The sequence below is a fragment of the Apostichopus japonicus genome, chromosome 21 (genome assembly GCF_037975245.1).
Source record: "Apostichopus japonicus isolate 1M-3 chromosome 21, ASM3797524v1, whole genome shotgun sequence".
Taxonomy (NCBI): Eukaryota; Metazoa; Echinodermata; class Holothuroidea; order Aspidochirotida; family Stichopodidae; genus Apostichopus; species Apostichopus japonicus.
In genome coordinates this window covers 2,003,082-2,147,260 of record NC_092581.1, presented here as the reverse complement: position 1 = coordinate 2,147,260, position 144,179 = coordinate 2,003,082, and the positions used below count along the sequence as shown (strand labels likewise).

At 37.9% G+C, this 144,179-nt stretch overlaps 5 protein-coding genes across 10 annotated transcripts; 4 read left to right on the top strand and 1 right to left on the bottom strand.

The window, feature by feature from the left end:
• Positions 1–3,136: 3,136 nt before the first annotated feature.
• Positions 3,137–27,601, top strand: LOC139962835 (B lymphocyte-induced maturation protein 1 homolog). Of its 3 annotated transcripts, none has more exons than XM_071963199.1 (5): positions 3,137–3,402; positions 21,804–22,013; positions 22,702–22,821; positions 23,479–23,710; positions 25,223–27,601. In XM_071963199.1, the coding sequence occupies exons 1-5, from the start codon at positions 3,391–3,393 to the stop codon at positions 26,650–26,652; spliced, it is 2,004 nt and encodes a 667-aa protein (XP_071819300.1). In that variant the 5' UTR covers positions 3,137–3,390; the 3' UTR covers positions 26,653–27,601. The 3 variants fall into 3 exon arrangements, with proteins under 3 accessions (XP_071819300.1, XP_071819298.1, XP_071819299.1); XM_071963197.1 differs by lacking the exon at positions 3,137–3,402 and adding an exon at positions 9,624–9,814; XM_071963198.1 differs by lacking the exon at positions 3,137–3,402 and adding an exon at positions 16,327–16,504.
• A 4,100-nt stretch (positions 27,602–31,701) lies between these two features.
• On the top strand, positions 31,702–54,833 carry LOC139962903 (centrosomal protein of 57 kDa-like). Of its 3 annotated transcripts, none has more exons than XM_071963294.1 (9): positions 31,702–31,816; positions 34,021–34,216; positions 35,678–35,854; positions 38,460–38,701; positions 39,977–40,054; positions 44,282–44,527; positions 45,109–45,341; positions 51,486–51,630; positions 53,052–54,833. In XM_071963294.1, exons 2-9 carry the CDS (start codon positions 34,069–34,071, stop codon positions 53,286–53,288), a joined length of 1,506 nt encoding a protein of 501 aa, XP_071819395.1. In that variant the 5' UTR covers positions 31,702–31,816; positions 34,021–34,068; the 3' UTR covers positions 53,289–54,833. The 3 variants fall into 3 exon arrangements, with proteins under 3 accessions (XP_071819395.1, XP_071819396.1, XP_071819397.1); XM_071963295.1 differs by having other exon boundaries at positions 31,747–31,885; XM_071963296.1 differs by lacking the exon at positions 31,702–31,816 and adding an exon at positions 31,878–32,019.
• LOC139962901 (U3 small nucleolar RNA-associated protein 14 homolog A-like) lies at positions 54,825–75,222 on the bottom strand. Of its 2 annotated transcripts, none has more exons than XM_071963293.1 (13): positions 74,932–75,222; positions 73,193–73,265; positions 72,136–72,206; positions 71,021–71,085; positions 69,655–69,794; positions 68,621–68,776; positions 67,107–67,229; positions 61,581–61,675; positions 60,833–60,956; positions 60,444–60,521; positions 58,702–59,687; positions 55,997–56,096; positions 54,825–55,134 (listed from the first exon to the last, which is right to left on the bottom strand). In XM_071963293.1, the coding sequence occupies exons 2-13, from the start codon at positions 73,253–73,255 to the stop codon at positions 54,826–54,828; spliced, it is 2,310 nt and encodes a 769-aa protein (XP_071819394.1). In that variant the 5' UTR covers positions 73,256–73,265; positions 74,932–75,222; the 3' UTR covers position 54,825. The 2 variants fall into 2 exon arrangements, with proteins under 2 accessions (XP_071819394.1, XP_071819393.1); XM_071963292.1 differs by having other exon boundaries at positions 75,007–75,221.
• Positions 75,223–78,203: 2,981 nt separating this feature from the next.
• Positions 78,204–83,393, top strand: LOC139962900 (flavin reductase (NADPH)-like). The gene is made up of 5 exons (XM_071963291.1): positions 78,204–78,488; positions 79,102–79,279; positions 80,103–80,295; positions 80,951–81,121; positions 82,216–83,393. Exons 2-5 carry the CDS (start codon positions 79,145–79,147, stop codon positions 82,356–82,358), a joined length of 642 nt encoding a protein of 213 aa, XP_071819392.1. The 5' UTR covers positions 78,204–78,488; positions 79,102–79,144; the 3' UTR covers positions 82,359–83,393.
• A 2,618-nt stretch (positions 83,394–86,011) lies between these two features.
• Positions 86,012–141,587, top strand: LOC139962899 (organic cation transporter protein-like). The gene is made up of 12 exons (XM_071963290.1): positions 86,012–86,422; positions 115,372–115,824; positions 117,204–117,307; positions 123,168–123,322; positions 126,730–126,898; positions 129,039–129,183; positions 132,968–133,056; positions 133,709–133,920; positions 134,945–135,053; positions 136,392–136,604; positions 137,943–138,041; positions 139,345–141,587. The coding sequence occupies exons 2-11, from the start codon at positions 115,390–115,392 to the stop codon at positions 138,019–138,021; spliced, it is 1,710 nt and encodes a 569-aa protein (XP_071819391.1). The 5' UTR covers positions 86,012–86,422; positions 115,372–115,389; the 3' UTR covers positions 138,022–138,041; positions 139,345–141,587.
• The last annotated feature ends 2,592 nt before the right edge of the window (positions 141,588–144,179 follow it).

The following is a 144,179-nucleotide window of genomic DNA, read 5'->3' as shown; positions in this document are numbered from 1 at the left end:
GTAAACACTAAGGACACGGCCACTCTGTTTAGTTTTATTGTGTATGTCCTGACATACAATACTTAACAATTCATTAACACATTCCAATATATATATCATAAAATGCAATTTCTAGGAACTTTCACTCGTGTTTTGCACAAGTTGTGTCATCGACATATATTATGTCAGTCTGGTTAGATTTTCAATACCGTTATCGTTGTGTATACTGCATGTGGAGCTTGTTCAGATTGTACAGACTCCTTTAAATATCCCTTCCCCCAATGCCAATGCTACTTCCCTACCATCCGTCCCCTCCACCCCCACCCCCCCCGCCAACCACCTCCAATCCACCTCCGGTGGAGTGTTAGCTCAGTGGTTAACGCCGGTGCCTTCCAATCATAAGGTCCCCGGTTCGAGTCACTCCCAGATTAATGTATGTCGTGCAGTTACAGAGTTGAAAATTGGCAATTCATAATCATGGACGTTAAATATGAATGTAAGAGACTGACTTCGGTCAGCTTGCGGCTTTGATAAGCCAATGAGGCTTCTTCGTGAGTTCCTGCTTGCAAGAGGATCTAAAATACATACATACATACACGCATACAATACCAACACCACCACTGGTGTCTCCATCATTATACCGGCTATACCGTTACTTTGGACTTGATTGACAAGTGTCGGTAAGCTACATGCTGCGCCACCCTTTACCTGTCCAATTCCACACAACGAGAAGGAGAAGAAGAAATATCGTTGCGTATACGAGGCCTATAAATAAACCACATAGGCTCAAAGTTGATTACAGGTTCGCCGTGAAGTCCTGAAAGTATTGAACTATATACGGTCCATGTGGCAAATATCTATTTCTTTGTTTCATTATTGTTATATCTGCAAATAACACTCTGTCTATCAAAAAGAAAGAAAAAAAAGAATGTTACCAAGTTGTGACCTGTTTCTAAGGTGGCCGCGATGCAATGACCTATTTTTCTGTTCTTTGTGAAAATGTGGAATTAAACTATATTTCGGTTACACATACATGGTTGGGTTACGCTTCGTGTCATGGTCCGCTAACGTAACAATAATACTAATAGTATATATGAATAAACGCCTTCCATTCCAACCGAATAAACAGATCATCATATTCTCTGCATCACGTACAAAGTATACCAGAAAATGTATGCTTATTATGATATGAGACTTTTGCACTTGTGAGGGGGCGGAGGGGGGGGGGCAAGCCTGATCCAGCAGTGTGAAACAAATAATAGCTTAGTAAAAAATTAAAAAATTCTGGTCCGTGACCTGGTTCTATATATGGCGAGGTGACTATAGTTAACTTGCCAATTTCCTTTTATGACTTGTTGGTGCAGTGAAAGTTTTGAATAGATTAAAAATTGTTTTATACTAATATATTTATGACAGGCCTTATAGAATAGTTATTTGCTTTTTGGGAGCCGGCACTAAAAGACAAGCTCCGTTGCCCTTGAATTAGATTATCGTACACTGTGTATACAAATATATATCATCTACAATACACAAGTATAACACATGGTGGCCGCATTTCCAGCAAGAATCGTTAGTGTATGTATTTGTGTGCGTATATATATATATATATATATATATATATATATATATATATATATATATATATATATATACGTGTGTGTATGTGCGTGTGAGACATGCTCATGTTATATAGTCCACAAGTGGTGGACCATGCAGGGCAATACCGTTTACAATTTCACCAAACATTCATTTCTACTGTAACTGATGTTTTTAATTATGAACAACAACAAAATGAGATGAGCATTTGAAAAGAAAAAAAAACTGCTCATAAACATTACAGGCCTCTCCTTGTAAGAAAACCGGTCAATGATTGGTCATTTTGGGCCAGTAATCGGTATAGCACTGATGACGTTTAGCGTGAACTCACTTGAGGCCCTTGCATGGTCACGGTGTATCCGAGAGACCCATCCATCATGATAGGTACGGACTTCGGACCAAAGTGCGTCCTATGTATAGGAAAGAAAGTCCCCCTAATACGGTATACCGTGTAATCAGCTTCGCTGACAGACCTTCAACCTCTGTAAACAGAGGAAAGATAAAGTCGATTAAATGCATTTGTGAGATTCGTTAAAGGGGTGGGGTGGGAGGATAGGGGGGCGGGATTCACGAAATATACTCAAGTCGATTGAGAGGGATATCATGTTCCATGACAATGCAAGTCATTGTAGTGTAACGTATGGTTTTACAGTTGGCTCTACTTCATTATATCTAGACTAAAGTTCTTATTATAAAACAACAAAGAAAACGATTTATTATTACTATATGCGAAACAATGTGTCTGGGCGACAACAAATGTTGATAATCAAACCTAGTTTATCCATTAGGGCCTACTCGAAAATTTAATACTTTCAACCCTCAGGTTGGAATATGTATAAGAGAGTGTCTTTGATTGGTCAATTAAATTCTAGCTTAATTTGAGTAATTCTACTCAAGTTTGGTCAAAAAATGTCCACCAAACGCAAACATGCTGCGTGGACACTCGATTCACACAGAGATTACAGTAACTGCCGTAAATCGTAAAAAAAAGAGTTTTTTCTACCACAGTAAACACTGGATCGTGCACACAAACCTGATAAATCGGTTATATCATGTGCTGCATGGATTACAGTAAGAACTGACGGATCGCAGGCAACCCTTCTATCCATACTTGATGCACTTGTTGGGATTACACCATACTTGATGTATTTGTTGGGATTACATATATCCTCAGTTCGTACTGTAATCCCTAATAGCTTGTACATGGTACCGATTTATCAGCACGATCCAGTGTTGTTTTTTTACTGTGGTACAAAACTTTCTATGATTTACAGTAGTATAAATGTGTTCTCTCTGTGTGTGTACAGGTTGTGCGTGTATAGGTTGAAAATTAACCGTGACACCTAAAATCCATCAACAAACAACATGTTATGTTAAACGTTGAGATATGAGCGGTTGTATTGGCTTCAGCCGTGTCCTTTCCTTTGATATAAAAGTTATAACCTGTTCTGCACGGATTTTTTGTTTAGTTTTATGTTTGAACAGCCATGCGTTAAGTTAGCTTCTATTCACATATATACCGGTATATATATATCTATATATATATATAGTTTTGTATATTATTGTCTACGTCAACGCATGCCAATATCTTTGATTCTGGTCCTGTATAAGCTTTCGGTTTACAGAAATTATTTCATTTTACTTTCTATTTAGAAGCTGTTACGTCTACTTTATACACACTAAGCTGTTTACTTTCTTCGGTGGAATGGTCGAGATTTTTCGTTGATTTCGAGAAAAAAAGAAAATTGTGAAGTTTCTCCTACCATCAGGATTTCAACAACCTGTTACTACGAAAAGAAAATTTCACCACAAAATATGCGAGATACTGTAAGTATACAATCTTCATAGTATATTTTATGGGGGGGAAAATGAAACTTTAAAATAAATGCAATTGAAATTCATACGGTGTTTTGTTTTGTTTTCATTTCTGTTTTAAGTAATCATGAATCTTCCACGGGAAGTTTGAATGTGTTTATGTATGTTAATTTGTTCGCCCAGTTTAGGTCATCGACCGTAATGGCGGTAAGCTCTGTTCAGTTCAGTTAAAAACGTCAAAACCCTTTTCAAAATGATGATAGTAACAATCTTAATGTTGATATGTAGCATATACAGTCTAAAACAATTATCAACAACAAAACTGTAAGCATTGGATTTCCATAGCGTCTATACACTTATTTGCTTTACATGTTGTAACTCTCCTTTGCACTTTACATAATGTAGGCCTATGTAAATGTGATATGAAATTAAATTGCTTATGTGAAGTTGTCCGCTGCATAGTCAATTATTGGTATGATTTTCAAAAGAGGTATAGGCCTATATATATTCTGTCGAAAATAAGATCATTAAAATATTTTAATTGTTGGAAAAGGCTTCCATAGAGGTGGAATGATGCTTACTCGATCTTCTTCGAGTATAAGTCAGTCGCTTTCCCATCGACGTAGAGACCTTCATCTCCAACAAAGAAAAAAAGAAAGAAAAACCGATACTTTTGGCCATCTTTTGGCAACACTTCAAATATCGAATTATCATGAAGAGTGGTATGTGTTTATTCAGATAACATATGTCTACGTTAGGCTCTATAATGTCACTGCACCGACTGGCGTTTACAATAAGACATGCTGGTATGTTAAATTACTTCCAACATGTTTTATTATACTTCAGTACGTAATAAACAGTAAAGCTTGAGTCTTTACAGTCCATTCACATGTACATGCAGCATCATATATGTACATACGATTGTAAAGACTATATATACGCTTAAGAAAACGTACAATGCACCGCACTTGTGAGGATAAATATTAGTTATGGTACGGCCTATCTATCTATCTATCTACCAACCCATCTATCTTAACTTATACAACTGTCTGTCTGTCTGTCTGTCTGTCTGTCTGTCTGTCTGTCTGTTTGACCGATGGTATGTCTCTCTGTTTGTATGTCTGTTTCTCTGACTGTTTTTTTTTCGTCTCTTTATCAATCTCTCTAATTGTATCTATCTTTCTATTATTTTTATTGTTTGAGTTTGTACGGTCCAGTGCTTCCTTAAAATAACCTGCATGGATCGTCCCCACCATTTTCACTCTTTCGTAATACGCGATAGCTTTATGAGTGATGACTTCTCACCCTATAGAGTGATTCGTCGAAATTACCCATAATAGACGCCACTATATAATGAAAGTGTTCCAGCCGAGTAGTATGTCAATTGTTCATGGATGTTATTGAATAGAAAGTAATATTTTCTCAAGGTTTGCCACAGACACTTCTGCAATCATGGAATTTAGGAAGTGGCAGGTTGTTCTATTGTATGACAATACAAGTTCTGTCTTCGTTTATATTTGCGCAGTTCCTAGCCGGTTAAACCATGGAGCTATATAAACAGATAGCTCCATGGTTAAACCAAGATGACTCTGGTCACACAAAAATCATTTTAAAATGTTGTAGATCGTTCAAAATACTTACTATAGCAGTCCAGTCAGTATTTCTACATTTTATGCTTTTTTTATTGCTTTAGAAATGTCTCATCTTTTTAACATCCAATGCTTATCAATGAAAGTGGCTGGACTCCTTAGTCTAACATTCAGACCGTTATGTCAGTTCCTTAAGATGCAACAAAATACTGGATGGGAAAATATAACCGCTTCATGGCCTCAAAGAACACGTTTACAGTTCTTGAATTCCCGGTTTCTAGGCTGTTCCCCGGAAGAGAACTTTACATCCGGGGTTTGACTCACAAGCCCTCTAGCCATCGGGTTCCTCAACAAGGGCCCCTCCCTCCCAGAGTGTGAGCCAAAACCTCCTCCCAGCCTCCCAGTTCATAAAATCTAGCTTGTCAATAAATAAATTTAAGTTATATTTTGCGTAGGTCTTACGGTAGTAACTGCATAGGTCGATATAGTCATTGTTGTCATGGTCACGAGACCACTAAACGCAAAAAGGACGATAATTGAATAGCGCGCTAACTTCAAAGTTGTTGGAGTGAGTTGGCATTCGACTGCGACACACCACTCCCATTGCGACACCATCCACTCACACCCGCCCTTGCCAAACACCGTCCCCGAAAAATATAAATATGATGAGATAAGTGAATGGCGAACGTGAGACACTAATCAAATACGACACAAATTTCCTTCTCACAGTGCAATCAACTTCTGTAGTTGGACACAGAACGTGGCAAATACTCAAGCCAGTCCACAAATATGAAATATTAAGTTCAAGTTTATATTGACTACCGTTAATTGTTGCTAAAGAACAATCAAATTCAATGGGTTTATTGCAATGAAAAAGGTACTATATATAGAAAAAGATATGAGATACTGTTTAAATACATATAGGCCGCGAAATACCTTGTGGATATCTTTGGACATACTTGACTGGTCAAACCGAATACTTTTGAAGGGTCATTGCAGCTTGTAAATGGCGGGGATCTCATCTTATGCAGGAGTAGCCTATATACTGATATATAAATAATTCTAATCTCTAATATGACAAACAAAAATAGTTTTTGAAAAAAAACTTTCTCCTCGACCCCCTTATTCAAAATCTCCTTCTTAGGTACATAATTAATTAAACCGCCACAAGAAATAACTTAAAATCCTCTCTAGATAAGCTAGACGTTTTAAACTAGGATGACACTTCGGCTCTGGCAGAGGGAGGGGAGCTGCTTAGACTAGAGGGCTTGTGAGTCAAACTCCGGAAGGAAGGTTCTCTCCCGATGAACAGCCCAGCCAATGGACTTTGTACTTTTTCTTCCTAGCTTATTTCTCCTCCCGGTGGGAGGGGGGGGGGTTGCCAGGTCTGAAGCAGCCTCCCAGTATTTAAGCTTCCCTCGTTGTAGTTTTGGAAGCTTCGTTTCTGTGTTAATTGCTTGTCTGCTAACCCATACCGTTTTATTAATATTTAATAGTCTGTTTGAATAATAAATATTTTAGCTAAACCTGCAGGAGCCGTAATTACGATAGATTCCCCCCCCCCCCCCCCTTCCCGGCCTCTTCCCAGTTCCATATTCCATCCAAATTATTGGAAGGAACTTCACGAGAAATTCTGTTATTTGAGATTAAAACCTTGATATAACCACAATGATCTCCTAGGCCTATAGATTTGAGAGGCGAATTATTTCATGGGTTTGGCGGTTCCAACTTTGATGTCGCCATCATTACCATCTACTACAAATTTTTACTTTAAAGTAGCAGCCTATCCCCCCCCCCCAAAAAAAAAAATTATTATATTTTCTCTATATATTACTATCAATTGCGCCAAGTATATAAGAAAGATCAACAAAGTGCGACCGTGTATTACTACACGTCAACGCTATAACAGTTTTTAAATAATATTCTTTCATAAATGTTCAAACATTTTTTTAAGGTTAATGTCACCTCTCTTAAGGGTTTACTCTACCTCGTAAGGGGCTATTTCGAATAAAAAATATTGTCCAAACAGTTTCTTTATGAAAACATGTTACCGTATTTGTACTTGCATAGCAAAGTTTTGTGCATGCGGCCTTCAACAGCATAGTAAATCATTGTGCCATTTGAACGAGTTCACACTTTTCTATGAATAATTTTATTCCTTCAGAAAGTGATAAAGTAAACAATATCAAGATATTCTTTTCAAAATGTATTGCCGTAAACTCTGGTTTTATTTTACTCTCCTATTTTTCACGTTCTAGCCTTTTATTTTTTATGCTGTATTTCTATTTTTTCAAGTGCCACTCGCTATTTTCACCCGAATATTTACTTAACGTTTTCAGTTTGTATAAGAAATATCGCCCAAGATGAGAGTTTGGGCACGCAAAAGAAAAATAGTAATAAAATATCATAAAAAAAAATACCAAAAAACACCCTTGAATGTTCATATACTCAATCGCGTATGCTCGAAGTGAAATTTTATGATGAGAATAACGGAAAAAAACATGTCTATAAAGTCCACTTCAGTCTGGTTCACTATAAAATGTAAAAAAAAACTGTTTTTATATATATAAATCGTAAAATATGATACGATATAACTTGAAATGCACTTCAAAATACTTGCTAATAATATTACCTAACCATTCATATTTTCGTGTGGTGACAATATGAGCTGTGTATATATGCCATCGACATGTTGCTATTATAGCCTATATAGGATTCTATAGGCCTATAATACCAGCACTGGTATATGTTTTCTTCTATAACCTTTTCAAATCAAGCCAATGTTACCGCTTGGCTATACGCATATTATGTGATTTTTTTTGGTCATGCATTTTTTTACGCTCCATGGCACTCTTTTGTGTTATTTGTCATACGGTTCTTCCCTATCACGGAGTTTAAATGGTTTCATTAACGCCTATGTGTCGACCGTAGCGTGTGTAGTACGATAGTGTACACAAACGGTCTATTTATAGTTCATTTGTAACTCAACTGACGTTGCTTGTCGAGGCTTAACGTGTCTTATAGGTCACCATATATATTTGTCAGACCCCCACCCCCCACTCCCACCCCCACCCCTAAATAAGAATAAATCTTGATACTTGTTGTAAGTAGAACTAGAAAAAGGTTCAAAACATGTTGATAGGATGGGACCGTCAGACTCTCTTTATGTGTATATGCAATGTCTATAATGTCAGGGAGGGGGGGGGGGGTGGGGTGGCAAGCCTGATGTGCAGGTTAGCAAGAAATATATTTTTGTTGTTGCAATGTCTCCTCCAAAGCTGTTTCTGTTTTAACTTCCCAAACAGTGCCTATATTCACAGAAAGGACAATATTTGGTTCATGATTATCATACATATAGTGACCTCGTTGCAAGCAGACAATACATACGACAACATCCCCCTCCCCACCCCAAACACACACACATATACCCCCAACCTCCCAAAAACTCATTACGATCAATAAGTATGATGTACTCTTTTCTTTTTCGCAATCTGCAAATGAAGAGTCACATATAAGTCAACCATAATGCGGTTGAGACATTTCACGTTTGTATATATCTATATATAGAGTCTATTTACGTACAATTAAGTTATCACTCATTTGCAGGAAAGAACGTTAAACACTACATTATAGCTAAATTACAACTTAAGCCTAGACTGGGTTGAAAATACTCAAATGCTATAGGAGCGAAAATGTTTTATAAAACGATTGTCGAGGAGAAAATTAAATTTTTGACTGATCCGAAATAGAAACATATTCTAAGTATCAGTGTTGCAATTTTCATGATGGATGAATGGGTGGATGGATGGATGGACGGACGGACGGACGGACGGACGGACGGACGGACGGACGGACGGACGGACGGACGGACGGACGGACGGACGGACGGACGAACGAACGAACGAACGAACGAACGAACGAACGAACGAACGAACGAACGAACGAACGAACGAACGAACGAACGAACGAACGAACGAACGAACGAACGAACGAACGAACGAACGAACGAACGAACGAACGAACGAACGAATGAATGAATGAATGAATGAATGAATGAATGAATGAATGAATGAATGAATGAATGAATGGATGGATGGATAAAAGAGACGTGTTAGTAATAATTCTAGCAATTGCTGCCAGTATGCCTGGTACACCATTTCATGTCTCGTTTCCTAGTTTCGGTAATCCGACTGATCACACAATGTTATATGACTACATACTTATTACAGACTCGAGGGAAGTGAAACATGGAAGGCCGTTTGTTTTCCCTCACCTTCGGCTTATTCAAACTCATATATAGTTTAGTTCAAGTAGAATAAATAATTGCACGCTATATAGGATATACCGCTTTGCGAGGTCGACTTATACCCCAAAGTGACCACTTAATTATAAAAAATAAAAAAAACGAAATGTTATCGATTGCGAGCCTCTTTAATCCGACTCCGAGCTAGGAACCAACTCTCTCTAACTGTTTACCAGTGGTTGGACTTTAAACTTTACTTTTGTTTACCGTTGACTTGTTTAGTGCATCGAAAGGTTATTAAAAGATGGCTCCTATTTAACTTTCCGTTTTAAAGTTAACAATGAACGCACTCCTATTGGTTAAACAGTGATTAACGTTATCACTCTTCAGGCATCGAAACAACCAAAGTCGAAAAATTTCACTCTGTGTTCTGACTTTCGTAAAGCTTCTAGTACCACTAAGTTATAATACAGCTCAATGTCTGTGTATGGTATATCCGGCTGACTTTCTTGGGTCTATGCATTTGGTCAGTTCGACAGTAGATAAATTCTCCTACACATCAAAACTATACTGCAACAAAACGGAATTGGCGGTAAGTTCTTCTATCATATATATGCTGTTTAAATTTATGAGTTACATTTTATTGATGTTTTGTCGTTTCATGACAAAGTCAGAACTATATACAGGCGAACTGTTCAATCTCTTATACGCAATCATTTTATGTTAGAAATGTACGGCAGGATAATAATTTGACGCAGCGCATGCGTGTAACGCCATGGTGTAATTATGACCGGTCGTGAACACGTGCAAAATGTCGTAAGTGCTAAATTTTCGACCGTCTCATTTCTAAGAAAGTCATTCAGCCATTTTGGTTTTACCATTAGGCTTGTGTCGACAGATTGGTCTTTTTATTGAATGATTTTTTTGACATTGCAATCGACCTCTCCAAGCTTCAGTGGCAAATCCTCTCAGCAAAAACTGTACTTTATATTTAGGTTAACACATGCCCCCCCCCCCCCACCATCCATTACTTTCCCTCGTGACCCCTTTCGAAAGACACACACATAGTGTTTTAGATTACTCAGGCTTACACGGAATATAACGTTTTGCAATGGTATATCCACCCTCCCCCCTCAATCTATTCTTATCACCCCTCCCTCTCCACCATAAATGACACCACCCATATCCCCTTTATATGTTTCTTACTGTTATATTATGTTATTGTCCATGAATGTTAGGTCCCCCAAATTGATCCTTACCCACCCCCCACCCCTCCCAATCACTGATAACATTATACATAACATAACAACATACCCGTTCTTAAAAGTCGGCATTGAGTGCAGAAAGTTGACACCCATGTTCCTTCCTTGACAGCATGTGACAAACTTTCCCCACAAGTGGATGTTCATTTGCATAACCAGTTGTCACAATGTCACACATTATGTCGCACATCATGTGTTAGTGGGTAACATTCAGTCACATCCTTCCCAGTCTGGCGATAGCTGGATGAACACTGTATCTGTTATCTTCGTTCATAATTTCCTAATATCTTTCGAAATTCGCCGCCCATCAGCAGCACCCCTATACTCTCCCTCTAACATTTCCCCACCTCTAACAACCTCGCCAAACCTTTCCCAAATCAAGATACCCTCCCATAACCTTACGAACCAATCCCATACCACCCCTCTCCATCCCAAACCACCCCCATCCCAAACCACCCTCCCCGTCCCAAACCACCCCTCCCCATCCCAAACCCGGCACCTTCCCCCATCCAAACCACCCATCCCAAACCACCCCTCCTCCATTCCTCCGTCTCAGGTCCCCGCCGTGTTTTTTTCCTTTGCACTCAATTGTTGAAGTATATAGGCTGAGTCGACTAATGCCAAAAGTATTATTACATTATTCAGATTGTCTTATTTCGCTTTAATAAGCTTATCTGAAAAATGCTTCTACAGTATCTATCGATCACGCAACCTTACCCCTACTCCTCCCTGCCCCGAGCCCTCAACTAAGCGCCATGCGCGGCCAAAATGTTTGCCATCGAAGGAAAAAACAAGACACAAACGCTCTTTTAAGACCAATATAATTCCCATATGACCTTGTGTTGAACAATCGTTTTTCATATACGTTAGAATTCGGGATTTCCCCGAAAACTATCCCTACATGCATGAAAAGCTATACGAGTGAAATTGTACTTGGTTAGTGGAGTGGAGCCGTTAAAATTGTATGAACTGCCGCGGTACAGCTGTATCGGAGTGCATATATAAATATATATAATACATGTCTTTTATTAAAGAAAGCAAACTGGATTTGGCTATACCGTGATAGACTCCATGCTTGAGCAAATACCTAGAATGTAGTTGGTAACAGGCCTGTCTATAGCTTTTGTTTGTTTCTTTTCTAAAATTGGAATTATTTGTGTACCTTTATAAGTTCTCTTTCTTCCTCCAACCCCTTTCATCGCCCGGGCAACGTATTGCATTTGTAGATATGACAATAAAAATTTCGCTATCAACGTCAAACGTTTTGCGGTATCTAATTGGGTAATCATTACGAAAGAAAATTGACTTGAGTAATATTCATGAAGTCTGTAAAGAAGTATACTCGTGTTTTTCCCCTTTGCGTACAGGGTTGAATGTATGGATCGGGTGATATATATGGCATCCGTTGGAATAGTCTGTATCTCTTTCGAGATCCGGCTTTAGGAATCACAAATGATTTCGAGTTGGTTAACATCATGTTTGATCCCTAATTAAACAAAATATGGCACCAAAAACAGAACTAGTATTGTTCGATACAGGTTTCAAACGCCTACAGTGAAATTACGACCTTCCTTACCGGTTTCGAACCTCTGGACATACAATCAGCGTCCATAGCCTAGTGGTTAGGGTGTCCGCATATAAGGCGGGATGCCCGGGTTCGAATCCCGGTGGAGGCTGGAAGTTATTTCACTGTTCTTTATTATATATATATATATATATATATATATATATATATATATATATATATATATATATATATATATACATTGCGTCACCTTATAACGTTTCGAGGTCCAAAGAGCACTCTTAATCTCACTGGGTTTGCATTTCCAATTCTCTTACTATGATACTGAAGTAGTATTTGATACTTGGCAGCGAATGCGTGGAACTGGTAAAAGAGTAACAATAAAAACAAATAAAGGAATGTACTACATCAGAGTCGTAAAGGGCAAAGTCAATATATCTAGAAAGTAACTCTTGCAAAACCGAAGGGGCGGGGGGGGGGGGGGTAACACATGAAATATACGTAACATACAAGAGGGTACTTGGTTGTTTGTTATGGCAAGAAGTACGGCTCATATATAGGTATTTGTGGTATGAGGAAATAAACCCTATACAAGAGATGACGTATGTCATACTTATGGCATGTAGTATGGGAAACCACACAGAAACAAACACACGCACACACACACACACATAAGGGAGGAGTTGGGAGTATCAAGTGAGGTGAAATGTGGATTTGCTAATAACCGCCAACCACCAGTCATCTTCATTTCAACCATCTCTTTCTCCTCCAACCTCAAACAGCCACCTCCCCTAACCCCCGCCCCCATTCCACCTCCCCACCCCCGTCCCGTTTCTCATTTTCATGCAGCCAACTTGGGTAACAAATGGGAACACCTGTAACAATTTAGCAGTGCTGTAGTTAAGTAATTTCATCCGAGTACCAATAACTTAGTCGAATAGGTAGGTTTCCGTGTACCAAGTATCACAGTCCGAGTACGTCTTTTGGGGACCTTAGTACCAAGTGCCAATGCCCGAGTGCATTTTTGATTTGTTTTGATAATCCAAGTACCGAGTACAATTACCTTTCGAGCACTTTTGATTCATTCATTGTGGAAGAACCTTCTGCATAATTCCGTTCGTATATATACTGCGATCATCCTGTTAAAGAGTTCATATATATATAGGCCTACTCAAGCAGCATACATTTGCGTGTGCATGCCCTTTTCTCCTGGTGTGGTATTCGTAATACTCATATAGTATTCACTCCAAGAGTATACTAGAACTCAATCAACTTTAACATGAATGTACAAGAACGAGTTGTAACGAAAAGTACGTAACGAGTACTACTGGAGTAACGAGCACTTCTACAAGTGTGGCGTATTACAAAGTGGGGTTGGGGGTGGGGTGGGGGAGTGGTGCAACGGCTCTTGTAAAGTAGCGAAGAATTTAGCTGCAAACCTGTATATGTACAGTTCACGAATATTGTCACCTAGTTTCACGGATTTTAAAAAATAATGGAAAGTCCCTTTTACCAAATGTAAACAAGTAGGTGGCTGAAGGAACCCATGCATAGCTTCGTCAAAAGGATTAAATTTGTCTAATTTTATTTTGTAGTGAATCTACTTCAAAGAAACGTAAAAAGATCTTTGCACTTTCTGAACAAAACAAATATCACGAGCAATAAAGTCAAAAACCACTAGGCACACAATTGTTGATATAATATTATAGGAGGGTACACGTCCACCCCTATTCCTCTAGTTTGGTGATGATTTGTAAACGATGGGAGGATCCCTTTTTTTGATATTTGGACGATATGTACAAAGCAAGAGGTGTGCACCGTTAATATATATAGCAACTTCCAAGCAATTACTGAATTCAGCTTTGGAATTCGGTGACGTCTGTACAACGTCTTTCCAATCATTAAATGGATATTGCCATCGATACGTCACCATTCATGACGTAAGATCAAAGACAATCAGTAAGCAGATCAACAAACAGATCGCACAGCGTGATTGCGCAATGTCCAAGTTTTAAGGAAAACTTTAACGTGTCATATGATCATGACGTTCATGGGTTAACCAGGACTTCGTCAATTTATGACACTTAGCTTTAAACACAGTATGTAGCATTTATATTGTGCTTTAGTGCATGTGTATAGTAATAGATGTAAAACAGGGTTGTCCAACCTACGGCCCGCGGGCCACAGTTCGGCCCACCGCAGGGTTGCGTCCGGCCCGCCAGAGATGCTCTACGGTGCGAAATTTTAGTGAGCAAATTTATTGATACAATTTGAAGCTATATAATCAATCATTCGAACCTTCTGGGTCAAAAAACTGCATACAGGTCAGTTTGTGTGACACTCTCTCAGCGGAGGGGGGGGGGCGGCTGAACTTTATTCATCTGTTTTATCAGGAAGGAAAATAAATCAGTGCGCTCCGCGTGCAGTGCTCACATTGTGTTGCCTTGGGCTTCGGGCAAAAAATCGAAAAATCGAGCGTAGGGTTCATACGGCCCCCTCCTTCATCATAATCATTCCATGTGGCCCTCCTCTGCAAAAGGTTGGACAACCCTGATGTAAAAGGTCCGCAGTCCCACGGTGGGTGGGTGGGGGTGGGGTGGGGCAGCTTAACTACGCCACTGAAACGTTAAACGAAATATGTGTTTATAGAGTGAACAAATGATATTATTTATGCTTTGAAATACCATTGTGATAATTAACAGCCATTGTTACACGTTTTTAGGAAAACAAGATTAACATCTTAGTGCGCGCAAATATCTATCAACAGATCAAAATGCGCCGCAAAGGCGCATAATATCGTAAAAAAAACATTACCAAGGCCTTGTGATCTTCCTGCTTTCTTTTGGACCAACTTTCAACACGCTATTTACCTACATCATCATCAAGATCATCATCATCATCATCATCATCATCATCATCATCATCATCATCATCATCATCATCATCATCATCATCATCATCATCATCATCATCATCATCATCATCATCATCATCATCATCATCATCCTCATCCTCATCCTCATCATCACCATCATCCTCCTCATCATCTTCATGATCCTCCTCCTCCTCCTCATCAAGATCATCATCATCATCCACATCCTTATCATCCTCCTCCTTCTCCTCCTCCTCCTCCTCGTGATCATCTTGATCATCCTCCTCTTCCTCCTCATCAAGATCATCATCATCATAATCATCATCATCATCATCATCATCATCATCATCATCATCATCATCATCATCATCATCATCATCATCATCATCATCATCATCATCATCATCATCATCATCATCATCATCATCCTCCTCATCATCCTCCTCATCCTCCTCCTCCTCATCCTCCTCCTCCTCCTCCTCCTCATCATCATCATCATCATCATCATCATCATCATCATCATCATCATCATCATCATCATCATCATCATCATCATCATCATCATCATCAAGAAACACTGTATGCCAGCGACAAAACGTGAGCGACAGATCGAGATAGAGACATTACTTCTACTGAATATTAAATATACGAATGCCAATAATAGGAAATGAATAATTATAGATATGACATAGTATTGTAGAAAAGCTAATAAAGTGCTCTAGACTTTACAACTGCTTTCTAATGTGAATTTCTTACAGACAGTAAAGTTTTATTTGTATCTTTCACTTCGTAAATTACTCAGTTGGTTTTTTTGCAGTATATTAATGGGGCATAAGATGTGGGTAGTATAAAAAGGCTTACGAGGTTTCGTTCCATAATTTTATTTTATGTTATTTTCGTTTTTATTCGACTTTTTTAATTTTATTAAATCTGCATTTAAGTAGTACCTTAGTTGTTTACATTGCAAGATTAGTCACTGCGTTTTAATGGACGAAAAACAAGCACAAGAACTGTGGAAGGGGGGGGGGGGAGTAATAAATCAGTTTGAAAGAATATTCTTACTTTATTGTACAATGATGTGACATATGAGCTTGGCATTACACTGCCATCTCGAAAGTGGGGGAAAACCCAGATTTTCGCTTATCAAGTTTGGAGTTTCCTTTTTTGACCACCTTTCTTTTGTCCGTTCTTGTTTTACTATTAAACAAGTGTTAACTAACAAACTAAAATTCGTTACCATGAAAAGCGACGGTGTGATTTCGAGATTCAATAATAATAATAATAATAATGAACTGGGTTTTTTTGTGGCAAATTTCTGTCGTAGTTAAATTATACCTGTTTGTGTCAAACCGTGCGTAACGGACAACTAAATCAGAACATACTAACTTTTGATTGGCTGGCTATAATATCAGTCGTTTATGTGGAAAAGCTACTTGTTAATTCATTGCTGCGAGTTTGCCCTGTGGTTCAGTCGTTTTGATTGAATCGAGGTCTAATATAATAACTGGTAGTTCATGTTTCGTCACTATTGTGGAATAACACTTTGTGAGTAGATTCAAAATGACTTGGCCGACGTGGTATGACTTCATACCCCATACTCAAACTGTCAATTTTTGTCCCAAGGTAAGAGGTCATTTTCTCAATTTCCTGTATAACCTATAACCATGATTTGGAGCTTTTTTAAAAGGCTTTTTTTTTAATGTATATTGATATCGCATGGGAGAAGGGGAGGAGGCATGGTTTATCGACGTGTTCGGGTGGGGAGAGGGGCGGGCTGGTATGAGGTATATTAATAAAGCTGGGAGAGTCGGACAAGGTATTCAATTCCTATTTGGTTAAATTACTTTGAAACGCATATGAAGAGCAAAATTAGAGCTACCAGTATATGGTTTTTTGTTCATATTTTCGTTTAACGTTTGGCACCTTTCTTTAATTTAATTTTCTTTTCTAATTAGAAGGGGGGGGGGGGGGGTTATATGGTAAACCTTGAACACTTAGGCTTCCCATCATCTTGTTAGTCTGCAACACTTTTATCAGCTTCGTACTGGAGTTTTTTCCTAAACTTTACTTTTTAATAACATTTTTATCTAATTAGGTTCAAATTTGCTTTTGCATAAATAGCATCACTCGCCCGAACTGCTATATGCCAAATTTGACAATCAAATGCTCCGAGGCTTGCCCTGATTAGTGACTCCATTTTTAATTCTTGTATAGGATTGCGCCTGTGCGTCTGTTTCCCTAGAATATAAACTTACACTTACACTTAAAATCAATAATTTCCATCACCCAAAATCATTCTTCTCCGCTTAAGTGACAACAACAAAAATTTCTCGTGAAATATATATTTGGTTCTGGAATCTATCTGAGACGGAATGTATTTAAGTATATGATTACACACACACATTAGCTTAGCTTTATTCCTTATGTGACTTCTATATTGGGGGTATAAGCTAATTGTTTTTCGAAATTCAGTGAGATATATATTTTTAATCGTATAACCTATTTTTTGTAAATGAGCTCAGACAACCAATCTTGGCAGAAAAAAGAAAGAAAATCAAGATGGTTTTGTTTAACCAGATATTTTAATGCAAAAACGGATAATTTTTCGTAGAGTGTGTGTCAATTGTAAATCATATACATCCCAGCAGGGTATTCCTTATGCCGTATCTTGCCGTACATCTACTCAATCTTGCCGTACATCTAATTTATACAAAATTTAAAAGGATTAAAAAGTGTCTCACAAAATATCTTTATCATGAACGGGGTTGACATGTTTATGCATGGGTCATGTTTGAAAGTATATTTTCTGCTATATTCTTGATTAATGTACCCAAAATGAAATGAAAAAGGTATTCATTTGTGTTAGCTCTCAAGAATGCAATGGGCTACCAGCACGAAATACAACAGCATAAGTCCCTTCGAATGAGTATACCAGTACAACTCAACGAGTAGGCTTACATGTGGCTCATTCAGTATCAAATCACGGATGGCTGTTGCTGGACCCCTTTCCAAAACTGTATCACCTTCATTGCATGACAAGAGGACGATGAAATAAGCATATTCTGAAAATTCCAGTTGCATCGCTTCAAAATTGGCCGATTTACCACAGTTTGAAATTCCGCAATTTGTCGCCGCGCACCGTGATATTTTGGCATTTTCTTGAATTTTGAGGACTGATTTCACAGCGACGAACATTCTACTCTCTCTTATTACAGACGTCCATAGTTTGTATTCCATAGTACAAACTCTGGCGATTTGATTTTTAATGACCTAAATATATAATGTTCCTGTATTACTATTATTCGAATACTATAGTACAAATCCACAAGTACAAGCATATAATGTACCTGTATTACTATTATTCGAATACTAGTACAAATCCACGAGTACAAGTATATAATGTTCCTGTATTACTATTATTCGAATACTAGTACAAATCCAAGAGTATACAAGTATATAATGTTCCTGTATTAATATTATTCGAATACTAGTACAAATCCAAGAGTATACAAGTATATAATGTTCCTGTATTACTATTATTCGAATACTAGTACTACAAATCCACAAGTACAAGTATATAATGTTCCTGTATCACTATTATTCGAATACTAGTACAAATCCAAGAGTATACAAGTATATAATGTTCCTGTATTACTATTATTCGAATACTAGTACAAATCCAAGAGTATACAAGTATATAATGTTCCTGTATTACTATTATTCGAATACTAGTACAATTCCACGAGTATACAAGTATATAATGTTCCTGTATTACTATTATTCGAATACTAGTACAAATCCAAGAGTATACAAGTATATAATGTTCCTGTATCACTATTATTCGAATACTAGTACAAATCCAAGAGTATACAAGTATATAATGTTCCTGTATTACTATTATTCGAATACTAGTACAATTCCACGAGTATACAAGTATATAATGTTCCTGTATTACTATTATTCGAATACTAGTACAATTCCACGAGTATACAAGTATATAATGTTCCTGTATTACTATTATTCGAATACTAGTACAAATCCAAGAGTATACAAGTATATAATGTTCCTGTATCACTATTATTCGAATACTAGTACAAATCCAAGAGTATACAAGTATATAATGTTCCTGTATTACTATTATTCGAATACTAGTACAAATCCACTAGTACAAGTATATAGTGTTCCTATTTGCTAGTACAAATACAGGAGTCCGAATATGATTTCAGGCAACTATGCTAAATTAAGAAATCACTTCATGTATTTAAGGTACACCATTTTAATCACATTAAAACAGGCAAGGTGAATTTGACAAACTGATCCGTCTGTAAATCGAGTGTTAGAGAGAGAGGGAGAGATAGGCGATTTTATTAGCCTATAACTTTGTTTACAAAACTAGATAAGCTATTCTCTTGCATGGGCCGAGTTGTTTAACTTACAGTGTTACATTATGCTGTTGTGAATTTGTTATTATAGTGGAACTGCATGGCATCACCCTTGGTGCATTCCATAACGTATTATCCAACAATAAAACGTGTTTTTCCCCCTATGTTATGCCTCTCGAAAATACTGTTATACCCTTCTGTTTTTATTTATTTATTTATTTATGTTCATCTTTATTTGCAAAAACGGGTTAAACACCATATTCCACAATATGCCACAACAGTATCCAAAGGTAGTAGATCGCATTCGCTGTCTGCCATTAGTACAACAGTGCCATCTGCCTATACTAGAGAAAATAATCTCACAGAGAAAGCAGCGCCGAAACGATTAACTCTGTGGTCCCGGGGCCAATAACTAGATGGGACCCCTAGCAACCAATCGCGAAATACCACCTGAGCAGTGCGATTCGGTTCTCCTTGATGATATTGAATCTAGTGTCGCTCCCCCCCCCTTTTTTTCTTTTAGTTAGATTCGGGCCTAAACCTCCAGAGTCCTAAATATTTTAGAAAAAATAAATCTGTAGCTTCACTAATCTCTGGTGACAACATTTTGCTTTTCTTTTCCTTTATGTTTAGAGTTTTCCTTTCAATTTAGGAAATGTCAGTAAATAAAAGTTTGCAGTCCAATGCCCGCGTAACTTTGATCTATATAAACGTTCCGCACTTGACCGACATTAGAAAAAAAGAGAACGAGAGCGGTTTTGGCACCTCTAAATGCATGTCGACCAGAGCATAACTTGAGTAAATTGGTGATATTTATTTGTAGAAAATAGGGCAGGCAAACATACATACAACTAGAAAGCCTTTGTATAGCTAGTTACCTTCTTGATAAGAATTTGGAAAATAAGGTTTCTTCTTTAATGACTTTGAAATCAATCTCATATAAAAGCAAAGGATAATGAAACGATCCAGTCTTTATTTTTAAATGAACATGTTTCGTTTTGCAAATGAATTATGGTGGCATATCTTACACACAAAAAAAAAGACTATGGTGCACCCCTACTTCCATCCCCCCCACCCCTCAATGTGATTATTAACTATTGACAAGCAAGCACCGTCAAAGACAGAAGTAGTAGGTTACCTCCTTTTGAAATGGAACTGATGTTTAATTAAATAATATGAAAATAAATAATAGCAAATATTATGACATGTTTTCATTTTGGAAATTTTTAGTATAAATACTAGTTAAAGCGGAACTCCACTGAAGCTAAGTTTGAGTTTCACATATCACTTTTGAAACTTTTAAGTAGTGCCATGTGTTTGGGGGTTTTTTTCTTCAAGCTAGGCCTTTACATGTTGGACAGTTTCAGCGGTTCTACCAGGAACCTCTTTCGTTTTAGTTTCACTTCATAAAATTGAGTTTTTTTCCCTTGTTTAATCTTTTTCACTAAAAATAGGGCTAACTTTTCTACGAAAGGGGCTCTGTTTTGTTGGTATGGTACCTGTTTTGATACCTTTATTTCATCGCGGAAGTCACTCCTTTTGGCTTTAACCTGTAGCTACATGTCCAACTATTCACGCTCTCGATTCTGAAAAGGAGCCGCGTGCTTCTCTCGTGACACTTGCAATTCCGCTTAGTGGACTGTGTTTGATATTTGATTTTAACAAAATAATTATCAAACTGACATATGTATTTCTTCCTCAACAAAATGGACAACAGTTTTGCGTGCTTTATATGAAGGTTATTCAAGCAGAATATTATCTTCTTTTTTATAAACATCAGTCCAACCGACTTCGAGAGTGTTGTTTCTAATTTCCTTATAGGAAGGGCAGGTATTAAGTCAAGTCCTATTACAATAACCGACAGGAATATCTATAAATCACAACATTCGTGCAGGGTCAATAATAATTATGGTTCCTTTCAATTCTAGCCCCATTTTCTTTGCTCTGCATGATTGAGAGTAAAGGAGGTTGTGGTGGGCAGGGGAAAGGAGCAGGGGAGGGGGGGCACTGGGGGAAGTGCCCCCCACTTTTTTCCAAAACAGCAAATGTGCCCGACTGGCAAATAAAATGTGCCCCTTTGATGAAGAACTGTCTTTTGGATATCTTAAGCCTGTGTTAATTTTAATATTTTATTTTAATTATTCACGTGCACCATAATAGTATTGATAGCATACTAACACATCATATATATTTAAGTGGTATGGCCGGTGTGAATCGGTTTATAGCATAACGAGTGGTGGTTGTGGAATGAGAAAGTGCCCCTCTGATGTTGTGCCCCCCCCCCCACTTTTTGGACGCTTCCTACACCCTGGTGGTGAGGGTGATAAAGAAAAATATAGTATAGTAATAAACATACATATCGTTTCCAAAAAGGTACTCTTTATGTAATAAAGCCATGCATTTCTCTTTACTTTGTATGGAAAGTAAACGGATATATTGAAGTAAACAACCTCGTTTCAACCATGCTGTTAGCAATTTTACAACCGTAAAATATAATCTGTATTTTAATTTTCATAATTTTTTCCCCCTTTTCTCTTTAGGGTAGACCTGTTCCTCTTAACGGACACACGATGGGTTACGAACAGGCGGAGTCCTCATCGGGTGATCTAGATGAAACTGAGTACGAGAAGAGAAAGATTTACATCGTACCCGATCGACAACCACGGGGTAGAAAAGATGAACATCACCCTCCATCTATTACGTCACTTCCGGAAAACTTAAAGTTCCGAGCACGTGATGGAAACAATGTGGTAAGTTTTTCATTCTGTTTCTCGGTTCATCAACAACAAACGAAATATTAAACAGGAAAGTCATAAGGGATTAGACGGAGGGAAAATATTTCATTTAGGAAACGAAATTTTTGTAATATAGTCTGTACTGACAAGGAGGTATACATGTAAATAACGACAGGGTCAACATTAACTAAGAACATTGGTGGTATCTATCGTGGAACGCACTCCTTGCGACGTGATGTTGTGTTGACGTCACGTTATAAATTTATTAGCAGGTTGGACAATAATTAATGGCTTTTTAATTGATAATACTCTAAGTCGGTTTTTGAGTAAAAGGCAACCATATCTGACGCATTTGCCATTACGGTGTCTAAATTATATAAATTTTTCAATTGCATCATAATATTACATTCCCCGGTTTCTTGGCATTCACTGCACCTGTTTATTTATAATTAGCCAACCGAGTAACCACAAGTTCTTTTCACAAATTTCCTCCCTCATTATATATAGACGCGGTTAACAGAATAAATGTATGCCCTTGAAAGTTGTGGTTTTCTGTTTTACCACAACGAACTGAATAGGTTTTCTTCTGCACCAAGCTTATACAGTATATTTCCAATGTAGAAGTAAAAGATTTCTAAACAATTCCAGAATTCTTTTATAGTTAGATTCGATACTATTTTGCAAATATGCCTTTTGTGTACAGATATCTGGAGTTACGGCGGCCGAATACATCCCTCGTGGTTGTAGATTCGGACCTCTGACTGGAAAAATCTACAGAGCCGAGGAGGTGCCAGCGGACGCTGAAATGAAGTATTTTTGGAGGGTAAGTTGTATTGAATTGAGTTTCCGCAATGCATCAACTTACATACAATTCGATACCGCCATGATATAGTACCATACTACGCGTGTATTATCCAAGTCGGTATGTAGCCTTATCAAGGAACAGTGACCAATTAAAACTTCCATCACCGTAGTAATTTGTGTTTTTCGAACGCCGTGACTTCCTCCACGACAAAAAAACAACAACAAAAAAACAAGACGTTTAGACGACGTGTGTAAGGTTTCAAATGTTAAAAACAAAAACTATAAATAACGTATTGACCCTCGAAGAAATATTAAGGTTTAACTGATATGAGCCATTATTTACTTATATTAACGAAGGCGATAGTTTCCCACTAGGTGGAGTCATATAGAAATACCCCAAACCCCCACACCCACACCGCATGCTTTGCCCACTTCTCACATCACATGGCTGTCTCTACGTCTATACGTCGATACGGTTATCCGATGTGTTTTCCAATAAGACAAGGATTAATGATGAAATTGCGGGGAAGAAGCAAGCTTTGGGTATAATATTGAGCCAAACTTGTTTAATCAGTTTTTCTTTTGTAGTAGATTTTGGATCAATGATCCCTCAACCACTTCCTATTGCAACGTTTCTCCTTAATCGTCTTTAATTTCCTAAATTTGTTTTCCTTAGATTTATAAAGGCAATAAGTTCATACATTACATCGACGGCTTTGATTTTGAAAAGAGTAATTGGATGAGACATGTGAAACCAGCCCATGGTCACCGAGAGCAAAACCTGGTTGCCTGTCAAGGTGAGACGGATATCTATTTCTACACCATCCAGCCGATTGAAAAAGGAGAGGAGCTTCTTGTCTGGTATTGCAGAGAATTTGCAAAACGATTGGAAATACCGATGCAGGATGGTAAGTTGTGAACCTATATTAATGTGATCGATAAGATGACACAATAAAAATATGATGAGACACTATTTAATGCTTGTCTTCTTATTCAATCTAAAGATAGAAAATGGTCAATTAAAGTGGTAATTACCCATGTGTAGATCTAATTGGGAAATTACGGTTACGTTCTCGCTTCATATATTTATGACGTCCGATCAATTTCATTTTAAAAACGATGACTATAATTATGGACAAGTTGTAGACTGTTTAACAAGAAATGTTGTCAGTCTAACGCAGGTTTGTGTTGTTTCTATAACACTTTGAATTAATGTTTTAGAAAAATTTACTCTTTAACCAACTGAGGTTCATCAATTTCAAAGGGGTTGGACTATTATAAGTTCAATACCGATACTATATTAGTTTAGCCCCTATAGACGCAAGAAAAAAATCTTCGAAAAAAACTTTATCAAGATTTTTGTGTCCTCAAAAATGACATCTAGACAATGCAGTTACAGTTTTTGTCAGGGGGTATGGTGTTAGATCTCATCCGTGGGGTATACGCTGTTGTTGATAGTAAGTCATAAGAACATGTTTTGGCTGTTTTATTAAAATTTCTGAAACAATGAACTTAACATGACTATTTAGGCATGCACTGTGGGGCCACTTCATCGTCAAGTTAGCCGTAAATGAGTATTCCAGAAATTAAGCATAATTTAATGTAAGCCGGAATCATAGAAACAAAACTAACATTAAAATTTATTATATTGGACTATGATATATCAATACTCTTACACTCTGCCTTAAGTCATTCTATATTACGAAAATTGTGTTTACAAGTAAAAATATTCTGTGCGATGATTTTCACTTGTAATAAGCTTTTAGAATTTGGTTTTTATATTTCTCAATATAAAACATACATGTATTTACCATGGCACTAAACAAACTACACATCATCCCTCAGTACACACGGAAACTATTGCACCTACATTATATAAAATGTTGTGGAAAAGACGTAAGCATATTTCTTATTATAGATTTAACGTCAATTAGAGCGACAAACATAGTGATGATGTTTCGGAAGTCTCAAGTAATAAAAAGTATTCACGATATGATGTTGGAATTTTCCATTAAACCGTTTTATCTTGGTGGTTGCATGATTAAAATTTATTCATATGGAAAGATACGCAAGGCTTCCTATGCAGCAGTGATAAATCCAATTGGGTATACTCAGTGTAAAAGAGCTTAATCCAAGTTCCACTTCGTGAAAAACAAAAGCCAGCTTTTCTATGACTGTTCGCAATCAAATCTCTTATGGGTGGACTTCAAATTCATGTCCAGACTAAGGGAAGCTATAGATCTGCAGCTAGTATAGTTTTAAGGTCGCATTTGTTTTAAATATTTATGTCTTAATTGACCTGGGTTTTTTTTATTTTATTTTTTATATATTTTTATTTTATTTCTTTATTGTTTATTTCTTAACTGACCTCGACCTGAAAATATTGTCAATGACACATTAATACTTTCTTACATCTACAGAAATGCCTTCCGAATGTTCCAGCCCAACTGTAGAGGAGGCTGCATTAGATTTCAGCTCAAAACACGGTGAACTCGGCTCGAACAATGGCAAATCTGAAGTAGTTAAGAAGAATGGGACACCACCATCAGCCGTCACATCCATACATGCTTTCGACCCAACATCTCCTTCTTACTTGTTTGGTAATCAAGGTCCTGATCATCCCGTTTCTCACACCATGAGGAGAAATATGATACCCAAGCCAGACTCATCCACACATTTTGGCCTCGCACATCCCAACGGAAGCATTTATCCAGCCACTGCGATTCAAGACCAAGCGATGGAGTATTTGGAGGCGATTCAGCCGGATGTTCCTGCAGGCTATCACGCAGCGAGTTCTGACGACTTATCTCCACGACAAACGATGTTCCATCCCAATGCACTACTCTCATTCGAGTCGAAGAAAAGACGCCACGTGACGTCCAAGAGATCAGGAGGGAGTAGTGGTCGCTATGGCCACAGATCGCTCAGTTACAAACTTCCACGTGATGCTAATGGGAAAATCAAGTACGAATGTAACGTCTGCTTTCGCACATTCGGCCAACTGTCGAACCTAAAAGTTCATCTTCGGATTCACAACAACGAGAGACCATTTAAATGTGAGACTTGTTCGCGTGGGTTCACCCAGTACGCCCACCTTGAGAAGCATCGTCTCGTCCACACCGGTGAGAGACCGTACTCCTGCTCCGTCTGTGCTAAGCGGTTCTCGAGCAGCAGTAACCTGAAGACACACCAAAGACTCCACAGTGGTGTGAAACCTTACCAGTGCGACAGGTGTCTCATGAAGTTCAGCCAACACGTCCATTTGAAGAGTCACATGCGCTCTCATGACGAGAACAATCAAGAGCAAGGGGCCCCAGGCGCCATGATGAGAGAGAAGCCTTTTAAGAGCTTGCCAAATGGCGCGAGTGACGGAGTCATGGACTACTTTGGTGAAGGTAATGACGATTATAATGAATACTCATCATCACAGAGGTCATTTTCCCTGCCATCCACGAGCACCGCTGCTCAAGCTCCAATCAGTCCAAGCACCAGCCACTCGTCAGATATCTCTCTGAATCTTCTAACGCCGTTATCCATCGACGAAAGTAACACCTCCAAGGACATCGCATCCATGGGGGAAGACGATGTATTTGAACACGAGCAGAGGCCTGAAATCCATCATCAACAGGAGGATTTGCCAACAACCTTAACACCGGATAATGATGACCAAAATGACCCTCAAAGAAGAAACGAGAGGACTTCCGCGTCCAAGGAAATCCCAGATTCTACACTTCCGAAGGAAGAGTCGGTCTTTGTCGAACCTGTTGAACAATCGAACAACCCTGAAAGAATATCGTCAAAGTTGGAGAATGTCTTACAGAAGATAAAAGACAAAGCCATCAAATGTTAACTTGTATACAACAATCGGATGCTTTTTGGTACATGCGTCGTCATTGATAAAATCATGACGATTTTTTTAAATTTTTTTTATTTTTTGTATGCTGAGAAGAAAGTTCCCTAAAATGAAATATGACAGTCTTGTCTACTGAAGGAAGGGATTAGTATTGAAAAGCTACTTAGAGTGAGCAGCGTAAATATTCGGAATCCAACAGACACGTGCTTCTTAGATTTTCCTTTGGTTTTATATCAAGTATCATACGCTTCCATACGCAGACAACATTTTTGAGCATACGTTCGTAATCCATGTTGGCTATATATTTGCATGTAACATGTCGGTCTTATGGCAACTGATTTACATCACAATGGAACAATATTTTGATAGATGAAACCTGTATAAGCAGTTATACTTTTCAGTAAATGCAATCACTTATATGAGATCCAGCCAACTATTTTTTCTCTCTTTTTACAGTTTATATCTGATGTTATATCTAGATCAACACAGGCAGGGATAATAAATATGGTGTCTAGGTCGCTTTATGTGTGGTGGTAGAACAGCGCACTCAGAACCGTGTGCTTCCGTAAATTTTGGTTTTATGTAGAAGAAAAAAGGATGGATTATTTATTTTAATGACAAAGAGAATCATTTTAATTAACATGCATCATAGCTGGTAGCAGAGACCTCTATGAAAAGACGTTCTTCCTGCAACTATTTGAAAATGTAAGCAATAATTTTAAAATTATAAAGAGAATACTGAAATTTTCTTATTTCTTTCTGCACCGATGAAGTAAGCTTAACTATTAATTATGGAATTTTGTATGAATATTGACAGGTAATCAGAAATACGTTGTTATAGTAATATCTTTAATGAAAGCCACATAAATTAAACAAATGTTGGTGGTCATTTGAGCTGTGTATTGATCCTTTATGCTGCCAAAAAGAAGGAATATATATATATATATATATATATATATATATATATATATATATATATATATATATATATATATATATATAATATATATATATGTATACATATATATATATATATTTATATATTTATATATTTATATATATATATATATATATATATATATATATATATATATATATATATATATATATATATATATATATATATATATATATATAATATGATCATGATGTTCAATTTGAGAAAGGAGACACAAACCCTAATATAATTATTGATTTATATGTGATCGATATAATTTTTTTTGAAAATTTCCCCCATACAGCTAATGAGACATATCTGATTCCATGTAAGATATATCACAGAGTTAATGTACGTTCACATGAAAGGTATAGGGAACATAATAACAATGTCACCATCGTTTTGACGGGTTTTTTTTACAATGCATTCCATTGACCTCCACTTTACCTTACATATACATAATCTCACTGCTAAAACAATATGGCTTTCAGCATATTTCCTTCTTTTCAGGAATCTTAACGAGCCCATCGCAGTTTGGCTAAATTTTCTTTGTTTTTATACAAAATACTTTCATTTTACTGACGAAACAGTTACAACGATACTAATTATTAAACTTTTTTTTCTTCCTCTTCTTCTTGAAATTATTATGAAAAATCATCTTTGCAATTGGATATTTTCTGCTTGTGAAATTACAATTAAATAATGAAATCAAATCACTAGAGAAAACAGTGGCTTTCAATACCAAAATGTTATTCATATTATAGTCTATAACTGCCAAGAAATCGTCCGTTTGCTGAGAGGTTTATGTTGTGTTTCCTTGCTCTTTTTTTCTGATTTGAATTATTCTATGTCGACTGCTGCCTTTCTTATCAAGTGCCTTATTTTGCCTTTTGATATGTTATCATATACGCAATAAGTAAAGATCAAAAATGTGTCAAATTTGTTAATCTGTTAACATGTAAAGATAGATCAATGTATATACGTCGCTGCCTCTAAGATTTGTATTTTATATATATTTATGATTGTGATTATGATTTATTTATATATATATATATATATATATATATATATATATATATATATATATGTATATATATATATATATATATATATATATATATATATATATATATATATATATATATATATATATATATATATATATATATACATATGACATTCACACAGCTTCCGTACGTGTTTATAATGGCGGTTTTAAAGCTAAAATTCTAACGCTAAATCTATAGGTGCCATGTTTCATATATTGGTACGCAGCCCTTCACGACTACAACTTACAAGGTCACTTGCACTCTAAACGGACCACAACTGAATTAATCGGTTCCTTTCTTTACTGATTTCCCCTAAATTTATCAAGAATAATCCTAAGCCTGCAGGATATTGACTTTCTTCACACCTATCGGTGTTTACAAGAAGGAAAATGATTGTTACCTTTGGTTACTCTAAAATGTAATTGTTCTTGTTTTTTGCGCCCCTCACACCCATAGTCAGATTCATGCATAGGACGGTATAAACTGGTGTAAGAGACCCAATTATAGTAGTTAGTTATAGAATGTGCATGGCATTTCATTTTGTCTTCACTTAGTTTTTATTTTGTAAGTGTTCTATGTTTTATTTTTTCATTCTTTTCTATACTCATATCGTTCTTTAAAATTCAGTAAGACAGATTTTGGTATGTTTTTTAAACAAATTTTATGTCCCAACAAAGCAAGTATAAACTCAGAACAGGTGATTCAGGTACAAAGAAAAAAGCTGTTACGCTTTATACAAAATGACGGTTAGCCATCGATTCAATAATGCTTTCCTTCTATTTTTTAATATTTCGTTGCACAGACAATTTGCTTATTATTATTAGAATTAATCATATGTAAAACGGAAATCGACTCATTTCATTTTCACTGTGAACTCTTCTTCCCGTAAACAGATCTTGGATATTTCTATACAATGGATGGATATACCTTGTTATATGACGATTACATATCGCACCGTTCGAACAGTTTGTCCAAATGAAATCGATTGTTAAAGCCAATATCTGCTTTTAAAATTTAAATCTCATGTATCAGTTTTCATAAGTTCATCATTGGTTTATCAATTATTTGATATATCAAATTGTATACTTTTTAATTTCAAACATTCTTCAAAAATTCAAAAGATTATCACTGTATGTAAGTTTATTCAGATCGCAATATATTTAAATCATTTTTTTTTATTTTTATATAATGATATTTTTCTTTCAAGCTGCCATCAATCGCAAACAATTTCCATTTGTATAATTGTTCTTATTATTATTACTATTTTTGTTACTGAGGAACAATAAATGAAAAAAAGATATCATGCAATTACAGTTTATTTCTTATATCAAAGGAAAATATTATAAGGCTCGACATATGCATTCCAAGCTAAACACCCACGCAACCCCTCACCCCCCCCCCCACCCACATGGGGAATACACTCAACATGTTCCAATCGTGTACACAGCGATTTCGAGACCGACAACCCTTTTTCTTTATCTTTTTCTCTGAGTGTGACTTCAGCCTTGACAGGCCAACCAACGTTTTGAAATATAAACCAACAAAAGCGGTAATATGTTTATTACAGTTACAATTGTGCATTGTTATTGGCTGATACCAGTACATCCAGGGTCTGGGGCGAAGTCCCCGGAAACTGCAGCACCTTTGGTGAATGGAAAAATAAAGAGATATGTCAGGAGGGGATTGATTACAAAATTATATTGAATGTAGGCTATCTAAGATCCCTAAAGTGGGAGTATAAGCCCCCGAAGCTGCAGCGTGTTTCTTATTATTCTTATTATTATTATTTTCTTGTTTTCTCGTAGCTCGTAAAGCACAAAAGACATGCGAGTGAGCGGGGAATTCAGTCCCTCAGGCTGCAGGGATGTATTTCGAAGCTATAGGGGGGGGGGGTCCAGATGACTTCGAGTGCTGCAGCGTTTTCCAGATATTTTTTGTGTTCCCTTTGAGTATTTATTTTAAAGTGACACAGGTAAACCATAACGCAGGGAAGTAATTTGCAGCTAAACTGTATTACTACAAAACCCTTGGATACCGGCATGCGTCGATCGACATACTACACAGAAATGAATTGCAGAATTGACCGCAGCACGCTGATCAACAAAAACGTGTGCTTGTGTATGTGTATATCATCCTTGTACACTGAACAATGTAGTCTTTTGCGGTTGGGTATTTATGTTAATTATACTACCTACTAGTTCGTAATAAAAGAGTATCGACTCATACTTTCTAATCAAACATGCCAATGGATCTGAAACTGAATGTTAAACTTAATCTTAAGAATTGTACATTTGATTAGTAGGCTACATTCCCCCTTACTACATACTGAACTGAGCAATTATATATAGAACAGTATGAGTGTTTTCCAGCGTGTAGTCATTACCGTATACGTTGGGAATCACTGTGGGCCTGCGGACGCGCAGGCCTGGAGATGGAATGAAATGGGATGGAAAGGAGGAGAGGTAAGCCGGAGGCGAGTAAGTGACCATGATTAGGAATTTGTTAGAAAGGAAAAGAGAGTAGTCGTCGTATTATCTAAGTGGGGCACTGAAGCTTTTTTCACCGAAATCTTCAACATATAGACTTAATACGATTTTGTTTCGTTCTCGGAGATGGCTACTTTTTCAATACCTAACTGTAGTGGCTAAGATGGGAGGATCGGGATGTTGGATCGCCGACAAAAATAAAAGAGAAGTTTTGTTCTGAACATATTCGAAATTATAATTAGAAATATAATTTTTTTATTAGTTCATATCATATGCAGTATGTAATCATGGGAGGAGAAAGGGTGCATACGGGAGGTATGAGGTGTCACTGGTAGTAACCCAAAAGTGTCTAGGTCGATCGATGCCTAGTCGATCGTAAAGTAGAAACCTAATTCATAAACCCAGTAAACAAATATAAAACAGACAATAACATTATTCTATAAATCTATCCTTGATGTTTGGGTTTGGAAAGTGACGGAATGGTACGATGCATGGTACGATCAGGGAGTTGTTATGGAGCTCCCTGGTACGATATTATCAACATAATCACCGTATAACACTGGCCACGCATTACCTCGAATGTGAGGGCGCCAGATTTGTAAACATTCTCGCGCGTCCGTTTCGAATTCCTGCAATAACTTAAACGTAGCCAAAAATGATCCGGAACTCCAACTCCGTGTTCAAAGTTTGTGAGTCCGTCCAACTCCTGTTATCCTTCCAAGTGTGATATGCGCTTCGTTAAAAATCACGAGAACAAGGTCTTATGTGTTGTAGACCTAGCTTATCCCTCCTTTCCAATTTTAGTTTACGACAGTGAAAAACGATAGGTTTCACTTTGGCTTAGCCTACACAGTAATGTAACTGTAGGCTTGTTTTATATGCCCACGTTAGGGTAGGTACCCATACATAATACGTAGAGCTTCAGAAGCCTAAGTTAGGCCTATTGATCTTGATATTTAACGTCCCGGAGCTATGGTGATGTGTTAGTAAATTGAAAAAATAAATCACGCAACACAATGACATTCGAAAATACTCAGTTGTTAGCCGGAAATTCATCTCATTTTATCTTCCAATATTTTATCTTGGTTCTTGTCTATGCATTAGGCCTAGGCCTAGGCTACCCTAGTAATTGTTAGGCCTAGACTAGTAGGATATAGTATACTAGTAAGTAGTACAGTACTGTACTTACAGTAGGCTAGGCCTAGTAACTTAACTGTGTAGGCTAGCCATACTATAGGCCCAAGTTACTTAGGCCTAGCCTAACAGTATCAGTCAGGCCTTAAATAACCTGTCATTGAAGGCCCTAGTAGTATAGTCAGTATTGCGAAGTTCGCCATACTGCGAAGTTCGGGCACCCTAAGATATACACGATTTTCACCATGAAAACCTACAGGAAGAGCCAAATTTCACCAAAAAGTACGAAGCTACAGTTATTTTCTCTCCAAAATGACCCGTGTGCAAGAAATTACTTACATATTTGTCAATAAAATGACGAAGATCTATGAAGTCTGTTATAATTACTGAAAGAGCAACAGCGCCACCAATTTTTACCAGCGCCACACTGTGGGTTGCGTGTCCGAACTTCGCAATACTCTAGCAAGAAATACCAGTTCCACAATCACGAAGAATCTTCTTGGAAAACAACGTGAAAACAGTTTGCAGGAAAGAAAGTTTGGCCGTGTATCGTACTATAACAAAATTCTCCCACCATATGAAGTATATTTTCAAATGATTTATACCAGAAGATTTAGTTTTGGGGTGTTTTAAGTCTTAAGTGCCCGAACTTCGAAGTCACCATCCTAGTGGGAGACATTTACGTGTTTGATATACATGGTGGTATACACTAATTACACTTGTTCCCCTGGCCTAAATTATGTGACAAAAAAAAATATGTGCAAAAGTTGGTTGAATGAATGGATTGTTAACTCTTTTTTTTGGCTGGGGGGGGGGTGTATATAGGTAATTGGAAATCTCCGCCTACATATAGGTACACCTGGTCTGGGTAATGGGGTTGGTTGATGTCTTGTTGTAATGGACGAAATTTCCTTGTCAGATATGCAAAGCAGTATGTTATGTAGTATGTTATTCTGCCATTCAATATAAAGTAAGTTTAGAGGCAAAGAAGTTTTGACATTGACTTACAACTGCAGTATATGTTTGATATTGTAAAGTATGTCTAGACTATATAGGTTGTCAGTTCAAGGCCAAGTAAATATATCCATATATGTTTATGTGATTTCTTGACCATCCCTGGCCAACGGGCTACCCGGAGAAATTCCTTGAAAATCATACTTGCCACCAGCCCAGCAATTCGTCTCAATTTTAACAATCTGTACTTCTCGGGTCAAACTATGATCGAAATTTCAGAAAACATTTAATCAACTCATCATAAATTTTTTGTTTTAGATGTGAGGACACTTTTCTGAAAAAAAAAAGAATAAAGAAGCAGGATACTGATACTTTAAACGATATTAAACTATATGTAAATGATGAGGTTTTCAGGATTGTGCACATTGTTATATGTTATCGTAATTCCTGACCTGACCTGTTAGCATACTGTAAACCTTCTGTACAGTAAAAGTCAACTCAAACTGCAAAATTGTATTACACTGAAATTTATTGCACATCGGTAGCTTCAAACTTTTGTTAATGGAAATGCTGGTCGCCATACATGTGATCCACAAAATAGGGAAGGGTTTTCATTGGAAAAACAAATGAAAGTTTGAGACCGTTTAACAAGCAAAAATGTGGCATGCACATGTACTAAATTATTGTGCTAATGTATGATTTTATGGTAACTTCCTAAAATATCATATGTACATTTTGTGTGAACTCTTAGGTCATCTCTTGAATTTTGTGACACGCGATCTATCTATCTCTTTCTCTGTCACAGAGTAGCGCAGTCCGAGAACCGTAATCTGAAGCAGTACAGTAACTAAAAATGGATAGGTTGCGGCCATTCCAGGTCACAGGAGATGACAATTCCTTCCTCCAGACGTCGATGATCTCCTCTCACTACGAGTATCCTCACAGAGGAGGGAGGACCCAAAGGTCTCAAGTCCATGCGGTCCCAGAGAGCAGCAGTAAAGGTACAATACCCAGCATGCAAGTTTACAGAGTATTGAATGGCCCTCCAGGGAATAATTCCTTCCAGTATTGCATCTCAAAATGCTATACAACATGGTCTACTTGCTGTACAAACTGTGTAAAGATGAATAGCAGTTGTCAACACAGGAACTAAAGTATACCGAGAGAGAAACACTTCACTTCAAACTGCTAAACAAACTTTGAACACTACATTATTCCCTGACCACCTACTGTTACCCACGTCGTTTTAGAAAAGTCTTGAAAAGGTTGGGTTACAGGAAAAACCAACAGTTATCTGGGTCTTTGAAAGTCCTTTGAATTTTGAAGTTAAATCTGGAAAAATGAAAGATGAATAGATTGAAGTTAAATCTATTGAAGTTAAATAAAGTGAATAAAGTGAAGTTAAATAAAGTGAAGTAAAGTGAAGTGAAGTAAATAAAGTTAAATAAAGTGAAGTTAAATAAATTGAAGTTAAATAAAATCTATTGAAGTTAAATAAATTGAAGTTAAATAGATTGAAGTTAAATCTGGAAAAATGAAAGATGAATAGCAGTTGTCAACACAGGAACTAAAGTATACCGAGAGAGAAACACTTCACTTCAAACTGCTAAACAAACTTTGAACACTACATTATTCCCTGACCACCTACTGTTACCCACGTCGTTTTAGAAAAGTCTTGGAAAGGTTGGGTTACAGGAAAAACCAACAGTTATCTGGGTCTTTGAAAGTCCTTTGAATTTTGAAGTTAAATCTCGAAAAAGTGAGGAAAAATCCTTCTTTGAAAACCTCTTTATTTGTCATGACTACTCATGAAGGATTTCCTGTTTGGTTAAAATTCCCGTGGCAAAAGTGGAAATTAAAAGTTTTGTTACATATACAAGTGAATATTGTACAGTATCTTGGAATTTTACCTAAACCTGGATATGTACTGTTCAGGACAATGGTACCCTACAGTAGCTGTTGTCGCTGGACATATTGGAACGAACGAAGCCCCCAAAATTACCTACAGTACTTACATACACAGAATGAGACTTTTATCTGCAATTCATTGAGCCCGGAACGACAAATTGTTTGATTCCATGCGATATATTATGTTTCAAGCGTCGTCATTAATGTTACAACAAACAAGAACAAAAAATTCATTGATTCTCGTCCATAATAATCATCGGACAGTAACATATTTCTGTATGTACATCGTGATACCACACAGCTGGTTCTGTTTACGAAACAGATCCAGCGTCCAATGACATTTATTATTTGCCCATTCTTTGGAAAAGGACTCGCTGTGTTCCCGTGGAGTCATAATATTGCGATTGTAGGGAACCCGTCAAAAAGTGAAATCGAGTTATGATTTTGGTTGTTACGAGATATGCAAAGGCTTGTCTGCGTTTATAATATATGGAAGGTGTAAATATGGCATGAACAACTGTTGGACTGGTCACTTTAAATATCTTTGTACTTAGTCATATCGGCCTTACGAGACCTCCAGGAGAAGATCAAGAGGATGGAATTAGAGAGGACGGCCGCTGAGAGGCGGTTGAACTCGCTCTCCAAAGAGACTACCCAGTACCGAGACGTCCTGAACCAGAAACAGACACAGTCCATAGAAACGACCGCTGAACTATCCCAACGTACTCAAGGTGAGAGATACAAGGGGGAAAAATGTTTTATTTTTATTTATTTTTCTGTCAAGTTTTGATGCGAGCATATATGCCAATCTGGGACAGGCTCCAGACTCTGGTTTGCCGTGAGTAGTCATCTCGAAGATTTATTATTTGTATATTAATAGTGTAAGTTTGTAGTTTGGACAGAGCACAGACAGGTCTCTGTATATATCCGGCTACTGAAACCTGTAAATAATATATGTATATAATAAACTATTTTCTGGTATATTTGGTTTCAATGATAATCGTAACCTCTGCATTCATGATGGCCTACAGTATGTGTGTGTGTGAGTGCGTTTGTTACGCCCGGCTTGTAAACACGATATCTCAAGAAGGGAAGGTCAGACCAATTTCATATTTGGTGTGTAGAAGTACCACATTAGTACAAGAAGCCTATTGTTTTTTATGGAGATCAAAGGTCATTTGGTCATTTTTGCATTCTGGTTCTAACATAGTAACTTGAGAAGCCTGCTGAGGCTTGACATGACTGAACCTCGCCAGCCCGGTTCAGTCTGGTCACGTTCAGTCATCTGGACTGTACCATTGTTCAAGACTTTTGCCAGTTTTAAGAGTCTCGTCGGCTTGGTTCTTGGAAAATCGACATCCAGCAATTTCCGGACTGTCAGTCAGGCTGTGTGCAGGTACTTCAGGATTGAAACTGTACAAGTACAATAAAGTTCTATAACGAATCACGGCTGTGAAAAAATGTGTGTGAAAAAATGTGTTTGAAAATGCGCCTTAACGAGCACTGGCTATTTACAGAGAATAGTGGTTGAGTGCGCACACCATTGGTCAATTCAGTATGCAAGGGTCATCTGTCGGACTAAGGCTCTCCACCACTCTTCGAAAACCAGGGTCATGACAGTCTTAATCGATTCGGGTCACATTCACTCCGGGCAGTGTGCGACCATCCAAACCGAAATTTGACTCTGTATTCATGTGCAAGATTTACAAGTGTATTTATGAAAGCCTTATCGGGACTGCAATTGTCTTCAACTACCATTGTTTTTCTTTTCTATTGTTAGTGAAGTTATTACCCTATTATAAAATGGAAAGAGTTTTGTATAAACTGCAAAGATTACAGGTAGTTGAAAATGTTAATTTTGACTATTTACACACAAAAATGGAAGCTTATGAATAATATCTGGTCCTTTTGTGTATACTAGTTTTTACACTTCATCATGGGAAGCTTTTCCTTTGCAAGTATTGTTTTTTAATATTTTGAACCATTTTGTTGGAAATTCTGTCATTGTTTGGTTGTCCTTTTTTCCTTAAGACTAAACAGAGGGGGGGGGGGGAAGTAAGTTTGAGACAATTATACTCCATTCTTGAAAAGCCCACAATAGAACATAAAAGTCATTGGACCACAGACAGTTGTAGGCTCGTCGATACCATACTTGGTACACAATTTGGAAATTTCATTTGCAACCACAAGCTTAGCTTTCTTTTCAGTGTTGCTATTTTGGTCAAAACAATAAGGCTTTATTTACAGAAACTAAAATAACTTGAAAAAACATAAAAATTGAAAAACTTGAAAAAACATGAAAAAAAAAAAAAAAGCAAAAAAATAAAAATTATATAGAAGCAAATTAAAGGTTAAGGACCTAGTACTGTGGTATTAGGTGTGGTGCATAAAACATAAATTCTATACTGGGCTGATCAATCAAGCTAGGCTAAAACAGCTCTGGGTGTCTTTCATTAACCAGTTGAAATCATAAAACCAGGAAGCGGGGTGACAAGCCACCCACCTTGAAGTGGGTTGATAGGGTCTCGCTGCTAAAGTATGATCGTGTTTGATTGGCTAGCTAGATTGGAGGGTGCACAGTAAGTTGCCGAAACAGTTGGGGTTTGTCCTTTTACTGCAGTAACGATACTCTTGAAGTAGCCAATATTTGGGTCATGACAATCTGTTCCGGTCAGCCCCCACCCGATCACACACAAAAGTAAATGACTGGTGCAGCAGAACCTACAGGTAAGGCAACGATGAACTTCGGTGTCGTGCCTCTGAATGTTTTACGGAAAATGCCACTGTGCCCTTCTAGGCATGACCATAATAACTGAGGGCATAGAATGTCTATTCACCGCATGGATCAAGGTTTTGGAATCATATAGAGTTGGTCAAATAACAAACTGTTCATAACGCTGTGATAAAAAAAAAAAAAAGTGGGGAACACAGGGAATGGATTTGAACTTGAACCACAAATCTTGCCTTCTGTTGGTTAACACATTTGCAAAGGTACAGTAGTATAAATCCGCAGCGTTTGGTTAATGCGGGCATCAAAATTCTGAAAATGTGAAATGAAAAGTTGTCGGTAGCCCAAGCTGAGGCGTTAGCTCAGTCAATTAGGTGTCAAAAGAAGATTTCCACGGCCATGGCTTTCCCGGCAGTTCCATGTGTGGATTACCATACTTGAAATTACTTGGGAGGTAAATGTAAATACTTTTGTTGAAAGTTACAGTTACGGTGAGGTTCGTTCTGTACTGCAAGCGTACTCTTACGGGGCCAGGTAGATGCACATTGGATGGCATGTTTGTTAAAATCCTTGGCTATTGTTGTTTTTTTTTTGCCTCTCCCTTCTAGAATTACAGGGTCAGTTATCCCAGGCGGAGAGCCGATGCGGGGTGGTGGAGAAACAGCTGGCGCACATGAGGAAGTTGGTGCAGAGAGCAGAAAAGGACCGTGACCTGGCAATGAGGCAGAGAGATCTAGACGACGCCTACACCGTCCGAGCTAAAGAGACCGAATTGCAATCTCAACAGGACCGTCTAAATCAGCTGGAGAGGGAGAGGCAGAGGTTAAAGGTCACTCAATCTGCCGCGGAGGTAATCGTCATTTCTCAGAGTAGCTAGGAGATGAATGCTTGCCATTCCAGCCCTGGGAGACTTTTATACTGCCAAAAAAATCAAGTTATTCTGTCACAGAAATCACGGTGCTCATTAAGAGTCCAGTGGTTTGCGCTGAATTGCAACTTTGTGGCATCTCTGAGCCAAGCTGTGTCATGTTTTTTTCAAATATTTGTAAGCCCTTATAATTAACGCGATGCAGCCTTTTTCCTAGCTCATTCATAGATCATTAACTGTTAACTGTTTAATCTGACCGTTTAATAAAAAGTTCAGAAAATGTTGCGTCCCACCAGCATGACGGCATTGATGTTTAGAATTAAAAAAAATTGATCACAATATGATGCAACCATTAACTGTTTAATCTGACCGTTTAATAAAAAGTTCAGAAAATGTTGCGTCCCACCAGCATGACGGCATTGATGTTTAGAATTTAAAAAAATTGATCACAATATGATGCAAATTGGAGAGTGGACAAATGAACCAAATTATATTTTTTGTATATTCATGCACAGTATCCGTCCATTAACAGCTCCCACAGAATGAGACAAATTCACTGAAAAAGCTGGTGCTTTGAGGGAATGTCTAAGTTACTATCAGGCATGAGACTCTTCCGCGGAAACGCGGATTTCCGATTATTATTTTTTTCATTTTCGCGTTTTTTCTCGTAATTCGCGTTTTTTTATTATTTTTTATTATTTTTTTTATTTAATTTTTTTTATTTAATTTTTTTTTTTTTTTTTTTTTTTTTGCCGAACATGCTGGACTGTGAAGGGAAGGAACACCGAATTTGACCAGTGGTGGAATCAAGTAGCACAAAGCAAGCAAAAAAGCCTTTTTTTGGTTCAAAAAAGCTAATGGATAAATTATACAAGCAGAAATTCCACACTTTTTTGGCGAGTTACGTGATATGATAAATTCCATCTAGAGTCCACCATTTTGCATTTAAGCCCTCCTTACCTGACAAAAAAATTCTAAAGGGGAGGGGGACACCCCCTCCTCTTAAACCCCTCCCCCAGGACGGCGATCGATAAATTTCAGATTTTTTTTCCCCGGCTCAGTCTCATCCCTGTACTATAAGAATGCGATCGTACAAACCGGTCATTGTGGGTCACAAGTTCTTCTCAAAAGACAACCGCTTCCTCTGTGTTTGTTACACTAAGGCTATACTTTAACTGAATTTATCACTAACTTGATATATGTGAAAAACTCACACAACAGTGGAGTAACCTGGTCTAATTCTTCTTGCTACCATAGGGCAAAATTCGAGATCTGGAAGAAAGGATCGTAGAAGAACAGCACCAGCGAAAATTAATCCAGGACAGAGCTGCAGAGGTACAGATAATATATGTATATGTAAAATAAAAATAATATATATATATATTTATATATATATATATATTATTTTTTTATATATTTTTTTTATATATATTTTTTTTAAATTCCTTACCAGAGGCAATAGGTATCCAAATGATGGTGAAGGTGTGTGAAAGGGTGTGGGTGTTGGAGATGTCTTGGCTTTAAACGTGATAACTCAAAAACCATACGGTGGGTGAAACATCATATTTGGTGTGTGGATATACCTTATGGAGTAGAAGAAACCTGTTGTGTCCTGCCGAGGTTCAAAGGTCATTTGCGGTCTATCGAGGTCAATGTCTTAGAACCTTCTATAAAGCAAGATAACTACAAAAACCATAAGAGTGGAAGAATTTGGTACTTTCCTTGGGTATGTGGATGCACCAAATGTAGTAAAAGAAACTCCCTTTTTCTGTGAAGGTCATTTGAAGTCAACAGAGGTCAAAGTTTATAAACCTTGTAAAAAAATTGAGGCATCTCATGTGAGAGGTGCCCGCACTTATAGTGAACCCAGTCGATTCTCTATTCAAGGACATGGAAAGCTATTCTTTCGTTTTGCAATCCAATTTACAAAACTCGTGTGGGAACTCTGGTATGAAGTGAACCGTATCACTGTTTTTGTATGAGTGTAGATGAGGTTTTCAGGAAAGTGGTGAAAACAATAAAAGTGAAAGATCATTCACCTTTTTAAACTGTGATCAAAAGGTCATTTTCTAAAATAAATTGTTTTTCAAACTTTGGCAATACTGCAAAACAAGTTTTTTTTTTGGTCGTTTTCAGTTTGAGTCACATATTTTTTTGCTGCTGTCACAAAACAATTATTAACAAAAGAATAAACGTAGAAAAAGTAGGTAGACCAGCATGCTGTGAGAATTTAATAGAAACCATTAACAGACTTTCTTTTTGTGTGTGTGGGTGTGTCTGGAAGAGGTGGGTGGGTGGGAGGAGGGGGCTGATATCAATAACCAAGTGCTGAATACAAATAAGTCATTATCCGTGACATCACCAAACTGTTGAAACCAAGACTGCAGTTCAAGAAATCTGTCCAATAAATATTCTGACATATTCAATTTTTTCAGTGAATTTTATATACAAATTATCTTAGTGCAAAAATACCATGCAATTAAGGTTGGTAGAAAGTGAAACATGTTTCCATTGTTTTTTATGAGCAGCTGGTTGTGTTGCAACTAGACCCCCCTCCCCCACCCCATCGTCTCCCTACTGGCCTTCCCCTCTCCCTCCCACCCTCATCACAGGGAGACTTCACTACCACCAAAAAAAAAAAACTGTTGGAAGCCTGCTGCATTTGTTCACAATAGAGGATATAAGTACCTTTCAAGAAAATTGGCTGGCTTAGAAAAAATAAGTTAATGTAGGCCCACAACCCTCGGGAGGTCTGCACCAAGACCCCCCCCCCCAACAATCAGACACCGGCCCTTCATAATCAATGCTGAGAATGCATGAATGTGACCTGATGTTAGAAATACAAAATATCATCGATCAATCGATCATCTCCTGCTAAAAAAAATGACTTTAAGAAAGTTTCTGAAGTCTGGAGGAGTCCTGCAACCCACCTCAACATTGTTACAAGCCATCCTTGGGGTTGGGCCCCATCGTTGGGGATGAGCCTCATCGTTAGCATCATTCCATGACAGGTCAAATGACAGACTCGATACAAAAACTTGGAGAAGGAAGTAAACGGTTCCTGGTCGTTCTTTGCACTTGAGCCCGAAACTGCCATAGCTACTAAACGAAAATTTAGGCCTAATATAATTATAATAGTTATCAAAAAAAATAACAGTCGACATTAACTTTTTGACCCATGGCGATGACTTTGTAGATATCTTTTCTATGGGTTTTATTTTTTGCAAGTTCATCCACAAAGGTTTGTTTGTATAAGACTGTTTCCGTTTGTATCTGCAAAAGTATTGTAAAGGCTGCATTATTTATTCAAACCGGATTCAAACTCAATGGGGCTGGGGGGGAGGAACTGGTAGGTTACGTTCTAAACAGTCGATTTGAAAGGATTAGAAATTTGGGGTTTTTCCCGATGTGGGATATGTAGGAGGCACTGTGCTAAAGCGGTCGTAGGCTAAAAACTGCAGATCAGAAAGTGCATTAGCCTCAAAGGCAGGTAACGGTATTGCTGGTAAATTATATATTCAGTTTTGGTGTTTAGAAGTACCACATTGAGTACAAGAAGCCTATTGTTTTTGCAAAGGTCATTTGAGTCATCAGGGGTCAAATTGTGAAAACCTTGTAAACATAATATCTCAAGAAGGTAAGCTTGGGCAGATTTCATATTTAATATGCATATGAACCACATTGAGTACAAAAAAGCTTTTAGTTTTTGGTATAGGTCAAAGGTCATTTGGGGTCACCAGCGGTCAAATTGTGAAAACCTTGTAAACACAATATCTCAAGAAGGTAAGCTTGGGCAGACCTCATATTTGGTGTGTAGAAGGACCACATGGAGTACAAAGAGTCTATTGTATTTGGTGGAAGTTAAAGGTCATCAGAGGTCAAATTATGAAAACCTTGTAAACATGATATTGCAAGAAGGTAGCCTTGGGCAGATCTCATATTTGGTTTGTAGATGTACCATATCAACTTTACGGAGCTTATTATTGCTTTTGGTGGAGGTCAAAGGTCAATTGAAGTTAACGAATACAAAACATTTACTTTACTCCCCTCTTACCTGTCTCTCTACACTAACGCACCTTCCTAAACATGACTTCGCAAGGGAAGCTTGGATAGACCGCATATTTGTTGTATAATTGTACCACATTGTGTACAAGACGTCAGCCTAATGTTGGCGGAGGTCAATGGTTGTTTGAGTTCACCAGGGGTCAGATTGTGAAAACCATGTTTTACACAATATTTCAACAAGGACAGATGTCATTTAGTATGGTAATGTATCACATTTAGTACAAGACATTTGGTACAAGAAGGCTGTTGTGGTCATTTCAGGACAGCCTGTGTCATAGTGCATTGATTGCTTGTCACATCACGCTGCTTTTCACTGTATTACTAAGATCAAGTATGTTGTGCATTCCCACTATACAATACATCAGATTCACGAAGAACACTGCTCATGTTACATCATCGAAACCACGATGCATTTTTGCATTCTGGTTTGTTTTGTGTTGTTATTTACCTGCCTCCTCCAAACAACTTTACTTGTGCTGAAATTTATGTAGAGCTTCTTGTAACATTTCTAAGGGGGGCCGGGGGGATGGATGATTGTTGGTTGAAAATAACATATTCATGGTTTGATTCCCATTTACTGTAAATTCTTCACAATCATACAGAGTTATCTACTGCACAGTGTTGTGAGAGCAGTTCTTTCATTCTAGTTTTTGAAAATTTGTTATGTCATAACTCTCTTAGCTAAGACAAATTTGAGAAAATGAAACCACATTTTGGCACACTGCAATTATGTTTTGAGAGAGATACACCTAATGAATAAAGATAAAAGAAAAATTGTGAATCAATTTTATAGATATATATATTTATATATATATATATATATATATATATATATATATATATATATATATATATATATATATATATATAAATATATATATATATGTATATATATATAAATATAATGTAGATATAGAAATGTAGATATATATATAGAGAGAGAGATACACTTAATTAATAACTATAAAAGAAAAATCAAGAATCAATTTTGTTTTCGCCTAGTTTAGTATTCTTTTGAGACTAAAATTTAAATGACTAGTAAGCTTTGCAAATATGCTGAATTAGTTACATACTACACTCTTGTATTATCTCCATTCTATATAGGCACTCAAATCAAAACTAGCACAGACAAAATACAGAGATGGCAACATTGAAAACACTGTGCCCTCCTCCATTGACCAACTTCAGGGTCAATGTCCACTTCAGCTTCCTTCCAAAATCTCTCAAGGCTTTAAACTGTCATTTCAGGTTAATTTTGGAAACCACTGGAGCCTCATTGGTTTTGTAAGAAGTTTTGGTGTTTTAATGTTTTTTAAAGTTCTATGTTGTTTTTATCTTAATGGACTAATTCTGATCATATATTTTACGATACGGTAACTGTAGAAGGTCAGTAACTTACTGACAACATACCAGTATAAAACAGTAGGTGGTAAGCAGAAATTGATTGTTTTTCACCTTTTTTTTTCATTGTTATATTTTTTTTGGCATTCTTTTCAGCTTCAGACAGTTGCTGAAACTAACAGAATACTGTTGGAAGCTGAAAAGGCATCTCCTAAGGATAAACAGCCAAAGAGAAAGCGTAAAACGAAAAGACGAGACCACAGGACATCACCATCAAGAGTAACCGCTAGGACATCACCATCAAGAGTAACCGCTAGGACATCCCTATCAAGAGTAACCCCTACTGCATCTCCTCAACATCTGCGCGTCAACGTTGGCAAAATTCCGTTTGTAGCTGGCCAGGTAAAAGTCTTTATAATTGATTTACATAATTAATTAATTATGTTTTATTTATTTATTTTAATTCCTTTTTTTGTCTGTTGGTGTTTGCCGAAAAGAACACAATAAACTAACAGTCTGTTGTGAAAGGTAAAATAAAGAAAATCAGCTAATGGGCGACAATGGGGCTCTCGACACAAGTGGATAATGAACATAGGGCGCTGTCGATATCGGTCCTATCTAGCTCCACTTACCTTCACCAGCTGGAGCGCCCTCTAGTTATACACTGGAGAGCCCATCGGTGTGTTGGAGGAACTGTTCCTTTTGCTCTCTTCCCCCCTCCCCCCCCCACACCAACCAAACTTTCATTCCCAACTCCACCGTTGAAATGTTGTGCATGCCACTGGATTGTGGAGTAGGTTTGTGACATCCAGCCAAGTCTGTCAAAAAACAACCCCTCTTCATAAATAGATTGTGCAGGCAGTTAATAGGCAGAGGTGTTTACGCAGCTACCTGATATAGAATGGTTCTTAACTTTGACCACCATTTTATATTTTTGTCTCCCCTTCTCTTCCTTTCTTTTGACCTGAACTAACCATGAACAGTCAACGACACCGAGTCACTCCATCAACGCCAACCTGCAGAGCGTTCTGGCGCTCATGAAGACCCACAACCCCGCCTGGTGCGTGAACGGGGTGAACTCTCCGCACGGGGTGGGACCCCCTCGGAAAAGGACGGGTAAGATCCGAAGGGTCGCTTCCTCTGGTCCTTCCTCCGATAACTGTGACCTCTCAGACCTCCTTCAATGCCTTCAGGATGAGTTTGGTGTCATGGGTTGGTGAGTAAAGCATTTTGTTCACATAATTTGCAAATATTTAAGGCTCGATTGCTCACATTTCTTCCACACCAGATTCCATTTTGCCACAATCTTGAGTCAACGTATTTCACTAGTGCAGTGTGCCAAACACACTCTGCCATACAACCTCCATTACGTTCTTTCTTCTTGTATAAAAAATGATGTGATCAGCTGGTAAATATTTTAATGACAAGTACAGCTTCAGCCGTGATTCTTATATGCAAATGAGGCCTGTCTTGAGTGCTCTTTATTTTGTGTTCAATAGGATTCGATTCATTTGAAGTCTGTAAGACACTGTAGGTATGTTACCGTAGCGACTCGAGTCTCCAATAATTAGAAATTTTGTGAAAGCTTTGCTTTGTGGCGAAATTGTTGAAAACCCATTTTTCTTTTATTATTTCGGATAAATCGAGGCATTGTCTGCAAACTTACTTTTATAGCAGTATTTACATACTGCAGCTCCTAAATCATGAACCATCAAATAAAGTCTTATTAGTTTTAATATTTACACTCTGTAGTATGTCAGAAACCCTGATATAGGTAAACCGACGTGAAAGTATAGTTTTTTTAAATATTGCAAGATCTTTCAGTTTTTTTATGGCGAAAACAAAAGGGCCAAACAGACACTAGCCTTAGTTGATCTCTGTATCGATCAATGAAAGGTCTCATTTTAGCACTATTTTTATGATATTCACAAACTCTGAGAGACCGCCATAATTAGAGTTAGTGAAGCAAAGGAGACTATTATTAACCTTAACAGCTCATTCCATTTCTGCAAAGTACAAAATATTCCGAAATTTTCACCTTTTTTTCTTTCTTTTTTCTTTCTTTTTTGGATGAGTGAATAATCTGTGTCGTACGAGGGCTACACCCACAATTGCTAATTTTTTTTTTTTTTGTCTTTTATGTAACCTGCAATTTTGTGCAATGGTTCATTACTGTAACAGGATGTTGTGTATGATCATGTGACCTCATCGTATGTCTTTCAATTGGAGTGGGTCCTTTTCTGAAAACAACGAAAGAAAAAAAACAAAGGCAGTTTGATGTATTGTCTGTTTAATACATGTAGCACGAATAATCAGGCAATGATTTTTTCTAACTTTAAAAGGGAAGCAATTTGGATTTGCAGCAGCTATGTCTAGAACCATTCACGGAAACGACTTTAAGGGCCAAATGTCCTCATTGAGGGTAATGCTGGAATGGCCACATTTTTTGTTGCGGAAAATTTGAATGCGATTGTGGTTACAAAATAACATTCTTGCAATTAAGTAAAAGTCCCATAATATAATTATTTCCTTTTTTCTTTACCAAAATGTTCAAAAGTATACAAAACTGGATTCATACTGAATTACTAAGTTAATACTGATGCTCTTACTAAGAAGAGTTAGATATTATGCAGTCGTTTGCTTAAGAAATTGAAAGTAATTCCTAGTCAGTAATATATGCTTTTGTCTATCATTACCATACTTTGATTTTGAGACCTGGTTTCGGGGTAGGTAGTTCATGGGTGCTATTCTGGGGTGGAATAAAGTCCTGTCAGTGAACTAATTTGTCATGAAGGGATAGAAAGATTAATTTTCAAGCATCCATTAACCAGTAAAGCATACAAACAATATGAAGCATATGTTCTCTAGTCAAGCATAGATACAGTATGTTATCCTTCTCTAACAATTCTTTGCCCTCACTATGTTCTAAGGAATTGTTAGGAGCAGGGATGCGCTCACGGTCTGGGAAGCTGCGCCCGGCAGTCCTGAATGCCGCCGATTAAAAACAGAATTTTAAACATTTCTATGGTCCCCCAACAATATTTTGACGATTAATTTAATTAAATTTTATCATTACCAACATTTGGGTGAATACTTGGCACAGAAGTTTGCTCTGGTAACAGAAACAGATAGCACCATTTGCCATCTGATTATACCTCATTTGCGATGAAATTCCAAAAGGTGGGAGGGGGGGGGGGACACCCACACCCCTTAGAACCCCAAGACATGGATCACACTACCATACAAAATCTGCCCGGCACTCAACTATTTCTGAGCACATCCTGAGTACTAAACTCATCTCTTTGTATTGCAATGCTTGGTTCTAAGTGGATGTATTGACTTTTTTCCCTTTGCTTTTATTTATATATCTATATACATATATGTGTATATATTTATCTATATGTCTATAAGATATATCTATATGAATTATATATATTTTTTTAAATGATATAAACTTTTATAGTTGTGTTTTGCATAAGCTGCTAAACAAGGTGAGAAAATCAGCTGTTTGTTTTGTTTTTCTTGTGTTGTTTTTTTTCTTGGAAAAGTTCTTTTACTAAAAGAAGTAAAAGTAAAAGCAAAAGCAGAAGTTGGTTTTGAACCAGGGACCCTGAGATGCAAAACTTTCTGCTCTACCACTAGACCATTAGAGGAGAGACTGCAACAGTTTGCTTTTCAAATATTTAAAGATCCACTTGTTTGGACTTAGTCATTTTATAAAACATTTTCTCCACTGATCCTTGTCTGGGATGGGGAGGCCACTTGGGAACCTTGTCAGGGGGGAGAGGTACCGGCGAACTCACCTGGCCGCGTGGGAACCTTGTCAGGGGGAGGGGGTACTGGCGAACTCCTTGGCCCGCGATCCCTTACCCTCTTTTGCCTCACCCACCCTCTTGCCCTTTCTCGCTTCACCTTACCTCATTGTCTCACCCTCCCCTTCTTGCCACACCCTTCTCACCTCTCTCCCTTCCTTGCCTCACCCACCTACCCCTTCTCGCCCCACCCTCTCGCCTTACCCTCCTACCCCTTCCCATCTTCCCCGCTCGCCTCCCTTCTTCACCACACCCTCTCTCGCCTCCCCTTCTCCCCTTTCTCCTTTTACTCTCCCTTTCTCACCTCAGGCTGGTCTTGAACCCAGCAAACAGGAAATCAGGAAAATCAAATAGCTTGTTGGCAGAACTACCAATCACACCATTTTGGTTCCTAATGGGAAAACTTCGTTTCGTACCTTTATACTGCCGCCTTTTCCATAGAACAGAAAAGTAAAAGGCTCTGGCTGGAGTCGAACTCAGGACATGGAGCTTGTCTGACTCTCTCAGTCACAGAGAACTACCAACTTGGCCACAGCAACTGTTGAGAAATAATGCTCGTTTCTAATATTTCAACTTCAGAATGGAAGAAGGAAAAGAGCAGAAAATAAAAATGCTCTCATGTGGATTTGAACTCAGGACATGGAGATTGTCTGACTCTCTCAGTTACAGAGCACAACCAACTTGGCCACTGCAACTGATGAGAAATTCTGCTCGTTTCTAATATTTCAACTTCAGAATGGAAGGAGGAAAAGAGCAGAAAATAAAAGTGCTCTCATGTGGATTTGAACTCAGGACATGGAGATTGTCTGACTCTCTCAGTCACAGAGAACAACCAACTTGGCCACTGTAACTGTTGAGAAATAATGCTCGTTTCTAATATTTCAACTTCAGAATGGAAGAAGGAAAAGAGCAGAAAATAAAAATGCTCTCATGTGGATTTGAACTCAGGACATGGAGCTTGTCTGACTCTCTCAGTTACAGAGAGCAACCAACTTGGCCACTGTAACTGTTGAGAAGTAATGCTTGTTTCTAATATTTCAACTTCAGAATGAAAGGAGTAAAAGACCAGAAAATTAAAATGCTCTCATGTGGAGTTTAACTCAGGACATGGAGCTTGTCTGACTCAGTTACAGAGTGCTACCGAATATTTTAACTTGAATGGGCGAGGGGGGGGCGGGGGGGGGGGGAGGAATAGCTTCATAACTTTGATGCCAGAATGTTGGATGAATTTGATACTTGATATGTGGATATCAACGTGCTAAGTAAAAGTGCCCTGTTGATTTCTTGAGTTCAAAGGTCATTTGAGGTCACCATTGGTCAAATTTTGAAAACCTTGTTGAAGCCATCACTCCAAAGGTAAAGCAAATTTATTTCATACTCAGAATGTCGTTGCACCTAATTTAGTACAAGGATCTTATGTGCACAGTTTTAAGTTCAATTTTCACATGTTAAAATGTGGCAATGACTCACTAAGCCTCTTAGCTCTCTGGTCTCTTATCTCAGTAATGCAACACACTTACCTCAAATTACAGGAGATTACAATGGCCAAAAAACGGTTAACCCAATGGGCATTGCACCTTGCAATCTAAGGATTGCTGGTTCGAGTCCTGGTCAGAGCATTACCTGATGTCCTTGGGCAACGTTACGATCCCAATTGCCTCTCCTCCTGTAAAGCAGGTGTCCATATGGGAAACCTACCATGCAGGTCAACAGGTGCTCACTGGATTGTGGCCAGGCCCTGTTTGATGTCCCCTAGGGAACACGCAGATGTGGTGCACAGTGCCCTGAGAGTGTGGGTGTGGATGTGACAACATTACCAATGACCAGGGCTTGACTGATGTACTGTCTTGATGGAAGACTGTCAACTTTCCGACTTTTTATGATGAAAGATAAATGGAAATTTTTTTCGCTTTAATACTTGCTCTTATTGTTATTATATAATTTGTTATTTAATTCATACAGTGGTGATTTTTTCCTTCTTTTTTTTCCCCCATCGTGCGAGGAGCTGCCGAGCTTGCACCCTGACGTCAATTAAGTACTTTGAACTCCCCAGACATAAGAAAATAACATGTCTTTAGGCTAATGTTTACTTTTCTTACAATTCTAAATGCCTAAATTTAGATTTAGCAGGCCTTTTAAACAGGCCTTTTATTCAATTTTTTGTTGTTTCATAGTGGGGTTCATATGTAATTGTTTTCATTGGAACAAACAGATACAATATAACCATGACACTGACTTTTTGGTACTTTTTAAAATTCAATGGTTTTCACCATACGCACACAATTTTTTTTTTCTTTGTTTTTTTTTCGTTTTTTGTCATTTCTTGTCCTTTTTCATGAAAAAAAGTGTCCTACAATAAATCATTGGGGCATGGTCTTTATTGATCTCGATTACAATAGAAAGTTGAATATTGTTCGTGTATATCTAGAGTAGAATATCTGTAAATGATTAATTTCTTCTTTTCTTCTATATCTTTTTTTTTTCCTTATGTTGGTTTGAAGCCAGTAACAGCCTATTGTGCTTGTGCACGCTCTATGCAACCCCCTGGTGGTATGCCCAGGGTAGACTTTTCTTTTTCTCCTTCCTTTCCGATTCTTGTTTGTCATGAATACATGCAAGGTTTAGTCAATAACCACTGTTGTACTTTTTTACAGTTATGATTCTTATGGTACATAAAGATATATGCACAGTCATTCAATTCACAGAGAGAAACACCACTAAAACTGATCACAAAATTAATTTGATGCACCTATTGTCAACACACCTTTCACTGGTGGGGGAGGGGATAGGGTGAAGAGTGCCCCCCACCCTCACTTTAGAAACCCCCCCATCATTTCATAACCAAGAAACATGGTTAACCCTTACCATTACTGTTACTATGTTAGAAAAAGATCTGGTATTTGTCACCAATGTACATGATTGAATCAAGTTAAAATGATTTACTATTTTCTTTTATAAAAGTTTATTTTTATTTTAAACTGAAAGAAAGAAAGAAAGAAAAAATACATTGTGATTTAAATCTTTAATATATTTAACAAGTGATTTATATCAAGATTACAGATTTAATTTATAACCCACCCGTTTAAAGTCTTGTTGTATTCCTGAGAAAGAAAGTTTCCCTCGTGGGTAAAAAATAGAAAATGTATTTGTAAATGGCTAATTTGGTCTCATTTTAGAATAAAATGGACAGCTGACATCAGTCCACTTTCAGGATCAGATACAGATGCCTCGTGTTTATCTCCCGTTTCACGAATAATCAGTGTGACTAGAACCTCAAGTTGACTGTGAATGCACCCATGGCTCGTATTTCCTTGTATCTCACATATTAAACATTTGAGAGGCAAGAGGCTGTTTGTGGTTGGTGAGGAGGCATCCTTTATCCTTTCTTTGCAAGCTAGATACAGCACCCCGCCCTCCCCTGCCTCCTCCCCCGATCTCCTCCCCCGATCGTCTTTCCTCCTAGGTGTATGACGGTCATCATTAATCGAGATAACATTTTCATTTGTGTTTTTATTTACGATTGTACTTTTTTGTTTGTTTTGTTTTAGTGAACATCAAGAGCTTGCCAAGCAGATTCAAGACGCAGAGGACAGTAACCTCAGAGAGGACCTGGAGCGAGAGCTTGACCACCTGGTAGCGAGGATGGAATTGAAAGGTCAACAGATATCTAAACTGAAGAGACACCAAGAGCAGGTAAGTTATGTACAGTAGTCAGGCATCCATGATCCCACGTAGAATTAGAGATACGCATGGATAGTTAAACATGTACGCACTGTAGCCGAATACAGACATCCCACCTAGAATTAGAGATACGCATGGATTGTTAAACATGTACGCACTGTAGCCGACTACAGACATCCCATGTAGAATTAGAAATACGCATGGATTGTTAAATATGTACGCACTGTAGTCGAATCCCACCTAGAATTAGAGATACACATGGATTGTTAAATATGTACGCACTGTAGCTGAATACAGACATCCCATGTAGAATTAGAAATACGCATGGATTGTTAAATATGTACGCACTGTAGTCGAATCCCACCTAGAATTAGAGATACGCATGGATTGTTAAATATGTACGCACTGTAGCCGAATACAGACATCCCATGTAGAATTAGAGATACGCATGGATTGTTAAACATGTACGCACTGTAGCCGAATACAGACATCCCACCTAGAATTAGAGATACGCATGGATTGTTAAATATGTACGCACTGTAGCCGAATACAGACATCCCACCTAGAATTAGAGATACGCATGGATTGTTAAATATGTACGCACTGTAGCCGAATACAGACATCCCACATAGAATTAGAGATACGCATAGATTGTTAAACATGTACGCACTGTAGCTGAATACAGACATTCCACCTAGAATTAGAGATACGCATAGATTGTTAAACATGTACGCACTGTAGCTGAATACAGACATCCCATGTAGAATTAGAGATACGCATGGATTGTTAAACATGTACGCACTGTAGCTGAATACAGACATCCCATGTAGAATTAGAGATACGCATGGATTGTTAAACATGTACGCACTGTAGCCGAATACATAACATCGTAGCACTCAACAGAAATGTAATAGTCAGTCACGTATGAACGACTGCTGGTCGACAAATATCGTAGAGACATTTATTTGTATAAAGACTGCCATCTATGGCGAATGTACCAGCCAGGGTATATATAAGTACATCAGAGTTCTCAGCTGAAAGAGATACAACAGTCAAGAACCATACATACACACATACATACATACATACATACATACATACATACACCCATACATACATACATACATACATACATACATACATAAATACATCAACTAACAGCAGCATTGCTATCCTGGTATATAATCATGTTTATCTTGTGACATGCATAGGTACATAATGTATGTGGTATAATACATCTCCATTCACATTTCGGAAAGGTTGGAATGCTTTTTATCATTTTTGGAGTTATGTGGTCTGATGAATTGGAGTGCCCTGTTTTAACTATTCATCTCACGGCTAGAGTTTATATACACAGCTTGTCAATTTTGGCAAACTGTCCAATCACGTCAGCTTTTGTTATTTAGTTTTGGTTTTTATTGGCTGATCCACAGTTATCTGAAAAGAAAACCAGGAAGACGAGAGCCTTGCCAACCAAATCTAAGGGACAGTCCAACAAGAAACAATCAGGTGACTCTGAGGTCCAGGTGATAACCACTGTGAGAACTAAGGGCAGGGGGGCTAGGCCCATCAGCGTGGAGGGAAACCAGATGCAGAGAGGTGTCAGGATGCTACGAGATATGCAGACCTTACAGACCTCTCTACGACGAGATGACCTATCATGGGACTGAGGTCAAATCAAAGACATTGACAAGTCGATAAAACGATTATGGAAACTAAATTAAAAGACAGAGTGTTTATCTATTGTCTTTTTTATTATCTTAGATTAAGTAAATATATTATTAATTGTTTATCAGTTTTTGATGGCTTTACAGCTTCCACCTAGCAATGTGAACTTGTTCAGTAAAACCTCTCTGATTAAAAAGAGGTGACATTTGTAGACACAGCTGGAATGATTCCACTCTGGCCATGAAATATCACTGGGTTAATCCCCCCCCCCCATCTAACAAAATGATCTTTTCATGTGTCGATATGGCTGTTTTGTTAAGTAACAGATGGCCTCCATTTTCTATCCTTGTTACCTTGACAACCATTTTAAAGAACAGTGAAGAGGCTTTGCACATCATTGATAGATAATATTAATCCCCACCCCCCACCAAAAAAAACACTTCACAAAGTACATATAGGTGATGTACAGGTTGAGAGAAAATGACATTTGGACTTACTGCAAGCCACCAAAAATTATTACCAGTGCAGACGTGGTTCTCATTTCACAGATTCACTTTGTCCAAATTATTTCCAGGGTCCTAAGCGCCCTGTCCTGCTTCCAATATACCACCTCTTCCTTGCCGTTACATTATAAGAGTATTTTAGGCCATTTAACTTAAATAAATGTAGTGTTACTAAATATATAGTATTGTGTCTTATGTGGTATTTGTGATGGAGCGAAATATAAATTAACTAAATGAATAGAATTATCGATGATTAATGACTTATGTATTTCGATATGATTGAGAGGCTCACTCACCTTTACTTCACGAGGTATTAAACGGACAGTCCGTGAATAATGTCAACTTTGACATTAATAAGAGTATGGATCGAAATGATAAAAGTTTTAACCAGGAATTTGGAATGGCAAAATCTACTTTGAGGGTGTATTTGAAGTCTTTATTTCAACCCCCATATGTTTGTCAAATAGGCATCTGTACTACGATGGCTCTATGGCCTATGTGGTCCACCCTACATTGGATATATCGGTGTATAGAGTGAATTTGTGACGTCACGACCGTGTTCGTACTCTTAAAACATTGTGGTGGCTTGTGGTACCTTTCACTCGTCATTGTCTCTCCACCTTTTAATCGGATATGTATGTACGCTTTGGGGAAGTGTTGTTTAATATTTATTTCTGTTTATCTATCATTATTTATGAAAACATTTGAAAATCCCTCTTGTACTATGCATAAGTTAATACACAGCACACCGAGCACAGCGTAATGAAAAGCATTTTTCTTTCAAGATGATCGAATCAAAGTTTGACCTGTGTCTTCGTGCATTACTCCATGGTCGATTCACTTTGCCTAGATTTAATGCAGTCTAACACTGTTTTTGCGTTCCTCTCCGTGAAGTGCCTTTTCCAAAAAGCCGCAAAATCTGTTTTGACTTTTATTTTCCACTTTTACAAGAAAACCATCAATCTTTCTTTGTTTTGTTTTTTTAACCAGAGTGATAACTCCAAATAATAACATTTCTGCAATCAGATGTGTCATTTTATTCCACCGTTGCTTTTCGCTCGTTTCCTCTATTCTGTCTCTTGTCTTTTATTTTTCTTGACTTGACTCTCTTTGATTTAGGTCCGTCCAATTCAATGTCCGGCTTCGGCCGATTTCGTCTCTTGTTAGCACCCTTCTTCAGTACCTCCTCTTGGATCGGCTCAATGATCGTCCCCAGCTTTGTCGAATAACTCGGTTTGGTTAGCTTAGCGACGGCGGACGGTGTGTTCCATGTGTCCCCGATGGGAGCGCGTATGGACCCTTGGAATTGTTCCACGGAGGAGAAGGGATAGGGCAAATCACGAACCTGGAAATGATGAAACGAGAAAAAAAAAAATTAGAATTAGAAGGTAGTGACGTCTCTTTCATACGTTTGAGGTGCAAATTCAAAAACAAACTCATCGACCTAAAAGCCACATCACGTTACTTAGCCCAATGAAATATGACCCTATTGTAGAGTAAATAAATATTTAACATGCATGTACGTGTCCAGAATAACACCTAAGCAGTTGAAAATTCATCACCGTTGTTTCAAAATGTTGCAAAATATTGGCTCATCATGTTGCATCTAAGCACCATTTTTGCAACAACAAAGATTCTCAAAGGAGAAGGGTCAACCTCTCCCATGGTCAAAATAACATCTTACCCATCCATCCCCCTCCCTCCCACAGTACGAAATGTGTCATGGATGTAAATCCCTTGGGGGTGGGGGGTGGAACCCATAATTTTCAAGCCACTGATTATAACGTATGTTATTTCTGGGGCATGGAAACGCTTCCTTCTATATATACCTGTACTCACAATACCAAATCATACAGAGATACAGTGTTAAATTTTTCTTTCTATGCAAGCTATGTCTTCTTAGTTGTTATTGACTTGAGGAAATGAAACGCACCGTCGACGTGGAACTTGTCCAAATACAATTAAAACACCTCAATGCAATAAAACCTGTTTAGAATTAAACAAAACAAAATCAAAATATGCTTATTAGTATTCATTGCCTGCGAAAGCAAGAACGGAGAAAAATAGCCGGGGAGTTCCCTAAAGTTTTAGTCGGGGGTGTATTGCATGTTATGATCATGTCTGCCTACGTTTTTTATCTGGGCTCTGGTTCTAAATGCGAACATGAACACTAGTAGACTAAGTGGTATCGACATTCGCAGGCCTACCTGATGGAGGGATATCTTTCTATCCCTGTCTTCGTTGATTATCACGTGGTGGAGGCCATCATCCTTACGAGGTGCCGCTGGTGGGGCTTGGCGGATAAACCTGTAGAAATTGAACGAATAATTTCATAAAAGCCTTTGGGGGGTAACAAATAATACATCTCCTCCCCCCCACCCAACTCTCTATTACACCTCCTGGTTACCAAGTACCTCATACCACTTCTAGCCATGCAGAGACATCAGGGATACAATTTAGATCTTTAACCCAGAATGCAAAAATGCATTGTGGTTTCGATGATGTAACATGAGCAGTTATCAGACTTGTGTAAGATACATCAACATACTGAATATGGCATCTGTCCTTGTTGAAAATTGTGCAAAGCATGGTTTTCAAAATTTGACCCTGGTGAACTCATGCGACCATTGACCTACGCCCACAACATTAGGCTTCTTGTACTCGGTGTAGTACATTAAACATACCAATTATGCGATCTGTCCAAGCTTGCCATATTATGTTTAGGAAGATGTGTAAGTGTGGAGAGACAGGTAAGATGGGAGTAAAGTAAATGTTTGGCGATGGTTGACTTCAAATGACCTTTGACCTCCACCAAAAGCAATAATAGGCTCCTTAAATAGTTAAATTTGATATGGTACATCTACAAACCAAATACGAGATCTGTCCAAGTTTCCCTTCTTGCAATATCATGTTTACAAGGCTTTCATGCCTTGAACTGTTGTCCCCAAGTGACCTCCACCAAAATCAATAGGCTTCTTTTACTCAATGTTATACACCTTCATACCAAGTATGCGATCTGCCCAAGCTTCCAATATTGAGATACAATGTTTACAAGGTTTTCACAATTTGACCCCAAATGACCTTCGATTGGTTTTTTTCAATCCAAATTGCTTATATTTCAGCCCACAATTCTTACATGTGTGGATTATTTATAATGGTTTCCTTACAGTGTTTCATCAGCCCGCTATTATTGTATCAGCCCATACTGATTCATTCAGCCCACATCACTTACCTTCAGCCCACTATGTGTAGGTTATTTATAATGGTTCTCTTACAGTGTTTCATAAGCCCACTATTATTGTATCAGCCCATATTGTTTCTTTCAGCCCACATTTACTTACAGTCCACTGTTCCTGCACCTCCATTCTTGCTTATCTGTGCATTATTCTTTTGTCAGCCCACTCTATTTCATTCAGCCCATGTTTACTTACTTTGTTCCACTATTCCTTCATTGCCAGCAGTACATTTTTCTCAACTTAGCCCATTATTATACTACCAGCCCATTGCATCATTCACCAACATTTGCTTCCTTCAATGCCACATACTTAAGTGTCTACCACTGCCTCCACCCCCCCCTCCACCCTCCTCCAGCCATCCTCCAGCCCCCCTCCCCCCATCCTCTTAATCTGAGTTCATAATGATTTCTTTCAGCCCTCCTCACTTCAAAGTTTCCTTGTTTGAAACCACCTTTCATCCTATTGCTGACATGGAGTTGCAAAGCGAACATATGAAGATTTCTCTCTGTGCACTGGATAAACAGAGAGCTCCCCAAACATGCCTCACACATCTCAACCATCCATACCCATGCAAGAACTTATCCCTACTAATGTTAATAATGTATGTATTATCTCTTCCAGATATCTTCTATTCACACAATTCCCAGCTAGACAAGTTCCAAACCGAAAATTTATATAATCTGCCCATTCTGAAAGTATTCATTCTTCTCGGAGGCATGAATGCATGAGTAACAGAACACAGGAGCTTACTTTGTTGGCACATAAACTCAATGACATTGATAACTTATTAATATGTTATATTCAAATTGGCATTTGGCCAACAGGTTATTGAAAAGGACATTTTTTTCCCTTGTTATTTCTTTGTTGTCTTGAAACAAAAAGATGTCTGCCTGATAAGATTTCTAAAGATTTCAGTATTGCTCATTCAACCACAGGTGTGACAGGAATGCCTTTCAGGTCCAAAAGGTTGCTTACCGTTAAAGGAAGGGTCACATTTTACATGAAAAACAAGAGTAAAAGTGCTACTGCTTGGCATTACCATTAAAAGTTTCCATATTACAATGTGTGACTGTGGATGGATCCAACTGGGAACTTTTGGTCATATATGTTAATGCATATATATATTTTGTCATATATTTATGTATAATGTCATATATTAATGTCATATATATATGTCATATATTAAAGCTTATATTAATGCATATATTAATGCGTTGTGTGGTTCATATCTGAGTCAGTGAATAAATACCTGTCTCTGATACATTAAATGTTACTGGCATCCAAGTTGGTTACTTTAACAGTGAATCATATCTTAGTCAGTACTGTTAAAGTAATCAACTCAGGCACCATTCACACTAAGAGTATCTTAGTCAGGAACTATTCACACAAACTGTATGTGACTGGTACCTGACTAAAATACTGTAAGTGTGAGTTGCACCTTAATTGATGACTTAAACAGTGAGTCGTAACTGAGTCAGTAAACTTTATATGTGAATAGTACCTGACTAAGATACTTAAAATGTGAGTCGCACATGAATCTGACACATAGGATATGAGACCTACCCTAGTTTATTGCTTTAATGGTAGGTTATTAGCTTAAACGCTTCCATGGAAGAATAATTTCTTACGTTAAAGGAATAAATGTGTGAAACCACAAACAGCCCCGGTGCTCTTACCTTTTCTTTTTCTTTGAGGGTTTCACTCCTGTTCCTCCCCAGGACCCCCAGCCTGGCAGTGTCAAGTCCACCGGTTTAGGTTTACCCTTCTCTATCGCTGCTTCCTTTTCAGCTTTGAATTCGTCGATGACGTCGTCGTCTTCAAACGCCTGCTGAATATTCATGAGATGGTCACTCTCTTGCATGCCGTCTCCTTCCACGACTAAATCAGGTGCCACGGTGATGACGTTCTTCGGCTTCAGGGTGAAGACTTTACTCGGATCTACGTTAGCCTCCTCCCTGGAACTTTTCTCTCCTTCCCTCCTCGTCGTCTGCTCTTTCTCCTCCTTACCTTCCTCCTCCTGCAATCTCTCGCTCGGGGTCACTTCCTCCATCTCGGTGATGGATTCAAAATCCTCCTCCGTATTTTTTCTTGTCGTCTCTTCGTCGATGAGGCCAACCCCAAGGGCATCATCTTGAACTCTTCCTTTCTTATCCTCTCTTTCCTCCTCCTTTCTCCCTTCTTCCAATTCATTTGCCAATCCTTCAGCTCCATCTTCTTCTTCATCTTCTTCTTCATCTTCTTCAGAAGACATATTTTCAGAGGTTTCTCCGTTCCTTCTGATTCTCTGGGCCTCCTCACTGCGCAACTTTCTCTTGGACCGCAACCTCTCCAGCTCTCCATCCAATTCGTCTTTCTTGACGCCGGGGGCATTCTCTTCATTCTCAGAGTCATCCACCGCCTCTGCTTCCACTGCCTTTGGCCGAGAAAATTCCTTCCCTGCTTCTCTCGCTCCATCGGTACCGTCACTGCCTCCTCTCTTTTTCTCCTCGTCAGTTTGAACTTTTCCTGTAAACCAAGGATTGTTGACGTCACTCAGTGACAGAGGAACGGCTCTTACTCTGTCAGCATCTCCCGCCCGACCATCTTCGTCTTCGACGACTTCTGCTATTTTCTGAGTCAGAACCCGGTTTTCGTCCAACTGATCGGCAATTTTTTGACGAGCCTAAATAAAAATGTGGAATGAGATTTGTCAAATCAAACACATACTAAAACACAGGTCATACACGATAATGTTACATCCGGTCTTGCTCTGTTTGATACAATAGTTGAATAAATTTTGAGGTTACAGTCAGCACAGAAAAGTGACATTTAGTAATGTTACACTTTCTGTACAGCTCTGCCACCCTCTTTTAAATCCTGCATAAATGTTAAATTAAAAAGAGCAAAAACACAAATACCTTCTGCCATATATGTAGCTATCTGAATAATAAACTGGACAATCTTAGTCTGACAACTTAGTTTGAGATGATCTAAGCCCTCCCCTCCCTCCCCCCACAACCCCCCCCACCCGCACCCCCTGGTCTAACTTCTCTCTGCTCCCATCCCTGCATCCCTCCCTCCCTCACTCCTGGCCTACCTGAATACTTCTCTAAGCCCTCCCCTCACTCCCTCCCCTCAATTCCCCTCCCCCCTGGTCTACCTGATAACTTCTCTGAGCTCCCAGCCCTGCATCCCTTCTTCCCTCACTCCTGGCCTACCTAATTACTTCTTTATACTGATTACATCATTAATATTTACATCAATCATAATTCAGAAAAACTTTATTTCTTTTCTATTCTCTTCCTCAAACAAAGTCCATGAAATATATCAGATGTCTGTCCACAAAGACCTTTCAAGGGTGGGAGCCTATTCAATCCTACTGATCTTTGCCCGACGGCAAAACCCTGAAACACATGAAATGGATGTATTCGCTTAATACCTCTAAGCTGTACTTTCCAAACCGCATCATCCCTTTCGCCCATTTGCCGGTGTTTTTATGCCGTAGGTTCATCCTCTCCTGTGGAGCAAGAAATAGAAGACATAAGGACAAAATAAAAAAAACATACAAAGCGCCTACAAAGTGTCAATGGTCCGTTACTTTTACGATATCTTTTAAGAAATACTTCCAAGCACTTGCAATGTCTGATGTCGTAGTTGAAACTCATATTTCAAGGTAGGAAAACAGCTACTGTATCATTTATTTACACTGGAACTCCCCCCCCCCCCCCCCAACCTGGGTTAACAAACATAACTACTATTCCACAACCTTCTGTTTTCTTTAAGGTTTTTTCCTTCACCAAGGTGCAATGACTACAAACTGTTTCTAACCTCTGCTCTTATTTTCTCCATCTTCGTCAATTCCTCTGCGGCTGCTTCGGGATCCGTCTTCATCATCTCCTCCATCCTCTTCACTTCCTCTTTGGCTTTGCCTTTCCTCTTGATACGATGATATCTGATTTTCAATACAGTGAAACGATTGTTGTGTATAAATATGTTACATCTACTGGCCTTTATGGTCTTCCATATGTATACGTAGTTACAGTGTTTAGCTTGGTTTAGCTAGTTACAGTGTTACAGTGTTACAGTAACGTAGTTACAGTGTTTAGCTAGCTTAGTTACAGTGTTTAGCTCGACCACAGCTTCATAGTTGGAAACAAGCTATGTAGCCTACAATGACTCTGCTTGTAAGGTGGATAATCAAAAAAAATTCTTCTGTTTTATTTCAAAAGACCACAAAAAATGAAGATAAGTCTTACAGATCCTGAGAATAGCCCAATACAGGTTCCTAGTTGGTAAAATCTAAGAGCTTGAAGAAGCGAACACATGGACTAGGGGACTTAATGTTATAGTCATTGTTTTTACCAGTCAACATTAATTAGTTATTAATGAACATGAAATTGCCTGCCAACGATGAAAGGATAAGTACAACCTCTGTAATAAGTTTTTTTTTTCCTTTCTTGAGCTCCTTTTCATCTTTTATAGCCATTCACTCAAGAAGTTCCTTTTTCCAGACTTTCAAAACTTTTGAAAAGATATTTAAAAATAAAGCATATAAAAAATTTGAAAAAAAACTCACTTTTTGCTCTTAATTCTTTTCTGACGTTTACATTTTGATTCATAGTACGACTGCAGGGCTCTGGATTTCTGAAGTTCAGCTCTCCGAATCTGGGCCTAGATTGAAGGGAGAAAAAAAACGCAAGTACGTCAATAATATTTGTTTTTTAAACTGTATTCTGTCAATTTCATTTTACGTAAGCTCTCATTCTCTATATTTCTTAATACTGAACTGTTAAAAGGACATTCTCGTGGTGGAAAATGCGACACTTATGTATTAAGGTAAAATATTCTAGTGTAATTTCGAAAACTCCATCTCAATATCTCTAATGTCTCTACCTCAAGATATAGTTGATTGAACGTAAATTTATATTTTGACTGGGTAAACCCTCGATTCTTCCCTGGCGTAGTCTCAAATGAACTGTCGAGATGCGATCATTCGCTCTGGTTGTTGCCAGATGCATTATTAACTCCATACTTGCAAAAACTTTTCATATTCTTGCCATACAAAATGCTATAAAGATCTGGTTTTTCACGTTTACACGTAGATGTAGAAAATTTCCTGCATATTTCTTGTTATTAATCATGAATCATCTTCAGACCCCAGGATACCCATTTCAATCAACTAATTTTGAACCTGTACTTTGACATATGTATCATAAATTGTGATGCCATAGAACTTGTCCCACAAATGTCTATTATTGAATTAAGTGTTGCCTTTCATCTATATAGTCTCTACCCTACTGTAGAGCTGTATATCCAATCTATAATGTTCAGTGCACATGGTCGCTAGCCAATACTTAAAGTTTATGTGAAGAGCTGTGTGTTTAGAAACCACAAAACTTACTCATTTGGTTATTTACAAAGACCTGTCTCCTGTGCATATGGAAGAAGGCGGGTGAGTGACCTTAGAGAGGGTAGTTGGGGGGGGGGGGGACGTACAAGGATGTTACCAGTGCTGAGGCCAAGGTAGGTCAGAACGAGTACTGTAGGTGTGGGACACAGGTACAAGAGGAATGAACTCAATTTTGTTTGTACTTGACTGTAATAAAATGATATCAATTAATATCGCACTACAAATATCTATCTATACTGTCTAACAGTCTTATTTCACTATCATGACAATATTTTTTCTTTTTCCTTTCCTGTTGGGGAGGGGGAAAAGGGAGGGGTAGGGGGAGGGGGCTTCATTCATTCATGTATTCATGTTTTTATAGGTTTCATGATTTTGAAAACTTAGCATAATTTATAGTGAATGAAAGTTTGATTATAAAGTGTAGGGATAAGTGATATGAAAAGTTGATCAAAAGTCAAATGGTTAAACAAATCTTGGAAGTCAATACTGATGGTTTTATTCCTTAATGTTGACTGCAGGAAAATCTATTTGCAACGTGTCATGTTATCTTTCAGGGCAAACCCCTCCATTCTTCTCAAAATCAACTTGCCATGTTGGATTTACATCATGGACAATAAGTTATATTTAACATTTATTCATTCAAGTCAAACACCTGTATTGATGGCAAGGAACAAAGAAAATTTTGCAAGTCGAACAACAATGACTAGGTGGGCGTAAAATATACAGAGCAATCACATTGTTAAGAACACCAATAATATGCATTATGAACGTTTGTTTGCTTTGGCATTGGTTTTTAAACACTAAATATGATCAGTTCTAATTATGGTATTATATAGTTGCTTTTCTTTAAGTTTATTTCTGCTGCAATGGAATTTCTCCCTATTTATATTTGTAAAAAAAAAAAAAATTAAATTGGGGGTGGATTGAGTCTCTGCCTTGCAATGATACAAAATCACCAATTCCAGTGATGTTGTAGCCAAAAGCTGAACTGAGAAACTCTGCAAATTGCCTTCCTAATTCCAGGTTAATTTCAAATTGATACTTTTAGGTGAAAACTATATTTGCCAAATATTCATGTGACCTTAGCATTCACCTGCACACAATTGATGACCTTGTCAAACTCATAAACTTACAACAAGTGCAGTTGGCTTTAACAAATTGCAGGAATCAATATTTTTGCTTTTTTTTAAATGTCAATGTATGAAAATGGTAAAATATAAAATTTAATGTAGAGTGAGTTAAGAATGAGCATGGCGTTAGTTTTACTATAATTTCAAGCTATATTGGTCCCAAGACTCTGTGTACAGTTGTAAATTAATGATCTTTGATAAATACTGGTTTAGTATGATTAGATAAAAACTGGTTTAGATAAATACTGGTTTAGATAAATGGTTTAGATAAATACTGGTTTAGTATGATAAAGTATGATTATTCAAGCCTGCACCTTTCACATCCAATATCATGTCATTACATGTCACATGTTCACACAACATGATACTGATTGATTTTACTCATTTGAAAATTTATAACTACATAAACTGCACTTGCAAACCTTGCAATCTGCTGACTCATTGTTGGGGGCTTTTAAAGAAATATTGATCATTTTCAAGCACTGCTTGATTGGTCAAGAAACTTTGGACTTTGCATGACTCTGCAGCCTTGTCTATATTTCAAGCTAATTAAGTTTTCAAACAGTTTGTTAGCCTCCAACAATTAGTCACATGTTTCAACAGTATCAACCTAAATCAAACTGAATTTAATTTGCTCTAGAAATAGATGGCGCTATTGACTTTTTGACCTGAAAAAATTCTGCCTTTAATGTCCATTAGCTTCAATTGGAGGGTGTGTTACAAGGATAATGCTAGAAGATTAAACCGTGCTGCACCTATAATAATGGCAGAGGTTCTATATAGATGGGTGATATACCATGCAGGAAAGCCCATAATCAGAGGGAATTGGCAATAGCCTCCAAATAACTAGCTGTTTCTCATGGTCCTTCAATATCTAGAAGGGTTGGTGTTATCAAGGGTGGGGGGTGGGGAGAGAGGGTGGGGAGAGGGGGATGACTAAGGTGTTCAACACTGTACCAACTGCTTCCATTGACTCATCTTGATACACCATTTTTTTTTCTGATCAGATATTATTTTGAAATTGAGCATTAACTCACTTTAGAATTGCTAGGAGGGGGTAAGGACGGGGGGGGGGGGGGGTAAGGGAGGGCCACAGGTATAACTAACACTAGAACAGAGGCCTAATGGGACTAATACTAATGATACTGTTATAAACTTATTTTCAGAGGGAACAGTCAAAAGCAAAAAATTGTCAAATAAAAGTTATTTCGACAACTTATTTGTAATCCGGTTAATAAAACTAATGCGATTTCCAAACAGAGATACATAATATCTGGAGTGAACAGGAAAAATCCAAACGTTGTATGATTGCGTCAGAAAAATATGAATATGCAGAGAAAAACAAAACATTGACGTATGTTTCGAAGCTAGAAAATTCAACCTTGAACCTGTGTTTAATTAAAATCTAAAAATATCAGGATTTCAAGTGCTATTATTTTTTTTTCTACACCTATTATACGCCAGCCAAAGTCGATCCAAGTCATACATTTCTTCTTTCATTTCTTCCAGATGAAAAGTTTTGAGTGGGGGGGTTTATATTTTCCCCCAATTTAGACAAATCATTGTATTGGGATCAAAACATGTTGAATTGTGACCTTGAAAGCTTTCTATGTCGTTGTTTTCAATTGTTTAAATTCTATTGTGAATAAATTATTCATAGATCTCAAAACTGAACCTATGGCATTGATAAAACATTTTGAAACTCCGACACAATGTTTTTAGCACAATAGAAATGCAGATTTTAGCAGAAGTAAATACTGTTTTTATTTTTAAATTAATCAAGTAATCATATACACCCACCCCTCCAGTGCGTCATTACTTTTGTTTTGTATGCATTGGCATGTCGAGGTCAGGATTGTATGAACACGAACTAGAAAGGGTTGCATGCACCACCCATGCATTTGACACATGTATGTATGTTATGCTTCAGACTTGTAACAAGCCCAATATATAATGCCAATTTGGGCCCTTAATTGACCGGGTGTTAGGTGGCCTCAGTCAGGGTCGTAGCCAAATATTTTAATGGGGAGGGGGGGGGGGACAGCAGCATTTTAAGAGGGGCATTTCTCACAAAGGGGAGCTATATTACACTTAACGGAGTGCAATGATATACAACTTTGGCCAAAAATGCCTCCCACATTGCAGGAAATAAGCAATAACTTGGACATCAAAGTCTGATTCCCTCTACTTTAGTCTGTGACTTCTTGGCCACACTAACACGACCCAACCAACAGTTCCGTTCTCAATACGAGGAAACCTTCCCCGTTTGCCGGACAAGAGCGGCTAATACAGGTCTTATCGTGCCTTCACTCGTCTTGTAACTCACAGCTTAGATAAAGGATGGTATGACCACATATGGCCTCAACATATGTTGCGCATAAGTTTCATGTGAGATGAAACTGACGTCATGTTAGCTGAATGATGTTAAATGGCTGTTGACATGTTGTTTACCAAACATAGTAATGACATTATGTCTTGTCAAAACAGTGCGTAATAAAATTTTCAAAAAAGCAGTTCTATGCAGGGCTCCAATAAAACCCGACGACACCTATGACAATTTCCCTATCGGTGACCCCCTATCGGTGACCACCTATCCCTTCCCATTCGTGCTCTTAAAATTCATCTAACACCGAATGCAACGACTGCCCGGTTGCAGTAGGTGCCCTCGCAATTACCTCGATCATGAAACTATATTCTATATCAAGGCTCAAACGGTTGTTCCGAAACTCCAGCATACGTTTGTATTGGAACACAGCTAGTACTGAAGCAACTGCAGCAGGAAATGTAAACAGATCTTTAGCCGACGCTTTGAATCATTCCTCGCTTATGTCAGTTCTGTATGTGACATGTGTATTCCTCATTTTGGGTTTAAAGTGCCTCTGTGACCTTTCCAAATTTTGGAAAATTGCCTTGGTGCCATTTTTGAAAAGTCAAAAAACAAACGAAGTTGCTACAGGGCCACTGCCAGTTCCCTCAAAATCCCATGGCAATTGCTAAATTGCCATAGAAAATCTGCCATGCCCCTCTGCCTCTAACTTGAATATCTCTAGAAGCATTAAAATAACAGAGCGCTAAAGCATAAAAGGTAAACAGATCTTGACAAAAAGTCAACACTATGAATCGTTCCTCACTGCTGTCAGTTTTGTGTGTGTATTCCTAAGTTTGGTTTAAAGCTCCTTTTGGGACCTTTCAAAATTGCCTTGGTGCCATTTTTGAAAAGTCAGAAAGAAAAGTTGCTACAGTACACTGCCAGTTCCCTGAAAATCCATGGCAATTTACTAACTTGCCATAGAAAGTTTGCCATGCCCCTTTGCCTCTAACTTGAATATCTCTGGAAACATTAAATTAACTGAGCACTAAAACTATTCTTTTATTTCCTTCGACTGTCAACATCTCAAGTCTAAAATTCTGCCTTGAGTCATTATGACAATACTGGTACATGCCATGTTGGAAATATGTACGTACCACCACCACCATTTTGATCCTAAATTGAGCCCCCAAACCCTCACCACATCTACCACTTTTACTCTTTAAAATATTTTTTTTTCTTTTCAAATAGTACCTCTTCTAGGCTCATGGCGCTTAACACCTCCTCTTCTGCTCTGGTTAATTCTTTGTCTTTGGTTTCGGCGTATTTGTTACCGTTCAACAGTTTGTAGATTTCTTCCTCCAGTGGTGTGGTCGGCTAGAAAATTAACACAAAAGAACATAGTGTTTATAAACCGTTCCCTGTCGCACGACGATGACAGTTTATACTTCTCTACAATTTCTTCTCACCTCAGATAAATAAAATTTAAGATATAACTAGAGGGGGTAATACAACAACAGCAAAATTCACTGCTGCATCAGCAACCCAGAAATTATTTACAAAAATGTGATCGAGTATGTCACATGACGAATGATGAGGCAAGATATCAGTATTTTGATAAGTAACAGAATTGCACAAGGGCTTGAAATATATGTATTGTATGTTTGTATTTTAGATCCTCCTGCAAGCAGGCACTCGCTAAGAAGCCCCATTGGCTTATCAAAGCCGCAAGCTGACCAAAGTCAGTCTCTTACATTCATATTTAACCTGTATGATTATGAGTTGTATACACTGAATTGAATTGTCAATTGTCAACAACTCTGTAACTGGACGACATACATTAATCTTGGAGTGACTCGAACTGGGGATCTAATGATTAAAAGGCACCATATTTAATACTAAAATCAATGCAAGTTGCAATGAATGATACTCAACAGGGTTTTAATATTGTTTCATTTTTTTTCCTACCTTTTGTGAGTCATATACAGACACATTTACCATAACGAGTATCGGATATTAATTGTGCTTGAGAAAAGAGAATAAAATACCTTAGTTTTGTGGACTTTCTCTTTGGACAGATCAAAGGAACTTCACGATCAAACTAAATTTAATACTTGTAACAGATTCTAATTTAATTTTCTTTCTTATAAAGCATCTTTTTTTGTCATCTTAAAAAATATTTCCAACAAATTCAATGAATATGCAGTTTATGAGCTAAACTTGCAAGTTTCCATGGAATTAACAAATTATCACAGAGACTCTTAAATCTTATGTACTTGGCATTCTGTGATGTTGGATATAAATTTAAGGACAAAATTTTTGTTTTTTAATTTTGGAAGTTAATGCACCAAGACCTAACATATTTTGCATGTAAGAAATGGGACAAAAGTTATTATTATTCTGAACCAGTGATTTTAACCATTGTTTTACCCATTAAATCTTGTTTTTTCTGGTTAAATATTGGACTGATTACCGGAGTGAAGTTGGGTGAAAGGGAAAAATGGTTGAGCAATTTTATTAATTGTCAATGCTACCACCAGCTGTGAAACTTTGCTACATTTTCCTCAGGGAAGGTGAATACAAGAAGGTTTATGTACTGATATAACTTTGGACAAAGAAACATGATTTAACTTTTGATAAAACAAGACATGAAAACCTTGAAACATTCAAAAAGTAAACCTCAATCACAATGTCTTGCCGATTTCGTTTCGTTTACTCGATATGTGTTGTAGTTTTCCGAGACAGAGAATAAACTGGCTAATACAAACCTTGAACCTCTGAGCAAAATCTTCCGTGGACTGCAAACCAATCTTGGCTTGGTTTAACGGAAAGGACATATGCTCAACTTTCCGGTTCGTTTTGACGACTTGGTCCCACTTTCCGATGTCCTTGCTGACCTTCTTGTAAGCGACTGTTCTTTGAATCTGGAAAGGAAGAAACATTTCACATTAACGAAACTTGGAAGGAAGGAATAAAGGAATCGACTCTGGGTGCAAGCTCAGGCAAAACTTTACTTGAGAGAACACTTTAATTAAGAGACAAAACGGCACAACTATTGCTATTTTACAAAAGCTACTAAGGGCCAGGATTAAATTATATCTAATGTGGGTTTATTCAAAGTTCATTTTCACTGAAAATCAGTCTCTCATTTTTGCTCATTTTGTATTTCACATTGTATACAAACCAGGACAACCTCATGAAATGGCTTAAAATACTTGGCTATAATTTCAGTTACAATTGACTTTAAACTCTACAAAGGAATACGTTTAATTTAAATTAGCCTACAAATGAATACTTCATTTCACTATGTCATCTTGTGGATAAGTATCTCAAAATCTTTAAAACATGGGCCCAGGATAATGCTTAAAAGAAGGGGAAAAATGCAAGACCACAACATTTCAAATTGTTAGTCTAAGGAAGTGGAAGATGATTTGGCAAATGGCCCATTGGTCCTAAGTTCCAGATTTCTAAGCATGAGCCTACTAGTATGGTAGGGGAAGTTGCTATGTTACACTGGTCCCATATCCTGTTCTGGACTTCAAGCATGGGGCTAGGAGATGTGGTGGAGGAAGGTAGCAGGGGGAATTTCAGCAAGTAGTCATCCTTCAGTCAAGACGTTAAATCTCAATTTTCAGCCATCTATTTACTATTAATAAAGTTCAAGCATAAAACTTAGTGGGATTTATGGAATTATTTAAAACAGCACAATACTGCAAAAAAATCAGCAGAATTAGTAATAAATGTTTTTCATTCCCCAGTCTCCTAAAAGGATTTGACAGAAAGCAGGACATCTTTTCCATACCTTTTCCGCCTCGTGAGAATATAACGGAATGTCCAGCGTCTTCTTCTTGGAGACAATACTTTTGAGCTGTTTCTTCAAGAACACCTGGTCTTGGTTCTTTTGTAAAGAGTTTAAAAGATTCCTGACTTCGACAACACCCTCTGGAGACAGACAGACAGATATTTCATTATCAAAGAGTAATAGCCACAACAAAAAAACTTTCAAAATAACATTTTTCAAAAAAAGAATTCATGATATACAGTCGTGATGTGGTGGGCAGCAAATTTTGTTCATCCATTCCATATCACATCACACTATACATAAGTTTTCTGTTTGTACACAAATCAATAAAAAATTAAAAAATTGCTGTCCCTTCAGTAGATGGCTACGAATAAAAAGAACTATGTAAAGTGAGGTATATCGGTGGTCCAATGTAAAGGTTATATTTATTACATGCGTTAACCCTAAATCTTGTTCCCCCATCTGTCACCACTCTTCTCATAGCTCTCTTCCACATTTTTTTTCTCCACATTTTTCTGTCTTTCTCCTTCTGCAGTTTATTCCCTACCCTCTTCCCTTAATCCTCTCTTTGTCCCTCTACAGTTTATCTCCTACCACCTCTTCCACAGTGTTGGTTTGTTTCTTCTCTCCATCCCTTGTCTACTAATCCCCTTACATCTATCTCTTTTGTGTTCACCCTGCTCATTAACCTGTCTGAATTCTGTGTGTGTATTTGTCCCTTTTGATACTGTAACTTGTCATTTAGCCTCTGAAGAAGATCCTGCTAGGATCGAAACGTCAGACCCACTTACTTTTACACCAACCCTAAATCTTCTAAAACTAAAAATGTCAGCTAATTAGTTAGGACCACAATTTCCTAAATACTGACATTCCCATCATCCCATCAGAGCTATAATAGGGATGCTAAGAGCAACAAGTTCCTTTAACAGGATATTTTCAAAATTTACGATGTTTCAAAATTAACCATAATATGACTAGGCGACATTCATCGTTGCTGTAAAATTTGAAGCCCCTTCTTATGGATGAAAGTTGGAACCCTTCATGCCCCAAGTCTACTTCTACTACCAAATGTGTCACGTTTGGCTAATGATATCTCGAAAAATGGCACGGATGGATCCAATGGAAATTACACCTCAACACTTTTATCATCTTCTATCACCTTTTACCATCCAATCATTCATTTTCCACTGATTTTTATTCTTTAAAGTTTAACAATGATTTCAAATCCCACCTTTAACAGTAAAAGAAATTGAGCAGCTCAGGAGACAAGCATGAAAATGGTTGCCCAATGGACTGAGATGTACCGAGAACAATGGCCTTCTATCATTTCAAAACACTTAATATTATGAGCCTGATAACTACGTACCACCAGCGGTAGACAGTCCAAATTCTGAGACCGCTCCCGGCTCCGAGCGTAGCTGGGATTTTCCTCTGTGAAAAAAAGAAAATTTCGAAGTAGTGAAGGAATCTATTTACAGAACAAAATAAATTCTAGGACTAAATACTAAATTCCCCCTCCCTTCCCCCCCCCCCCACTCCTGCACTTGCCCCCAGCATACCATACAAAATCTGACAGCTGTTTTCAATTCAAATGGTACTCTGTTGTGTAAATAAATTAAAAAGCAGGTCACTGTAAGTCTAGCTAAAAGTTAAGAGGATTTCCTCAAGGTTTACTGAGATACTCCATCTCAATATATAATTAGAAAATGCTGGTGGATTCTCATTTTCCACAATTTAGCATTCGACCATGAACCGCTTGCTCTCCACCAAGATCACGCCATCTTTAATTTAATATTATATTCTGTACTTGGGAAAGGATCTTTTGGTTCTGTCCTCTGCTTCCATCTGCTGACAATAACATGTTTAATGTATGAAAGTTACTTTTGTTACAAATTCTACTACTTCATATAGATTCTTTTCTAGGGTTTTTCTTAGTTTCCTTAGATGTCCAAAGTAGCTGCTCATAGTTGCAGAGGACTGTCATGCCTTCACCACCTTTACATCTATCTCCTCATGAAAGAGCCTTGGCAAATGTGCTTCAAAGTTGATGTAGAGATGAAGCTTTGTACTAATGGTTTGTTTTGAAAATTTACAAATTTTTTTCAAGTGTCCGTTCAGAACGGATTTAACTCATGAGAAATGTTACGAGTATGCAACCAGTTGTCGGTGATTTGTGTGGTGGGAGTGGTTGGGGTGGGGGTGGGGGAAGAGTAATAACAAGGCACACACACTCACCACAATTTTGTCTTTTGGGCTTAGTTGTTTAAAAGGTAGTGTTTGAAATCCACAAAAGGAAAGAATTTTCTCAGATCCCATTATCTTTCCTGCTCATTCCCTTCCCCCTCCTCTACCCCCTCAACCCCATCCCATCCCCCTTATGACCTCCACTCTCAAATGTCATCAATGTCCAAGTGTTTGATGAATTGTGACAATAGTTTAAACAAATATTGACATTTCTGTTTTCCCTTTTCATTGGCTCACCTCCCTTTACCGCTCATCTTTGACATTGCTGTCAATAGTTTGATATGCCTTCCATCGTCTGCTACCTCTTCCTGCAAGACATCAGAATATTAAAGACAGATCATTGAAGCATATCGTATCAAATCATTCATAGAGTTCATGAAAGTAAATAACTATTGCCCTTGAAGATGAGAAATGACCTAAATTGTCAGTCATTCGGATTTCAAAAGGCATGTTACAGCCACTCTCGAAGATCTTTTACCGTACTGAGGCATCTTAGTCTGACGAGAGCAAAGACATTGCTTTGTTTTGAGTATGGGATACAAACTGGTCACCTCAGGAATAAAAAATTTAAAAAACCTGTACTCTAGCAACTGATCGATACAGCCCTTTATTGGTGATGATCCCTACAGTCATAAAACTCAGTTTTGTGTTCCATCTGAGAAATTATCCTAACGTAAGTATGTGTATTGAACTAAGTAGTCCAGTCATTTTAATCAATGAATGTCGGTCGCTTAATAGAGGATCATTTGTCAAAAATTACGAGTGTTCTACAAGCTGATAGCAGTGTTTTCTAATAATAATAATAATATTCAGCAGTTATTTTTAGGACGATTAATCGACCACAAATGTGGGAGGAGCCCCGCAAGGGCTTATGGATTACAATTTACATGTCGAGTGGCTTCCAATTAAACATTTTAACTCTAATTTGGAATTTTCTCAATTTATAAAGTCATTTCAGTTCTGTAATTTGCTCTTGGATGAAAAACCCACCTTACTATGACCCGGCCGGGAAATTAACCCGGAACCTCCCGATTGCCAAGCCTCATTGCTTCCTTTATCCACTTGGTCACAGTCTAAAACAGATCAAAACTTATTTTTGTGACTTGGTCAGACTTGGTCATCAATGGTCATCCTTAATGGCCAGTAAGCTAAACATTCTGTACATGCCATGGGAATTTTTAAAGCACCAAGCACTTACAACAGAGTTCAGATCAAAGCATCTGATTCCTTTCTTTAACTCTACCACATAAATTTGGCCTAGAGTATATCAGTATATAAGCAAGACAAACATTACCTCATCCTCACTCAGTTCCTCTTCACTGGAATTCATCACAGCCTCTTTTTGGAGAGATACCATTTTATAAGATCTGTTAATGAAACACAAATAAAAATCAAACAAACCGTGAGTTACTTACAGAGCTCTGTAGTTTGTATAGCGTATATACTGTATGTTTCTTACTGAAAATATTTTTTGCACAGAATAGAACTTTGTTGTTAGAGATATATATATTTTCTTAAATAGATTACAAATATATTTTTGAACAGAATATAATATTTTCTATAGAATTGATATATTTCCTGTCATAGAATTTATTTAGTTTGTTAGAGAACAATATTTTTCTGTCACAGAATTTATATATTTTTTGAACAGGATGTTTATTTTTTTAGAGAATAAGATTTTTTATCTCTTAGAGAATAACTATACTCTTGGCATAGAATTGTGTGTGTGTTAGAGATAATATCTATTTTACAGAATATTTACTGTAAGAGAATATATATTTTTGCACAGAATACATAAAAAATATTTTCTGTACGCCTGGAGAATATATGACTATATACTTTAAAGGATGAATATAATTGTCAGAGAATGTATAAATATGACTAAAATGCATTTTGCAGTAAACCATGCATGTATTTTGCAAGTAAAGCATATATATATTTGTACGTAATGTATTCCACTTTCTCATGCCATATGATGCTTTAACAAACTTCATGAAATCACATACACAGCTGAAGCATCTAGATCTAAAACCACTGAGCTTATCCTCATCATCTCTAGTCTAGGCTCTAGTCTAGTCCATCCTTTAAAATAATACTAATGCCCTTGCTATCACAATTTATACCATCATACTGACCTATGAGTTTGCGATGTAACAATCAAATCATATTGGTGGCAGTTTCCTGTGTGCACCTGTGAGTGATATGTGTGACACACTAGGCCTAGGCAGCCCTCTTTATCTGTATAGTAAAGGCTTCATAATTGACGCACCCTCGTAATTGACGCACCTTCAAATATTACTAGCAACGATACAGCAGGCCACCTAAACTTTTTGCAGTCAAGCAGAATTACATATCTCATGAGTTTTGATCCATTTCAGCTATTTGCTGACCAAATTGTATTTTTTTAAGCTTTTTACACCCTCCCCAAGTTTTGAACAATTTTTGGGCATTTCGAAATCTTACACCTAAAATTAACCAACAGAACCTCAATATGATATCACTACTCTCTGGGACCTGACCTGTCTGAGCTTAGAGACTCAGAGCATAGCAAACAGCATCCAAAGTCAATGGATGTATACTAAGGCCTACACTACAGTTAGCTAATCGACGAATGTGTCAATTTAGGGGTAGGCCTATGAAAGAACTTGACACGGCAGACATTTTGTGGTCAAATCCTGCTCAATTGAATTTGTACGATGCATAAGCACAGAACCTTAAATATTTTGAGATTATTACATTTCTGAGGAGCTACACATATGAAAAACACATACAGTTGAGTGATTTTTATTTTTCCTTTATAGTCATCGTTGGTCAAAGGCTTAAGTGCGTCAATTATGAGCCCACCATGCTATAGCAAGGGCCTCATTAGACTTGGCCTAGCCTACATGCTACATATCACGATACTAAAAAATTATCCAACCACCAGTTAGCATCTTGGGTACTTTGACCGAAATCGCGATAGTAGCTTCTCGGGAAAGAAACTTCTTAGTATATATCTTGGGCGACATACGCTAGAACTAATTGTACACTTACAGAGAATTCGCAAAACCGATACTGCGATACACTAATGGTTATTAGGAAACGTAGATTTTATGCCTATATTCTTGCCTGACTGTGGCCTATTGTAGGTGTTTCACGTTCTCCGAGAACATTAACCTTCACGTGGCTGGTTAATCGAGTACAGCGAAATCTCTTAAATCCTGGTTACTTATAAGGCAGGATAACAGGGATATTATTCGTATGAAAGAGTGCATTCATCCTAGCGTATTCGGTATTGTGTCTCCAGCGGCCACATGTCTTTCGGAGTCCCAGAAAATGTATTACGCAACAAGCTGTTTCCGGCGAGCGTCCAGTGACCAAATTGAAATTGAGTAATATGATAGAAAGTGCATACATATTAGTAAGTCGCAGAAAGGAATATAATTAACAGACATCGAGATATCGACACCAAGCTTACGGGACCGCCTCTTAACGTCCCACGGACGAGAGTGTACCTCGGACAACTTTTTTCAAATACTGAGGGAGGTGGAGGTCCCCATTGATCATCACTGCAGTGCAGCTATGGTGAATGAATTTGTCTCGACTGACCATTTGCAGAACAGAAATAATCCATATTCGCAAACCAAAACTATCAAATCTACGGAAGACTTAGCTCAAGAACCTGGTTCCTGTGAAGTTTATACCTGAAACCTAAGGATTGTAGTGCTGATATCAGTAACAGCTACACCACGACTTCAAATTGTTGGTAGTGCCCCTCCGTTACCGGTTGTTGCCAAAACTCAGAATTCCTGGGTAACGTGCCTGCTCTAGATATCAAGATAACGTTAGGCGATATTTATCAATCTGAGAGTGTAGATATTCATATATCAGACAGAATAGGATAATATTTAAATATCTGAGCATTGGGAGATTCAGATAAAAAGATTTATATGACATCCGATTATAGCCACGGCAGCTTGTGATTCCGGCAAGGTTGCACGCCTTTTTATAATAAAACAAAAGTGCGCCCTTATTTTTTCCCGGTCTGTTGTTGGCGCTAGAGTACTTTATAGCTTTCTACTATCGCACATCTGTTTCTTAGAATGTTCTTAGAAAGTCATCTAACTAGAAAGTTCGGGCAAAGTTGAAACTCGTTCTCAATGGTTATCATTTCAAATGCTTTTTGCAGGATACAAGTTCATACAGTCAGACTTTATTCGACACAATTGTGATCAATATTGTACGGATGCGCAGAAGGGACATCACATAGACGACTTGCATACATCCTAAGAACGTCAAAAACTTCTTTCTTTTCTTCTCTTTGGCCTGCATTAATATAAAATATCCTGTGCTATCGGCAATAATAGGCGAGTATTTGATGCGACTTTTAATCAGATAAACTATGTGCTCGTGCATGAGATGAGATCACGTATATACCATATCACATACACCACATATGTTGCTTATATAGTTCTGTGATGTACACCTGCTCGAAAGGTTAACCTGCATGACGACCTAATGAGGCGATTCGTTGGGCACATTTTTCACATATCATCATTGCTTTTGGATATTCTTTAGTGAAATGTGAATATTTCTCCGAACGAGTCGTCGGAAGGGTTAATTGAGGTTCAGTATATATGCTAAACTTGCCCCCCCCCCCCCCCGTCTAGTTCTATATCTAAACGATCGTGTTTTTGATAGCTACGGCTGCAGGCATTCTAGTTCAAACTATCAGCTATCACATGGTGATGGTTGAGATCTTCTATATGTGTATGTACTGACGGTCTCGGGAAGGTGAAGATACTATATAGACAATGAGTATTGCTGGCGGTACGTTTCCTAAGATGAGAATGCAGGCCAATTTCTATTCTTCTTCTTCCCCCCCCCCCTTTTTTTCTGCAGTACTATTTGTCCATGGGCGGGGAGATATATTGTTTAAAGTGCAGTATTTCTTCAGACGTAATGCATTGCACGTTCATTTAACGGAATGTAGAAAGAAAAGGAACCTTGTAAAAATGTACTCGTACGCAAAAAGTTAGTTGTTAAATTAAAGTAGTTCCGGTATATTGAGTACGTGCGGATCCGCTGCTTCACTAGATTACCTTCAATACTCAGGCATTATCTTTTTATTTACTTCTCAGTATACTCTTGGTGATAACTGTACACGTGTAAAAGTATACTAGAAGATGTCAAATACACGTCAGGGACGTAGCCAGAAGGGGTGGGGGAATAGAAGCGATCGTTCCCCCACCCTTTGATTACCCCGAAAATTAAAATTTTACTAAAAGCAGGATATATCAATTAAACCCCCCTTTTCAGGTTGAAGGAAGCTAAGCGATCCTTCTTAATCTTTCCCCTGAAAGTTCGTCTGCTACGTAATATAGTACTCTTGTTATTGTTTATTTCCTGCAACTATACGTTGGAGGCATTTTGGGCAAACAAAGTCTTTGTACATCATGGCGCTCCGTTAAGTGTAATAATGCTCCCTTTGTGAGAAGTGCCCATTTTAAAATTCTGCTCTCCCCTCCACATCAAATTTCTGGCTACGTCCCTGAAACACGTTGTATATAGGCCTACCTACGGTAACTGAAGTTACACAAATCCTATAGAACCGTACGCACGTAAATATTGAAAGTTATTTTGCAGTTTTTGTTTTGGTATAAATGGCGCGCCATGCACAAGGCGGTTGGCAAAGTTAAAAGGAGCCTATACATATGTGAGCAGGGGCGCGGCAAGGGGAGGGGGGTGGATGTGTACGTGTGCGGTGGCTCACGTCCAATCTTCACAAGAATATACAATAGTTGGGAATTAAATATCGAGAGGGTTGGCCTATATTGTGTGCAACTTACTGTACTACTACGATTGACCTTACATTTCTAGATAAAGATCAGAGGTCATTCAAGAAGAGCTGCATACTGCTAAGAAATAAATTTTCACTCATGTTCAATATATGCTCATGTCGTCTGTGGAAGCATATGGACTACGTAAAAATCAAATCCGGTTTGAACTTGCTGCAAAAATATTTGGTGCCACGTACGCCCCCGACACTCAGGGACGGTGTTGTAAATTGTGAAATAAACATGCACTGTTATAGTATATTCCGTGGGGCCTACTTGGAGCAGCTATAAACGCATACTGTAGGTGTTATTTAAGTAACCTATACCCTTTAGGTTCGTGAATTAGTTTAATGGTGTGACTATATATACTTTCCGTGGCATTTAACAATAAATAGGAACAATATTTATTCATCGGTAATTAGGGATGCAATATCATATGCGTCCTATGTTTAAACTTCCGATTAATTTCAACTGAAGTTAATCATAAACGATTTTAAAACCGGAATATGGTTGTCAACCTTTCGACTGCTGGACCGGACTCAATGAACAATCACTTGGACTTTTGTAGAGTTTTATTCTCTGTTTGTAAAATCTGTAGGTTCTACAGGCAACAGTGGAAATCAAGTAACTGAGTAAACTGGGGACAAACAGTGTACCCTGGTATACAAGAGGTATAGGCACACACTATACACACGTTCTGATCGTATATCGCGGGCGGTCGTAAGTTGCTCGGTTGCTAAGGCTGCATATAGACCAACATATCATCTCTTAAAAGTGAGTTCCCTCTTTCTGTTTCTGTTTCACGCATTATTATCAGTCACCCGCTCCTGTATGGCACACACACATAAGTTCTTCTTATCGAAACTAAGGTGACATATATGCGGAGTAATATACATATAGCCATATATAGCCTATGCGAGTTTCTGTACAGAATTGTACGAATTAAGAGGAGCGGAACATACACCACTGCACTGCATTGTACTGCACTGGTACAAGCATATTATGTACTGGCATGGTATTTTACGTACAGAGCTGAATGATGAATGCAATCATATTATATACAGAATAAAGTCGCATCTGCATTGTAACGAGGCCGTGTGCAAGATGTAGGCTATATAGGATGATTCACAACGAATACCGTATTCATTTGCGTTGCATTCTTGCCATCCGAAATACCATCCTCCAATTATACCATCTGGCGGCGCTAAGTCGAGTTCATATATCGACCAACACGAAGCCTCCGGAATTGGAACATATTTGTATTCTTATATATATATATATATATATATATATATATATATATATATATATATATATAGCGATTTTCACACAAAGCACACAAAAAACGTTGTTAAAAACGGAGGATTTACTCTTGTATTTTTTTCAGCCTGGTTTAGTCTTGCGATACAGTCTTAAAGTTCAAATCAAAGATGAAGTTGGTGGTAATTGGCGCCACTGCCAGGACCGGATTGAGCCTGATTCAACAGGCTTTAGACAAAAGTTATGAGGTCACCGCCATAATGAGAAGTACAGAGAATTTCCCAATTCAACATGAACATTTAAAGGTATTCATATGTAATTTGTATCACCCTGCATAATACTATCTGAAACACAGATGAAAGACAAAAACGTTGTTTGTTTAATCAGCTCTTATACGAACAACTATTTACTTGCCGTGCATGAACATCCGGCCCGGATCTAGGGGCCGTGAGGTGTGTTAATCTAACACTGTGCACGAAGGTTTCTGTACAGCCTGTGTTACTGTTCATTTGCAAAACTTTCATATTCATATCTACCTTTCATCGTCCCTGTTGTGATAATGGTATAGGCTAAACTCGAAAAATAATGGTTCCGGGTAATTCCTTTCTCTTCCCTGGTAATGAGCGAATTACTCACAAATAGGCCCAGATCTGGCAATTCCCTGAAATGTAAATAAAACAGAAAACCAAACCATCCGATCATCGGCGTAAGAGCCCAATTTGACTTGGGGGGTGGGGGGGGGGAGCCTGTAACGACTTGCCCGAAAAATATAACCAAATTTTTCGCGCGCGCTCAACATGTTAATGTACATATCATACAGGCTTTTACATTAGTAATACAGAATTAGTCGGGCAAGCTTAAGACTTTATTTTAATTACCAAGAAGATTTTTTTCAAACTATACATTCCTTTAGCTACATCATTACAATTTATTTTCTTCACACAAATCAGGAACACCATCCCATATGCAGATTGCATGTTATTTACATTTGATATTATATTGCACAAATTTGACGATGCTGTATAACGTTTCACAGCAGTCGGTATTTTCTGCATACTTACTAGGCCTAAAATATATGTCTATTATGTGTTTATTATTTATTCATTTGTCGTTGATTTTGGACATCAGGCAGTTGAGGGGAATGTCCTCTCGGTGGAATTTCTGACCGAATATTTCCAAGGGTGTGATGCAGTCTTGTCTTGTATTGGAACACGCACCTATCGTACTACTATTTACTCGGATTCGATCAAGTCTATCACAGAAGCGATGAAAAAGGCTGGCGTCTCGCGACTACTAGCTATTACATCTTGGTGCACAACAGGTAAACATACGTAACATGGTTACATGTCGCCGGAAAGAAATGCACACATGGTTTATTTCTAGCCAACATTCAACCCCAATTAATGAGGGTAATAACGGGAAGAGTGCCGTTCTAAATTTAAGAAAATATATTAAAGGGAATAGCAAAGCAAATGAGTTGAGTTTTCTTGCTCTCTCAATTACTAAATACGAAGCACGTATGGTACATATTCGCAAATTAATCTGAATGCGATTCAATGCGAATAATTTGTGCATAATAATTGGCTATACTGGCACAGGCCCGTATAAATACGCAGGATTTTTCTATGACGATGAAAAGCTTTATTATTATTATTATTATTTTTTTATTGAATACCGGCGTCTGTTGTTGTAAAGATCAAGGTAGTTTGATGACAAAAATAATGTTTTATTGTGCAACCTTATAAATTTGCTTTGTATATGGTACGTGGTTACTATATTAACAGCTCTGTACTGCACGAAAGATTATTATCAATCCAGGAAAATATAGACCATTGATTACTAAGGGGGTGCATGGGGTGTGGTGACGGTAGGTACGCACCCGCCAGACTCTTGCCCCTGCGTACGGGAAGGCTGCTTGCGATATAATACAATGACGTACAGGCTCATTAAGTTCAACAATGTTCCCTTATTGACAGACAACCCACGTGACCGAGGTCCATTCATATTGGAATGGATACTGAAGCCAACTATATTGAGAAACGCTTTAGCTGATATGGCCATAATGGAGACATACCTGAACGACTCTTGCCCTGATATCAACTTCACTATCGTGAGACCGCCCGAATTATCCAAAAGACCAAGTGAAGGTAACCATAATATCTATTTATATACGGTATGTGATTGGAAAATCTCTTCTATAGTGGCAGATTTAAAAACGGCACCACCGTTTTGAACAGGACATAGCCGACATATATAGGATCGGTTTTGTATATGTACAATGACCATGAGAAGTATGGTAACGACGCCTCCTCATCGTCTCATCCCCTCCCCTCCCCTCCCCTCCCCTCCCCTCCCCTCCCCTCCCCTCCCCTCCCCTCCCCTCCCCTCCCCTCCCCTCCCCTCCCCTCCCCTCCCCTCCCCTCCCCTCCCCTCCCCTCCCCTCCCCTCCCCTCCCCTCCCCTCCCCTCCCCTCCCCTCCCCTCCCCTCCCCTCCCCTCCCCTCCCCTCCCCTCCCCTCCCCTCCCCTCCCCTCCCCTCCCCTCCCCTCCCCTCCCCTCCCCTCCCCTCCCCTCCCCTCCCCTCCCCTCCCCTCCCCTCCCCTCCCCTCCCCTCCCCTCCCCTCCCCTCCCCTCCCCTCCCCTCCCCTCCCCTCCCCTCCCCTCCCCTCCCCTCCCCTCCCTGTATATCGTCAGATATTTACGCCTATTCAAAATTTAGTACTCTCTAAAATAGACATGGTCAACATGTCTTCATTTAGTCGGATTTTGTCCGTCACAATACAGCCTTCCATGTGAATTCCTCATCATACGTGTCGATAATTCTTTAACCTGGAGGAAAAATAATTACATTTTTTTTCCACAAATCTAATAAAATATAATCAAACATTCTTCAGATGTTAAATCCCAAATACTTCCCTTGACACATATGGGAAACTCTCTAAATAGACATGGTCAACATGTCTTCATTTAGTCGGATTTTGTCCGTCACAATACAGCCTTCCATGTGAATTCCTCATCGTACGTGTCGATAATTCTTTAACCTGGAGGAAAAATAATTACATTTTTTCCCACAAATCTAATAAAATATAATCAAACATTCTTCAGATGTTAAATCCCAAATACTTCCCTTGACACATATGAGATCTCCTGACGTATCTTTTGGTTGTAAGTCACAAAATCTTACAAAATATTTTAAATAAAATAACAAAGACTTTCTTTGTATCGTATCTTGTCTATTTCAGGTAAACCTCTTATGGTTGAAGTTGATCGACTGCACGTACCTGGAAGTACAAATATAATACCCAGGGAAGACGTAGCTCGTTTTATGTTGACGAGTTTGGATACTGATGAATACGACAGGAAGATGGTATCCATCGGAGTATAAATTAAAGACCAACACGGCGTTCATTGAATTCAAACACATATATACTGCATTCAAAGTCACAGAAGAGATATTAAATGACCTTGCATGTTGAAGTGAGCCTCGTTTCTTTTCGTTTGTGGGGGAATGGAGTAGGAAGGACAAAAACTCGTCCCCATCGAAGACCCACCCTTTCAGGGAAAAATGCTGAACACATTAAACCTCAAATCCTGATGCAATGCATAATATAAGAACCGTCAAAGGAGTTTCTAGAAAAACCATTGATACTTTTAGAAAGGGAAATTTGACTCAGGCAAATCATGCCATTCGTTCACAACCTTCTGCTATGAGAAGAAGGCAGTGACCTCGAGCTATAGTGTTCGAAGGAGAATTAGATGCATGCAGTAAAGGCCAAAAACTTGAATCCTCTTACTTATTTTGAAAAAGATAGGTTTGGGTTGGGGTAAGCCTATCCCTTCTTTGAAATGTAGGTCCAGCTTGATAACTCTAGTATAATACTTCGTCCACCCAGGATGGCGTGAGAATAATGTTGAAAACATATAACCATCTGCTTTAGGGCATCCATTTATGACAAATTCTTTAATTTTCGATGTACGGAAATTCTGCATCCACATTATTAGTGTAATATTACTTCAGATAATAAAGCAAATTGTACGGGTATCAAATTTCCCAAGTATATAATGTTGCCAGTTTTTATTAATATTTATCTTATTAATGTGAACAATGTAATCCTTTAACTTACCTTCTTTGTTGTTGTTGTTGCGTGTACCATGTTTAATTGGAGATATTAGCCAGAATATTTATCACAGTACTCCATAATTATGTTCACATGCAAACTTAGCAGCCATCTTTTGCTGAACACCTCAAAGTCCATAACCGTTTCCAACTTCCATATTGAAAAAAGGTTTCTGTAGTAGATTAGTTATAGAAAACGACTCATGTTCAACGTCTGTCATTACATTGACCCCTGACTCATATTAGATGTCTCATGTTACCATAACCCTGTAAAACCTGTGAATAAAAACTGAAAACCATCTACCGATTAAGTGTTCAAAGTTATTTATTGTGGCTTCGGAAAACACCACAGTTACTAACCCATTTAGGGATCGGTGAGCCATTTTGCGAAGGAAAGGGATTTTTAAAACCGCCCGTGTTAAAAATATGACGGTTGAGCGAATATGTAGTATCGAAAACAACGCCTATGCTCTTAGCCGAATCATTGAGTTTTATGAAAAGGAAAATGATGATTCAATATGAATGTCAGTGATGGGTGCAGGTAAAGTGTCGTATCGATAACTAATTAGAAGCTCTTCTGTTTTAGAATAATCGAGTTTTAGTTTGTTTTTGGTGAACCACTCTTTTAGATCGGTGACGTCTACTCATTACAGCGTAATACAGTAGGTACTATAGGCCTATCACATAATGTTCAGAATTAATGTGACGCAAAACACTCACAAAACAAAACAATGATAATCATACTGCATTTTTATCGACATTGTAAGAATAAACGTAAATAATATTACACCACGGGGTGGTTACCATGCATAGAATGGTTAGTAACATTTGTTAATTAGAATATATTTTCAATATGCCGGTAGATGTTTCAGTACTTCCTTGCAATCAGAACACAAGAAAGTGACACATTTGTATGGAACGCCGTTACACTAAAAACCTTCGTTTGGTTTGTGTATATATAAATATAGACTTATCCTGTTTGTGTGAACCTATGTATACACAAACTCGTACACACAATCAAACTAGGAGTACACACGAACAGGTATGTACGAAATCACGTGGTAATAATACCTAAACAAAGAAATATGTAAACAAATAGGCAAGTGAACCATGCAGTGGCTGGCAAGGGCGGCGGAAGCACTTTTAATCTGGGGGGGCACCAACGTCGAAGGGCACTTTGCAGAAATTCGATTGGACTGATGCAGCCTGATATTTAGTACCCTTTATAACTCTTACTGTATTATCTTATTTGCGTATACACATCACTCCATCAACGCCACCCCCCCCCCCCCCTCAAGTAAACAATGCATACTAGCACTGCAATATCTAATGTGCAAATTGGGAAATTGGAAAATCATTATAAAGTCCAAGTCCCTGCACACGCGATCGATACATGCATGAAAGCAAATGAAATATGTCAAAATACTGAAAGAAAAATAATTTTCTATGTGTTTTTGAATGGTTAAACTGATATTATTATGATCATTATTATTGTAACGACTTTCCCAATAATTATAACCAATTTGGAAGGGTTATAACACGGCAAATGATTGTATGTTTTTGGCATGCGATGTAATAACCAACGCATGCCTATATGATGTGCACACATATTGAACGCGCGCGTAGCGCGCGAAAAATTTTGGTAATATTTTTCGGGCAAGTCGTTACAGCCCCCCCCACCCCCCCAAAAAAAAATCAAATTGGGCTCCTACGCCTGTGGTAGTAAACATTTAAAACTTCCCGAAATATTTCATTCGACGTGGGTTTCGCTTTGTAAACTCTTTATTTATTTAGAAATTTTTATGTAGAAAAAGGGCACATTTTTAACCTGAGGAAAAGTGGGGGGGCACGTGCCCCCTGTGCCCCCCCGGTTCCGCCGCCCTTGGTGGCTGGGCGGGCGAGCTTGCGAGTAAGTGAGTGACCGACTGAATAAATGAATATTTAATCGGCCTAAATGAAAATAAACTAGAAAAACTGTAGTCTCGGGTGCCTTAAACAAGTATGCGCCAGTCCCGACGCCTTTAAATTTGAATGGCATCATGTTTAGCTCAACTGAATGTAAGCCCGTGGGGCCAAGCAAGTTATAGGGTCATTCTATGCCAAATCAACAAATTGCCAGAAAAGTTTACAGGTAATAATGTCTGATTTTGATGATTTTCCCTCAAAATGTTGCTGTATAGACATAAAGAACGTAATGAAATGTTGAGCCCCATAACCGAAGCGGGTTAGAAGTAATGGCCTTCTGAAAAGAATTGCTAAATACCATATTTTCATGCTGAAAGTTGCTCTAATGATTTTTCATGACTTTGGACGCTAATAAACTTTCATATGAATAAGAAAAAAGGCACAAAACAGAATTAGACATGTGACACATTTCCCCGTGTAGGGGTGTGAGCAAAATTAATGACGGATGCCCAGTTCATTCGGTCAATAGTCTTCTCTGGAATATGAATGAGGCAATTGACACACACAAAAATGTCAGTTGTGAGAATATTCAGATGCTGAGTCTGTTTCAAAATTACTATATTGCATGCCTTCTTAGCAGGTTAGGAGAATAAATAATCGTATACTCCTCATTATTGTAAAAGGGATCTGTTAATCATAAGTAGGGCCAAGGACCATGTGGCCGGAGCCGGTTGCAAGTGATCTTGTGGAAGTTAAAGATATGTGGTAACCTTGGGATGTACCATGAGTTGTTACAAAACATCTCCCTGCCATAACAAGTCCCTGACATAACAAACAAATCCGCACTACAATGTTTTGCATACTTTTGTCCCTCATTATTTACTACTGGCCTGATTCGCGGTGGAAAATTTTACCTTGCATCTAATTGGCTGAAATAGATATGACTATTCATTACTACAAATTTGGAAACTCGTTTTCCTTATTATGTGCTGTGTTTTCATGCATGGTAGATGATATCAAATACCGTAGTAGTAATTGAGGAACGCACGCTATAGTCGTTGTACGTAAAAATTCCATTCATGATTCACAATAAGAGATCATTATATGCCCCTTGCGTTGCACATGGTATCCGCTTTGAGTTCCTTTTGTTACCGGTTCTTGGCATTGGTTCTTGCCTGGTCTTAAAAACGGCGCTTCTTTCTGTGTTGGAGACGAACAGAGGAATACCTTCGCAAATAAATCATCGTTATTTTTTCGGTTTCCGATTTATCCAAGGCTTTAGAAATACCTTTCTTTATTTTGAATAAGCAAATTTACTGAACTCGCCTAGGCCTGCCTAGTCCTCTCAATCACCAGTTGAATCTGCCCTAGAAACAGTCTACGTCCAACTCTAACGTTACAACATACAGTTTGACGATTTGAATTGGGTAAGTTCCGGGATTTTTTTTTACAAATTCTTAACGTTTATGATTTAGTAACAGTCTAGGTCCAATGCCTATGTAATATGGATTAAGACAAATTTATAATTAACAAACACACTGCACACATCAATATTTGCAATTAGGTCTTGATTATGTCAAAGTTACAATTTCTAGAAGATTGTGGCAGTGCAATGGATGTATACATCTATGTGATATGTTGTATAAATGGTGCATTTATTACATTATTTTGAGGTACGTGTAGGCCTATACAATAATATGTCAGATATAAGATTTACTTATGTGGCTAACAGGGACGTGTTTTGTAACTGTAACTTAAGTCAGCCTTAAAAGGGTATGCTTTCTTTCAAGTGGCAATATTGACTTAAGACTTTTAAGTACTAAAATGCAGCACATCTGAACGGTTACTGTGATTTTCAGAGTACATTTCATTCTTGTGAAAAAAGTACTTCTATTAGTGCTTTCCCTTCTTGTCAACAAACTTTAGTTAGACCTGCACTTGGCACAAACCATGTGTTGACCAGGGTTAAAGTATACCAAAGTAGTGCACAGTTTTTGATACTTTATCTTAAAAATAAAAATTCATCCTAACTTTGCTTTTTTACTGCTGAGTCATTATAGGCCTTTTAATTACTGCTGCATAAACTGCTCACTTTATCTTTTAAGTTCTATATGACGATACTGTCAGAGCACGCTACCTAGTTTGTTAAGTCATTCTTACAGTTGGTTTGAATGCATGTTTGCACACACTGTATGACAATACTGTATTGATCACACTACGCTTACCAGTCAAAACGTCCCTTTACCAAAACGTCCCCGTACCGAAACGTCCCCGCTTTTGGTCAAAACGTCCCCGTTGGTCAAAACGTCCCCGTAAGTCAAAACGTCCCCGTCTATCACATTCATTCACAGTTGTGAATATATATTAATTTTAAGTTATAATTTGGCCAAGTTATCAGCATGCAAGTTGGATTACAGGCGCTAAATAAATCATGAAGGACTATATCGTTTAATTATATTTGATATGAAAAAGTATACGCTATATGTTTTTTCAGTGAATTAAGGAAAACAAAAAATATTATACAAGAGGAATTAATAAAGAATTTGGATGCGTATACTATACGAGAAAAAAAAATAAACGTATGTGCTGTAGGAAAATATATATCACTTTCATCCAGCCCGTCTCGCATATTTCAAAAGTAACTTGTACGTAAAAAAAAAAATGTATTCCCTTCCCTCAATATCGTATATATTCATTCAGAAACCAACTCGTGTTTAAAAAAATCCTATTACCCTACAGCCCTCTTGCATTCCCTTTTCTGTTTATATTATCTTTATCTCAGAAAATTATACTCAAAAATGTTTTCGCCCTCATACCCGGGGACGTTTTGACTCACGGGGACGTTTTGACTGCGGGGACGTTTTGGTAAAAAGCGGGGACGTTTTGGTCTTAAAAAAGCGGGGACGTTTTGGTAAAGGGACGTTTTGACTGGATACCCACACTACTACTACTATTGTAATAGTTTTTGCTTAGTCATTCTTATGTTGGATTGAGTGTTTGCAGAGAGAGATTTGCTCATGGATATTTGAGTGCCGGGCGAATTTGGGCGGTAGTGTGATCCAAGTCCTGGGGGGGGGGGGGTTCGTGGGGGTACTGACTCCTGTTTTGAAATTTGCAAATGAAGTTTGCTTAGATGGGAAATGGCGCTAACTTCTGTGCCAAGTACAGTATTCACCCATATTTTGGTAATGGTAATCAATTCATAACCAATCAGCGTGGAACAGGCACTTGCACAGCTCAAATTTCCCGTGACCTACAGCGAGGGCCTATTAAAATGTCATTTTAACATTTAAAATATTGATATCATGAGCATGGTTTATTACGATCCTTTCGGAAACATCTTTGAGAATACAAAGTTCAGAGTAGTAATTATTTCCACTTTTATCTACTTTCAATCATGTTAGGTTGCCGGAATTCTCTGGTAGTGAAAAAAGATTCCATAATTATTTCCAGAGATATATACGGTAGGGTAAGCCCAGGGTATATAGCACACATGTACATTGCAGCAACATAAATGAGCAAATATGCATAGTATAGTAATGTGTACACATTGTACTCTAGCTAGCCTGCCATACGTGCGTGAGGTAAAAAGCAAGCGAGGCCGCGGCCACCGGGGTGTAGTGTACAAAGTATACAAAGCTGTACGTAACCATGAGTACATATTTACAGTATGTACATATACAGGTAACGTGTAGGATTTCCCCTCATTACGAAACGCACCAACATGTGATCTATTTCTTACGTTGTTTTTAATATGAATGAAGGGCGATGCCAACAAGCTACTATATAATGTTTTTGGTTTCAGCCTCTGAATTAGAAGATCCTGGTAGGATTGAAACGTCAGGCCCACTGACTGGCACAGTACTTGTGCTGATTGCTTAAATTTTTTCTTGCTGATTTTTCTCTTCTTTGTTCTGTTTACTTGAGAATGACTTTTAAAAAAATGAAGAGATATAGGTAAAAGTGATGCAGTAGTCATACTTTTTCCTTGAAATTAAATCAAGTATAGCATGCAGTTGTATTCTCAATACTTCAGCATGAGTTAATATATATGGAAACAACGTATGTCGCTTTCACTGTACGCATGTTTTATTATCTGAAAGGATGATACAATTTAACATTAGATTATAAAGTATTTGAATGGTACGTGCTTACAGGTATGCTCAAAAACAACAAGGAACTGCCTTTTACTGAGTGAACGTGTATTACCGGTAACTAACGCCCAATCTTGCGTGCGTGTCTGGAATCATCAAACCAGGATACAATCACCCCATTATAGCATTGAAGCATGATCCAAGCAAACTGCCACTATCTACGTAAAAGACTTCAGTTTCATTTGTTTACACTGCATGTGACGTTTACGGGAAAGACAAAGTTGTTTTAAACTCGTTTCCTCAAAGTTTCACTTTTTAATGCAAAAGGGAAACCGGTCCTAGGGAACGGTGTTATCGTAGAACTGTTTTGCTTGAACCTACCATTTGGCCTAGTGAGTAAGAGTTGCCTATTGCCATTGAAGATCTTGTATTCTTGTCAGTACTAATGTACGCACACTCAGCTTAAAGTTTTAAACTAAAGACGCAGGAGGGGTTGGGGGGGGGTGGGGCAGAGAGCATTACCCTGCAATGACTTCATGCTGCAGTGTAGTCATCCACAGGCAGAGATTTTGATACTGCTTGACATTGGTCTGTCTCAAACCTTAATTCCCTCCCTCCCTCCCCCTGCCCCCCATCCTATAGTATCTCTAACCTGTGAGACTGAGTGTGTCCCTGTGTAAAACACATGCAAAACGTGGGGGATTGTTTGTTTTATGAAGCTTAAAAATATGTAACCCTGTTTTGTAGCTATGTAAACCTTTCAGCCGTCTAGGTTACAGTACTATACAAGTTTACAGTCACAACAAACAGGATACAGGTATATCAAATTCAATACCTGATATGATCGTGATTCCGTAAATAAGGAAGCCAGTGTATTTGGCATTTTGCTGTTCCTGCGTTATCATGTGACATATTTCACCTTTGAATAGGCAGTGCGAAAATAGCATGGAAGTAGTGGGAGATGGTCTCATCCACAAGCTTTTGTAATTTACCTAATATACTCTTTAAATCTACAAAACATACCATTAAGTTGTAATAATATTATGTGCAAGAAACTGATTGGTTACACATGAAACATTGAACCGGGTGAACCCCATAATGAACGGTAACAATTTCCACGAATCATTTTGTTAGAACTTTTGACATGATTTGCATGATATTTCCAGTTCCCATACATACAGTAATCTGATGTAAGACCATTTGTCGTTAGCCTTTTAATTCTAGAATTCAAAATTTTGACAAAACGTCACAAGTTGGCCGGCCCCCTCCCCTTATTTACGAAATCACCCATGAAAAAATGTATGGCACAAACTGTGGGTTATATTTGTTTGTAAGTGTGTTCGGTTTATGGCTCCAACAATAGCACATGTAGATATTACATGTATATATACTGTAGCGCAATTATAGTTGATTAGATATCTGATCAAGCCCCAGTCTTAACTTTCACGTTCAGAATCCATGTGTAGGTTTTGCCCTTGAACCGATGTAAATTGACTACTCTGCTGTACAGTATAAACTGTATATAATATGTTAATAAGCTGCTTCATACTGTACAACACTTGAATATAAGCATGGATATTGCCTCAAATTTGGTGACTCACCATGCGGGCTCTGTCTTCCCAACGGCAATCATTCAGGTAATTTCTGGACATTGCTAATTCACACAGCAAGTGGTATGAAAACATTAGGTGTATATACGTATATCAGCTTCAAGAAAATATCGTACATACAATAGCTCTGCCATATTTTACAGGGCGGGAGGGATACAATCCTTTAATACCAAGTATACTGTAGACCCGACAGTGTACGACACTGTAAACTGTGTTATTCATCTAATATCGCATCGCAAAATGGGAACTTTCTCTACAAAATTACACAAATGTACAGCAGTCTTTTTGTACACAGAGATGTTAATAGTTAAGAATATATATGATACAAACTTCAGAAGCCTTGATTCAAAAGTTAAATATCTCAAGCAAAAAAGAAAGAAATACTGGGTACACTGAATTAGTCAGGGCTGTACTCTGAGTCTCTGATACTGTATGTCAGAAAAGTGAACAAAACGATTTCACTCATGCATAATGCGCAAGTACTGATGGCTATTAACATATCATGCAAATCCAAAGCAGAACCTCATGGTGGCTGCATGCTATTACATTTCTCTCCCATGTATAGAGAAACCTTTGGCAGTCGTCCAACAGTAAGAACATTAAACAGTTGTTGTGCTATACAGTCATCGTATTATTTTATTCAGAACTGCTATACAGTACTGTATATATGCAAATTTTGAACATTTTAATGTTATTCCCCTTTATTTGTGGTCTATTAAGTGATTCAACAATCCCTCTAATATGGGGAACTAGCAAAACCATTTGAGGTTTAAAACGACAGGTAAAGCTAGTTTAACAACGCCTGTGAGATGTTTGCTCATTGATGTCTGAGCTACTCAGCTGACAACTGTACTATTTAACGATAATCCCAACATGAGTTCAGCGTTAGAGTTGATTGTGGTATATATATGTTCCATGCTGTTTGATACTAAAATCCAAGGTTGTAACAATGTAGGAGGTCTCTGTCCTGATCTTAAATCAACTTTCCTTCCCAAATTGTGGCCTGGGAAAATGTTGAAATTTGGGGTTTTCTGTTGAGATATTTAAAGGCTCATTAATGTCCGAGCTACTGTACATATGTACAGTATAAACGATAATCCCAACATTAGTTCAGCATTTGAGTTGATTGTGGTATATACATATAGATGTTCCATGCTGTTTGATACTCAAATCCCAGGTTGTAACAATGTTAGAGGTCACTATGCTGAAATTTCTGATCTTATTCAACTTTCCTTCCCAAATAGTCGCATGGAAAAATGTTGAATTTTGGGTTTTCTGTTGCGCACAATTATACTGTTTTTGCATGACATATAAAGTGTTGAGCGTCGAATCAGATTTGTAGTGACTTTTAATCAGCCTTCTTTCATTTTGACAAAATCTACTGTTGGGGGGGGGGGGCGAGGCAGCTGGTGTCTTAATTAATAGTTAACCAAGCTCAATCTTAATTCAGTCTGTACATTATGATAGCATACAGTGAATTTGTGATGATCAGATCAGAAATGTTCTGTTAATGTCTAATGCCATCTCTCTGAGTTTGCTCCTACTTTTCAGCCTTATGCATGGGTTGATCAGATCTGCATTTATAATTGGTATTCGTCTACTGTAGCTTTCAGTCAGTAAGTATGAAGCATGAAGAAATACATACTGTATATACATGTATCCGTAGTTTTGATGCGTTAAAGTTGACTGTAATTCCTCCTATAATACAGTACATGGGTGAAATAAATGAAATAAAATATGAAATAAAGAAGAAGGCCTTTCCTTGTTTCACTGTAAATTGCAATTTTAACCATTTAATTCAAGCCTTTGTAGATTATTAATTATATTGACAACAGGGGGATGAAATCTAAAAAAAATATCATTATTGTTTTTCTCCCTTGGAAGTTTTGCTCACTCTCTGGAGTGTCTAGCCTGCAAAGATCAATGCACATTGTAGGTTAAACAATGTTAAAAGTTGGCCCAGTTCCTATTTTGCGTGAGTCAGGGAGAAGGCACATGACTGTATCAGAAAAGGCCACAGGCTTTGGTTGAAGCTCAATGAACATGTTGGCATGGGTAGTAGATGGGATCATATCTCTGACCTTTTGCCTCTGTGATTGCTTGGTAGGAGTGCCATTGTTTTGGGGATGTTCAGTATGTAGTATTAAGAAAGGAAGATTGTGTTCTCACCCATTGATTTAACCATCTGGAGAGTTGGTGGCTACCCGGTAGGAGGGCCTACTTTTGTTTTTATGACTTACCTTAGGACTCCTTCCTGTATAAATGTGGATTTCAATTGCTTGCAGACCTCTGAGGGTTGCCTTTACAATATATTTGATCTATCCAGTAAATCGCCCTCTTGTCAATATATACATTGCAGTGGTTTCCTCCAGGAGGCCATTATCATCATCAATTACTGGTTTGTCAGCTGTCTGAGATCGTTTCATCTAGACATCTACTCTGTTGTGACGTTTGTCCTCTGGGGATGATGCATGACATACATTTACATAATCTCATGTAACAATGGATTGTAAATCACATTTGAACAATCATATTTATTTGCTGCAAAAGAGGATCACACAAACAAAAGAAGGTTCTTTTTATATTCTTTAGATAATCTGATTGAAACACATGTATACTGGATTAGCAGTGCATGTCTATGACTTCAGCCTGGCAGTCAGGTGATCAACAGACTATATATTCTCTTTAATTGAGTTATCAATTTTTTTAGTGCTGCTTTAAATTGATTTGATGAAAGAATGTTTTTTGTATTTACGGTACTGTGTATGTTCCATTTACTGTATGTCCAGTACTGCGTAACCTGTGATATATCTTCCTAAGTACCAGAATGTGTCAATATACACAATTTCTTATCTGGTTACACAGTATGAACTTCCGGTCCAGTGTTTGTGTGTTCATAGCAAGAAATCCAACTTCCAAGTTCCAGGAATCAAGGAGTTCCTTGTTTGAAGTGAACATATAAATAGATATGTATGTTACCAAGAATGGTGGCCATGTTTGGCAATGTTTACCAGACAACAGCCTACAGTAGCTTTGTGCACAAGGAGGATCTGACCCTGCAAGGGTCATACTGTACACTCGCTCAAACCCAGGATCAGACCCCTCAACTGTGATCTCCATTCTGGGGAGATTGTATTTTTGACGCAGAGTTTAACTGACCTCATCACTTTCGCATAAACTGGCACAGAAGTATTTTTAGAACATACAAAGGAAAAAAAACCTCACAGTGAATTGTAAACAATCATTGTGGCATTTCCATGATTGCATAATGTTCCTTCGTTTGTCGTTGATCTACCTTGCATTCTCGAATGTGGACATATCCAAGGATCAGTTTTATCACCTCCCCAGGGAAAAGTAGGATCCCGATCCTTCTTGCATTCTCAAATTAACAAGGCTTCTGAATCCAACTCCTACTCAAAGATGTTGTTTATATAAATATTACAAGTTTACCAACTTCAGGACCATGGTAATATATAGTAATACAGTATACATATTCCCACAATGTGCCTTAAACTACAATTGTAACAGTTCACAGTTATACAGTATAATCTTGAATGTGCCTTAAACTACAATTGTAACAGTTCACAGTTATACAGTATATATCCACAATGTGCCCTTTAAGCTACAGTTGTAACAGTTCACAGTTATACAGTATATTTCCACAATGTGCCCTTTAACCTACAATTGTAACAGTTCACAGTTTATTTAATAACGCTATGCCTCAACCCTCTTTTTGCATCTACATGCAGTTATATGTAGTTAGCAAACTTGATTGCAATTTAACAGAATACCATGCAGACACTATACCCTGAACTTACTTTATTAATAGACAATTAATCAAAACTGTGCATACTGTACCATTATATTGCCACAATCTTCCCATGCAACTTACAGTGTACTGCTAGCTGTACAAAACAAAGGTGCCATGTATGTATACTACAATATGGACAGGTATCGGATGAGGTTTGGTGGCTCAGTATAATAGATTACAATGACGCCTTTTACGCTCGGGTGTTGGAGGGAGATGTGGGAGGAGGGGGGGGGGGGGTAGGGAGAGGATTGGGGGACAATGCATTCAGGTCTGCACATGTGGGAGCATTTTGTTTCGGCTTATATACAGTACAGTACTACCTATACAGAATATATATAAATATAATGTTTCGGCTTATATACAGTACAGTACTACCTACATTATATATATATAGAATATATATAAATACAATGTATATATATATACATTATATATATGTATGTTCCATATAATTTCCTATGTATACCTTCTTGTACTTTATGTCACATTTCTCTGTAAGTGAGTGATTGGATGGCATCATATCATTCCTGTAATTGGAAGTACTATATCCTGTACAGTAAGTAGTTCACTCCAGGTTGACATCCAGAGTTATACCATCCAAGATCAATTCAATACCTCTGTCCAGAGAGCCCTTGGCAAACTTCCCACTCGTTTGCATCAGAAGCCCTGGGTAAAATCAATATGGACTACAATGTGGGATATATCTCTCCAGGACGTTAGCCTACACCTGTACGTACTATAGCTTTACATATGAGCAATACACAGGGCAGCTCTACCAGCTAATTATATTAATCAATCAATATTTGGGTATAATTATATTAATCAATCAATATTGGGGTATTAAATGCACGGCTATAGATCTAGAGAGATTTTAAGGAAATTATTTCAAGAATTATTTGAAAATGATGATGACCTTTCTCACTGACATGAAAACGACCATGTTTGTCAGGGTAGATGTCTAACGGCCATCTTGTCTTTCGAGACCACCACAGGCGTAAGACTAAGTCGTTTACATCAAATTCATATTGCATTGTAACTAAAAATACTCCCAAATAGGTTAAAATGATAAATAAGTATCACCCTTCAATCACTTTAGAGGTCTATACTAAAATAAGACGACAAAATGTTGTAGGATTATGATCCAACCCAGATGTGAGTCCCTAGCTACTGGTCAAAATACTGGTGTTTTATTATTTACCAAACCTACACATCTTGTCTACTGTGTGTACATTAGTGTGCTACATATTGGTTTCTTGCTACTGTACACTTTAAGCCCCAGACAACCATTGAATGTTGTTGTTAACACAACTGAAAGGTAAGTTATAGGGCAGACAACCAGACAAGTAAACAAGAAGAAGAAAATTCTCAGAAGTAAGCCCTGATCAGACTACAGCTCTGGTTGTTAAGGTCAGCCAGCATAACAAACACTGGTACAGTGTATAATAGTACAGTATTTAGGCACACATACAGTATGTATGTGTAGAGTATGTCAGCCACTTTCTAAGCTTTCAGTGAGTGTTCTCAATTTATAATTTTACATACATACATGAAAAATTTTCGTCGCCAGAAACAGAAAGGGACCGTCTAAGTGAACTTTTAACCTACAGTAAGGGTAGTTACTTTATTGCATAGTTCAGCTTCCTTTGTTGATGTTTACTAGACTTTGCATCGTATGAAAAACAAATCTGCAAATATTGTAAATCCACAGCCCTGTTTGTTTGGAATATATGTATGTAAATTTATTATCTCAGGGTGGTATTAAAGTGTCGTATGGTGTTGTAAATACCACCCCTTTGGCTTGACATTGTTCAATTATTGATGGTCTATATTTTTTACTGTTAGTTACCCTGATTTGACTTGTTCAAATATCATTTAATGGTCTTAAGTCTTAGATTTATGGGTATAACATACAGTATGTAGAATTATCTTCTTAGAACTTATTTAAATAAATTAGTAAAATTACTGACAACCAGTGAACCTTTGGGAAATTAAAGGATTTTCTAAATATTGCAATATATTCATGAGATATGTAAATAACTGCTTCAGAATATTTATAGGTGATCAAATCCCATATGCATGCCCAAAAACAAATGTTTCCGAAGCCCCCAAGACAATTAGAAAGGCTTTTTGACGAATGCATTTTTACAATCAATGAATAATGGGTCAATGGTTAGATGAGCCACCTAATCTTTTCATGTGAATTAATGTTACATGGAAAAAAAGGGATCTAATATATCCAGAACTGGACAAATACTGAAAAATTTGAAGAAAATAAAAAGGAACAAATTTGCTTATTGGATAATGTAATTTACAATGATATCTGTATGTACATTCAGTATACAGTATATAACATTCTATTAATGTAACTTGATTATAGTCCATACGTTTGAAATAATGAAATTCAACTGGACCAATGGAAACTGGACTAGTGTAATATACAGGTAGCTACTGTAGGCAACTGCTGTTACCAATTTTTGGGGGCAAATTCTGCATATACTGCATATATAATAGCCTAGAGCTGCATATTGACCAAAATAATCCTCCCACCCCCATAAATAAGGTACAAAGGGACAATGACAGTTGCTCGGTGACCAAAATTATAATGATAACAATATCACATATCAAAAAAACACAAGCAACTGCAGTTAAACAATTGTATTTGCTGCAAATATGTGTCCTTGTTGTGCAAGGCTGCAGGTGAAAGTTAGCTGTTGATATTCAATGGAGGGTCTTTGTTTTGTACAGCATCCCTTTTTGAAGTTATTTTGGTCACGAATAAGCAAGTTCAAGGCTAGGCTATCCCTTTTGCAAGATGCAGTAACTTTGGGCTAGGCTACTGAAGCATGGATTTGCCAAAGCCTTTGTTTGATTTAATACGTTCTGTGAATTTGAGTAAAAGTAAATTCAAAGACAATCTTGAGCTACTGTACGTCACGTTCCTACTGAACCTTTCAAAGAGAGGAAGCATCGCAATGGTGTTCAAATTTTACACATGCAATGCAGACAAACTATTAATGAGCACCAATTTTCACTCATGTCGGTATTCGTTTACGGTGCAATGATAACGAGGAATCAGTAGTACTTTTCTCCACTTAGAGATCTTTTTTTTTTACGGGCTAAGGGTCAACAGTCATCCGCCACAGATTTTTGGTGTGAAGCCAACGGGGGAACTAGAATTCCCTTTCAGAGTGCATTAAAAGCTCCATTGAAGAACATTCACCATCAGCAGAGTAAGCGATTGAATAAGTGAGGTATAAATACCAATATTGTAGCATGCAAGCGCACTATACGTAGGAGAAGCCACTAGCAGGGAATTACAGCTACGTGAATGACGAGACTGAAGGTCTTTTCTGTTTCTACATCTATATACAGTAAGGGTTAGTGACAAGGTTGTGACTTTGTGACAACTTTGTGAAAAGGTTGACCTGTCCAGCTTCTACAGTGCACCTGCCAAATTAACTAATATCTAGCATCTGAAATTTGGGCACAGAGACAATGCATAACATTCCAAACTAAGGGCATATGGTATCCATGGAGAAAACTTGGGACTTTCATTAATTAACATAGCTTTGTGAAAGGATCTCACCAGGCAATGATACTAGACCCCAGGGTGTCCTTAGTTCCTACATATGGTTCTTTGGATTTACTTTGCTCCTCGCTTACCTGTCTCCCCACAACCTTAGCACTCTCGTTAGTTTAATAGTTAGGGTCCTTCATATACTGTACTGTAACCAGTGTGGTGTCATTTGCTGCAGGTGACAGAAGCAACTCCTGTACAGTACTGTAGAATGGTTCAATGGTTGTAATATTTGAATTGATTGCATTGGCAGGGTAAGAGCTCAATATAATAGATCAAGCTCCTTGCTTACAGTACCTGTCTCCCCACAACCTTAGCACTCTCGTCAGTTTAATAGTTAGGGTCCTCTATATATTGTAACCAATGTGGTGTCTTTTGCTGCAGGTGACAGAACCAACATCAGTACTATAGAATGGTTTGAATGGTTGTAATATTTTAATTGATTTCATCGGTAGGGTAAGAGCTCAATATAATAAATCATGCCGTCATATTTGCTCAATTAAAATCCTTCTTGTTCCTGTGTCCTCCTTCTGTTGTCTTACAAAAAAATCTGCGATTTCACAGAAAGTGTCTCGATTCGTCATCGGCAATGAGGAGACATTAAATATTACCGTGTTGACAGGTAGCAGTTTAAATTGTTTTGATTTACTGTGCAATGATTCACATTGCTCAAAACACAGTAATGTGCAGTCTGGGGACAATCAAGGTTACCATGATAAACCACCATATACCGTCTGTTTACTAAATTGTAAGTGTAAACAGGCCTGCACGATAAATGCTGATCTCCTTAATTGATTGACAACACTGATTATTACAACAACAACTCTGTCATCCTTTTCCTTTGTGTGGAAATTTGATCAATATGAGAGAAAAAAATTTGGTTTATAATCGTTTGAAATTTCTAGTCATTAAAGAAAAGAACAGAAAAGAATGCTGCAGCAGTTACAGTGTACAGTACAGAGATCAGACATTGAATAGCTCTTTAATTTTGTGTAATGTTTAAGTACAGCATAGCCGCCCTTTAAAGTAACTTATAATGTTATTAAGCTGCATAATATTGCATTGAAGGAAAGTTGTAACAAATGTGTACCTGAAAACATAACTTGTATTATATTCATAATTCATGATGTTGTACATTACATCAAACTTAAACCAAATATGCTGAAATAAATAAACATCAGGGACTTAATCGTAAAATTGTTACATGAAATTTGTGAAACCACCAATTTTATATATATTTTTTTTATATTATTTGAGACCATACCTCGTGGAATGTGTGTGTACTGTAGTACAGTACATTATTACACTCAGTTACGGCACTGGCACTAAAAAGATCAAATGACAGTTTGAACTGATAACATCATTTTTTACAATAACAGGGGAAATGGTTTGAAATGCCAGCAATTACCATACGCTTCATTGGTATTTTTTTTTTGAAAGAAAAGGGGTTGCCTTTTGACACACACTACACAACAGCTACAGCTACAGTATAGGGCTGTGAGTTTTCGTTTAAAGACCTAAACGTTTAAACGGCCGATTTTTCGTTCGTTTAAACGTTTAAACGTTCGCGAAATCGCGAGAAAACGCCGAGCACGCATAGCGTGCGAGCATAAAGGCGTGGGGTCCAGGGGACCGCCCTAGGGCCCTAGTGGGGCGAAGACCCCGGAAAAGGAAAAGGAAATTTTTGCGTGTCTGGCGATAAAAAAATTCGCAGTTGAGGATGCAAAATACTGACAACTTTTTTAATTTAAATTGTCACGAAGCTGATGAAAAATTTTAAATGACAAGTTAGAGTAGCTATATTATGTTATAAAATGAAAAGAGATTTAATCTGTCTTACAATCTTTAAAAAGTTTAACTTACAGAACCTCCGATATTATGAAACAAAAAACGTTCGGCAAAGCCCCGTTTCTAGACTGCCTAACAATGAATAGCGCGCACTAAACGTACATCAGTTTACAACTGCAGTACGGTTTAACCCAACTTAAATACTGCGGTAGGATACTGTACATGTGCTCAGAATTTTCCCAGGTACCTTGCCAAACAACTGTGCGCTCATCCCCTGTCTAACACCTGTTTGTTAACATTTTTGGCACGTTTCCAAGAAACGTTTCATGGAGTATTCCCCATATGATACACGAGGCACAGTTCATACACACAGCACAAGATATCAAGCTATGGCCATCTTTATGAAAGTAAACCTTGTAATAAAATATGTTTTAGGCCACACGGCATGATTAACTAATGCTAAACATTATTTCCATGTTCTTGTAGAAAACGTCAAGTTCGCAAAATACAATTAGTTGTGTTTTTGTAGTTACGTGAGATCCGTAACAGACGAGGTGGTTAGGCTATTTGCTATACACTTAACTATGGTAGGACATTATTTTGTCCGTATTTTTGGAAATTCTAGAAAAAAATTTCTTTTCCCCCCGCTTAACACCAGATGTGGTCTTACGGTTTATTCATAAAAGGGTGTACTAGAGATTTGTTTACATGACATTAGTTGCATTTAGCACGATATGCCAGTTTCGCGTGAATTTTTCGAAAGTGTTTTGCTGGATCTTTCGTAAAATTTGAAAGGACCGAACTTACTTTTCGTACACAATTGGTAATTTCTCTACTGATTTTCAGGTTTTTTTTTATGATCTCCAATCGATACATTTCCTTTGATCATGTATTTGAACAACTATTACCAAGTCGAGTATTCAACCCGGTATTGTCTGGTCGGAGAGTTCAACGTGATGGACAGGGATTGTAATCATTTCGATCGAACATGCATTGACTGGATTATCTGCGCCGCCGCTGTCGGCTCGATATAAAGTACACTTGTGCCGCGAATCAGGAAGTTTTCACAAAAGGATAACAGCGTTCAAGTTTAAGCCATTCATATCGCCAGATACATCGGGGGGGGGACAAAAGTAGGATTACGTTCGCGGTTTATGATTCGACTGATCGTAAGTTGTGTTGTTATTTCGCGTAGTAGACAAAATAAACACGGGAATTGATATGCGATTTTTGCCAATAATTTAATTTTCAGTTGATATCATAGTTTCGTTTAAACGTTCATCAGGTTTTATTAAACGTTTAAACGGTGTTTCGTTCGTTTACACGTTTAAACGTGTAAACGGCACAGCACTACTACAGTATGGTATGGTACCAGCATTTCCACAAAGACTTTTCAGTTTATCCAGTCGGTGAAAGAAATAAAATTACGGCCTACAGGTACATCCATAGGAAACCAAATTGTATAGAGAGATATGACAGAATGGTTGAGGTATGCCTGATTAAAAGGGAAAAAGAAAAAAAAAGTTCATTGCTGATATGTTACCAGTTGTTAACTTGTTAGGCTACTGAAGGTTCATGGGGAGGTGCAATTGTAGAGTTGAGACAAGTACAAGTATCAGGGCTTGTAAATACCCAAACCAGGGAGTTTTTAGGTATCTGTGGGCAAGTTCTCAAGACAGTGCAGCGGTGTAGAATTTTTTTGGTTCTTTTTTCACAGTTCTTCTATTATCGGGTTTACTCTGTATAGGAAATATTACATTCTGCATGGATATGTCAGATTATACATGTATGAATTTACCTCGATCATCTAAAGTTCTCTCACCTCCTCTTGGCGACCTTATTATACCTGAAATATTCATAGGCATAAAAACGTTGAAAATAATAAATTGACTTGACGACGGGTGATATATTGGGTTTGGTCAACTTTGTCCAATCGTAAAATTTACGTCAACCTAAATAATATTGTTTGCTCGCAACGTTTAAGATATGTCGTTAATACTTAATGTCAATAGCGATTAGAGGTTAAAATCCCTGTAAATAGTTTCGAACACTCTTCCTTCTTTGTCTCCCTGGGCATATTGTACTGTGAAGATGGAATCATAAAAATGCGTTTGCCTTCCTGATCGATATGTATTATACGGTTGAATTTACAAATTAACTGTGATAATAACAGGGTTGTTTATAAGCCTCGTTTTATAGATATAATTTATGTCTAGATATGAATATTATATGACTGTTAGAATCAGTGTTCCCAAAAAAGTATTGACTTTCAACAAAATAAGACTAGCATATATTTGAGAACAGAAACATCTATTGAACCATGCAGGAAATGGCAAATATGAGACCAGCTAAAAATGGCATGAACCACTAGTAAATTAGCTCTGTTCCAAAACAGTCCCATTGTACAGCGATCTAGCTGAAAGATATACAGTGCAGCTTCAAGATTTCACTGGGCATCCCATTCTACAGTAGTACAGTATCACTAGATGACTGTGTGATAGAACATGTGTGCACAGCGCTCTCCCTGGTCTACAAGATCCTACCAGGGAGTTCCATAACAACTCCCTGATCCAGCTGGCTGTCCTTGCTTTCACCAGGAAGTTTGTTCCAAAACAATAAACTCCCTGCTGGCACATGAGCACCCATTGGGTGGTTAAGGTCGCTTAAGGTCGCTTAACAATAGGGATTACAGTTAACCAAGGACACATGTGAAATTTCATTTGTGGTTAAATAATGGGAGGAGGGATGTCATAGTTTGTATTGATTTCCACTCCCCCCCCCCCTTCATCTCCTCCTAACCAGTTTGTGACAACTTTTCTGTCGCCAGGTGTTGGTAAATGGCGTAAATCCTTCATATGTCGAATGGGAGAACTGGATACTTTTGGCGGTACCTGAGTACCGTAGCTTCAGGAGTGCATAAATTAACTGTATGATGAACACTTGAGGATGTCTGTTCTCTTCTTCAACCGTACCGTCTTGTCATCGGCGCTATCCTGCTCGCTACGACAGTACTCTACTACTCCGCATCAGTTTTCCCTCGTATACGATACAAATTTCCTTTTTTTCCGCTCGCGTTGTAAATTTTGATGTGAAGTGCTCTCTCGGGACCCTCGCTCTTGTTTTTTACCCGAGATCTACGGGTAAATGAAGACGCAGCATTTCAGTCGTGGTATATGTTATAACATACTCAATCTTTTGATGGATAGCCCTCCGTCAGGAATTGTTGTCACAGCTATGCGGTAAGATTTCAAGAAGAAGAGGTGGGCTTTGAATATTAAAAGCAGAGTTCTTCCTGTTTATCCCAAAAAGGAAATTAGATCAGGTTGAACAGTATTTAATTATTACAGCAAATTTTTGGAGAGGATATTACAATACAAACAGTTTTGGGAGTATGTATACAGTCATGTGAGCAAGTTCTTCCTATGAAAATAATTACATTTCGCTCCTCTCTCACCTGTCTCCCTCCCATTCCACATCTGCACTTTCCCATCTACCCAACTACACATTGGAACTCTTGGAATTGATTGAGATCTCAAATTGCGTAAATTTTGAGATCATGTTTTGAAAAAAAAACCAACATTGTGTCAATAAAAATGGCAGTTCAAGTGTATTGAAGACAGACAAACATATTTTTCACTTTACCAGTCTGGGACTATACATGGTGGTTACCCATTGTAGAATAGTAGTGCTTGCTTCGTTCAGTTTGCGAAAAGGCTGCCAGCATATATTTCACTTGTTTGCGTATGGTACCACATGGTTGCCGGGGTGATTAATTGCTTCATCTGTGCACGCAGTCGTCTACATTAATGTTACAATGAACGTTTACAAGCAACTTCCTTTCGGTCCTCGTGACATTCTGCGAAGAACATTTATGTTCTCTGTTTTGAACTCAGCAACTCGGCACTCGGCAACTGAAGAGTTTACAGTGCTTATATTAACATTTTACACCATATGACAGTTTGGATTTAAATCTACCGTATGATGTCAATTCCCAGACGTAAACAATTGTGTTAACAGGAAGTAATTCATCCACTAATATTGCAAAGCGAGATGCCAGGTGCAAAAATGGACAAATTTCTACACAAGTGCGAAGATGTAACAGTGTACTGTATATATATATTTACTTCGTTCCCCACTTACCTGTCTCCCCACAACCCCAAACACCCTTCCCTACAAGAAAAGGATACTTATCAGGCTGGAAAAGATCCTTGGAAGTGCAGAAGTCCTGATAGGAAACTTCTAGAGTATAAATCCAAGGTAATCCGGGCGAATTTCGCGAAAATTTTTTTAACTCCGAAAAACACATTGAGACACTTTGTGGGTAGAAAAATGAAGGAAGGCCATTTGGGCCAGTGAGGGTGTACAGTGTTAAAAGATTACCAGGGCATTCTAGACACGGTAGAATGCGGTGCATAGGTTGTGGGGAGACAGGTAAGTGGGTCACTCGTAAATATATAAACCAGTAAGTTTTATAATATACACTGGCAGTTTCTACAGGAACCGTAATAATCGGAAAGACAAAATTTGTGAGCCTTCAAAATCAATTCTCACTCAATTTTTCAATGCAGTTACGCATGTGTACACACTGCAATAGTGTGTCCATTAACCAGGTATCTAATCAGCTATAAAAATTCTGCACATTTGTTAGAAAGGAATATAATTCATTTTCGAATGCTTATATATTCTGATCACTTCCCGGGTATCTTGTAACTAAAAATTCAATCAACAGAAATACACTGCATAATGCATATGTAGATAAACTAATTTACTTCAGTCCCTATTTCCAACCCTTCACAGTACAACTCTCATTGCAGCTACTGTAGTATAACTTAGTATAACTATTTCCTCCGCGGCGAAAAGACCACAGAGGTAATTATTAAACTCCAAAGGGTAGACATGCTGTATGGTCGTGGCAAACAGAACGTCGCTCGCGAGAACATTTGGAACATTTGTTACGTCTTGTTATTTTACCAGCCGTTTATAGAGCACAGCGCAGGTTGAACCACCGGTTTAAATACCTTGTTCTCTATATATGAAAAAAACACAAGAGAACGGTGACGCCGTGTATCGGGAAAGAGCAGAGCAGGTACATCCCTGGGGAGTTTTGAGCCACATCGACATGTAAGGGCTTCATACCGTAGCTAGAAGTAGATGTATATGAAAGGAAATGAACAGTGTGAGGCCTCGAAGGTATTTGTTCGTAAGGCTCCGGAGGATTCTATTTAATTGGCAAGACTATTTGCATGCAAATAAGACTTTGATCAGATTTCTCATCCTTCGCATCCGACTGAAATACTTTTAGAGAATACTTCCATCAATCATTTTCTCAATTTTTATTTGTTTTTTTTTTGGCCATTTCCATTTTTGAATATTTTTTACTGAGCTCGTACATCTCAATCTTGAGATTAACTCATTCACTGACTGTATTTATATACAGTAGGTGTATAAAAACTACAGTATGCAATTAAAATTGTCCAGGGGGGGTGGGAGGAGAGGAATTTAGTGAACTCTATGCATATTCATGAATGAGGGGTCCTTTTGAACTTTGTATACATGTGCAGTACAGTACAGTGGGGTTCTGCATAAATTGTTGTTTGGCAATCTTGTCAGCAAGGGTTTTTTTGAGGTATTGATCGAAAAGAACAATTTTGCAGGTGCTTTCTTTCTTGTAATTTTGGGGTCCTCCAGCTTAAATATTGATCGGTTTCTTCGAAGGAAAGACAGAATTAAAGGAATTCTTAATGTGCAATTCTTGTAGGTTACTACAGTGCGTTGTGGGCATGCACACGTACTGCATGGTGTGGGCGTTTTGTCAGCTGTGTTAACAAAAAATATATAATTGACAGTGCATTTTGCAATTGATAACGATGCTATGTAAAGCTATCTTAGCTGTTTGCTATCTAGGGGAAGTCTTATTTTCTTAAAAATGAAAGAAATGTGGTGAGATTTAACATTATATGTGCTTATTTAATGTGGTACAGAAAAGTCACCGCTTTGTACAGAAATGTCATTTCTGTAAAGTACAGAATATGCGATTCGAGATGAGTTTGAAAACTGTTTGTTTCAAATATCTGTAATCGTGGTAATGAGACACAGTATATATGCATATATATGCATGCATGCATTTGGGCCCCATTATAGGACCAGGGAGTTGTTCCATAACAACTCCCTAATAGGACAACCAGTTCCCAAATAGCAGTTCATGCACACAGATTATGTGCACTACAGTACTGTAATAATGCACAATGATACGCAACTGGGAAACAGGAAATACACACTAAAAACTCGGAGGATGCCAACTATCCCTGGTTTTTTGCAGGTTAAACCAACTGTGTGGCAAATATACTTAATACAGGTGTACTAATTTGCCTGTGCACAGATGTGTGCATCGACCCTGTTTCACAGTGACTGTAGAAAGAGTGACGCAAATGCAGATTGGTAACAATATCTACTACATGAATGAGAACCAATCATAAAAGATCTAGGAATGCTTTACCTGGTATTGCATTACAGTATAAAATGCTATTCAAATGGGTTGAATTGCTACATTTGGGCAAAGATTTAAAGAGGACTGTTTTGTACAAAGGAAACATGTATTATGATGTAGAAGCTGGACAAAGAATTTTCAGTTTTATAAAAGAAAAAGCAAAGTCACAGCAAAGTGGAAGGCATGGGAATATTCTGGTCTTTATAGAGTCTAAACAATTTAGGTATAATTAGTCAGTTAACATACAGTAATTTTACTGTAATCGTTTTTTCTCTGTAGAACAAGATATTTGTACCAGTTGTGCAGTTAGTGCTCAGTTTGTACATACATGTATGTACATGCAAAAGTTAACAGTTATTTTGATGATTATTTATTATTATTATAATTATTATTGATTGCATAGTTTATTAAATAATTTAAGAGCCCTGGAAACGTTGTGAAAGTCAGAAACTCAGAATTAAGTTCTTCTGTTGTCGTAGTACTGGATTTGCCGTACATTACATGGGAAATTAACAGGATTGTCATCTTAACTTGCCGACTGCACATCACTGCAAGGTCGTAGCCTCACTCATGAAAGATGTTACATACGTCATTATGTAATTATGATGAGAGCATTGCCTGCGTTCTCTTCCAGAACTTGGGTAGGTGCGTAGAACTTTTAGATGTACTATAGTATGCGGAAATGAATAAAGATGATTGGATTCCTTAATACACTGCATATGGTTAGACCACTTTGAGTGTCATTTTGCAGGCATTCTAGAATCTTACAAGAAAAAAACATTGTCAATTGCAATTATATAATTATGAAGCATAATTTGGAGTATATGATTGTGTTGAGCTTGCAAGAGTTTAGTCAAATGACGTTTTGTGTAGTTAGTTAAGTATATTATGTAATTAAAAAGGAAGTATAATAATGTAGCAGTTTAGCTTCAACTGGTCCTATATCCTGTTTGTGGATGGTGGTGTTATTGTACACAATGCCACTTCCACTGTATTTTCATCTTATGTTGATTCAGAATTAGGCCATCTTCTCCATTGTCTTAAATTTGCCTTAAATGTGATGCTTCTCCATGCAACTGTGACTATGGCTTTAATTTGCATCGTTAAGTTTACGTTCATGTATTGCCAACTGAGCTATAGCTGCACTGCAAATTTTACAAAGAAATTATAGAATAATTATGTATAATTATGATGTTTCTCCTGGTTGCAGCTGTAACTAAGATATAATTTACATCGATAAGTACACATATGTATGCAGACTGCTATAGTTGCATTGCAAATTTTACAAAGAAATTATACAAAGAATTAACAATGCTATTTTGTATCATTGTGATGTTTCTCCTGGATGCAGCTGTATCTATATGGCATAATTTACATCGTTAAGTACACAGTATGTATGCATACTGCTATATAGCTGCACTGCAAATTATACAAAGAATTCATTCTTCTTAGTTTCTCTAAAAATCTTCTGCTGCTGCAAATTGAACAAGCACCAAGTAATTTATTCCAAATTCCAACATTTTAATATAAAGTGAGATATTAATGTCATCACTTATATCACAGTATTGCATTCCCAAAGAAGAAGAAAAAAAGGAAGATTAGAAAAGGGGGAACCGTACCAAAGGCTGGAAAACCGTGTGTTTTTCTGGATTAATGAATCCTTCACCCTTTCCAGCGGAACGAGAAAATGATTTAATTTAACGCTCTGATGGATCTTCATGGAGGTGGAATGTCATCATCAGCAGATATTGATGAATTCTGATAATAAATGAGAGAATAAGGGACAGATCTATGGAAGACTTTTTCTAAACCTCCTTTCATCCCTTTTTTTATGTTTTTTGTTTGCTTCCCCCCCCCCCCCTTTCCTAAAGCTTTTCTTTGGTCCATTCTCCTTGACCTTGATTTTACGACTGAATGCATTTGTGTGTGGCATTGATAAGGTGTTGGTAAATTGCTACTACCATGCAAGCAACGACCTAGAAGCGATGTGAATTTTATGAAAATATTCGTCCGCCAATCCCCTCCTTTCCCTGGTCTGTATGGAATTGGTTGAATATGAAACCATTGGTATTTGAGGTGATAATATATTCTGTACTGTAGATTGCCCTGCTCTGAATAATACAGTGTATGGTAGAACGACTGTATAATTATATCAGCATACTGTACATTGTGCATCGGGGTTGGTCGTTGACTCAGTGATACATGGTGCTGCTGAATATCTCAATGTTACGTTAGATATGTAAGTACCAGCTCTTTGTGTACAAGCTGGTGTCAAATGTAAAGAGCCAGGTATCATACTTGAGCTTGGTATATATATATATACTGATATCACAGGTGTGGGTACCTGGCAGCTGTACATAGTAGTGTACTAGTTACAGTGTATATGGCTTACTGTACAGGACACACTGTAATGCCTATACCAGGGAGCTGCTAGAGTAGCAGCTCCCTGCCTATACAGTGCCAGACTTTATACACAGTATGTATGACAATTGGGGGAGGGGGGGAGGGGTTCAAAATGTTTGTCATGAATGGTATACATAAATATATATATATATATATATATATATATATATATTTATATACATACATGGCTAAGGGATCGTGTCTCGCCCTTACAGTAAATGCTAACGTGAATAATGAATTATTATAAAAAAAAGCAGTTAATTTTGAGACCTGTTTGGCTGTGCATGTCATTCCCGCTATCCGTCTAATAAATATGCATATAAGCGTGTGGTCATGACAACTTATTGTTTTTTACAGAACTTTAGAGCATGAGTCCGTGCCACTCACACATATAGCTACTACTGGTGTGACTTTCATGTCGGGAACGTTTTGACGATACCAATCAATTTGTCCTGCAATTAAGCTGCAATTTAAAACTAAACTACTGTGATGACATACATGGTAGTGCATGGAGATCAATAGATATACAATTACTCCAGTCAATGGAGAAGATCTAATTCTAGTCCGGAAAGACAGTTTTTTATGTTTTTCTATATATTTTTTCAAATCTTTTTGGCTTCGTTTTTCTCTAGTGTCAGCAAATGTTTCAAACCTACTGTATCCCAAGCAAAAATCGCATTGTCATTGATCATGCATGGAACTATTCTGTGTAAAGACTGCTAGACGCACCTTTTGAATTATTCGAATTTTTTGAATTCTTCGTCAAGTTCCAATGGCTAAAACCACATCCTCATGCATAGTGTTCATTTTTTGTGGCTTAGATAAAAAAATTGTATAAATTTGGGTAATTAATGCGTAGGTTGAACAACAGCCAGAGTGACAGAAGGTCATATTGGCCGCCATCAACTGGAAATGTTTTAATTCCTTTTGTTTCTCTCTCTCTATTTAACTCACATATTCACTGCAAAAATTTGTACAAGAACCCCCCCCCCCCCCCCCAAGAAAAGTGATTAATTTGAAATAAAGAGAACATTGACAGCTGAATAAACATTCCAACCTTTACATATTACATTTTGAAGGATAAATTGATAAGAAATATCATAAATTTAATACGAAAGCAAAAGCTTATGAATGAAATCTACGCTGTTGACATCACAGTCCTTAATTAGAAGACCACCCTACTGTGATACAGTCCGTGCATGAATGGAAGTATTTATCCAGCCAAACTAGGTCGTACACGCAATCACTTTTATGGCGAGTTAGGAACAAGATACGGACATGCTGCTAGTTTCAATTAACAAAGTGAAATTTTTTTCTCCCTCTAAGACGCCGTCATAATTAATAACTGTAGAGTCGATCGTGTTGATAGTTTCAAATATTTATTTAGGAGTTTATATCGATCACAAACTGGATTGGACTGTGCAAATCAATATAGCGTCATTAAAAAAATCAACTACTGTATTATAGTATTTGCTTGAGGAAACTGAAGTCTTTCCATGTAGATACCAAATTATTACAAAGCTTTTATAACTCTGTTTTGTGTAACGGTTTGGGCGTTATTGCCTTATTTGCTGGGGAGGGAATGCTTCAATTACTGGAAAGGAGGGTAATTATTAATAAATGTATTAGAAGGGCGAGGCGGGTGATTGGTGCGGTACAGGAGGAGGTGGACTGTGTATACTATACTGCCCTGTACCTAGCAAGCTGGAGACCCTTTGGACTGACAGTAATCACTCCCTCTATGTCCAGCTTGTGAAACAAGTATATCCCGCGCAGTGGTAGGCTCGGGTAGCCTTCTTCTGTTACCAAAACCCTCTGTCCTTTTCTTACATTCTTCAGACTATTAAAATTCTTAAAATTAATTTTAAACATTAGAATTTCTTTCTTGCCATTTCTGTACAGCCTGCTGCTTTTTCATGGTTTCGTTCTTTTGAGTTTTACGTCTTTACTCTTTTATGTTTTATTGACTTGCGAGCACTGTATTTTCCTTTTAAGGATCAATAAAGTTATTCTTACACTTACTGACTGTTAAGATAAGTGTAACATACATGTCTGGTATTGGAATTTATCTCTTCCTCTTTCTTAAATCATCAAGTAATCAATCAATCAATTCTGAATGAATTTGATCCTCAGCGTTAAATTTCTTTTGATCAAACATTTTAGTTTGAAAATATTGAGCAAGTCTGTTAAAAAGCGAATCACTTGAACATGTTTAGAATATTAGATATTTACATGTTTTTAGTGAAAAGTTCGCCTCGCTTCAAGCTATTTATTTACCCTGTACTCAGCGCACGCACTGACTGTAAGCAGTTCTGTTTGCTTGCAACTTTAGACCTTCAGATACAGTACAGTGTAGTTTTAAATACTTTACTCAATTCTAAAAGCAAGACTTCAACCTGCACGCTCTAGTGCATCCATTCACAAACTGTAATTGAAATCTGTTTGGTGATTCAGAACTTCTGCTATCAGTAAAATGTCAAAGCACTTACAGTATTAAACCACTGTATATACAGTATGTAGTAATAAATTAAGTTTGTATATACACTCGCTACACACCACCTGTTGGCTTCAATAGCAACTGTTCTGTTGTAAATCCGGGTTGTAATTTCGTACGTAAAATAGATACTTTTAGAATCCTTTTTGTGCAGCCAGTCCAGGTTTTATGTGATTTAATGTGTTTTAAGTGGTATAGATTATAGAAATCGTACAACATGGACTGGTATACAGTAGCGGTGGTTTTTGAAGATCTACAGCATATCCAATTTGAATTTTCTGCCTAAATTTTTCCTGAACATTAAGTTTCAACATTAGTCCTGGTCCCCCCCCCCCCACCATCCAATGCTGAATTAACATCTCCAGACAGCATGGCATTAGCTAATCTGCAAATTATAAACAGTATGATACCTACAAATAAATATGTGTCTGTGAAAGTGATTTAGTCCCCCCCCCCCGCTCTGTTCATTTAAACGAGTTTAGCATAAGTTTAACATAAATTCAAGTTTAACATAAGTTTCAATAATCATGCCAGGAGTCTTTCAGTACATTGCAAGAGACAAATATATACTGTATCTTACAAAATAGAACTATGTTACTATGTTACCTCAACCAGTGCATTATGGGAAGGTTTCTTCCTCAAAACTTTGTGATATGACGGGGGGGGGGGGAGGGGGAGGGCATAATTGACTTTGTCTGTCTCCTGGGAGTTTCATCAATCAGATTTTTAATCATGTGAACTGAATGCTCTGGGCTTAATTTATACTGTAATTTGTATCCCTTAAACTTGGTTTATTAAAAGGCGACAAAATAGGGAAAAATTATGAAGAATATCTGGAAACTATTGAAACATTTGATTAGCTGTTTTGGTGGTTATAACGTTGCCATGCCGACAGAGAGAGGAAGGGCATTGCAAAAGTATTTTTTATTTTTGGTTCCTTGCTAAAAGCAAAGGAACCTATGTATTCAGGTTGGCGTGTGTGTGTGTGTGTGTGTGTGACGCTTTAGCTTGTATGCACGATAACTCAACAAGGGATTGACTGATCATGATCAAACTTGGTGGGTGGGTGGCCCAGAGTGAGTAGATGAACCCTATTGTTTTTGGTGCTCACAAAGGTCACCAAAGGTCAGTTATGGTCCAAAAACCCAAAATACTATAACTGCAATAACTCCCAGTGCCAATGTGCGACAAGGTTGATATTTTGGGACAAGTTGTGAACTGGTTAGGGGAACATTTTGAAACTTAACGGTCATGTGATCTGAGGTCACCAAAGGTCAATTAATGTTAAAAAACTAGTATTTTTGCGATAACTTGAGAACGAATTGTCCGTTAAGGTTAGGAGTTGCTTCAATGTAATCCAGTTGTCGACCCGCATCTGGGTGACCCTTGACCTCAATTTGACCTCTGGTGACCTTTTCGTGTTTTGGGGATTTTTACAGTTTCGATGCTATTTTCAGATGTCAAAGGTACCTTCCGATCATTAATATCGATAGGTTGACCCCTGTGTGACCTTTGTGTGCGAACTTATATGGGGTCAAAGTTTTCGGTCGGAGTTAGGATGGCTGTACAGACTTGTCGTGTTGATTTTTGGAATCAGCAGATCAAACTACATTTGAAACCAAGGTCAAAAGGTCAAAGGTCACATTAGAAAAAATGTGCTTAGTTTGGGAGAAAACGGGCGAAAAAGAAAATGTTTGGTTTTGATGCTAGATTTGGATGTCAAAGGTAGCTTCCGATCAAAAATGTCAATGGGTTGACACCCGGGTGACCTTTGTGTGTAAAGTTATACATGGTCAAAGTTAATTTTCAGACATTTAGTGCAATAACTCCCAGTGCCAAGGTGTGACAAGGTTGATATTTTGGGACAAGTTGCAAATGGTATAGAGGAATATTTTCAAACTTAACGGCCATGTGATCCGAGGTGATCAAAGGTCAATTAATGTTAAAAAACTAGTATTTTGGGTGAGAAAATTGGCAAAGAAAAAAATGTTTGAATTTTTACAGTTTTGATGCTATATTCACGTCTCACCAATCAAAAATGTCAATAGGTTGACCCCAGGTGACCTTTGTGTGTGAAGTTATATGAGGTCAAAGTAAATTTTCAGACATTTAGTGCAATAACTCCCAGTTCCAAGGTGTGACCCGCTTGATATTTTGGGACAAGTTGCAAATGGTATAGGGCAATATTTTGAAACTTAACGGTCATGTGATCCGAGGTCACCAAAGGCCAATTAATGATAAAAAACTAGTATTTTTGCGATAACTTGAGAAGGAATTGTCCGTTAGGGTTGGGAGTTGCTTCAATGTAATCCAATTGTCGACCTGCATCTGGGTGACCCTTGACCTCAATTTGACCTCTGGTGACCTTTTCATGTTTTGGGGATATTTACAGTTTCGATGCTATTTTCAGATGTCAAAGGTACCTTCTGATCATAAATGTCAATAGATTGACCCCCGTGTGACCTTCGTGTGCGGAGGTATACGAGGTCAAAGTTAATTTTCAGACATTTAATGCAATAACTCCCAGTTCCAAGGTGTGACATGGTTGATATTTTGGGACAAGTTGCAAATGGTATAGGGGAATATTTTCAAACTTAACGGTCATGTGATCCGAGGTCACCAAAGGTCAATTAATGATAAAAAACTAGTATTTTTGTGATAACTTGAGAACGAACTGTCCGTTAAGGTTGGGAGTTGCTTCAATGTAATCCAGTTGTCGACCCGCATCTGGGTGACCCTTGACCTCAATTTGACCTCTGGTGACCTTTTCATGTTTTGGGGATATTTACAGTTTCGATGCTATTTTCAGATGTCAAAGGTACCTTCTGATCATAAATGTCAATAGATTGACCCCCGTGTGACCTTCGTGTGCGGAGGTATACGAGGTCAAAGTTAATTTTCAGACATTTAATGCAATAACTCCCAGTTCCAAGGTGTGACCCGCTTGATATTTTGGGACAAGTTGCAAATGGTATAGGGGAATATTTTCAAACTTAACGGTCATGTGATCCGAGGTCACCAAAGGTCAATTAATGATAAAAAACTAGTATTTTTGTGATAACTTGAGAACGAACTGTCCGTTAAGGTTGGGAGTTGCTTCAATGTAATCCAGTTGTCGACCCGCATCTGGGTGACCCTTGACCTCAATTTGACCTCTGGTGACCTTTTCGTGTTTTGGGGATTTTTACAGTTTCGATGCTATTTTCAGATGTCAAAGGTACCTTCTGATCATAAATGTCAATAGGTTGACTCCCGTGTGACCTTCGTGTGCGAAGTTATACGAGGTCAAAGTTAAAAAAAATATTAATGAGGTCACGGGTCAAACGTGAAAAACTCCCAAGTTTCAATAACTTGGCTACTATTTATTGGAATTTCGTCAAACTTGGTATGATGATATTGGTAGATACTGATGTGTGTTACAATTGATATCATGCATATTTATGGAGGTGGGGGGGGGGCTAGCAATATTTCGTTATGAAAAGTTTGTATGCACAATAACTCAACAAGGGAATGAACAATCATTACCATACTTGGTGGGTGGGTGGCCCATAGTGAGTAGATTAACCCTGTTGATTTTGGTGCTCATATCATGAATATTACTGAGGTCATGGGGTCAAACGTGAAATACTCCAAATTGCAAAATTACTTGGCTACTATTACTAGTCGGAATTTCGTCAAACTTGGTATGATGATAATGGTAGATAGTCTTCACACACTGATGTGTGTTGCAATTGATATCAGGGCTTAGCATTACTTTGGCAACAAAAGATTGTGAGCATAAATTGCTGTTGTTGTATTAGGGCTTTGTTAGAAATTTCCCTATGAATGGAACTAATGAACAGCAGCAAGGAACCATGAAATGTTTTCATTCTGGTTTCTGAATTAGTCAAATTTATGTCAACAAGAGTGTAATACAATTCATTGTCTATTCATTTTTTCTTTTGTTTTCTTTTGTCCGTTGTGTATTTACTTGTGGGTTTGGGGGATTATAGAGGGAGGGAGGAAGGGAGAGAAGTGCATAGCTGTATGTAGATATTTCATTTCCACTATACAGTCCTATATAGTCAACCGATTTTTAAATTTGCATCCAATGTCTCACCTGTTCTCCGCAGCCGGAAAATTCCATCACTATGAAGTTTGACGACGTCCTGAGTTGCATCGGGGAGTTTGGCCGCTACCAGCGGCGCATGTATTTCTTATTCTGCCTGGTGGCCATCGCCGTGGCCTTCCAACAGATGCTGCAGGTCTTTCATATGGGTACCAACGAGGACCACTGGTGCGCCGTCGAGGAGTACTCCTACGAAGTCGAGCAGTGTTACAGGAACTACCGCAAGTCCGATCCGGAGATGTACCTCGACTGTATCCACCAGTACAGAAATGCAACCATTCCGAGGGTGAATGGCACCGGTACCTTCCAGCAGTGTAAACGCTACGATGGCATATACCAGGTCAACGCCAGCGGTACCTCTGTCAGCTACACGGTGGAACGCCGTAACCAGACGGTGGCCTGCAATCAGGGCTGGGTGCAGGATCGTAGCAATCTCGTCCGCACCATCAATTCCGACGTGAGTATATATGCACCCATCTTTCAAGATCATCAGCGAGCAGAGCTAAGTACATGATAGCGCACCAGCTCAGTTTGCTTCTAGATAGTTAAAGCAGCTGTTTTAAGTTTTGAAATTATGAAGACAAAAATGTGTCCAGCCTTTTTTTTTTTCAAAACAATTTTTCCAATATATTTTACCAAATAAGTTTTAAGATTTAGAAAATCTTCCCCCCAACCCCTAACTTACTACTACTCCAGTTGGTTGCAAAGAGAAGACTTACATGCAGACACCAAAAATGGTAATTGAATCATTTGATTCTTATCTCAGTATTTTTGGTCTCCCAGACAACTCTTCATGTAGCAAAACTAACACATTTAGAAGCAAATTGCACATTTCCAAAAACAAGTTGAAAATGGCACTTACAATAACAAGTCAAGATAGGTACCAAACTACATATTGTTATTTGCTTTTAGTCGCAAAATAGCATTTAAAAAAAAAAAGTAACAAAAAACAAATATAAACTCCAAAAGCTGTTGTAAGGTCAGAGGATTAAATAGGAATTACACAAAAACTTTTTATTACTTATTATTCATTGACTTTATTATTGTTTTATTATTCAATTGTCCCTAGAAACTTTACCCTAGCTGTTAAAAATTTGTCAGAGTTGTCGAAATTTGCAAGTGCAGTACTTTTCAGTTATGCTTTTAAAATCTTTTAATATTACCTTTGTAGTTCAATACAAGTATAATATTGTGGTTCCTCAAAGGATACTTGATCCATGATATCAAGGAAAGAAATATATCCCGATGGTAGATCATTGAAAAAGAACATTAACTAACTTAATTGCTTGATCAGGAGTCGTCCTTTAAAATCACATTTCATTTGCATGTAAACTGTTAGCATTAGATCACAAGTGGAAAATGTTTGGGAAATTTCCAAAGGACGACAATGTTTATACAAAGTGTTTTTTTTGTCGTTTTTTTTTGGGGGGGGGTGGTTGTTGTTGTTGCAGTTAATATGTTAGATTTCTTAGCGCACGTCATAAGCAATAACCATGATATTTAAGGAAGGCCATTAGTAGTACTGTATTATATGTAAATTAAAAGATATCATTTCAATATGTGATGTTCTTTGCATGTTCTTTCTAGAACTGGCTTTGATAGGAAATATCATGTAGACAAAATGTGCAGTGTGTAATGCTTTTTTTGTGGGTGGAGGGGAGGGAGGGGAGGGAGGGGAGGGAGGGGAGGGAGGGGAGGGAGGAGGGGATCCTGCTGTTTGGGGGGGTGGGGAAGATGAGACACCAAACAATACGATGTGTGTATGACATGTGGCTCCAGCCCGCCAGTGTTTTTTGTACTAAAGTTTATTTCCCCCACACATTAATTTTTTAATAGTTTGAGCTCTGGTGTGACCGGAAAGCCCTAGCCAGAATCAGCCAGTCGGTGTTCTTTAGTGGCGTCTTCTTTGGCTCCCTGTTCTTTGGCTACGTAGCAGACAGGTAAGTTTTCTTAAGAATTCTTTTTTTTTTTAAAATGACTCGGGCACCGTGAATATTTGCAGTCCCCTCACGTTACCTGTGTTCTCATAACATTGCGCATTTCTTCCCCGTGCAAGGTTTCTAGAGCTCTTCTGAAAGGTGGCAGGATCATAATAATGTAAAAAACACGGCAGAAATTACAGGAAAAACAGCAGCCCTCTTTTTAGTTTTAATATCTATCCAGAAAAAAGCATGTCACATCACCCCGGTGATAAAGGATAATTATACCCTGGCTTCCTGTTACGTCCAGAATCATGTCTAGACTAAATGCTGCACTTTTGAAGTAAATCCCTAAACAATCGTGCTCTTTAATACTGCCATTGCTGATCTCCTTGTCGAGTACAATCCTACTCATAATCTTAGGTCCCGTATTTTGTCTCTTCTGAAAGAGGCCAGAGTAAATCGGCTGGGGGAAGGGGGGGGGGAAAGGAAAGATTGTTGGCTGTTACGGCTCCCACATAAGTTTGATCAAACTCCCTCGTGAGACCTCGCGGGCCCCACTTGTCAGTACTTGTGAGAAGCAACTCAAAACTTGTTTAATGGCTTAGAAGGCTTTGATGACATTTCTCAATTTCAATTTTTTTTTTTTTTTTTGGTCTGTGTATTTGTCGTTCTTTTCTTTGGGCTTTGAGCTCTCTGCAGAGTGACTTACGTGCATAACCGTTAGCCCCATACCGTAGTTGTGACTTTCATCAAATTGGATCATAGAAATTTTATTTATTGAAACAACAATTGGTCGAATAAATGCTTGAGACTCACCCACCACACCTTCATACGATGTGGTATTTTTTGTAGTTTTTTTTTTTTGTAGTTTTTTTTTTTTATACGATGTGGTATTAATGAACAGGCGACATAGGACTGATTATACAAGATGGACCATAAATATCTGTAAATCAATCCATGGGTTTATTGACTTTTGTTGCAAAGTTTATGATCTCTTGACCACACCTGCAAAGCAGATTAATAAAACTTTGATGACCTGCGGTTGATTTCTACATAAAAACTGGCTTATCATCCTGGGAATGATTTTTCTGGTGCTAGATATAGCAGAATCATACATATTGCAAAGAATGTGTGTAGTAGATTTTGTATATATGAGCAGAGAACCCTTTAAAATTGTCAGTATTTTAGGGGGAAAAATGAATTCAGGGTAAACCTGAAAATTTGCGATGCCAAATGTAAATGCCGGAAGTATTTTTCTGTTATCCAACGGAAAGGACTTCAATTTTGATATTGAGCAATACAGTACAACCGGCTGGCTGGCTGGCTGGCTGGCTGGCTGGCTGGCTGGCTGGCTGGCTGGCTGGCTGGCAACCTGCAAAAGGAGATCCATTACCTTCTTCAACATGCATTCATTTTAACCAATTTCAAACTAGCAGATTTAAAGATACTTGTTTCCAATAGTTCCAAGGACATTCCAAATAATACTCAAGTCCACTCGAGTACAGATTAAGCAGCAAACTGAAGTACTCTATTCAGTAGCTACTGTACTTAAGTAAGTACCACATGGTCTGGTCTAATATTGTACAGTAGTTAAAGGAGAGGCAGTCCCAACTGTCATCTGTGTGTAGTGTTAATAAAGTATATAATAGAGATGCTTGCCATGAATATCCCCCTCAAAAACAGGTGAGAAAAGTGAATATATATATTAATATATATATGTGCTGTATGGAACAAGTTTGTTGGTGGTGTCACATACAGTATAGAATGTCTTGGTCTCCTTCTGTCGAGGTTTTCAAACCATGGAGTTACATACTGTAAGCCTAGGAGATTTTCCCAAATTCTCATCATATCAAATTCCGTATATATAAATTAGAAACTACAATCTTTGTCAAAATTTTGCAGAGAAAATTGTCATTAAATCTTTCTGAATCTTGTTTAACATCAATATCCCAGGAATGCACACATGTATTTCTGTCAATGCCTCGTTCATCATCATTAATGAACTTGGCCTCCTCAACGAAGTCCGTCACGGCAGAGATCGGTTTGTTCTCTCCCCCCCCCCCCACGTCTCCTTGGAGGAAAGCAATTTCATTCCAGACACGCACACTAGATCGTTGCCTTCTCGAAACAAAGATTTGAATGATTTTTTTTTTCCAATAACCTTGAAAGATAGTGTTTTTGAGATTATTCGTCAGCAAGGAAGCGCTTTGCATATGTAACTGCACAGAAGTCATGTCTCAAAGCGTTGAAATTCCTAATGAAATGAGATGAGTAGTGTGTTCAGTCGATCTCAGATTGTCAAAAGTTACCGTCTGAGCAAATTTTATCATCAGTTTATATCATATTTGTGTGCGAGCAATTTGATCAATTTCAGCCAATTTAATAGCAAATCCATTCGGAGTGACTTTCATTTTACTCGCTCAAATGAGGAAGAAGATCAAATATAGTACTGTACGGTATTGTGTAGAAATGTGCGTGAAAAACTCTTGAGACACCAGTAGCCTCGTTTCTAAAAGGAAATTACTAGAAATTAAAATATAATGTCATTGTGACCAGAAGGTGAATTGTAACTTTAGCAAAATTCAAAAGTCTTTTTTAAGAATTTGGACACATACATACATGTGTATTAATTAAATGGGAGAGAATTAGGTTTGAAAGAAGAATTTGGGAAAAATTAATTTCTTTACATGAGAGTGCATATGTTCCATTGAATTAAATGACGTACAGTAATGTTGCGGCATGCTACTCCACATTTGAAGGGAAAGATGTTAGATACTGTAAGTCTGAAAATGTAATTATTTTTTTGACCTTACCTACAGTAGTCTCTCAAAAAACTGCCAGAAGAATGTGGAAATTGAGTCTTTCCAATTTTTAAAGGTTTGAATGTGCGAACATTGGACATCAAATTTGTTGGCCTCAGAAACTTTCTGTATCGGACTGTACTGTCAACGATGTACTGTATGCATGCTAGGACTCTACTGTACAGTACAGTAGGGGCAGCAAAATTTGTTGTTTAACCATGTAGAAAGACTGAGGGGGGTATTCAATATGTGGAACTATTATAACGAATGCAAAGTTACAAATATAACTGAAACGAAAAGAACTGTAACGATAAAGATGAGTTGCTCGTAGATGCACTGAATCAGGCCAGAGGTGGACGTATTGGGTGGAGGCATTGGGCGAATGTTTTGGGTGGATGCATTTTGGGTGTATGTATTTTCAGACCTTCCCTATATTGTCTGTGCAAGTGAACCATGGTGATTCTCCCTATGGGACAATGTAAAGGTCTAGTTTGAATAATGCAATGGGATTTATCAATATTTCTAGGAAAGTTTGCCTTTCATAACTTATTTTAGCACTTTAAATCTTTTAGAAGGTGGGGGGTGGGGGGGTAACCAGAGATCATTCATAAACTTGTTTATTTTATAGTTGAACGATTCTCATTGTCGAGCAACCCACTGGTAGATCTATTCTTTTCTTTGTTTGGTTTGTTTGCATTTGTTTGTATGGCAGTATGATCTAGTAAAGCATTTATTATGTACAGAATTAAAAGTTATGGCACTCATTGCTTCAAGTGACGTCTTTCCAAGTATTCGTACAGGAACTCTCCGGGGGAACTACAATGACTCTTGGTTGTTATTCTGTTTGTGAAGATTGAAAATATGTATAATATCACATATCTATTGGAAGTAGGAAATGTGGTGAATGATTTCAGTTTTATTAATCCCGGATAAAAGCTGCGGCCAAAGATTTTTGTCACTGTTCAGTCGATTCTAGTAATCTGCTTTAAACAACATTGCACTCCAGGATGGTGACGACAAATATGTTTTCCAGTAAAAAAACATGTGTTCTTCACTAATGGCCCAACAAATGTTTGTAGTATGGACATGTGATGCCTCCCCATGTGTAGTTATAAAGACAAAGCCTTCTAGTCGCAACGCACACGTTAGAAGCCTGTCTATCGACAATATTTCCTTATAGAACACATGATGTGCCCATTAATGTTCAACACTTTGCATTTTATTCCCATGATAAACATCATGTTTTTCGGGGAATAATTTATGATCTGGTACTGTATCGCGAAATGCCTTACAGTTATGTGGTCAAGTTGCTGTACTGTCCGAGTCCATATCGGTATTTGCACACAGGAGGAACCATAGTAGGTTAAAATGCACAGTATCTGAGACAAAGTTCAAAACCTTCAAAGCTGCAATGTCGCAAAATTTGAACTCTAGCTTATTTCCCGGTTTAGGGATTTCAAAAAATGCGATTGCTAAAGCATAGTACTCTACTCAGTCTACTGTAGCTGTTGTAAACACCAATTCCATTCTTGTACGTTATTTAGGATGGACTGCACTACACTATAATGGCTGGATCTAACTGAGCACTGTATTTATACAGAAAAGTATGGATCGGTGGTATGTTAGTTAATAATCAAAGAATCATTAATCGTAAAATACCCTAAGGAATGTCAGCTTTTTTAACATTTTTCATTCCTTTCGATCGATCCTACTTTCCTGAAAACTTCTTTCAATGAACTTGTCCCCAGAGGCTGGCAGTGTCCAAACCTGACTGTTGATGAATTCATTTTGGAAATTATATTACTGCCAATTTCTGGGCACCCACAGGCCAGAACACATACAGAACAAACTACGTATGCCGTTACAATGGACGCTCTTACAGAGCTTGCCCCGATAGGTCGTTGGGGAGGGAGGTAATTCGGGCACAACTGTGCAGGAGTTACTTCTCCTGCCCCTTCTTTCCCAGCATAGATAAATAATGGGGGGGAAGGGGAAGGGGGGGGTTAGCTCTTACCATGACTTTGATAGTATTAATCACATTGTGTTTGGTGTCAACGGTATCCAGTGTTAACATTCTACCTCGAAAAATATGTAAAGCAAAAATAATAATAATAATTTAGAAAAAGGTTGCTGATCCTACTGCAGTACAGTGACTATCACATTACAGGTTTCATGGTTTCCAAGCTGTCAGGAAAGTTGAGGAAAAAGTAGGGAAGAGGAAAGAACCTCTTTTTATTTACATCAGTCTTGAAAGTCCTAGAATTTGGAATTTTTTAGTCTCGAAAAAGTGAGGAAAAAAAGTCGTCTCCTCTTATTATTCAATTTTGATAACTACCTACGTTTATTCACACCAGCAACAGGGTGTTTAAGACATGTACACGAAACTGTTTAAGTTGTGTGCAAATAATAATATATCATTTTTTTGGCCGTGAAATAAGCTTGAATATCAATTGTTTAAGAGTCTATGTGGGAACCATGAATGTAGTAAAATGACAGCCCTCGGGCAAGTCTTTTAATTAAGGATATTCTCTCAAATGGAGCAAGCATTCACTCAGCGTGTTTCGGTCAATCTTTATCATGTACAGTATACATGGATTAAGCATGATAGTTGGGTCTGTGCCTCCTTCAACCATCTTATGTCACTAGCCCCACAGTGATATCTGGCTCTTGAAGAAGACTTTGTCTGGACTATTTTCTTACACCGAAACTCTCGGTAGAATTGTGATATGGCTGCATTAACCTTATGATTATTTTGGAGACTGCATGTGGAGAAGAGAGGCTGACAATCCAGGCACTTCACTTGTACCTCATTCCTTTAAAATTGACAGCAAGACATTACCGCCCCTCCCCCCCCCCCCCCCAAGAAGAGTTCACAGTCATGTCAATGTCTGGCTCTCTGTCTGGTTTAAGCAAATTTAAAAAAAAGAGGAAAAAAAATATAACATTTTAGTATTGTTCACTTATGATGTACTATAGCTCTTTTCTTCAACATTTTACAAATTATCAGATTATAGTTATATATTTCTGCAACTTCTCAAATACATTTTCAAATTATGGTCTTCTTAATCTCTCCACAGATTTGGACGGTACAAGACATTCTTCATCACCTTAACCATTCTTGGCGTTTCCAGCCTGTTGAATGCTTTTGCGCCTAACTACTGGTCCTACCTCATATGCAGATTTTGGGTTGCTATCGGCAACATGGGAACTTTTGAACTTGCCTTTGTCATAGGTTTGTTGTATGATCAGATGTCAACATCTTGTGGGCTTTTCCTATCAAGAAGTGGCATTCCTTCTCGCCTTATGAGATCTATTTCCGCTCTCAGCATGTTACAACAGAGGTCCATAACTAGTCCATCAAGTTATTATCATTACATAAAGCAGACATTTTGTGACATAGAGCATGTACATATGATATTATGAGGGTAAAGATACACACACATACACCCACACACAGAGGATGTGCAGAAACAAACAAAGTTCTGTGACCAAAAAGCCAGGGAGATTATATGATAGTCTTTATTTGTAATTATGCTGTACTGGGGGGGGGGGGGGGCAAAAATGAGAGCATCCATCAAATCCCACAAAATTTATAACAAATCTCTCAATCTTTGATCACAAATTGACACAAGTTTTTACATTGAGTATTAAAGTTGTGATATATATATATATATATATATATATATATATATATATACTTCATTGTTTGACCCTTTGTTTCCAACTAGTCCCTTGTATTTGTAATTCTTTTACCCTCTGTTTTCTAAATACACTCCCTTTATCACATCTGTTTAATATAGTACAGCTGAAATGACAAAGATGTGTAGATCGTAAAAAAAGAAGCAGAATTGCTCTAAAGTGCATTGGAAAACGATGTTAATATACAGTACCTCAGAAACTGAAAGAAAATGATCCAAATCTGCTTAAATTTGAGAAACTTCTAACTTACTGTATACATTGACTTGCAAAAAAGCTAATAATTAAAAACCACAAAAAGAAACATATGATTCCTGAAGAAGGAACTTATGATTCCTGAAGAAGAAACTAATGATTCCTGACAATAAGACATGTATTTTCTGATTTGTTGATATGGTATAAATGTCCACATGTGGTGATGGAAGGGGTGTTTACTGTATGATTGTGGAGAGGAAGTGAGGATGGGGTTTGTTGGGGAGGGGGGGTTGGCTAGGGGTGGTTGCATGAAATCCAATTGATGAATAGCTAGTTCACTTCAAAAGTAATTACTGGTCATAAATAGTTACTGTATGACATTATCAGGGACAGTGTTTACACAACTGAAGTGCTTTGTGTGTGTGTCAGGTTGTTTCTGTGCATGGTTTGAACAGACCTAAATGTCAGATTAATTAGCATGCTGTCTCGAAAACTATCATTTCTAAGGTTTACTGTTTACTAGTGATATTTGTCGTTTGTTGTACAAGATAGTGTTCACATAAATCTGTTGAATCGACTGTTTACGGTGTACAACATTGTAACACTAGAAGCAACTTTGTTTTATACTGGGAGAGTGACTCTTATGAATACAGTACGTGCTATGAAAGCATCAGTATGGATCCGTTACTATGGCAATGCGGGGGGGGGGGGGGGGAAATGTCAAGATTACAGTTGTTTCCCATTTAGACTACAAACCTACATATATAATCGTGGCTGTTTTGTTCACTATTCACATGTATTAGGTGTTTACATCCTGTCAAGGGGGGCGGGGGGGGGTTGTGATATCCATCCTGTCAGTAAGATGACCCACTTTTGAACTACATCTAATCCTCTGGCCATTTCCTGGCAAACAGCTGTTTGTTTGTGCTGTTTGATCCAACCAGAGGGAGTTATTGATGAAATTTTTGGTCGTCCTCTCTTCTTGTTAATCATCCGAAAAGGTTCAGCCAAAAACTTTTTTTTAACTTGTGAACTGGCATTCCCTGCAGTCAATGAAAACAGCTTTTTTCTTTAGTTTCTAAATTGCTATCGAGCATTTCGATAGGAAATTTAAAGCAGTATGTTAGATTTGAAAGCAAACAGCAGTGCAGAAAATATTAATATTCTTTAGCCTATACAGGAGAAGCATCTTCTTGAGTATGGTCGGGGGGGAAAAATTTATCTTCTGAAAATACAAAGTTTTCAGGTGTTGCCCAAACTACAAGAGGACAACGAATATATTAAATATCTCGTAGATATTTTCACCAAACTTAACACAAGACCATTGATGACTGAAGCTACTGATTCTATTTGATTCTGATATCTTTCTTTGCATGAACAAAATGTTGCTAAAATACTTTTCATTAAACCACATATACAGAACAAATTCAGAAATTCTTTAAAAGTTTAAATGTATACGTTTTGTGGATGGGTTGATTTTGTGAACTGGACTGCCATTGGGATTTAGCGTAAAAAAGTGCGATTGGAAATTTTTTTACCAGTTTTGATGTACCATGAAAGGCTGCCTTGAAATGAAAACAGGGAGGTGTCACATAAAAGTATTGAAGTTCAGAAATATGTTTCTATGTATGATGGTGTACAGTATCTTGACAGTTCTCTGTGTGAGGTTAGAATGTCAAAGGTCATCATTTTAGCGACAGACATTTGGGCAGCTTTTCCCAGATTTCTTTTCACAGCTCTTGCCTAATAGCTAGAATTGAAGGATTAAAAACAAATGTGTGATCAAGTCAGACCAAATCAAGTCATTAAGTATAGATCTGTCACTATTTTAATTAATTAATTAATTCAACCAGAGATAAACAGTATGCTTACTGCAAATAGAAAAAGAAATGAGACTTAAAATTTATCAAACGCTTGCCTGGACAAACATTCTGATTTGCACAGCGGGAAAAAATCATTTGTCTGCCGTAATCGTGAATGTTCATAATTTTCCTATGGGAAACAGTGCACTACGTACTGAAATCGTGTGGTACCAACACCCTCTTCATTACAGGATTGATTATTAACCGCCTCAAGGCATAGTGCTTTAGTCATCTTTAATGGGCATATTTATTTTCCCCTAAATCTATTTGCTAATGTAGCAATATTCCCTAATTTAATGACACATTGACAGAAAACCTGATGTCAAAAGTGTCTGCGAGAAGGTACGTAGGCATGTCGTTTGATTATCCTGCTTATAATTTAAATTAACGTCGTACAGTTCCTGTTACTACAGCATTAGTGCAATGACAACGTGGAGATGTGCAGCACTTTATTATAAAGAGGGAAAGTGCTTCTTTACGGTAACCGTCTAATTAAACTTATATAAACGAGGGAAAGAAAGTGAAAATGAAGGGAAATAAAGAAAGAAAGAAGAAAACAGGGATGTCATTTTAAAGAATTTTAAAGAATTATTATTAATATAGATTGAATGAGCTTGCCAGAGCCATTAAAGGGTGAAAGTATTAAAAGGTGTACACATTTTGCCAGAATCACCACAAAAGATAATTGAGCTGTTTAAAAAAAATTTTTAAAAATGAAACTTTTACATTTCACAAGGTAAGTTAACTCTTCCTTTGTTTTTGAGTTAGAGTTAGGAAATCTCTTTCAAAAAGTTTGAAAAAAGATCATTTTGTTATAGAAGTTTGTTATAGAAAGGTGGTTATTAGTGATGGTCAAATTCTAACAATGCCTTTTAACAACGCACAGGAACGGAATTGGTGGGTCCAACTTATCGTGCCGTTGCCGGGATCGTCATTGAATTGTACTTCGCGTCTGGTTATATCATGCTTAGCGTTTTGGCGTATTTTATCCGAGACTGGCGAGTCTTGCAAGCGGTTGGATCAGCCCCGACCTTCTTATTCTTGCTCCTCATTCCGTGAGTATTATATATATCGACCTACTGTGCATTCATCCTGGTTGTTTTCATCATAAAATGAAAGTTGTCACATTAGAATGATCTTTGCCCGAATTGCTCGGACATTTTTAGCTATAGCTATAAAATGGTTTCAAATGTTGGTACCCTCCAATTTTGCTGGGAAGTGAATGTTTACATAATTTATACGCAAATTTTTTTGTAACAGTATGAGCTTCTTGGATTTATTATGACTTTGTAGAGAAGGGTAACCCAAACCATGTAGAATTATTGTATCGCACTGGTGGCAAAGCTATTTCTAACGATATTGACTAACTCTTTGTAATCTGACACCAGCCATTCTGTGCCTTCTCAATCATCACGTAGCCTATCGTTAATTACCCGCATCTAAGCAGGTGCAAGGCTCCGTGTGGATTCTGCTCTTCTACCGACTGCATGAGAGAGAAAAAGAGGGAAGCAAATTGAACAACACATGGTTTTCAATAGATACAGGGAGGCTGTACTAATTGGCAGTCTATAGCTGGGTTTTCTTAATTTAAGAGCTGTTTCAATCTAAAACGGGACCTCCAACGGTAAATTATTCTTCTGCCGATCTGCTGCCCGTCTCCATCATTGGCATCTTGAAATTACTTTCAGTGGAGTACTTTTCAATTATACCTCTAAGAAAGTTCCACCCTCTGCCATCTATCTCTGTCCATTAATTGGATGCACCATTGGTATTTACTTGAATTATGGTCCGTCTGCAGGGGGGGGGGAGGGGTGTACACGTCATCCTTTCATCAGCCAGTGGCCGTAGAGGACGACGGCATCGGCTTGATTATTTAAGACCGTGGTTGTAATCATGCCATGAGGAGTCTCATTATCTAGATGGGGAGTCGAATAAACGGTGGAATTCTCTACCAGGGCAGCAGATGAAACATAAGGAAATCTCAAAATGTAAACAAAATTGATAAAAAAAGAGAAGTCTGGGACAGTTTTGTGCTGTTGCTTGTGCAAAAAAAAGGCATAAAGGTTATCGGTGGTAACAGTGAGGGGTTGTAATTCGACATCACAACATACTCTCAATAGCAACTGCATTTTGAATTGGCATGTGAAGCAGCTATGAATCGAGGGAAGGAAAAGGTATCCGAAAATAGTGTCTGGTAGACGTTGTACGTGTAAACAGACTTAAAAGAATCCTGAATGAAACAAAATTCATTTACATCAACTTTGCAGGACCAAAAAATGAAAGTTACATAACAGACTAATTGGTTGATTTGTAATTAATTATCATCGTTAGATATCATCGTTAGTGTGAGTGGTTATCTCTTAGCGTGGTCAAAATTTAGTCATATTAGCAATGGTAGTGCATGGTTTGATAAATGAGTTCCATGCATATGACTCCCATATTGCAACTTGGGAGTAAAACAAAATTGTCTAAAAGAGAAAATGAATAGGTCATTTAAGGAGATGTTTACACTACACTCACTTTTATTAGTGGATGATCTACGATAAACTGTCTAGGAAAATTGTTAAACAAAACTGTAAAGAGCTATGAGCTAATGGCTTCTTAGATCGTAAGCCGAAAACATGTATATGTTATTTTCTTCTGTTTCGTTTTATCTTCAAGTTTTTCATTCCTAAGATTAACAGCCATCAGTGAGATATTTTCAATCCATTACTTCAATGAAAATCTGTGGTCTTGCCTAGTCGTAAATAATTTGAAATACCAATCTGTGATGTTGGGTCATATCTTTCAAAAACGACCATAGACGCAGGCCCTAAAATTTGATTAAACGCAGTCGCTATGTATTTTCTCTGCTAGTGTGGCTAAAACCCAAGTGCAATTAACATTGTTTTGCATTGAAGAGCGGCTGGTTGCCTTGGTTACTAAAACGTATATCTCTTTGCGTTTAATGATCTCGAGCAGAACCCGAATGAGTTGATTGTTTAGCTTGTTACGTAAATGTAGAATGCTTCCAGAAATTGGAATGTTTCCAATTCTCATTACTGCGACAATGTGTCTCAGTGATGCTATACAGATGTGGCTGAAGTAGAGAGTTTAAGGTAGTTGTTTAAAACCATCCCCCCCCCCCTCTGTAGACTTAAGAACCATTTCCTTGCATCTATTTTACGGTGAATTCTCTTTGCACTCCCAATGCAGAATCGTCCAAGAGTCCGCCCGATGGCTGATCACCAAAGGAAAATATTCAGAGGCGGAGGTCATCATTAGATACGCTGCCAAAGTCAACAAAACCACCGGGAAACTGCCACCGAACTTCATGGAACAACTCGAAAAAACTGCGGTGGTATGTGGGTCACATGGTGTGCTTTGGGTGTTTTGAACTGCTGATGATGACCTTGAGGTCAATGGTCATAGTCACCTTAGCAACAGTTTGTTGGTCAACTCTAGCTCGTCACCTGTTGACGCAGGATGTCCGTACTTTCCAGGGTCATCCGTGCAACCTAATGTCTTATCCTCCAAATTTTTCGGGGAAAAAAATGCATATCAGAAAAAAAAAGTAAAACCAAGAGAGGACAAAAAAAAAAAAAAGACAAAAAAAATTAGTATTGGAATGATGAAGTCATCCCTAGTCAATAGATTCATGCTTTGTTGACCAACGAATATCTTCAGATGTTTCATGACCTCTTAAGACCTTATGAAGGGGAGAGATGACTTTACGGCCACCGTTGCCCCGCAGTCACAATTGGATATTCCAGATGGATGTCTTGGAATTGGAACCCTTATAAAGCAGGAGGGATGGAGAGGATCAATATTGTTGGTCATCTTAGTACGGTGGCACCAACATAACTGTCCGCAATTTTGATTTCCTTGTATTAAGTGACTTTTATCCTAGAATTATGCAACTCATGTCAGTCAATATCATATCTTCACATCCCAAAAATTAGAAGGGAAAAAAAAACCAACAAGAAAAAATGGGGGGGGGGCGATGAATTGCTACTGTATTTGCAGTTTTTGTCGTCACATCTTCTTGTATCTTTAAATCTCCCTCTGTTGTTGGTGCATTTCCATTCTTGATGGAAATCAAATTTCCAGATTCGATTGACGTGCGTTGAGAGTTTTAGTTTCATAAAAAGTTGTTTTTCCAAGCAAATGTTGTCTGAAATACTCGGATCATGAAGATATAGTTGTGCAAACCAGGAACTCTTGCAGACAAATGTTTGGATCACAAGGGGTGTGTTGAGACGCCACCTGTCATCATCGCATCACATTTCTTCGAGCCGGCAAGGAAGGAGGAGTACAGTGTGTTTCCACCTTTTGATGTTCCCAAGCCCTTGTGGTTTTTCACCCGTTTGGATAAAAAAGCAGTATTAAAGTTTTCTTGTGTTTTTGTTGGTAGAGAAATTAACTCTTCTCCACCGAAAGATCATCATCAAAAATGCTCATATTTTCAAAGTAAAACTACTTTGGACATACTTTCCCCCCCCCCCCCCCCCCAAAAAAAAATGACCTCCCATGGGACTGTTGCAATGTCTGTCTCAAAATCTCCGCCGATTGTAAGACCGTAAAAAGCTTTTGAAATTTTTTGGGCTGGAAAAGAGTTAATTTTTGTATCATGGACGATGAAAGTGGAGATTTAACCAGCTAAAGAGTTTGCAGACCCTTGTCGTCGACGTGGATGTCCATCATAAACCTGACCCGGGGGCGGAGTTCAGCGTTATTTCTTGAGATGTCCCGAGGAGACCTTTAAATCCCGGTATGTTAACTTGTGATGGCGTTCTGTTTTAGAGGGGGTCTGTCATTTGTGGCGTTCAACCTTCCGGGAACAGCATGGACCCGTGTTGTTTTTTCCGCGCCTCCGCTGCTGCATTTTGGGCAGAAAAGGTCACAAAGGGCTTTTTTTTTGACGGGTGACGACACCGTTGACAAGGAGCCGAGTGCATTTGTTGTATTCGATGGAGTTTTCAAATGTTGATGGAGTATCATGTGAGTCTAGGATCGATAGGTCGTATCTTTTAAGGCATGCGATAGTCTCGATATTCGGTCGTTGTCCGGTCGTCAATTTGTTTGAGGATAAAATATCATTCTTTAACCGACAGAGTTTTGGCATAGCTTTAGAATTTCCTCAAAAAGATCAAATGTCTCGTATGTTGCTCTCAAGGCCACTTCAGCTTCCCAAATGTTGAGAGAAATCTGATATCCGTGAAACACAAAGGCACTCCAAAATGTTGTTTTAAGTACCAATCTCTTCCTGTGGAAAGACGTTCTTTCTAGGACATGGGAAATAGGAAATTTGGGGGAAATAGGTAATTTGATGGTTTTAGTTCTGAAACAAACAGGAACCATATTATATCTTTCATTTTTGGGGGGGCAATTCTCCAATATTTTTCAGCGAACCCTCCAAAAAAAAGTTGGGGGCCTAAAGTGGATCGAGGATCCCACTGTGAATGTTTCCTTATAGCTACAATTTTAGTTAAAATGTCTGGCAAAGTCATAAGAGCATCTAGGTACTGGGTAGCTATGTCGTTTGAGATTAATTATGATGTTTTAAGTATTGGTCAAAACGGAGTCTCTGAGAGAGACGAAAAACCTCGTTGCAAATTACAAAACAAAGATGTTGTCACTGAAACAACATCTTGAATGTGTATTTTCACATGGATTCTCTAAGCCAAAAAAAGGAAAAGCAAAATGATAAACTTGTGGTAAAACTGGAAGGGACAACCTCAGATATGATTGTGAAGTGTTTCTGCCTTTTGTAAGTAGCCACAAATCAGTTCTAACATATGTCTTTTGTGATGATGCCAGATAATACGAGAATCTTGTGCCATTTTGACGAGCTGGAGGTTTCTTTTTGAGTTCAAGGTAGCATAGATTGCAGGGTTACTCTGGTCTTTGTAATCTTCTGGATATTTAAGGTGACTGTTTTTTCATTTGTGTCTGTAATATTTAGATAATCCTATGCGTACTGTCCTAGGACTCATTTTGTCTCATTTACTGTAGATTTTGATTGTTGTTGTGCATCTTAAACATTGGACAGAACCAGCTGAGTTGTTTAGTTGTTTTCAGGATAGGTGAGATCCCAGGTCGGTGTTGCTCAGTTGCTTGTTAAGATATTTCTTCTTTTTTTTCATCTTTGGAAAAGGAGTACTATTATGCTATAGATCTACCTAGAGCTTGTTAAAAGTGAATTATTCAGGTTTTCTACAGTATGTGTCATTTTCAAACCCAAGTATCTTGTCTTTGTAGTTAGTCAGACACTTACTTTGGTATCTCTGTTTGTTTTGTGGGAGGGGGGGGGGGGGTGTTTAGAACATTTTCCAGATAATTAGAGATTCCCATTTGATTAATATGACAATTTTTTTCTACGTGGCAATGTTTATTCCTAGTGTGCAGAAGCTGGTTAAAGTTTTGGTTCGATTCTTGAAAGATAAGTGTATTTCTCAGTGAGTTTCTCTGTCTCTGGTTAGTTTGGTTACCTTCAAGGAACTTCCATCGACAAAAGAAAACTCTTTCGAACATCAAATGTGCAAAATTGTTCCTTCAGGTAAAGTCGGATCCTCACAGGTGAGCCTGTAATTAATTGGTTCTCATAGCTGGCCTTTCAGGTGTTTTGAATTGGGAGTATAAAATAAGCAAACCAGGGGAGACCAAAAAAAATAATGGGGGAGACCAAAAAAAATTGAGGGAGGATAAAAAAAATTGGGGGGGGGGAGAATTAAAAAAAAAAAATGGGGAAAAATTTTGTTCTTGAAAATCACCAATTTAAATGATATATGTGATACTATAATTGATTGATCATATGACTGATCAATCAATTTTTTCAATCAATCAAACCAAATCATTTTCAAATATATACACATATCATTCACAGTATCTATTGTATGTTCCATTTTCAGTTTTAAGCGTTTCTGTTCCGTTTTCCGTTCCATTCAACGTCCTTATTTTGATGTTTCATGAAATGTTCTCACAAAACACCATCTGAAAACACCTATGCAAGCCAGCTTTAAGAATTCTCCACCCTTTTTTAATTTTTAATCTTCTCTTCTTGTCCGATAAAAAGAAAGAAAGAAAAAATGTGCAAAGCTCGCATCTGAAACTCTTTTTTCGTCTCGTCCTTGATCTTCATACAGGAGGACGGTTCCAAGGTCAAGGTGACTCCTATCTCACTATTCCTCACTCCTAACCTGAGATGTAAGACCCTCAACCTCATGTTTAACTGGTGAGAAAATCTATCCATTGCTTTGTTTTTTTTTTATCTTGCTAGCCAGCCTAGCATTCATCTTCTTGTAGTTATGTTTGTCTGATATTTATTTATTACATATTTCAAATAATCATTAAAAAAAAAAATGTTACAAAATTTGTTGGGTCATGTGGTTATAACTTAATGAATTCTTCCCAAAAATGAAAAGTAAATTTTGTAACGGAAGAATCATTTCCCTAAGTACCTTTCAATATGTAACATGGCTACGTTTTCATGATATATGTGGAAACTTACTGCGCTGGAAGCCACCAGCAATGGCAACCATGGGAATGACAACCAAGTGCCATCGACAGTGGCAACAAATTGCCAGTGACATTGGCAACCAAGTCCCAAGAACATTGTCAACCAAGTCCCAACAACAATGGCATCCAAGTCCTAATGATGCTGGTAACCAAGTCCCCAATGACATTGTGAACCAAGTCCCCAAAGACATTGTCAACCAAATCCCAGTGACATTGTCAACCAAATCCAGACAACGGTGGTGTTTGATAATTTCCCGACCTTTTAATTCCAATATTCTTGCACACTCACTCAGTCGGTCAGTTTATAAATATAAATGCTATGCTGTATTGCAATGTCTAATCAGTTTAATACTCTGTTGCTTTCCAAGGGGTGTGAACAGCATGGTGTACTACGGCCTGTCTCTGAGCACCAACGACATGGGGGTGGACAACTACATAGCGTTCTTCGTTTCGGCCGCCGTGGAACTTCCTGCCTACCTCGCGTGCCTGTTCCTTCTGTACACCCCGCTCGGTAGACGCTTCACCACCAGCGGCTTTGAAATCTTAGGAGGAATCGCATGCTTCATCACCATGTTCCTACGTGAGTGTAACAACAAATAGATATTGCAACCAAGGGCAGATTATTGAATAGTCATCGAGTCGTCTGAGAGGACCAAATTGCTGTTCAGACCACCAAATATTAGCTTTGGTGGTCGTCAGGTGGGCGGTTAGTCATGCGCATCCAATTCAGATTGTATAGTATCCCCCACAGGGCAAGTTTTGTATTGATAGAGGGTATGAAATTATGTAAATGTGGGGGGAACTTCCACTGCCCCCCCCAACCACTCCACATCGACAATCAACCCCCTCTTCCAACAGTTTTTTTAAGAAATTACTTAACTGATTCTATGAAGGTCAAAGGATTTTTCTGATGAGGAGGAGCAAGTTTCAACTTTTATTGAAGCGAAAAGTATTCCAAGCTGCTAGTTGAAAAACTCCATTTCTATATCTTGTCCCAAAACACGAGATACGGTTGATTGATTGCAACCTAGCTTGACTGGCTGAACCTTCAACTACTGCAGGAATTTGGATCACAGTGGGGGGGGGATGGGTGGTGGGGGTCTGTGATGTCTTCTCGCAAATGCTCTGCAGAACCTTTACTTAGGTTAAAATGATCGTCTGGTCAATTTGTCCTTGAAACATGATTAGGATTGGAATTATTTGCACAGCTGTCCGGGTTCTCTGTACTTGGAATTTTATCCAAATGTTTATCCTTTTTGTAAATACATTCTTTTCCTTTTGTGGATTAAAATGATTTGAAAAATTACAAAGCACAAAAAACAAGCACATTTTCAGTTAAAGTGCCTTGATGATGACATCATCCATTCAACTGTTGCCAGTATGCATTTGACAAAATATCACAAAATTTAAAATATGATTTTGTATGTTCGCGATAGTATTTAAAACGACTCTAACTATAAAGTCAGTCAGTAGCAGGATGGATAGGGTCTGTTTTGACTTTTTACATAAATTTATATCACATTAAAAGCAAAACTGACGACTTCTTTGCTCATTTTTAAACGTTAAAACACAATCAGATTTATTTTTTGGTTCTCTCTTTTTAGCCTACGGTGGTCTACGTCTTGCCATTGCGATGGCGGGAAAGTTTGCCATCTCTGCGTCGTTTGCCCTCATCTACGTGTACGCAGCCGAAGTGTTCCCCACTCCTCTCAGGTAAGGATTCAACAAACACCGAAAAAGAGGAACTCAGCTTTTTGTTGACAAATCTGTCTTTGGGGGAGTTCCCTTCTTGCAGTTTCTCTCAGATGTTATGTCATTCTGCAATCTCTACCGTGCTACATTACAGAATGAAATATCGTGTCCTGCATGTGTAATCACATTTTTTTTTTTTGTTAATGTGAACCATAGTTTCTATCATTCTGGAAACATTGTGTCCTTTTTGTTACATTCTTGAACCAGCAGTCTTTTGAATCATGCCTCTCCATTATGGAATCAAAGTGTCCTTCCTATAGTGTGTAATCACAAACTCTTTCAGTTTATTACGTACTGTGCCACAGCATGCTAGGAACATGGGTGTCCTGTGTATGTAATCACGTTTTGTTTTAATTTCATTAATCCATGTGATGTCCCAGCAGTCTCGATACAAGATGCTGGTGTCCTGTGTGTGTATAAACCAAATCATGCTATTTTATTCCATACCATGCTACAGCTAAGCCACATTTTGTGTTCAATCAGGGACGATTTCCCCATTATTCTTGAATGACCCGTATGTTGTTAAACCACACACACAGTTTCATTTTTATCATGCTCACACAGTCTACTAAAGAGTATACTGGACAATGTATCAAGTTAAATACACGACGTTAAATACGAAGCAGGCACTGATGTATAATTTGCCTTTACTCCCGCTGTAAATTGCACAGGAGTTATTCTTCAATGACCTGTATGTTGTTAAACCACACACACAGTTTCATTTTATCATTCTCACACAGTCTACTAAAGAGTATACTCAACGATGTATCAAGTTAAATACACGACGTTAAATACGAAGCACGCACTGATATATATGTTCCTTCCACTGTTATTTGCACAGGAGTTATTCTTGAATGACCTGTATGTTGTTAAACCACACACAGTTTCATTTTATCATGCTCACACAGTCTACTAAAGAGTATACTGGACAATGTATCAAGTTAAATCCACGACGTTAAATACGAAACACGCACTGACGTTTAATTTGTTTTCCTCTCGCTGTTAATTGCACAGGAGTTATTCTTGAATGAACTGTATGTTGTTAAACCACACACACAGTTTCATTTCATCATGCCCACAGAGTCTACTACTAAAGAGGATACTGGACAATGTATCAAGTTAAATCCACGACGTTAAATACGAAACACGCACTGACGTTTAATTTGTTTTCCTCTCGCTGTTATTTGCACAGGAGTTATTCTTGAATGACCTGTATGTTAAACCACACACACAATGTATCAATTTAAATATGAAGCACGCACTGACGTATAATTTTCTTTCCTCTCGCTGTTATTTCAGGAGTGCCGGCATTGGTTTCTGTTCTGCTGCAGCCAGGGTGGCAGCGATCATATGTCCGATGATCCTGTTGCTGGGAGAGTACTACGACCGTCTGCCCCTCTTCATCTTCAGCGGCTGCTCGGTCCTCGCTGGCCTCCTCATCCTGCTGCTCCCGGAGACTCAGGACACCAGCCTGCCGGAGACGATCGAGGAAGGGGAGGCCATCTATGGCTTGTAAGAAATTTAAATTACCATATATGTAAATGACAATAGCATCGCCACGTCCCGTGTTTTTCAAAACAATGGTCAGAATATAAGTCTGGGCTCTTGTGCGAGCGAATACCTGACATAGCAGGTGATTCGTAATATTGAAAGTTGAAAGAGAAAGTGGGCTACTCGTGGGAAGTGGTAGGCTACTCGAAGGCACCATCCTTCCAACCTCGCTCTCTCTGCTGCGGAGGGAGGTGGAGGAGAGAGATGTACATTGGGTAAAGACAGTAGGCATAGTGACCACGAAAGATACATACCACAACATAAACGATTATGAACGGAGTGTTTTGTAAACAAACACAGAAGGGTTTTGTCTGAACTGTTTATTCCCCCCGTCTCTGAGAATGGACCAAACATTTTTGTCCCAAAAATGTACATCATCGTGATTGTGCGATCGTTACTACACAATTGTTTCATCAACAACAAAATTGTTTGGAATGTGTAGAGTGTGTAACAAGACTTTACAGTGTGATTTACAAATGTGAGGATAAAATTTGAATGTTCCCTCTGATTGGGTTATACCATCGCAAAAAGAAAGTGGAATAAAATGCAGCAGAGCTGTGGTCAACTTGAAAATTGCCTAAGAAATGAATGTGACAAAAATTGTATGTACCAGACACATTTTTTTTTTTTTTGTGGGGGGGGGGTTGTGTGTGTGCTTGGGAATGAATTTATTAAACCAGTGACTTTAGTCCTATGGGTCAAAAAGCAAGCCCTATGGCTCTACTAAATGATCAGTTCCAGCCATTTATCATATTGTGTTATTTATCTATAGTAATTTATTTTCAGCAAAACCAAATTTTACGCCCAATTCTTTAACAGAAAAGCGACCATTTCAAAGTGAAATGCTTTTACAAATAATCCTGATGGGAGTAGTTTCGTATGAGATTCAATCCAGCACAGTTTTCATGATTCTACACCAATTAATTTGCTCTAGGCTTTATAAATAGATGATTTTATGTTAGTATTACAGAAATTTGAATTTTATTATTTTTTTATTCTGTATTTTCAGCATGTACAAGCCCATTCATAATGTTCTGGTATTTTGTTTTGTTTTGTTTGGACTGGGTCAATGAGAATTCCAACAGATCCCTCTAGAAAACTAAAATGACTCCTTCTTAGCGCTACATCTGACTTTGTTTTGGTGGTACAGATTGTTCTGATTCAGCCATCTAAGCTCTTATAAAATCAGAGCATAATCCCCCCCTTACCCCCCCTGCCCCACCCCTCACTGCGGCCTTCATAAAAAACATATAGATCGTCTTTGACTTTTTTTCATTTCATATTTTGTTCCTTTTGTAGCTGGAGTTGCGGAAGGAAGCAACAGAAAGAGAACAGACAGAATGGGATGGATGACTACGATCTGGAAGAGAAGGCCTAGATTGCGGAAAATTTGTTCAGGTAAACGAGATGTGAGAGATCGTTAGGATCTCGACCGAGATGGGAGGAGACACATTTTCATAGTCAAGAATCTATAGCCAGTTCACATCTCACAGAGTAAAATATTCACGTCGAGCTTACTCCAAAAAATTCTAACCTCAAAAAGAGATTTTTGAGTTGAGTAACCTTTGATGCGTTGTTTAACAAAGTGAAACCTGCAACCGGCTGTAACTGTTTTGAAGACAATCTTGGGGAGGTGGAGGAGCATATTGTGCCTGGTTTTCATACTTTTTTCTTGAGTGGGGGTACCCCATGCCTCAGGTCTATTCAGCTATACTAAAGCACTTCATGTCATACACTGCTAATTAGATTATTTTTTTTATTATTCGCTCTCTCTCTCTCTTACAAGAATGAGAAGGTACAAGAGTCTGTCAAAATGTGTCTCTGTTCAGCTTGTAGAACACTCCCCTACACCCCTCCCCCACCCTACACCCCACCCTACACCACACCCCTCCCCCAGTGAGTTTCGGATTTTCTTTTATCCACAAGGTTATCTATTAAAGCCATTACTCAGTTGTGTTATCAAACTGTGGGGAATCTTTTCAAAGCAGATATTTATGTTGGCTTAGAAAAGATTTTGAAACCTTGAAAATTGTCCATGACAATGTAGTGGTTTAATAGTTTGATTTCAAAATCATAGATGACACCATAAATATTTTGGAAGTTTTCCAGTTGGTCTTTAACACGTGAATATAATACCTACAGAGTAAACCCCCCCCCAAAAAAGCTACATTTGCTGACAAATATTCCAAGGGTGCCTCGGTTTGATCATTGGGGCCGTCTTTTTGTCAGGAATTACTTGAGTAGGTCTGAGGGAAAATTGATTACCAAGCTCCAAAGACTATGGTTAAAAAAAAAACATTTCTCAAATTTGGTTTGCAAATTCTGAATCGGTCGTGAACGCTGAGAAGGCAATACCTGGGAATGCCACTAAAAAGATTTCATTCGAAAACAATTACGTGACCCGAGATGTTCTTTGATGTTGGTATCGGAGACTTATTCATTCCCATATCGCATAGCGAGAAATGCTCTTATATGGAAGATGATCATGTCGCCTATACAAGTGCAAAAAGACATAAATGAATCTTTCCGTACACAAGAACGGTAGTATTCCACAAGAGCGAAAGGTCAGAGTTCAAAACTGTTGACTTGTCTTCATTTTGAGAGGTTTTCGAAGAACATTCAACGAAAATCTCAGTGTTTTCATTTTGGTCATCCTATATGTAAAACCCTCATCTTTTCTCTTTCATGTTGTTTTACACAGAGTACAAGTCAAGCTCCCTCAGAGTGGATCAGAAAGAAATCAAGTTCCATGTCTTCGTCTGTTTTCTTCCATTATGTTGGTCGAAATGCAGACATCCTCCAAGCTGCATTTTCATTGCTTTCAAACGTTAGTGTTTGTCCTCCTGGAAACTCCATCAATCGATGTCTTTTGCTTTCTTCACGTTATACAACTCAGATGAAATCAGTCAAAGCAACGTCTGATGCAAGTTTCGTGCAGATGATATACAATATTCTCGAGCATTGCGAGCCTCCTGACTCGAACCTGAAATTTCATTTCCTTTAATGTTATCTGGCTAAAAGTTTTAAAATAATGAGAAATGTTTTACTTCTCTTTTAGAGCTTCTTTTTTAGTTGTTGGAATGAATGAAAAATTCAGTTCAACTAAAAACTTCTGGTAGTAAGATAGGTGGATTGTGTATTGATATCATTAAACTCTTACTGCTGAGTTTTCAAGCGTTTCACAAAAAATCTTTGATTCAAGTTTGGTAGGACATCGTAGATGTATTAGGGAGCAGACTGTACTCTGCTATTTTTATGCATAGGCTGGTGGTTTCTATGGCAACCTGAGAGGTTGCACTTGTATATAACCTTTGACATTATAGCTGGTATTCAGTTGGAAGGGGATTTTACTGTTTTTGAAATTTTTCGTTTTCTGGTTTTTTGTATCTTTGTGATATCAAGTTTTGTGATTCTGTAGTATTAGACAGCAGTGTGTAAAAAATAGTTTACTGCCTGTACTTTTTTTTTGCAATTTTTTTTTCTTCACTTACCAGTGCCTGGTCTGGTTCGTTGTCATAGCGATGTAGTTAAAGGACCCAGACCGGGCAGTATTTTTTTGAGAGAAATGCTTTGCTTTTCTCTTGTCTCTTCTAAAAGAACTGATGTAAATTTTGTGATGCAAAATCTGTCATCACCACTTTATATTACGTGGAATGTTTTGAAAGAACCATCGCCACCCGTGGTGCAAGAATTACCAACTTTTAATTCAGTGGAGGGATCTTCTTCCCCCCGTCCACTCACAGAGGCAGTACGGCGAGCCCTTTGAACTGCCCCTTTTCAATGTTTCTTCGGCGCGACAAAACTCAACGTCCTAGAGCCATATATACCTCGTGTTCAAGTCCATAGTTTTCGTGACTTGTGTAATATTTTGTGCCGTGTGGATCGAGTTTTAAAATGTCCATTGTTACGCAAGTAATAAAGAGGAAAACTACTTCAGGGATTTTTTAAAAGACACATTTTTTCAGTATGTTTATTTCTCTCATTGCTTCGATTAGTATGATATATATATATTTTTTCTTTCTTATTTCTTTATTCTTTTATTCTTTAATAAACGTCTGTAGCTAAGAGCATTTATGCAGGGCGGGAGGCAGAAAAAAAGTCCATTAAAAAGAGAAATAAGCCACTTTTCTCATTGTTTCGGAAGAACAGGGTCCACTCTTTTTCGTAGGTAACTTTATAATCTGTATTAACGTAGCAGCTGTTTTTTTTTGTGGGCAGCCCAAAAAAATACTACTTTCCTGTGGAAAGTTTGGGTATCTGAGAACAAAGGTGTACTATTTAGTAGTGATATATTGTTTTTGTTTGTTTTCTTTAAATTGGAGTATAAAGTCAGATTTTTGAAGTAAGTCACCAATTTGCAAATTTAAATGTAAAAGACAAAACAGAAGGTTGATGTTTGCTTAACTTTTTTTCCCCCCCAAAAGACTTAACAATATTCCTACATCAAATGTCTACTCAATGCCTTTCACTTTATAGATATAAGCATATGAACGGTATCTAAACATTATACACACTTTGTAAACACTGGGCAACAATTGAAATATTGTTTAGGGCATTGACTAGTATTTGACATAGCCTTCTGGGTGGGGAGGGTGGGGGGTGGGTGGTTGTGGTTTGAAGAGTTTTTGTCCTTGACAAAGAGAAATGCCATTTAAATGCAACCATTTGTCTTTCTGGGATTGGATGTAGGATGTTAAACATGATCCCTCCATTGTTTACTCTAGTTTCATTTTAATTAACCAGTTCACTCTGGTGGCAAAGGGATAGCTTGGGAAAAAGGGGCTAAGATGTCATATATGGGCAAGGAACTGTGAGAGGTTGACTTTTACTGCATATTTAATAGTTACAAAAAAAAATTGTATAATTGTACTTTTTTTCACGATACGATTTATACTATGCAGCGCAGAAGTATAAACATGATTGTATTTAGCCACAAAAAAACAACTACCAAGTACGGCCATTCACTTTTCCCTCCAGGAATTATTGAATCTTTTTAAGAAGAAAAGATTGGAGAAAAAGTCTGTGGCCTTTCAAAACTTGTTTTTTTTTTAAATTCGTCCGTCAGTTTTCTGTGATTGATGTACTTTTACAAAAGTTTTTCAGCAGGGTTGGGAAAAAAAACCTTGCATACCAAGTTCGTCCATGTAGAAACTCGCCACCCGGAAGAAAGAGATATTTATAATAACTAGATTAAAGATAGCTTGATATAGTCAAGAGCTGTTAACAAAATAAAAACAGGAAACATCGGGAGAACGTTCAACAGGTTCTTCTCATTGTAAAGTGCCATTATGTGTCCGGATTGCTCGTTCACACACTTTGTGCAGGGCTTCCTACGGGGGCCATCAGATTTTGCCCTCATAGTTGTTAATATGAGTTCAGTATCAGTATAGTGAAATATTGGCTCCCATTAACCAGTGACTTAGTCAATATTAATATTTAACAATGGCCAGTTTTGAATCTGAACATTACATGACAGAAATAGAAACGGAATATTTTCGTAATATTTTTCAATATCCCATAAATCATAATCGTCATAATTTGCTTGATAACACTTCAAGAAATATTTAATCGGTTATATGGTAGTCTTCCTAGCGTTTTCTGATCACCTTTAAAAAATAAAATTTTGCCAAAAGAAAAAAAAAAACACATGCTCATGACATACGAAAACAAAAAAAAAGTTATTTTTTATACCTGAATATCAAAGAAAAAAAGGGTTTCAATTTATGCTTTATACATTAACAAAAAAGTGTTCTCTTCAAAAGCAGAGGCTATAAATCTCATTTTGTTTTACCTTCAAAAGGCATTCCAATTTCCCAAGACTTTTTAAAAGAAAAATTCAATTATTTAGACACTTTTAGGGTTCCTTAGTAGAGTGTATAGTTGTAGCTTTAATGAAATCATAAAACCTTATTAATAGCTTGATTTAATTATAACCGGTATTTGTGTATTATTGTGGCAAGCACATGGTTAAACGTCTCCCTAACCAATGGGTATTCAACACAGAGGTTACTAGATATAAAAAAAGAAGATTTGGTCGTTGCAGCCGTAGCGAGTGCTACCATTAAAGTTAGGTTTACTCCTCGACAAAGTCGACTTGTTGAAAACTCGGTTGTAAATATATGGGAGAAATATTAATAGCAAATGTTTTTGCTTTCAGAATTAGGCAGGCGTTGAGGCTGGGTTATTATTATGATCAAGGGCGTAGGAACCGGGGGCTGGGGGGCGCCAGCCCCCCCCCCAGTGAAAAATGTGGAGGGGCGGAAGTATCATTCCGCCCCCCCCCCCACTTCGCAAGTCAAAAAACCCCTTTTTCATTTCCAAATGAGAAAAAAAATCTCATTTGGAGCACCAAATTGCATCTAAGGCCAGGTGAAAATACAAAATTAAGTTTACAAAATGGAGTGGGTGTTGAAGTGTGCTATATTGCACCAAATTGCATCTGAGGCCACCTGGAAATGCAAAAGAATCCAAAGGGGAGGGGGCACCCCCTCCCCTTAGACCCCTCCCCCAGGCCGGCCATCAGTCTTCAGCCCCCCCACTCAAAAGTAACTTCCTACGCCACTGATTATGATGACCTCTGAAAGTATAGAATGATGTAATAACCCTTTTTTTCAAAACTTAATGCTGCAGTCGTTTTGTATCTATCACCGAAATATTTAGCAAAATGGAAGTCCTTTTTTTTCTAATATGCTGTTTTGTATCTTTGTTTTGTATGAGTATATATGTGAGTCAATACGTTCAGATAGCTATGCAATACATATGTAAATCATCTACTGTTTTTCTAGCTATAGTTTTCATCTTGAGCAGAATTGGAAATATTAGGAGAGTTTTCCCTCAGGGTAAAAACTGAGCGTATATATGTATATGTATGTATAATACTTCTAACAAATGCTTTGAGTGAAAAAAAAGTTAAACTTTATTAAGTTTAATAATTAACGTCGACTCTGAAATATGTCTACGAAGAGAGCTAACTTTTGTTTTATTAGATATTCCTTCTTTATTTTATACCTACCGATGAGTCTACTTATCATAGTCACAGAGAAACCTGTACCAGTGCTAGCAAACATTGCGAAGCAATGAGTCCGGGAATGAGGGGAGGGTGGGAAAGGATGGGAGGGGAGGGGAGGGGGATGAGGGTAACACTCCCATATCCACATAGCCATAGTTTGTTATTAAATCATATAAATATTAAATGTTAGCTCTAAAACTCATAGGGTACTATCTTTTTTCTTTTCTTTTTTTAAATTTTTGACCATTTTGTAGCCACATTTGTCAAGTTTTCTACTCTACAATTCCTCCCATAGAAATTTTACCCACCCCCCCCTAATTTACTAGGGGGTCTTGTCGTGTTGAAGTACCATTACAGTCGATAACAGTTCCATGCTCACCTTTTGCGGGAGATAGCCATGTCGCTAAGTGAACCGCATCTTTTGAAAACAAGGAATTGTAAAGTGGGGTGTTTCAGTAATAATTGCTCCGACAAACATCTATGGGGGGGGGGAGGTGGGGGTGACTCTAGGGTCTCTCTGATAATGT

Coding starts and splice junctions, on each gene's coding strand:
- LOC139962835 (XM_071963197.1), top strand. CDS start 9,710: ATGGTATATCCGGCTGACTTTCTTGGGTCTATGCATTTGGTCAGTTCG. Junction 22,014..22,701: donor CACGTGATGGAAACAATGTG/GTAAGTTTTTCA, acceptor TTTTGTGTACAG/ATATCTGGAGTTACGGCGGC. Junction 23,711..25,222: donor GGAAATACCGATGCAGGATG/GTAAGTTGTGAA, acceptor TTACATCTACAG/AAATGCCTTCCGAATGTTCC.
- LOC139962903 (XM_071963294.1), top strand. CDS start 34,069: ATGGATAGGTTGCGGCCATTCCAGGTCACAGGAGATGACAATTCCTTC. Junction 44,528..45,108: donor TTCCGTTTGTAGCTGGCCAG/GTAAAAGTCTTT, acceptor AACCATGAACAG/TCAACGACACCGAGTCACTC. Junction 51,631..53,051: donor TGAAGAGACACCAAGAGCAG/GTAAGTTATGTA, acceptor GCTGATCCACAG/TTATCTGAAAAGAAAACCAG.
- LOC139962900 (XM_071963291.1), top strand. CDS start 79,145: ATGAAGTTGGTGGTAATTGGCGCCACTGCCAGGACCGGATTGAGCCTG. Junction 80,296..80,950: donor TACATCTTGGTGCACAACAG/GTAAACATACGT, acceptor CCTTATTGACAG/ACAACCCACGTGACCGAGGT. Junction 81,122..82,215: donor ATCCAAAAGACCAAGTGAAG/GTAACCATAATA, acceptor TGTCTATTTCAG/GTAAACCTCTTATGGTTGAA.
- LOC139962899 (XM_071963290.1), top strand. CDS start 115,390: ATGAAGTTTGACGACGTCCTGAGTTGCATCGGGGAGTTTGGCCGCTAC. Junction 129,184..132,967: donor AACTCGAAAAAACTGCGGTG/GTATGTGGGTCA, acceptor ATCTTCATACAG/GAGGACGGTTCCAAGGTCAA. Junction 135,054..136,391: donor GTGTTCCCCACTCCTCTCAG/GTAAGGATTCAA, acceptor CTGTTATTTCAG/GAGTGCCGGCATTGGTTTCT.
- LOC139962901 (XM_071963293.1), bottom strand. CDS start 73,255: ATGGTATCTCTCCAAAAAGAGGCTGTGATGAATTCCAGTGAAGAGGAA. Junction 61,676..67,106: donor GCGCCATGAGCCTAGAAGAG/GTACTATTTGAA, acceptor CCTTCAATCTAG/GCCCAGATTCGGAGAGCTGA. Junction 60,522..60,832: donor TGGAGAAAATAAGAGCAGAG/GTTAGAAACAGT, acceptor CTTGCTCCACAG/GAGAGGATGAACCTACGGCA.